Source organism: Schistocerca americana, chromosome 4, assembly GCF_021461395.2.
Source record: "Schistocerca americana isolate TAMUIC-IGC-003095 chromosome 4, iqSchAmer2.1, whole genome shotgun sequence".
Lineage (NCBI taxonomy): Eukaryota > Metazoa > Arthropoda > Insecta > Orthoptera > Acrididae > Schistocerca > Schistocerca americana.
The window spans coordinates 499,028,731-499,172,909 of record NC_060122.1 but is presented as its reverse complement, the minus strand read 5'-3'; positions in this window follow the sequence as shown (position 1 = coordinate 499,172,909).

The window sequence follows — 144,179 nt, the reverse complement described above, 5'->3', positions numbered from 1 at the left end:
GAGTGGGACGAGTGTAGTGGGAACAGTGCAGGAACTACATTAATTGGCCAGATGTGGAATTGGTTTGAGAAATTTGGAAGCGATCTAATGTGTCCCAATCGTGACAATTTCCTACTACTGACTATATGTGCTCGTGAACTTAGACCTCTCAAACAAGCAACAAAAGCGTTTGAGATCTTTTCTCTAAAGATCCTGAATAAATACTAATAAGTGCGAATAAACTGTAGGAACACGTCAGCAGCATACTGGTACTGTTCCCTGATCTGCTATTATATATAGGAAAGTATGTACACTGGGTGATTTCAAGGAAATTTTCAACGGCATGTGTAGTGCAGCCACCTTGATGTACAGATTTGTAACTTGCCTTATGTGTGACTGGACGTAAATCAATACAGCTGAGTAGCAGCAAACGTTAAGGACCTTTTGAAAACCATGTTAGCTGTAAACCATTGGACTCGCTCATATCGCTTAAATACGGAGGAAGTTCGCAAGCGACCTGAGGAGAACGAACAAACTGATATCAAATACACTCCTGGAAATGGAAAAAAGAACACATTGACACCGGTGTGTCAGACCCACCATACTTGCTCCGGACACTGCGAGAGGGCTGTACAAGCAATGATCACACGCACGGCACAGCGGACACACCAGGAACCGCGGTGTTGGCCGTCGAATGGCGCTAGCTGCGCAGCATTTGTGCACCGCCACGGTCAGTGTCAGCCAGTTTGCCGTGGCATACGGAGCTCCATCGCAGTCTTTAACACTGGTAGCATGCCGCGACAGCGTGGACGTGAACCGTATGTGCAGTTGACGGACTTTGAGCGAGGGCGTATAGTGGGCATGCGGGAGGCCGGGTGGACGTACCGCCGAATTGCTCAACACGTGGGGCGTGAGGTCTCCACAGTACATCGATGTTGTCGCCAGTGGTCGGCGGAAGGTGCACGTGCCCGTCGACCTGGGACCGGACCGCAGCGACGCACGGATGCACGCCAAGACCGTAGGATCCTACTCAGTGCCGTAGGGGATCGCACCGCCACTTCCCAGCAAATTAGGGACACTGTTGCTCCTGGGGTATCGGCGAGGACCATTCGCAACCGTCTCCATGAAGCTGGGCTACGGTCCCGCACACCGTTAGGCCGTCTTCCGCTCATGCCCCAACATCGTGCAGCCCGCCTCCAGTGGTGTCGCGACAGGCGTGAATGGAGGGACGAATGGATATGTGTCGTCTTCAGCGATGAGAGTCGCTTCTGCCTTGGTGCCAATGATGGTCGTATGCGTGTTTGGCGCCGTGCAGGTGAGCGCCACAATCAGGACTGCATACGACCGAGGCACACAGGGCAACACCCGGCATCATGGTGTGGGGAGCGATCTCCTACACTGGCCGTACACCACTGGTGATCGTCGAGGGGACACTGAATAGTGCACGGTACATCCAAACCGTCATCGAACCCATCGTTCTACCATTCCTAGACCGGCAAGGGAACTTGCTGTTCCAACGGGACACTGCACGTCCGCATGTATCCCGTGCCACCCAACGTGCTCTAGAAGGTGTAAGTCATCTACCCTGGCCAGCAAGATCTCCGGATCTGTCCCACATTGAGCATGTTTGGGACTGGATGAAGCGTCGTCTCACGCGGTCTGCACGTCCAGCACGAACGCTGGTCCAACTGAGGCGCCAGGTGGAAATGGCATGGCAAGCCGTTCCGCAGGACTACATCCAGCATCTCTACGATCGTCTCCATGGGAGAATAGCAGCCTGCATTGCTGCGAAAGGTGGATATACACTGTACTAGTGCCGACATTGTGCATGCTCTGTTGCCTGTGTCTATGTGCCCGTGGTTCTGTCAGTGTGATCATGTGATGTGTCTGATCCCAGGAATGTGTCAATAAAGTTTCCCCTTCCTGGGACAATGAATTCACGGTGTTCTTATTTCAATTTCCAGGAGTGTATATGAATTCAGTACTTGAAGATTTAGGGGGAAACTTAGACCATCTGCAGAACATACAGTGTTCATGGTCCCTGTGTCACCTGCTTCTGCACACATTTTTGTAACTGTTCAGGTTGAAATAGTACAATATGATTAGTACAGGATAGTACAACTGAATCCTTGGCACAAAGCACTCTTTTCGTGAAACGTTAACTTTGAAGGGAATTCAAGTCTACTACATGCATCTTATTTAGTACACGAAACGTAATGGCAAAATAAGATAGAATACGAAAGGGACAGACTAATGCAGACCAACAAGCCTTCAATTCTCCTTTCGCAAAAGCTGTAGAAAAGGGGTGGGGGTAGGGGACGAGAGTAGTTTGTATATCCAGAGAGCTGTTGTAAAAATCAATAAATTAGACCTTTTCCGATAATAGTACGATAGCTGTAGGTGTCCGATGTTCCCTCTTGAATAGATTAACCCCGTTTTCCTTAAATTACTTCATACCAATGCAGGGATGGATCACCAGAAAGAGCCTCACCCAAGTTACTACTCCCTTGTCGAACTTAAGCTTGTGCTTCCTTACTTAGGGTATCATAAACTCTGATATAGCTTTAAAATAAATATGTAAATGTAAGTATAAAGAAAGTTTAATAGAAAACAGAAACAGTATATGTTTGTGGATACTAAGAAAGCCTTGCACATTATACGTCAGAAAATGATGTTAGGAACGCAGAAGATAATAAGCATAAAGATTAGTTAAGCCACTGGTAATAGCAAGAAAAATGGAATTTATTAGAAAGGGCGTGTTGAAATTTCGCATCACTGCAGTTGGACTCATTGAATGTGCAGGCAATTTCGTACATCGAAACGATGCAAGTGATAAAGGGAGCGCGTGAAGGACTTTGAGATACGACACTGATATTCATTAATCTCATGATGATATGCATCGTATCCAGTAAGTAGAAAACTATTTGATGATCAAAAGACAACACTTGTTCGCTATTCAAGATACACAAAGAACTGACACTCTACAGAATAATGAACATTCACATTGCCAGTAAACAGATGAAGTTGTGTGAGGTGGTTAGACAGTGTCTCATTGCACAAGATGGAGGCTTCATATCACATAAGCTGAAAAACGTAAGTGTTGTTTATACGTTGGAGTTGATTTCTGGTTTAATGAGGCATGCACTACATTATGAAAAATGTTCCCTGCATGACTGTCTGAAAAGTTCTGTAAATATAATGACATCTTAAAAGAAGAGTTTGTTAGAAATACGTTCATATAAATGGCCAGTGTTTCAGGAAGATCGTCATAACGCCTGACATAGTAGCCCCATGCGGATATGCCTATTTAAATGTCTATCTAATAGTGGATGTGATTGACTGTCATAGTTCACTCCCGCAGCAAATAAACGACAGTACGTGGTACAAATTTCGAATAACGATTATGGTGAAGAGTGCCTTTAAGTACAAGAATAGGAAGGGAACAGATGAGGAAAAAATGTTTTTCTTTTTTCTTGCACTCGGAGACAGGAAGGCAAATGTTAAGTGTGACTGATATTGACACGAAATTGGTGACATTCTTTAGGTCTGATTTCGGAAAGATTCTGTGTTAACTAGGGCTGTGTGAATGTCATCATTCAGAAATGTTTACCTAAACGGACGACCGATTTGCAGTTAGTATCATACGAACTGCTCCTCTAATTGTGGGCAACACGGATGGAAATCGGATCGACCTTCATAGTTTATACTAACCACTATGAGACAACCTGCGATATTTTTTCGTTTCAGACTAGTCCAAGCAACCGTCACACGCTCGATGCACAAATGTCTGTATAGTATCGCGGAAAACTTTGAGATATGAGTGAAAGGTGCGAGGTCATCGGTAAGTGGTAATTCTGATTGGAAACAGTAAAAGTATGGAGATTACAAAATAGAAACTTAAATCGAGTAGACCGCATAGGTGTTTGAACACGATTACACCTGCCACAGAAACTAATAGAGAGAACAAACACTCCCTACTTCATCTATTTAGCTGGTTAGTTAACAGATGGACAAGAGAAATAGATTGATGATAAGATTCCAAAACTAATGGAACGTGATGTATATATAGCAACTCGAGCCACGAAGAAAGGGGAGCCGTCGGAAGATGATGGTGTTCCAATGGAAATGGTTAATGCCAGAGGAAAATAATAAAAAATGAAATTACAAAAATATTTAGAGTATGTTCAAATAAGAAAATAGCCCACCAAAATCGTATTTAAAAATGCCATAGGGGCAAAATAGGAGCACATAGGGCTCATCTGCCGCAGAGCGCCAAGTTCAACAACTTACGCTAGCTATGTGCTCTGAAATAGTAGTTGCTGCGCAAGCATTGTTCTTTGACGTATAACTGCAACAGATCACTACCTGTGTTGCTTTGCAGAGTGGTGAAACTTCCGGTCTTCACTTTTTGTGATAAAGCTCGGACGTCTTATGTACACCTTGTCGCCTACTCGTGGATTCATCATCTTTCAATCGCTTGCACACGTGCTCACTTAACCCTCGCACCGCACACTTGATTTGAATTACCTTGTACTTCACACTAGGGTCCACTGGACCCCACTAAAATGTTATCATATACCATGTGTACCGAGCTCATTAATATAAACATTGTATGACAATATTTGTTTATAATTCATTTAAATTTTTGTAATTTGTTTGCTTAAAAATGTTTGCATATTGGTACTATATTTTCTGTAGGTGTAAAGTAAAGTGTACTGTATTGGATGTTGAAGTTCTTTGTATTGTATGTGAATAATATAAGTAAAATACTATTTAAATTTCAAATGACTTCCGGGAATTCAGCCAGGTAACACTTTCAGCGACCGCCGATATTTCGGCGGGACAACACTCCGCCATTTTCAAGGCAAACTGCAACGGACAGGTGACGTACATGCAAATTTAAAACCTCGGTTCTCGGACTAAAGCAGGAAAGATAACACACACACTGAACAGTAGTGCAACCAAAGATGACCAAAGTCAGAGCTATCGACAGTGAGACTATGATTTCGCAAGTGAGGTAGCATTGACTCTGTCCCTCCGTTTTTTGACAAGGGAGAGAGCCGGATTCGAAACAGAGTTTAAACAGAAACCTCCATCCCTGTTAACGAGGTTGCTCGCTAATTTAATATCAACTGCCTCCCTAATAACACTGTCCCAATATCTGGACGTGCATGCCAATATCTCGGTGTCATTATATAACATGGGGTGACCAGTATCCAAGCAATGTTCGGCAATAGCAGATCTACTTGGCTGCTGTAATCGTGTGTGCCGTTTGTGCTCAGTACATCGGTCCTCCACGGTCCTGATAGTTTGACCAACATATGCCACGCCGCAGCTACAAGGAATACGATATACACCCGCCTTACGCAGTCCAAGATCATCCTGAACGGAATTCAAAAGTGCTCTAATTTTAGATGGAGGTTGGAAAACATATTTCACTTCGTACTTCCGTAAAATAAGACCGATCTTGTTGGACGTGTTTCCTACGTAAGGCAAAAAGGCAGTAGACTTAGGTGTTGACTCAGAATCATCATCAATCACCCGATGTACAGTTGGTCGATAGCGCAACGCACGTTCAATCTGTCTATCACTATAACCATTTTGACGAAATGTAGCTTCAAGATGGGACAGCTCAGCTGGCAAAGTCTCAGCGTCAGAAACGACATGTGCCCTGTGTACCAAGGTGCGAAGTAGCACTTCACGCTGAGCCCGATGGTGACAACTATTAGCCTGTAAGTACAAGTCGGTGTGAGTAGGTTTCCTGTAGACTGCATGTCAAAATGATGTATCATCCTTTCTCCTAACTAATACGTCAAGAAAGGGAAGGCAACCATTCTCTTCCACCTCCATCGTAAAACGAATGTTCGGGTGGATTGAGTTCAGACGTTCTAGAAAGACATTCAAATTCTCCCTGGCATGAGGCCAAACAACGAAGGTATCGTCAACGTATCTAAAGAAACAGGCCGAATCCAATGCACGTTCCTCGAAGTCTTCCATAAACAAATTTGCGATCACAGGACACAACGGACTACCCATCGCAACTCCATCTGTCTGCTGGTAATACTGGTCATTAAATAAAAAGTAAGTGGATGTCAACACATGCCGAAAGAGATCAGTTAATTCAGCACCAAACCTGGCCTCAACTAACCGCAACGAATCAGACAGAGGAACACGATTGAAGAGAGAGACCACATCGAAACTCACTAAAATATCAGAGTCATTCAACCGCAGTCCCTCCAAACGACGTAAAAAATCAGCTGAGTTCCTGATATGATGTTCACACCGACCTACTTGTGTACTCAACAGAGAAGCAAGATGCTTGGCTACACGATATGTCGGAGCGCCGATGTTACTCACTATAGGACGGAAAGGAACCCCTTCCTTGTGAACCTTTGGAAGGCCGTATAACATAGGGGGAACACCACTATAGGTGTTAAGACTCTTGATAGTGTCCTGCGACAAACCACTTTTCTTCAGGAGGCTGTTGGTCCTTTCCGTCCTATAGTGACTTCCATCGGCGCTCCGACATCTCGTGTAGCCAAGCATCTTGCTTCTTTGTTGAGTCCACAAGTAGGTCGGTGTGAACATCATATCTGGAACTCCGCTGATTTTTTAACTCGTTTTGAGGGACTGCGGTTGAATGACTCTGATATTTTAGTGAGTTTCGATGTTGTCTCTCTCTTCACTCGTGTTCCTCTGATTTGTTGAGATTTTAAATTTGCATGTACGCCGCCTGTCCGTTGCAGTTTGCCTTGATAATGTCGGGGTGTTCTCCCGCCGAAATATCGGCGGTCGCGAAAGTGTTACCTGGCTGAATTTGCGGAAGTTATTTGAAAGTTGTATACGCCAGGAGAAATTCAGGTCTCATACTATTTAAATTGTTTATTAGGTTAAATAAATTTCTGATGACCTTTCGTATTTAAAAATACTTTGTATGTATAAATTGTTCATGTTGATGTAAATTTGACACTTTAAGAAATGGTCACGCTTAGCAACAATATGAGAAATAGGTGTTATGTAAAAGCCAGTGTGCTTTTGTTTAAAACGAAAGTGGCTCTGGGGGGTAGAAAAGGTGGCAAGGGAGAACTGGCGCGCTACCTAGAGCAAGTGCAGGAAGTAACACGCACAGTTTGTAGGCAGGAGTGACTGAGGCAATAGTTTTGTGGAGTAGGAGAAGATTTGCATGCAAATTCGCACAAATTCCTCGGATGGAGACTGCAAACGGCTTACGGCATTACTGCGAGTTGTTGGGCCACTGTATGTGGATTTTACCAACGCCAAGAAGAGAAATTCGGTCCATACAGCAAGAGACTTGCAGGCTGTACTGTGGGTAGTGTAGCCGCCATAATTGTTCGCCACACCCAATTCGACTGCTGTCAGATAAGACTTCTATAGTAAATTTACTTTTGTACAGCGTGAACCATTAATTTAAACTGTGTTTTAATAATCATTCTTGAACTATAAACAACGTGGTTCACCCTGTTATTTCATCCTAATCATACACCTATATAAGGTTCCTTCTTTGTGTTTATGAATCCGAGCACCTCATTTTACAGATATATGAAGTGCCAAGTTAATATAAAGAGGCACCATTTAAATTGTTTTTGTGTTTTCTTAACAATTGCAAAGTGTTATAGTAGAAGTTGCTTACATAAAATCCAATCAAAGTCTACCTAAGTTACTAGAAGCTTGTAAAAGAGGATACAGAGTTAGTTCAAAGAATAATAGCTTTTGAAAGTAAAGTCCAGTTAGAAATTTGTTTTCTTGAAGTGAAACGACCAGTTAAAAAGTGTGTGCTTTAGTATCTAAGTATTTTGTGTATTCAAGTTTGTTTATTATAGAAAATGATTCTGGCCAAATTTTTTTAGCTTCCTTGAAGTTATCTACTGAACATTTTTCTTTTTTAAAAAAAACCTAATGTAGCAGTCAAAATGAAATTCCAGTGTCTGCACCAACTTTGTTTAAGTGGAGTAATTTTTCATTTGAAGAACCAAATTAAACAGTAGGAAGAAAGTAGGCAAAATTCATACTTCTGATTTTCCAATACTTCACTGTTTAATTTCTTGGATAGGCTGGCGATCATTAGTACATGTTTTGAAGCACTAAATGAACACGGAACTGAGTTGTCTTAGCTTCAGTACAATATTATTCATACTGCGTTTTTATTTAACCACTGCGTAAAATCTTTGGAAAAGAATTGAATAGTCTGATTAACTTATCTATTAGAAACAACAAACAGTCAAATGCTATAAAAAGGGTAACTATTGATTAGCTTTTCCTGTTAACAGGACCATCCTCCCATAGTGTACTTAATTTGGAAACTAAACTAAATTTTAGTAAGAGGGTTATACGTGGCTTTTCCCGTAACAGGACTATTTGTTCCGTTGGGTATAGTATACGTGACAACATAGAGACAGGTTTTCTGCTATTTAGGCAAAAACATGTTAAATTACAGTAGTATATCTGAATGTGTATAATGCAACAGAATGTCATACTTGACTTTATTTAGTTACTACAATGTATTTACAAATTTGGTAATGTTACACTTGAGCACTTTACTGAAAATGAGTTTTCATATAAATTGATTATTAATGTATAAATTCAACGTGAGTCTGAACCTGAATGTGTAAAGTAATGTAATGTTATGTAATATAATGGATTATTTGATTTTTAAGGATATTTTGGCATACAGTGTCTACAAAATTACTGTTATAGTATATTTGCGTAGAAACGCATAAGAAAATGAAATGAATCAAGTGAAAAAAATGTAACTATTATATCAGTCACCATTTGCATTGTCAGTGAGCATACTCCGTACAATTTAGGGCTCTATGTTCATCACACATCACCCTTTTACAATCCTGGCAACACATTTTTTTTTGTTTTTCTGTCGCTTTTGCTTCAACATAGTGAACATCTCACTTTGCTGGTTAGAGGTTCTGGTCTGTCTGGTGCAGCAGTGTCTACTTCCAACATTTCTTCTAGAGTTCTCTTCACATTCCGTCGTAGCATGGCTACATTCAATCCAGCCCTTAGGTGAGGCGCAATTAAGTTCCATGCCAGTTCATGTAGAAATTTCCTTCGTGGCTTCTTCACTTCAGTGCTGGAAAGGGTAAATAGAAGGATGGCATTTATCCCACTTTGATACAAAATGCCACAGGAGACCCTCATAGGCCATCTTATTGTTGCACGTGCAGTGGTGTAAGTTTTGCACAGCTGATCAAAAGTGTCAGTACCACCTTTTGTTTTATTGTATGAAATTATCATTACAGGTTTTCCTGTTGTTTTGTCGATGTTCTTTGAGTAGCGCATGGTAGACAGCAAGAGTACAGCTTTATTCTTCTTTGGGACGTACGACAGTAGCGTCTTATTCACATTAACGGCAAATTGTGTATTTCCGACATTTTAAGAAAGTGAAATTGCTTGTGTTATTTCAGGGTTATTTTATCTTACAGTTTCCAACACTGTCAAACCAAAATGTTTAATCATTTTCTGATAAAGAGGAACTGACGGAAACCAGTTATCGACAGTCAGTTTCCTACTAGTGCCATCAATAGGTTGTGATAACTTTCTCAAATAATAATATAGGATAGCTTCATGTTCTTTCTGTTACTACGTTGCCAATGTATGGAATAGCGTTTAGCACGGAGTAAGTCTTGGAACCAATGAACACTTCAACATCAAAATCGTAATTCCATATTTGTCCGGCTTTGAAGACATGTATATTGTGAATGGTCATCTGCCATAGAAGTCCATTAGCTGCTCTTCTATTATACAATATTCGAAAGGGGTGTAAGAGATTTGCACTTATCAATAAATTTAGTCCAGATGTTTGGAAAGAGAGCAAATTTGTTCTCTTGTTCTCTTTGCATGCGGGCTGCTTTGTCATCAAATCTTAGACGGCTAGTCAAAAACTGAATTCGTCTTTGTGACATTGTAGCGCGAAACAGGGCATTGGAAAATGTAGGAGACCAAAGTTCTTCTACATTTGTGTGAGAAACCTTGTTTACACTGCAGAGATACAAGAGTTCAATGGCAGCTCTTAGCTTTACAATGTTTGTGGTGTTATGATAACTTTCCGGATTTCTGATTGAAGAACGTTTGCGAATAGTTCCGTCGGTCCTGTACGCGACAATCATGTCCAGCATTTCATCGGTCACTAATAATTGCTATACTTCAACTGGACCAGAAATATACTTCGCTTGATCCTTTAGTCCTGGGAGGTGAGTAAATTAATTTCTGGATTTAGTTCTTCCTCTCGTAGATGGTGTAGCTGAAGACCACTTATAGCCATTCTTACCAAGAAGGATGTCTGTGATAGAAGAACTACCATGACTATCATCATCGTTTTCTCCACTCTCTTGCATACGTAGTGGTTCCTGTATCTCGACAAAATCAGGATCTTCATCAGAATCTAGACCTCCAAAAGAATCATCTTCCTGGTGCAACTCGTCCACAAGTGCGTTTCATATATCGTCATCCGTTATAAGTCGTTAACTCATCGTCGCTGAAAAATAAAATAAAATAATAGAGTGTTACATGGAACGGAAACAGTTATAAGTTACACACAATATATATTTCAATATTGTATACTTACCAAGTTATTTTCAATCTGCATAAATGAGCTACACGGAACTCACGCTGGGGTAATCAAGACCCCCCACGGGCGTTCAACAATCTTTATAGCTTGACACTACCGCAACAGCATTGAAAATGTTTGACTTAACATCGCACTCATGTAGGCAATGTTACCAGTCTAATATATACTACGTTTCAATAAATTGTAGCCAACATACTCTTTGTAATACACAATATAATTTACGCTAGGTTCCCTAAGACCCCAGCGCGCTGTGCGAGGGCTAAGCATGCGTCTGTAACGCTGCCAGGAGGCATTCAGTCTCGTGGTAGGCAATGGTCATAACGTTTTCTCTCTCTATAAATATGGTGTACTAGAACCATAACGACAAGGTTTCGGATGTTGTTCAGGAATAGCTTCTGAGTATTTTCATAAACAGGACGCGCTGTCTTCAGTGGCCCATTGCAGAGTAATTGAATTTCACTTGGTTTCTCATCCTCACTATAAATATCTGGTCAATAACGCAAAAGTCGCTAGTTTACGCTGTGTATCTTGTTCAGTTCACTCGTGGAACTTGCTGTTTGCAATAGTAATGCCCATATTATTCTTTGCTCTCAAACTTGTGTTCAACAGTCGTCATCCGCAGTGATTTCGTTCCATGACCAGTTCGGTTACCAGATACGACAGCAATTATTCTCCTGGAAGCATCTGAAGATCTCTAATTTACGAGACTCCGGTCGATGCTCACATGGGCCTGGTTGCTAGGACTGTTGCAGTCCCGGGGGCAATACGCAAAACTCCTGGGATTTTTAAACGTGTAGGGCAATGAACGGTACTTGCTGCCGTACAGTTGTGTGCTTGTTATGTATTTTAAAGGACACTGATAGACAAAAGTGTACATGTGTCGTGCGACGGTTCTTGCATTACCCTCTGTTTTGTATTGAACGTCCTGATACTTGAGTATCAGCAATCTGTTCACTACTGTGGGGTTATTGGGTTATAAAATCAAAGAAATCATTATTACTTTTGTAATGACCCACCATAGACCATGCGTCCATTTTGCCTACATACTCAGAAAGTATCCCTGGACTATCACCAAAATTTGGTTGGTTAAGTTCGAGTTCGTCCTATGTACATTCATGCCACAACTTCCATTAGACTTCATCAGGATAGTGAGAAGTTCAGAACTGAGAGACGTTCCAGGGAAGGAGATCCCGTATCACAGGCATTGGTAGATCATTGCTTCATCGTTTCACCAGGATAGTGAACAGTTCAGAACTGAGAGACGATCCAGGAAAGAAGATTCCGTTTCACCGGCATTACTAGAGGCAGCTTTCTGATACGTAAACTGAGATAACGAACGACACATATGTGTTAATGAATTATATTACGACATTTGTAGATACTGTACTGTTAGCCCATTGTTCAAGCGTCAGCAGTGAGTGGAAGAACTAAATAGAACCAAGTTTGAAAGAAAGCCTGCAAATCAACCATACCAGAAGAAAGAAATGTATAATCGATACATTGAAAAACAGATTGTGCAAATTAACACTTCACTCACGGAACTGCTGTGGTACTTCAGAGCAGTTGACAAACTAGATAAGAGTAATAGGGCTGAAGGTATTTAGACACACTTATTGCAGCATAATCATCATGAAGTGGGACCCTCAGGCCCTGTCCTCTTTGTCTATGACATCATCTTCTCAAGACACGCGACTCCCTGCCACATCCGCTTCCCTACTTTTACCCACCTCTTTCACCTTCCCCCACCAGCCACTCACGGCTCAGTATTTTAGGAGCCATCAAAATGGAACAAGTAATAAAAATCGAAGATGATGGATCTAAGCAAGTTGGCTAGTGGAGAAATAAGTCTAAGATGATGGAAAACGCCAGCTGTGCTCTGTACCACGCACTTTCCTCCCTCTTCCCAGCCAATCCCAGTGAACAATTAAAATGTGACAATTACGTCTGAGTTGTGCTAAGTTCGAAATTACACAGTAAAAAATTTCGTAACCTTCACTTCGATTGGTGCCTAGGTCAAAGATACCAACCATTTCTGTGAAAGTCAAATATATTTGAGCACACCTACAAACTCCTATATTTCATCAGCACAGTATCAAAATTTGTTAAAACTGGTTCGAAGTTCAAACACCTGCACCATTTTTGCAATATAAACTTGAAAGTCAAAGATATTTGCGTCAGATAAGTGAGTCAGAATTCCACCCGCCAGGGTGGCCGAGAGCACTACCGAGCTGCTTCCTGGACTCGGGTCGAATCCGCCTGGCGGATGAACGACGACGGCCAGTGTGCCGGCTAGCCCGGATGTGGTTTTTAGGCGGTTTTCCACATCCTACTAGGTTAATACCGGTTCGGTCCCCACGTCCCGCATCAGTTACACGACACGCCGACATTTGAAACACATTCACACTGTTTCATGATTTACACTAGACACAGACAGCTGGGGTGAACTAATTCCGTCCCGGGGGGTATGGGGTGGCGGTAGGAAGGGCGTCCGGCCACCCATTACAATTAACCATGCCAAATCCGTCCTTAATCCTGCCGACCCTGCGTACAATGCCGGATAAAGGCAGTAGCAAAAGAAAGAAGAAAGAAAGAGTCAGAGTTCCCACAGCACCACAATAAGAAGTTTTCATACTGAAGCTTCCAATGAGTCTGAAAAACGAAAGTTTGTAGTGAGAATGTATTAACAATTAACAGTTTTGAATAATGGGGGTAAAACGTTGACTTTAGCACGAAATCCGTAAGAAAACAGAGGGTTACCGAGTGAGAAATCTACATCACTTTAGAGAAGTAATATTATCTTCCCCTGGGGTAGGTGTCATTGGGAACGGCCGAGGATGTCATTGAGATATAACACAACGAGTAAGACAGACTAAAATGTATGAATCATATTGACAGGTGAACGCTTCAGGAAGAATACACCATGCATAAAGCCCCTGAAGGGGAGTCTGTGATGTTTAGCTAGTTCTCCATTAGATAAAGGATATTTCTGATTTCGGCTATATGAGTTATTTACTCCCTACATACACTCCTGGAAATTGAAATAAGAACACCGTGAATTCATTGTCCCAGGAAGGGGAAATTTTAGTGACACATTCCTGGGGTCAGATACATCACATACAGAACCACAGGCACATAGACACAGGCAACAGAGCATGCACAATGTCGGCACTAGTACAGTGTATATCCACCTTTCGCAGCAATGCAGGCTGCTATTCTCCCATGGAGACGATCGTAGAGATGCTGGATGTAGTCCTGTGGAACGGCTTGCCATGCCATTTCCACCTGGCGCCTCAGTTGGACCAGCGTTCGTGCTGGACGTGCAGACCGCGTGAGACGACGCTTCATCCAGTCCCAAACATGCTCAATGGGGGACAGATCCGGAGATCTTGCTGGCCAGGGTAGTTGACTTACACCTTCTAGAGCACGTTGGGTGGCACGGGATACATGCGGACGTGCATTGTCCTGTTGGAACAGCAAGTTCCCTTGCCGGTCTAGGAATGGTAGAACGATGGGTTCGATGACGGTTTGGATGTACCGTGCACTATTCAGTGTCCCCTCGACGATCACCAGTGGTGTACGGCAAGTGTAGGAGATCGCTCCCCACACCATGATGCCGGGTGTTGGCCCTGTGTGCCTCGGTCGTATGCAGTCCTGATTGTGGCGCTCACCTGCACGGCGCCAAACACGCATACGACCATCATTGGCACCAAGGCAGAAGCGACTCTCATCGCTGAAGACGACACGTCTCCATTCGTCCCTCCATTCACGCCTGTCGCGACACCACTGGAGGCGGACTGCACGATGTTGGGGCGTGAGCGGAAGACGGCCTAACGGTGTGCGGGACCGTAGCCCAGCTTCATGGAGACGGTTGCGAATGGTCCTCGCCGATACCCCAGGAGCAACAGTGTCCCTAATTTGCTGGGAAGTGGCGGTGCGGTCCCCTACGGCACTGTGTAGGATCCTACGGTCTTGGCGTGCGTCCGTGCGTCGCTGCGGTCCGGTCCCAGGTCGACGGGCCGTGCACCTTCCGCCGACCACTGGCGACAACATCGATGTACTGTGGAGACCTCACGCCCCACGTGTTGAGCAACTCGGCGGTACGTCCACCCGGCCTCCCGCATGCCCACTATACGCCCTCGCTCAAAGTCCGTCAACTGCACATACGGTTCACGTCCACGCTGTCGCGGCATGCTACCAGTGTTAAAGACTGCGATGGAGCTCCGTATGCCACGGCAAACTGGCTGACACTGACGGCGGCGGTCCACAAATGCTGCGCAGCTAGCGCCATTCGACGGCCAACACCGCGGTTCGTGGTCTGTCCGCTGTGCCGTGCGTGTGATCATTGCTTGTACAGCCCTCTCGCAGTGTCCGGAGCAAGTATGGTGGGTCTGACACACCGGTGTCAATGTGTTCTTTTTTCCATTTCCAGGAGTGTATTTATGAACGGAGGAGTATCTACCAGTAAACCTTCGATTTTTTAAAGAACCCAACTTTCATGTACTAAACAGCTTCAAACTTCTAATTACCTCATAACGACTTATTGTGTTAAACATTTAACGTTAAACACGTAAGAGGGAAACGTTCTTAAAAGGTTTGCAATTTTGTTTGAAGTTTGTTGGAAGCCACAAAGTGCTCTCGTGATCATACATAGGACTAGTAAACTGGTTGATCTGTACTGCGTTCTAAGTAACAGATAGTTCATTGTGCACCTCAATGTTTATGAGGTCATGTGCCCAGAACCTTATGTCGTACAATAATACAAATTTGCAAGGTACATTCAGTGCTACTTGCGGACACTGTCTGCAAAATGTGTTGCGAATACAGTTAGCAGTAAAGAAGTAATAATTGATCCTCATGGCCGATGCAGTATATCTACTGCATGAACAGCAGAAAGACAGTAAGAAATAAATATTTTCCCTTTCATCGTTTTGCGAGGGGTCTCAGCGAGAAAAAGTTTCTCAAGGGTTGAAAACATTTAGTAAAGTTTGTCGGAGGAGACTAGGTGCTCTCATTATCAAACACGGAATTGACATATCCGGGTATTTGCGATCGGGAAGTTACGCTGCATCAAGTCATACGACAACTGTATTACTTGTCTTCCTGTGATGGCCGCGCAGAGTGGCCTCGCGGTTTCAGGCGTCATATCGCGAACTGCGCGGCCCCTCCCGCAGGAGGTTCGAGTCCTCCCTCGGGCATGGGTACGTGTGTTGTTCTTAGCATACGGTAGTTTACGTTAGTTTAAGTAAGATATAAGTCTAGGGACCGATGATCTAAGCAGTTTGGTGCCTTAGGAATTCACACACATTTGAACATCTTCGTCCGCAGCTCGTGGTCGTGCGGTAGCGTTCTCGCTTCCCGCGCCCGGGTTCCCGGCTTCGATTCCCAGCGGGATCAGGGATTTTCTCTGCCTCGTGATGACTGGGTGTTGTGTGCTGTCGTTAGGTTAGTTAGGTTTTAATAGTTCTAAGTTCTAGGGGACAGATGACCATAGTGCTCAGAGCCATTTGAACCAATTGAACATCTTCCTGTGTTGAACCTTTCGCGTAAGATTATACCTGTTAAAGAATAGATTATGTCAGAACTTAATTTTTTTTTAAAATTTCGATTATTGGTTATATGAAACACTGAAAATGAAGATCCTATTACACTTAGAAGCTGTTAGATGGGCAACCTGAAACTGCTTTTGGACTCCTTACTTTGGGACGGTCTCTAAGTCGTATACATTATGCGTAAGAATTATCTGACTGCCAGTAAATCGTTAAAGTAGTTGTCCTATCTTGATCATTGGAGATTATGCCTCATAATTGTTCCATACATGGCATGTCTCCCTACTTATGAGTTTCATTTCCTCAGTGCTCCGACAGCTTCACATTTTGTGTTACAGTCTCAACAGAATTTAAGATTAAGAGACGTTTCAGCGTCACGTCATACATCTCGTATATTAGAATTGCCAGACTGGCTAATGCTCTAACAGAGGGGCACCAGATTGTTAGATTTAATGATCTTCACCTGCTTCCATTCGACTTGATTCAAGGTTTACTGCAAATTTTAAACATATTCAGTTGGATATTGAGTCAGAATCTCTACTGCGATTCAGTCTGGAAGTAGTTCGTGAAAACTGTCCATTTCTTACAGGCAATTGCTTCACAATATTCAGAGACGAAATATGACCAACAGTTTTCCTGACCCTTTATCCTACTGGTTCGATAGTTGAACCACGTCTTGGTGAACTGATGCCCCCGTCTAGATAGTTGGGCTATTTTCAGCTATTAGATCATAATTTACTCTTAACTAGCTAGACTGTTTCAATATACGCTGTATGCTTTCAAATGTAAAGAAACAAGCAGCAGTATGGAGTAAGCCTATCAGCATTTACCTCAGTAATAACAAATTGTACACTGGATCTAATTTATGTTGTTCTAATCCCGCTATTTCGCTTCCCCCTTTCCGTTCGTTTTAAATGTTTAGAAGCGCACTGTATTCCAGTAACTTTAAACTTTCGACCAGACTAACTTTTGAAAGTCGGCGAAGGATGTAGGACGGCAGCAGTCTAAATCTTTGATCTAGTCTAAGGTGCTTATACAGATCAATCCGCAGAACGTTTCCTGAGAAATTTGGATACCTAGATTCAGTTCTAGCTCGTCACATTTAATCGATAGTCATTACGATCGATCCGTACTCATCCTCACTCATCAAAGGCGTTACAGATCCTGATTAAAATTTCTGTTGCTTGTTTGTTCCAATTCTTAAGTAGACATCATCTTTCTAGAAGCATATGCGTCGACATTCTTTTCAAACCGTATATGAGAATTCGTTTTTTTTTAGTTTCAAAAACTGTTTTCAAACCAGGGATGGTGAAACTTTTTTGGGTGAAGGTAGGGGTAGCTTTGCGTTGCTACATGGAAGATGCGATGCTATAAAGGATCCCATTTCATTCTGTCTGAACGTCTCCCACACGAGAATGTCTTTAACAACAGCCTGAATGACACCCTTGTGAAAATTGTGATGTAATTAATCTTAGTTGTACAGCAACATCGCCTTATGCTTTCAATGCATACGGTAAAGGCGCCAAGAAGCAAATGAGTGATACGAGAATAATTCAGCTTGACCTATCAGTTGTTTAAAAAAAACATTTCTAAAATATTACAGATTATAGGTTCTACATCATATCATATCTTGGGAAGCTGTGGATTCTTTGTCATAAAGTTCTATTACATCTGCTACACCGCTAAACGCAAGGAGATGTTCCGTGTGAAGAAGGTCTAACATTCTGCGTGGTGTCTGTTTGTTCTAAGTCGTGTCTCCCTACCACTTTCGGGCAACAACGCTCTGAGCGTGTTTTTTAGGGAATTGACTAGTTTGAACCTGGGACCTGTTGCTGGTAAGGAGACGCCAGACCACACATGACATGTAGAGTTCAGAAGAGTTCAGTGAGACTAGCGATGATATAACCAAATACTTAATGATTTCAGCGTCAGCTCCACTGCACTCCGTGTAAAAGAATCTTAATACTAACTAAATTTAGTGGAAGGGGTTCAAGGCTTTCCTATTTTTAGTTAGCTGGTAAAATAACGTCGAAAAAGCAGTTAAGCTTACCATTCGAAATTTTATTCTACTCACAAAACATTGTTTTTAAATTGCACTATTGATAAAAGGAAATGTTTTAATACAGGATGATAAAAACCAACTGCGTTCAACAAAAATGTGAACGAGTATTCCTTGAATGGGTTTCCAAGTTCTACAATGGATCGAAGGATGACCTATGCCATATCACATCTATAATCTAGGTTTAAATTAAGTTTCACAAAAGAGAAAACTATCAAAATGGTCTACAGTGACCCTCAATTATATTTAATTATTTATCTAACTTGTTGTAAATTAAAGTGGCTGATGTGGCTTTGCAATAATTATATAACAGAACAATCATCGCGTTTCAGATTTTAACTTACGTAGCAAATGTGAATACCATGAGCTTCAATTGACGATCGACACTAGTATTACGTAAAAAGGGGATATAACAGATGAGACTTCCGCAGTTCTGAGTGAAGCCTTATGCACTCAAAAATAGGGCATCACGTGCGTTCATTACCTTGTCGGTGTTCGTCAGGGGGCAGCGGCCAGGGCAGCTCCATCCATCTAGCCATCTCGGAAGCAACTCCTCTCTAACTTTCCCTTACTACAATTTACTGAAGTTGGTTTAAAAAAACTATCTGGCTGTGTTTTCATCTGACCAATCAGGGTCTCAATGTTAACCTTAAGCTCCGCCTACAAAAATTCTGTCTGTCCAATGAGAAACATTATACTTTTCGTGATGCGGCAATGTTTTTAAAGTTTGCAACGTAACAGAGACGCGAGAAAGTCTCACGCTAAAACTTGCAGCTGGTGTGGCCCTTTTAGTGTTATCGTAAGATCTATACTGTTCTTCTGGAGGGCTCTAGCTTTTAACATGGGCTGGGGGTGGTCCTGTCCGTTAGCTGGCGACGTGGATGTCCGTCCCTTATCGTAGGGCCTTCTAGTTTAACACGGTTCTGCTCTCGGCTTCTGTTCTCGTTTCTCCCCTCGGAACTGCGTCTGTCTCACGGTGGGAAGGTATGACATGCATTTAGGCATTCTTGTGTTAGTCAGTGGTATTCCATTTGCTCACTCGTTACTCGTATTACTTTGGTTAATTTAATGTCACGATTTATTCAGAGCTATGTGACATATTACTGGATTTGCTTATCATCTCAGGGTTTTCGTGGAAGGTGTTGGATTTGCCTGACACTTTACTTATCACCACCCTTCGAACTTAATTTTTGCACTGAAGTTAGGCTATGACTGAATCGTTGTCTAAGCCAGTCAAAAATGATTCCTTTATCTAAATTTTGTTGCCTACTGTTCAGCCACGTTATTCTGGTTCTATGCTAGTTTGTATTACTAATTTATATTTTTATATTCTTCCACATTATTTTAAAAAATATGTTTATATTGACAAGAGTAGAATATTTTTATATTATTATTATTATAATTAGTTTTTAATTCTTTTCTTTCTTTATTTAAGTGTGAAGTATGGTTTTTAAGAAGTTTGTTATCGAAAGTGAGGAGTCTTTCACATCGATTTTCTTAGAATTTTTTTTTATATATGTAGTAATTAAGTAAAATCTATTCCTAACACATATTCTAAATATTATGTACAAGTCAAATTTTTTTGTTTCTAGACACTCATTTCAACATTGTTACACTAACAAATAAGAATTATTTCCAAGAATTGTTTTGACAAAGAAATATACATACACAAGTATTGAGATATTATCCTAACAAATGGGATAAATGTAAAAAAAAGGGAAAACATACAACAAGATAATTTTTTATTCTTTGTGTTTATAAGGAGAAAATAAGTAATATATAGTTATTCTTTTATTTTTATGAGGGGAAAATAAGTGGCATATAGTTTTAGTGTTTATTGTGCCTTACTTTTGTTCTTTATATATTGTCTATTTCAGAACTAATGACTTATTTTTATCGACAGTCTATTTTCTACTTAAGTCCATAGTCGATGACAGTTATTTTGTAGTTTATTAGCTGTCTGGTGTGCTTAACTTATTTAGTTTTTCACACGTTTCTTTTGCACAATTCCTACATGACATAATTTGATTTCACACATTCACACAATCCTATGAATGTTTAAGCATGAGGTTGGCGAATGTTTTTGCACAAAGGTGGTGGACTTGAGCGAGATGGATGTGGGCAAGTATATGATGTACAGCTTCGTTTGTCGTTCCTTGTTGCCTTTGCAAGTATGTGTTGCTGTTGTGGAGGTCCCACAATGGAATGGAGCTGTGTTTGCAGAATCTCGTGGTTTACTGGCTTTGTATGCATGAAAGTCATCGTTATGTGTCGCTGAAAGTGGTCGTTTTTTGTAGTAATACTTCGCAGAGGACTAGTTTACAATAGGATAGGGATTTGGGAAGGTATGTCGTCTATTCTTCTCCCATCTTCTTTCTTGGTCTCAATCTTGCGAATGTTCAACTTCTGTTCTTCCTGCTTTTTCTCTGCTTCTTACTTGCTTCTTGGTTCTTCTCTGGGCAGGATGTGGAAATATTTATTGACAATTAGTCGCTTTGGAGTTCTCCTCTTAGTAACAGTGTGATAAATTGTTTGGGCATGTCATTTTTACTTTGTGGAAGTTTTCTTCAGTTTCGTGCGTCAGCACACTGTTTAATAGCAGTATCGTGACTTTTACAGATATTTTTTGCCAGTGGTGGCTTGCCCAAGCCGTCTTCTCGTTGGGCGGTTTTTTGCTCGCTCTGCTGAGCAGGGTTTACGAGTGGTGAAAGTCCAGTGTTTGCTTGTCAGTCCCTGCACCAGTCCCTTCAGCAGCAGATTTACAAGCGCCCTTTGTTGGTATCACTATCCTTTCCCTTCTCTTGATGCTTCTGCCTTGTAGGAATCGTGTCTTGCTAATTACGTTCTTTCCTTTCTTGATACTTCTCTGGTTGCAACTTGTGGGTTGTTGCATCTCGTCCTTGCTGGAGTTTTTACAATGGTTCTTACAAAGAGTTTTACTTATAATCATCTAACATATGTCTAGTACCTACATTGTTTTACGCCTTCTTAAAAAGCTTTACAAATTTCGGCGCCCTTTCCATGTTACAATTCTAAGATATTTTGAGTCTTAACTTCTACAAGAATCCTCAAAATCGTTTTTTATTTTTTGTGCAGTGTTGTGGTGTATAGCATGTTAGTATTTCATGCTGATAGACTATCTACACTTTATCCCTTCACCTTAATCTATGCTACTATTGGTGTTATTTTTGTTTTGGATTTTTGTTGAAACTACTTTCTCTTTCCCACCTTCCTCTCTCTTCATTCTTCATTCTCCTGACGATATTATCTGCAACATAACCTTGAAATATTGTGCCGATTATTTACTTGAACTTCTTGTACTGAAAGTGTTTCATACTGCCAGTCTTAGGTAAAAGTACCTCTGCTTTATCTCGTAAAATACCCTCTAATTCTCTTTTACTGTGTTCTGAAATACCTTGAACTTCTTGCAATTTTTCGTCGATTGTTTTATGGACTTCTAACATGAGTTGAGGCGATTCCCCCTTTTGTGCATACCATTCTAATTCTTCATCCTCTTTATCTCGCGTCATTCTTAATTGTTTGTTTATAACTGGTATTTCTTCTAATTTTAGCTTTTGCTCAAAGAGAAGTGTGACATTCCCGAATGTTACGCTACCTTTCCCCATATCTATTCTCGCTCGTCTCTCATTTAAAAAATCTGCACCTATAATCAAATCTACAATTAGTTTAGGTATAATCACGAAGTTGGCTTCGATCTTTTGACCTTGACACGAAAGAGTTAACCTTGTTTGTCTCGTAACTTCTGCAGCATTGTTTCTAATAGGACCTCTTACTTTAATCTTACGTGTTTTCAGAACTGGCAATTCCTCATTGGCATTACACTGCATGAATAAATTTTATGAGATCACAGTCAGTTCACTTCCGCTATCAATTACATTATTGATTGGGGTATGCTTTACCATGGCCTTCACAATTGGTTGAATTTGAAAGGGTTGGTTCTGTTCTTCTTCTTCTTGCATCAACGAATCCTCCACTGAATAATACATGAGTCTTTTCAGGAATTTTCCTTGTGAATTCGAACTTTCTGTAGGATAAGCTTCGACTGCTACTTCTCTCTCTTTTATTTCCTCTTCTCTATTTCTTCCTTCATTTACGCTTTCTTCAACATCCTCTACTTTTTCCTCATCCTCGTCTATCTTCTCCTTCTTCGTCGCTACTTCCACATAATCGCACCTAAATGCTCTAATTATCGCTTCATAACTTCCTTCATTATATACGTTGGGTAGTGTGCCCACTAGTAACTTATTTTCAACTTCTGTTGACTGCGCATTATCCTCATTGAATTCGCTTTCCCTGGTTTCCATCTCAAATAGCTCTGCAATACTCATTACTTCGTCCTTTCCTCCTACATTCGTTGTTCATGCCTCTGGTAATTCATCTTCCTCGTCAGTATTCTCCCAATTAATTTCGTCCCAACACGATATTGTTATTTTCTTGTCTTCGTTTTCATCTGGTCCCTGCGGTTCTGTTTCTTCCTTCTTCTCTTCTCGTGATAAGGTATTTTCTTCTCTGTTCAAGGTGCTGCAATTGTCCTGGGTCTGTGCGTTATTCTCTTTGGCGTGGGCGCTTAGGTCAATTCGAACGTTTATCGGGGTTTGGTGGTCTTACCTACACCTCTTCTATCTGTATTCTCCTTTCTTGTTCAGCTTGTTGATAATTTGTTGATAATTTGTCGGTCTGTTGGTTCTCCAGTACCCATTCCGGTTGTCGTTATTCCCTCTGTAATAGTTGTTGCCGTTCCTGGGTGAATTATAGTTATTGCCATATTCTCTTCTAAATCCACAACCGGTTCTTTGTTGACATCTATTGTCGTTTCTTGGTGCAAAGTTATCACGTGGTTCGTAATTATTGTTTCTTCGTACTGTGTCTTGTGGATTCCACTGCTTTTTTGCTTTCGTTTTCACGTGCGCTTCGTCTTCTTCTTCTGCAATCTTCCTAAAATATGAACTCTAGTTCCCTTAGAATCCCTTAAATGCTTTGACGTCATTGCCTCCGCGACCTACTAATGATTGCTGGTATTTCAATGGTAACTTCATGGCGCATAATTTAGTCAACTCTCCGTCACTGTATGGTACATCTAAGCAATGATTTTTCTTTGCCATTAATTCGAAAAATTTCACGGGACTCTTCTCTCCTGAATTTTCAAAATATAGGTTCTGTAATAATTCGTACTTCACTCTGTTCTGTGCTTCGCTGGACCAATATCGTGAGAGAAACTTCTGTCTGAAATCTTCGTACGATCGGCATGTCGCTGCAACATTCTGCATGGTTTCTGCGACTGTTCCTGACATGTGTGCTCATATAAAGTCTAATTTGTGTGCTAGCGTCCAGTGTTCTGGTAATCCTACCCAGAATTGATCAATAAAAGTTCGTGGATATAATTAGTTTCCTTCTCGAAAGTGTTGAAATTTTCTGACTGTGAGGAAATGATCGTTGTCGTACTTCGTCACAGTTCCGTATGAAATTCACTATTCTTCGCCACGTTTGTTTCTGATCATTTCTCCCGTCGTTCTTTCCGGTTGTGGTAGATCCATTGGATATTGTCCACTGTAACTTTCGCCTACCCTTGCGTAGTTTCGTTGGAGTGGTACGCAATAATTTTCTTCAATCGGTTGTGAACGTGTAGCTGAATGCATTGCGCTGTACTCTTCGCGACCTGGCTTTCCATTGTCAGGTATTGGTTCGGTATCTTGTCTGGCTAACCTTGCTGCTTCATTGCACGATCCAAACTGTCTTGAAACATACATTTGTGGTTCCGCATGTGCTTGTGATGAAGTTTCTTCATCAAGAATTTCGAAACGTATTTGTTGCTGTGCAGGCTGTCCGATTTCACGTATGTTACTTTCCGCCTGTGATTGGAATCGCAAATGCGTAATATCTTCGTTAATTGCTTGTTTTTCCGGTGCTGTTACAGATACGGATGTAGTTCCAGACTCTGTGCTTGTTCGATGCTGTTCACCACGCTCTTCAATGGTTTGCAACAACTCTGTTCGCAATTTCTGAAATTGTCGCTTCGTTTGCGCTTCTATTTTGACTATGCGGTTATCATATCTTATCAGCGCTGCTTTTGTGATACGTTTGTGTAACACACTGTTTTCAACAATTTCACGCGCTGTACCTGCTGCTTGTCTATTAATTACGTTTATCTGTTTCTCTAGTTTCTTGACTTCTCCCTGGGTGTTGTTACGTAATGTTTTGATCTCGTCCTGAATGTCATTACGCAATGTTTGTATGTCCACTTGTACCTTGTCAATGTCTGTTCTCAATTGATTGTGACCTGTTATTAAGTTTCCTATCACTCCTCGAGATTCTTTTGTCTCGTCTTCAATATGGCTTAGGTGTAACTGATTTTGTTTTGTTTTGTTCTTTAATCTCACGCATTTGTCTCGTGGTTTCTGCATTCTGAATTTGAATTTGGTTCGCTATGTCTTTATTTTGCCTTGTCACGGTTTCCGTAATTTATTATAATAATTCTGCCAGATTGGTGGGTCCCATTGCGTTTTCTTCCGACGTCCTACGCTCTGTGTTTTCGCCCAAGTCTTGGTTCGCAACCGATTGCATTGGACTGTGCTGTGACACGTTTCTGCTCGCATTCCTTGTACTCTGTGGTGAAGGAGCTCTGATTACTTGACGCAAGTTAGAATCGTCATCGACTGTCTCTCTACTTTCCGGCTCCTCTGTCGTATACTGACTTACGTTTTCTATGCCTTGACGTACATTATCCTCGTTATGGTGCGTTATATGTCCTATTTCTCGCGCTACTGCATCGTCTGTTGTACTGTCCTCTATTCTCTGTCCATCCTCATGCTGGGTCTCTACCTCAATTCGGTCAAGGTCTCGATCTGCCATTGCTAATCTTTCCGAATCCCTTATTTTCTGTTTTAAAGGCAATTCACGCGCCCTACTTCGAGTCAACATGCGCTCATACGATCTCACGCGTTTCATAAACTTTTTGCAAACACGAGTTGACAATTCATTCACTTACTTGTTGGGTCAGAACCAACTTGTCAACGATGTATCCGCCACCTGTGCGCTTGCATTGGAAAGAAAACTTAATTCTAACAATATTAAAATTCATAACTTAATTATGCAATTGTCTCTGCCAGAATTTCCCACTTTCTATTGAATACTTTTACTATCTATCGCTGCAGCTACTGTTTTCGACTATTTATGCCTTTCAAAAAAAATTTTTTTACTACGAAAATTTGTTAACAGGATATTTTTCTGACCTAGTTAGGCATGTGGTCGACCTTCAATCATGGTATTTTACCATCCTGGCAGGGTCGCAATTCTCTAACATTCTGTGTGGTGTCTGTTCTAAGTCGTGTCTCCCTACCACTTTCGCGCAACGACGCTCTGAGCGTGTTTTTAGGGAATTGACTAGTTTGAACCTGGGACCTGTTGCTGGTAAGGAGACGCCAGACCACACATGACATGTAGAGTTCAGAAGAGTTCAGTGAGACTAGCGATGACATACCCAAATACTTAAAGATTTCAGCGTCAGCTCCACTGCACTCCCTGTAAAAGAATCTTAATACTAACTAAATTTAGTGGAAGGGGTTCAAGACTTTCCTATTTTTAGTTAGCTGGTAAAATAACGTCGAAAAAGCAGTTAAGCTTACCATTCGAAATTTTATTCTACTCACAAAACATTGTTTGTAAATTGCACTATTGATAAAAGGAAATGTTTTAATACAGGAAATGTGAACGAATATTCCCTGAATGGGTTTCCAAGTTCTACAATGGATCGAAGGATGACCTATGCCATATCACATCTATAATCTAGGTTTAAATTAAGTTTCACAAAAGAGAAAACTATCAAAATGGTCTACAGTGACCCTCAATTACCTTTAACTACTTATCTAACTTGTTGTAAATTACAGTGGCTGATGTGGCTTCTCAATAATTATATAACAGAAAAATCATCGCGTCTCAGATTTTAACTTACGTAGCAAATATGAATACCATGAGCTTCAATTGACGATCGACACTAGTGTTACGTAAAAGGGGGATGTAACAGATGAGACTTCTGCAGTTCTGAGTGAAGCCTTATGCGCTCAAAAATGCGGCATCGCGTGCGTTCATTACCTTGTCGGTGTTCGTCAGGGGGCAGCGGCCAGCGCAGCTCCATCCAGCTCGCGGTCTCGGAAGCAACTCCTCTCTAACTTTTCCTTACTACAATTTACCGAAGTTGGTTTAAAAAAAAAACTATCTGGCTGTGTTTCCATCTGACCAGTCAGGGTCTCAATGTTACCCTTAAGCTCCACCTACAAAAATTCTGTCTATCCAACGAGAAACGTTATGCTTTTCGTGGTGGGGCAATGTTTTTAAAGTTTGCAACGTAACAGAGACGCGAAATAGTCTCACGCTAAAACTTGCAGCTGATGTGGCCCTTTTAGTGTTATCGTAAGATCTATACTGTTCTTCTGGAGGGCTCTAGCTTTTAACACGGGCTGGGGGGTTGTCCTGTCCGTTAGCTGGCGACGTGGATGTCTGTCCCTTATCGTAGGGCCTTCTAGCTTAACACGGTTCTGCTCTCGGCTTCTGTTCTCGTTTCTCCCCTCGGAACTGCGTCTGTCTCACGGTGGGAAAGTATGACATACATTTAGACATTCTTGTGTTAGTCAGTGGTATTCCATTTGCTCACTCGTTACTCGTGTTACTTTGATTAATTTAATGTCACGATTTATTCGGAGCTATGTCACATACTACAGGATTTGCTTGTCATGTCAGGGTTTTCATGGAAGGTGTTGGATTTGCCTGACATCTTACAAAAGATCATCCCTTGATGTTAGCAATTTACAGGAAGAGACTCTCAAGTATATTTCAAACTTTTATCAGTCATGTAAGTTCGAGAGAAAAACCTGGAAAATAGCCGTGAAAGTAGCATCAGTGGCTGCAGCGCACATCATGCAAGCAAATGAACAACGAGAATATGGGATAGTGATGTAGGCGTCTTTTGATTCAAGATTGTACCGGAAAGACCAGATGAATGCGGTACCAAGGTTCTCTAGATGTGGCACCAAAAGGAAAGTCTGGCGGGGCCTCCAGGTTGGAGGTTCGTACTGTGCAGTAGCAAACCGATTGTTTGTGATCTGAGTCACTGCCTTGTCAGCATACATGATGCATGCCAACCTTTTCACGAAACTACACTCCTGGAAATTGAAATAAGAACACCGTGAATTCATTGTCCCAGGAAGGGGAAACTTTATTGACACATTCCTGGGGTCATATACATCACATGATCACACTGACAGACCCACAGGCACATAGACACAGGCAACAGAGCATGCACAATGTCGGCACTAGTACAGTGTATATCCACCTTTCGCAGCAATGCAGGCTGCTATTCTCCCATGGAGACGATCGTAGAGATGCTGGATGTAGTCCTGTGGAATGGCTTGCCATGCCATTTCCACCTGGCGCCTCAGTTGGACCAGCGTTCGTGCTGGACGTGCAGACCGCGTGAGACGACGCTTCATCAAGTCCCAAACATGCTCAATGGGGGACAGATCCGGAGATCTTGCTGGCCAGGGTAGTTGACTTACACCTTCTAGAGCACGTTGGGTGGCACGGGATACATGGGGACGTGCATTGTCCTGTTGGAACAGCAAGTTCCCTTGCCGGTCTAGGAATGGTAGAACGATGGGTTCGATGACGGTTTGGATGTACCGTGCACTATTCAGTGTCCCCTCGACGATCACCAGTGGTGTATGGCCAGTGTAGGAGATCGCTCCCCACACAATGATGCCGGGTGTTGGCCCTGTGTGCCTCGGTCATATGCAGTCCTGATTGTGGCGCTCACCTGCACGGCGCCAAACACGCATACGACCATCATTGGCACCAAGGCAGAAGCGACTCTCATCGCTGAAGACGACACGTCTCCATTCGTCCCTCCATTCACGCCTGTCGCGACACCACTGGAGGCGGGCTGCACGATGTTGGGGCGTGAGCGGAAGACGGCCTAACGGTGTGCGGGACCGTAGCCCAGCTTCATGCAGACGGTTGCGAATGGTCCTCGCCGATACCCCAGGAGCAACAGTGTCCCTAATTTGCTGGGAAGTGGCGGTGCGGTCCCCTACGGCACTGCGTAGGATCCTACGGTCTTGGCGTGCATCCGTGCGTCGCTGCGGTCCGGTCCCAGGTCGACAGGCACGTGCACCTTCCGCCGACCACTGGCGACAACATCGATGTACTGTGGAGACCTCACGCCCCACGTGTTGAGCAATTCGGCGGTACGTCCACCCGGCCTCCCGCATGCCCACTATACGCCCTCGCTCAAAGTCCGTCAACTGCACATACGGTTCACGTCCACGCTGTCGCGGCATGCTACCAGTGTTAAAGACTGCGATGGAGCTCCGTATGCCATGGCAAACTGGCTGACACTGACCGTGGCGGTGCACAAATGCTGCGCAGCTAGCGCCATTCGACGGCCAACACCGCGGTTCCTGGTGTGTCCGCTGTGCCGTGCGTGTGATCATTGCTTGTACAGCCCTCTCGCAGTGTCCGGAGCAAGTATGGTGGGTCTGACACACCGGTGTCAATGTGTTCTTTTTTCCATTTCCAGGAGTGTATGTTACCTTCTCTCCCTTTTCCTACTCTCGAATTCCAGTCACCCATGACTATTAAATTTTCGTCTTCCTTCACAACCTGAATAATTTCTTTTATCTCATCATACATTTCATCAATTTCTTCACCATCTGCAGAGCTAGTTGGCATATAAACTTGTACTACTGTGGTAGGCGTGAGCTTCGTTTCTATCTTGGCCACAATAATGCGTTCAGTATGCTGTTTGTAGTAGCTTACCCGTACTCCTATTTTTTTATTCATTATTAGACCTGCATTACCCCTATTTGATTTTGTATTTATAACCCTGTATTCACCTGACCAAAAGTTTTGTTCCTCCTGCCACCGAACTTAATTCCCAATATATCTAACTTTAACCTATTCATTTCCTTTTTTAAGTTTTCTAGCCTACCTGCCCGATTAAGAGATCTTAATTCCACGCTCCGATCCGCAGAACGCCAGTTTTCTTTCTCCTGATAACGACGTCCTCTTGAGTAGTCCCCCCCCCGAGATCCGAATGGGGGACTATTTTACCTCCGGAATAATTTACCCCAGAGGACGCCATCATCATTTAACTATACAGCAAAGGTCCCGTGTTCAAGTCTTAGTCCGTCACACAGTTTTAATCTGCCAGCAAGTTTTATAACAGCTCACACTCCGCTGCAGAGTGAAAATCTCTTTCTGGAAACATCCCCCAGGTTGTGGCTAAGCCATGTTTCCGCAATATTCTTCTTTCAGGAGTGCTAGTTCTGCAGGGTTCGCAGGAGAGCTTCTGTAAAGTTTGGAAGGTAGGAGTCGTGGTACTGGTAGAAGTAAAGCTGTGAGGACGGGGCGTGAGTCGTGCTTGGGTAGCTTAGTCGGTAGAGCACTTGCCTGCGAAAGGCAAAGGTCCCGAGTTCGAGTCTCGGTCCGGCACACAGTTTTAATCTGCCAGGAAGTTTCATATCAGCGCACACTCCGCTGTAGAGTGAAAATTTCATTCTAGAAACATCCCCTAAGCTGTGGCCAAGCCATGTCTCCTCAATATCCTTTCTTTCAGGAGTGCTAGTTCTGCAAGGTTCACAGGAGAGCTTCTGTAAAGTTAAGAAGGTAGGAGACGAGGTACTGGTAGAAGTAAAGCTGTGAGGACTGGGCGTGAGTCGTGCTTGGGTAGCTCAGTCGGTAGAGCACTTGCTCGCGGAAGGCAAAGGTCTCGAGTTCGAGTCTCGGTCCGACACACAGTTTTAATCTGCCAGGAAGTTTCATATCAGTGCACACTCCGCTGTATAGTGAAAATTTCATTCTACAAACATCCCCTAGGCTGTGGCTAAGCCATGTCACCGCAATATCCTTTCCTTCAGGAGTGCTAGTTCTGCAAGGTTCGCAGGAGAGCTTCTGTAAAGTTTGGAAGGTAGGAGACGAGATACTGGCAGAAGTAAAGCTGTGAGGACGGGGCGTGAGTCGTGCTTGGGTAGTTCAGGCGGTAGAGCACTTGCCCGCGAAAGGCAAAGGTCCTGAGTTCGAGTCTCGGTCCGGCACACAGTTTTAATCTGCCAGGGAGTTTCATTCTTTAGCTTGCTTACGGACATGGGGCCTCTTTGCAGCTGTTTCTGTCAACGATAGTGCCTCACTCCAGAACTTCTACTTTTCCCCTTTTGATGAAACAACTTAATGAGCAGTGCAGGTTCTTTCTTCTCAGTAGCTACTGCGTCTCGTATGCAAATCTTCAACCGTCTTAAACCTCTACACCAACATTACTTCACAAAAGGAGTCAACTCAGGTTGAAGCGAAGAACAGCATACTGACATCAAATCGGAAAACATTTCATTTTCTGACTGCTTACAACGTCATATTTTCAACTGGTGACAGAAACTGGAGCTAATATTTTTTCAGGATACTTCGCGAGCGCGCTGATTAATAAAAATTCTACGATTTTTCAGCGTCTTGCGATGCACATAGCCCACATTCGGGTGACACATGGAAACCGTCAGTTTAATTATCACAACTCGGTACAATTGACATATGCAGGTATTGGTTGAACAAACTTGTCTATTTAGCAAGTATCATACCAACCCGAAGACAATATATATATATATAATTGGTGTATACCATGTGATCACAAGTATATGGATACCTGTTAGCAGATAGTACTTGCCTTTATGACAGATTGAACTCTGCTGGGTCACTTTCAATGAGGTGTAAAAATATCTATGAAGAATGGCAGCCCATTCTTCCTCGTCAGCCAAAATCAGAGAAGGTTGTGGTGAAACACAGGAGCGAAGTCGGCGTCCTGGCTCTTCCCACTGAGTTCTGGGCGAGACTGGGCCGGCCAATCCGCTTCGGAAAGGTTTTTTCCTTTCTTTCTTTCAGTTATCAGTCTTCTGACTGGTTTGACGCGGCCCGCCGTGAATTCGTTTCGTGTGACAACCTCTTCAGCTGAGAGAATAAATTGCAACCTACATTCTCTATTAATTCCTGGATGTATGCCAGTCTCTGTTATCCCCTACAGTTTTTACTCTCTACAGCTCCCTCTAGTGCCATAGAAGTTATTCCATGATCGCTTAATAGATGTCCTATCATCCTGTCCATTTTACTTGTCAGTGTTTCCCATATATTCCTTTCCTCGCCCATTCTCCTGAAATCCTCCTCATTCGTTACCTTATCAGCCCACCTAATCTACCATATCCTATTGTAGCACCAAATTTCAGATGCTCCGATTCTTTTCTTTTCCGGTTTTCCCACAGTCCATGTTTCACTGCCATAAAATGCTATGCTCAAAACGTACTTTCTCGTAAATTCATTCCTCAAATTAACAACTGAGTTTGATACTAGTAGATTTCTCTCGGACCGGAACGACCTTTTCGTCAGTGCCAGTCTGCTTTTTGTGTCCTCCTTTCTCAGTCCGTGATGGGTTATTTTGCTGCCTAGGTGGCAGAATTTCTTAACCTCATCTACACTCCTGGAAATTGAAATAAGAACACCGTGAATTCATTGTCCCAGGAAGGGGAAACTTTATTGACACATTCCTGGGGTCAGATACATCACATGATCACACTGACAGAACCACAGGCACATAGACACAGGCAACAGAGCATGCACAATGTCGGCACTAGTACAGTGTATATCCACCGTTCGCAGCAATGCAGGCTGCTATTCTCCCATGGAGACGATCGTAGAGATGCTGGATGTAGTCCTGTGGAACGGCTTGCCATGCCATTTCCACCTGGCGCCTCAGTTGGACCAGCGTTCGTGCTGGACGTGCAGACCGCGTGAGACGACGCTTCATTAAGTCCCAAACATGCTCAATGGGGGACAGATCCGGAGATCTTGCTGGCCAGGGTAGTTGACTTACACCTTCTAGAGCACGTTGGGTGGCACGGGATACATGCGGACGTGCATTGTCCTGTTAAAACAGCAAGTTCCCTTGCCGGTCTAGGAATGGTAGAACGATGGGTTCGATGACGGTTTGGATGTACCATGAACTATTCAGTGTCCCCTCGACGATCACCAGTGGTGTACAGCCAGTGTAGGAGATCGCTCCCCACACCATGATGCCGGGTGTTGGCCCTGTGTGCCTCGGTCGTATGCAGTCCTGATTGTGGCGCTCACCTGCACGGCGCCAAACACGCATACGACCATCATTGGCACCAAGGCAGAAGCGACTCTCATCGCTGAAGACGACACGTCTCCATTCGTCCCTCCATTCACGCCTGTCGCGACACCACTGGAGGCGGGCTGCACGATGTTGGGGCGTGAGCGGAAGACGGCCTAGCGGTGTGCGGGACCGTAGCCCAGCTTCATGCAGACGGTTGCGAATGGTCCTCGCCGATACCCCAGGAGCAACAGTGTCCCTAATTTGCTGGGAAGTGGCGGTGCGGTCCCCTACGGCACTGCGTAGGATCCTACGGTCTTGGCGTGCATCCGTGCGTCGCTGCGGTCCGGTCCCAGGTCGACGGGCACGTGCACCTTCCGCCGACCACTGGCGACAACATCGATGTACTGTGGAGACCTCACGCGCCACGTGTTGAGCAATTCGGCGGTACGTCCACCCAGCCTCCCGTATGCCCACTATACGCCCTCGCTCAAAGTCCGTCAACTGCACATACGGTTCACGTCCACGCTGTCGCGGCATGCTACCAGTGTTAAAGACTGCGATGGAGCTCCGTATGCCACAGCAAACTGGCTGACACTGACGGCGGCGGTGCACAAATGCTGCGCAGCTAGTGCCATTCGACGGCCAACACCGCGGTTCCTGGTGTGTCCGCTGTGCCGTGCGTGTGATCATTGCTTGTACATCCCTCTCGCAGTGTCCGGAGCAAGTATGGTGGGTCTGACACACCGGTGTCAATGTGTTCTTTTTTCCATTTCCAGGAGTGTATTTCAAGATGACCAGTCCTGATGTTAAGTTCCGCGAAGTTCTCATTTCTGCTGCTTCTCATTACTTTTGTCTTTCTTCGATTTACTCTCGGTCCATATTCTGTACACATTAGACTGTTTATTCTATTCAGCAGATTCTTCTTCAATTATCAGTGACATCTTTTCATCATGTATTTTAGTTCCACTCTTGAACCTTTCTTTTATTTCCGTCACTGCTTCTTTGATGTATAGATTGAACAGCAGGGGGAAAGACTATATCCCTGTCTTACACCATTTTTAATCTAAGCGCTTCATTCTTAGTCTTCCGCGTTTATTATTCTCTTTCGGCTGTTGTACATATTGGATTTCCCTATAGCTTACTCCTACTTTCCTCAGAATTTCGGACATCTTGCACCATTTGACACTGTCGAACGCTTTTTCCAGGTCAACAAATACTCTGAACGTGTCTTGATTCTTCTTCAGACTTGCTTTCGTAACCTTAAAGGCAGAATCGTCACTCTGGTATCTTTACCTTTCCTGAAGCCAAAAAGGTCGTCATCTAACACAGCCACAGTTTTCTTTCCCATCCTTCTGTATAATATCCTTGTAAACAACTTGGACGCATGAAGTATTTATTAATCTAACTACGCGATAATCCTAACACTTGTCGGCTCTTGCATTTTTCCGAATAGTATCGATGATGCTATTTTTCCGATGAGTATTTTGACTTTTCTAAAAGCGAGTCACTCCTTCCGACTGTTATTTCTCCACATTTTTCATGAAGCCAGTTTTCCTTAGTTTCTCTGCACTTCCTACTTAGTTCATTCTTAAAATACTCGTATGTACGTATTCCTCTGAACAGTTTCGTATTTCTTCTTTCATCTATCAAATGAAGTATTTCTTCTGTTACCCATGGTTTCTATGTCAGTTACCTTCTTTGTATCTATGTTTTTCTATCCAACTTCTATGATCGCCATTTTTATAGATGTCCATTCCCCTTCAACTGCCTACTGAGCTACTCATTATAGCAGTATCTATAGCCTGAGTGAACTTCAACGGTATCTCCTCACTCCTTAGTATCTCTGTAACCCACTTGTCCATGATGTAATCTAACTAAACTCTTGCCGTAACATCTATTGTGATTCTTCACCAGAGTATTCGCTAATGCTAGCTGAAATGTATTTACAACTCAATTATTCTTTCTCCTCTTTCATTCCTGCTGCCAAACCCATATTCACCCCTGACCCTTTCTCCTACTCTTTCCCCTACAACCGCATTCCAATCTCCCACGACTATTACATTTTCATCTCCTTTACGTACTGAATTACCCATTCAATATTCTCATACACTTCCTTAATCTCTTCATCTTCTGTTTCCGATGTCGGTATGAATACTTGAACTATCGTTGGCGGTACTGGTTTTCTGACGATTACGATGAGAATAACCCTGTCACTTAACTGTTCACTGTAACTCACTCTTTGCCCTACCTCCCTACTCGTAACGAAACCTATCCCCATTACATCATTTTCTGCTGCTGTTGAATAACAGCATCAATTAAATGTTAGCATCAAAGGACATCTGTCCCGTGTTAATTCCCGTGCTATTTCCTCTAATGATTTTTCTTATTTTCCACTCAAATACTTCCCTCTCTCTCTCTAATGACTGAGGTTTTTTATTGTAGTTTTTGTTACGGCTATAATTTAGACTGTCTTCGAAATTACGAGTCAGGACCAATTTCTTTCTCAGTTTTGACACAACTTTTCTTCATTTGACTTTCATATACAGAAGCAGTCAACGATAGTGAACGAGTGACCACAAGTTCTATGGTAACTATAACAAACCGATCTAAGATAAGATAAACTTTATGCAGCACCACCATTTTATGCCACTATCTTTCCCCACTTTCAACATTACTGGCCACACACAAAAGAAAATTGTGTGTAATGGTGAAGCCTTGATGTGAGTAAATAAATTGTTTCAATTAATTATCAACTGACATGTAAAGTGAAATCTTGGCAGTGAGTGGGCAAAACTAACACTGTTCGTCCAATAAATTATCACGTTCCAAAATTCTGTTAGCGCCAGCGAACTACCAATTGTCGTTAGTTGAGTTCCTGTTACTCGAAGCGAAAATTAATCACCTATTTACATGAATAACACAGTACAATATTTTCTCAGTGAGTGCAAAATTCTATAAATTTGACGTCCAACACTCGATCCTATCAGAGTGTGTGAAATCCAAATAATTATTGTACCACTCAAGTACAAATGAACTTGCAAAACTGGAGCACTAATACGACTTTTAGAGAACTATTCAGAGCAGCACATGATGTTATTTACAGTCACGACTCGTTAAGCAGAGTCTGATCACCGTACATTTTAGACCAATAAAATGTTTCAGCCATTCCTCACTATCAAACAGCCAGTTTCTCCACGTTACTTAACTATTCACACGTTAACCATTTACTTCGAATTCAAAAGCGGAACATGCAGTACCTGTGCTTTGACTATATAGACTCAATTAGTATTCATACCATAAAATGTAATTCACTCCACGTTGCAAGTACTACTTTTCTGCTGCAGTTAATACCAAAAGAGATAGGAATGACTGTTCGCACTTCAGCTGTGCTTTGAATACCCAGTTCAGCCAAAATCTTCTCTGTCGACTCTCCCGTAGGATAGTTCAACCACAAGTGACTTAATCCCCTATGAAATCATGTAGAAACTATTTACGAAGCAACTGTAGAGGTATAATGTGGTGTGCGTCCTGTAAGACCTTCGGTACACACACCATTAGATTATTTGACTTGTCGCTCTAACGACGTAGGCGAGTGTCAGCAAAATGTCTCGTGGTTTTATTGTGGCGTGTTTATCTTCTGCCGTTATGTCAGACGATAGAAATGCCACTTGCACGCTTAGAGTAGCAGACTGAAAGTGACCAACTTTAAACAGAACTTGATTAACTTTCACACGCATTTATTATAATAATAAAAAGCGTAGACACTATGTAACTTGATTCTTGATGGTGTTTACAACTGACAATCTGAAGTTCCTTTGGTCTTGGTACGTTAATCTTATTCTCACATATCTCTGATACCTGACAAAGTGTCTATTCATTTATCTTCATGGCTATGTACAGGAATATGGCAATCTTATTAGGCGCAGACTGAAGCTTGACTATAGACTGGTACAGGCAAATGCAGACTGGTACAGACTAATGCAGACTGACTAATCGGAGGTCTTGAAACGCCCCTTAGAAAAATTAATGAATTACTCTGCTGATAAACCTGTTACATTATTTGATTTTCAAACAGCTGAGCAGAACTGAACGTACTCAGACATTTCGCTCTTCCCCTATTCTGATCAACACTAAACTGACACACAATATTTTTAGCGCAACGCAATCTGACTTTCAAAAATTTCTACAAAAGAATGGCCCTGACTAACATTAACCTATACGTTTCACAAATCACTTACCTCACAAAAATCTTCGTTACTCGAACTACTGCAATACAGTGAGCGCAACTACTGCCAGCTAAATAAAAGATTCAAACTACTGAAGGCACTAACTACTTATAGGCATAGTTAGCAAATGAAAGATTTTGATAGAGAACAAACAAATTTATTTATCTTAATAGTGTTCAAAAGTGATAATATATATATATCAGTCCATGACATCCAATATTAATAATTTACTCTTTCTGATGGACAGACGTCCAGATCGTCCGCTCTCAAAATTCCGCCATCTCTTTCCCCACATCCACCACTGCTGGCGGCTCACCTCCAACTGCACAAGGCTACTTGCTGTTAACAGCCAACAGCCCAACACTACTACAGCGAATATTACAACAATGCCACCCAGCCACAAACTGCACACAGCACAGCCAGTGATTTTCATACAGTGTGCTATGTGGCGTTACCAGTATAAAAACCTAAACAGCCTACTTACAGTCTGTACACTCATTATAATACCTCTCGCGTTCAGGTATCACTGGGCGAGTGTGATCTGCGAGGAGAAAAGGGTCTACGTTGGCAACAATCTCATTGGCTGCGTTACATATTAATACGCGGATCGGCAGAAGCAGAATGTGGTCCGTCTGTAAGGCAGCGCCATCTCGTGGTGCGCTGTTGTGTTTAGCGGGGCGTGCTCTAGTGGGGAAGTTGTGTACGCGCTGACTACATGGAACTATAACATTATTTTTAACAATTAATTCTGGTTTTATTGCCTTCGACTCTTCTTCTCATGACCGACTGCGACTGACGTAGTCTTCGCCAAGCAGACCAGTCACACTGTCTGCACACATTAAAAAGACTCTAGATTTCTTCTTGGTGTAGCAATTTTAATGGCCAGTAGTGTATATACAATTACAAACAATAACAAAGGTACAAAATACATCATTAAAGAACATATCAATACAAATAACATTTGTGGTAATATGGGCTTTACAAAAGAATCGAAATTACACACACATCAGTGTAGCAGGAATTATGACATAAGTAAATATATAAAATAATGAGAATAGTTTTCGAAACATTAATTTCATATATGAGCATTGAAACAGAACAGAATAAATAATGTCTAAACATCTCTACAAAGTAAATAACATATTATTAGAAAAATTCTTTACCATAACTCTTATTAGCTAAGCACATAAAGACAGGAAAAACACAAATACACAAGGGTACACAAACACATAGGGGGATAACACAAAAGGAAAGGACAGGGTCGTTTTCAGTGTAACATTTGGTACTGCAGTATTTTGCAAACAAAACTTTTTTTTTTAGATCTCCCTTCATTCATCATTATTCCCAAAAAGTCCTATCTATACCTGCTTTATGTACTTTTTTCGTATAACTTCCCAATGCATTTCTTCCAATTCATCGCAACTCATTCTCGTATATAGTCTACCCCCTCTTAAGCTAACTTAAATCTACTGAGATCAGATGCTAATCTAAGGGATGAGGCAATGCAGCAGCACAGAACAATTAACACAAACAGCAATGACAAAAAAATGGAAATTGGCAAAGCAAGCAGCAGTATATCTAAATTAGCAAAGCAAATGAAACATTACAACTAATATGAGCCAATGTGCAGCAACAAGAAAAATAAATCAATAGTAATACTGGCTTAACAGAGGAATACAAAATGACATTCAGTTGCACTATGCCTCGCAACCAGCAGCAGAAAATGCAATAACTTATACCTAAATATGACATAGCTGAAGCAGAAAAAAATCACAGTAAAGATAGAAAATGTCTAATAACTATGTCAGATCTTAACATTGAAGTCATGCATCACCTTAACTTACACTACTAAAAAGTTACCAGTCATTGACAAAAATTATGTATGCAATTCCTGTGAGGGGAAATGTCTTTTTGTGCTCCCTCATTTTTTTGGAAGTATATCATAAAATTATTATTTAGTGTATCTGTAGACAAAAAATATTTATATTAGTACATCTATTAAATTTTATTTTAACCAATGCTGCAGTGCAGCTAGAAACTAGATATTAAACGAAATGAGCAAATATATATATATATATATATATATATATATATATATATATATATATATATATATATATAAAGCAACATATGAAACGTCATTCACTAGGCAAATGGTGGCTCCAAAGGCAGTAAAAAATCTCTCAACTGGAAAGACAATAGATGTAAAAATGTTTCTCATCATTTCATTAGGCAATTCAGTAAATATCATAAATTAAGAGCTCCACAGTGTAATCATATGTTTTCAAGTTTGGTCGTGTCGTATTTGCGATGCTTTCTACAAAGAAATGGCAATAGCAAGGATAATGGCCACTTTTTTTTCCAACTGTGCCTCTGAAAAGCACACACTAATGGATTTTTTTCCAGGTGACTGTCGCTCAGATGGGCCTCCACAGCACATTACGTCAAGGTCATCTACCTTCTTTACTGAAATATTTATGGCAGCAGTCTCCACTACAGTGATGGTCTCATAAAAGATAAGAAAATTCGAAGGCTAGAAATTTACATTAGATGTGTGTAGAAACAAAACCTCGTATATAACAGTGTCCAAAAAGTTTTGTCAGCATTGTGGTAACTAACATTCACGTATGTACACACATTTCATAACTCTTGAAGTACGATTCTTGGTTTCCAACATCCTCTTCATAAATCAGAGTCCTAACCACTACTCCTTATTCCTTACCTTATTACACATGTACATATTCATATTCATCAACACGTCTTCAATATTTCATCATAATAAATACATAGTATAATCAGATTCTTCATACAGCATCATCTCATTGATCACCATACCTCAAAAGCATAATACACATCGTCGTCATAATAATAACACCATAACACCTCAGCCAAATCTCAAAAACGTCGTAGCTTTCTGCAATAATTTCAAAACCGAAAAAAATTCTCTGCTCATTTCAATAGTGTCATCTACCTCAATCGTACTTTAAAATCATGATCCCATACCAAATGCGACATTCAAAGCTCTCATAGAATCACAATGATTCAAAAAAAAAAAAATTAACAGTTCACAAAGTACAAAGAAAATACAATTTCATAAGTGTGAAGTTATCCAACTGTGTAATTACGTAAACATGTGTCATTGATGTAGTAAAAAAAATGTTTGTTTCTCTGTTAAATAATCAGACAGCTGTGTAATTCTGTGTTAGAGAGATATGGTAACGATGTGTAAAGTTGTATAAGCAAATACCATATCAGCTAGGGCTCCTTGTGCTTGCCAAACACATGGTACACAAAGTAGGCGTGTACCCCCTAAGGATTAATGTAATTATACCCTCAAGTGTTACAGATTACAGCAATGGAATGAAATGTATCACGGAAAACCTTCGTATCATTGTAATTCAAAAATCTTTAAACATAAATGTTTCAAGTACAAAATCAATCACTCAAATACTTGTACTGTAGCGCTAAACTGTGCGTCTTGTTGTAAGATAATCTGTGTGATTACTTAAGGGTAAAAATGTGCCAAGTGTCGTAATTATCGTCATCTGTAAGCAAAGTTCTGTACAAGTCAATGTACTTGCCTCATAATAAACAAAGTGAATTTCTATACGTATAGATATCGTAGTTGTTACGCTTATTGCCGTGATGAAGTAAGTACTATTATGTAACGTATTGTTGTGATAGGGAAAAGGCTGTCTCATTGTAGCTATACCACAAAAGTTACTACTAAAGCATGTTTTACTTTCCAGAATAATACAGAAAAACTGTGCAGATATAAAACAGATACACCGCAAAATCAACAATGTACAAGGGCGGTTCAGAAAGTAACCTCCGATTGGTCACAGTGCGGGTTGTGGGGGGAGTAGCGACGCCATCTGTGCGTTCACGCACTCAACAGGTCAGTCGGCATCAAGCCGTGGTCGAGTGAACGTCGTACCTGCGCTAGTTTAGTTTTTGTGGCAGTTTGAAATGTGTGCTGCAATAGAAAACCCCGCCAAATGTGAAGTGCGTGCTGTCATAAGATTTTTTACGGCCAAAGGATATTCTGCAGCAGCTATTCATCGTGAGCTTTGTGCCGTGTACGGACCAAGAGTTATGAGTGAAAGAGTTGTCCGTGAATGGGTACGTTTATTTAAAAGTGGACGAGAAAACGTTCATGATGAAGAGAGGAGTGTTAGACCATCATTGGTGACTGACGAACTCGTTCAGGCAGTTGATGCAAAAGTTCGTGAAAATCGACGTTTCTCAATGTCGGAGTTGTCTACTGGTTTTCCACAGATTTGTAAGACTCTCTTGTACGAGATAGTGACAGCAAGATTGGGTTACCGTAAGTTCTGTGCACGATGGGTGCCCAAAATTCTTATCGACCACCACAAAACTCAAAGAATGGCCTCTGCATTAGACTTTCTGTCACGTTATGAGGACGAAGGAAAACCATTGTTAAACAGAATCGTGACCGGTGACAAAACCTGGATTAAGTACGTGAACCCTGAGACAAATGAACAATCAAAGATGTGGGCACATTCAAATTCGCCTACCAAACCAAGAAAAGCCTCACAAGATTTTTCTGCCAGAAAACTGATGGCAACGGTGTTTTGGGATGCCAAAGGGGTGTTGTTGGTTGAATTCATGGAACGTGGTACGACCATTAATCAAGACGTGTACTGTGAAACAATAAAAAAGTTACGACGGGCTATACAGAACAAACGCCGTGGTATGCTGACTTCCGGTATCGTTTTTTTGCACGATAACGCCCGTCCTCACTCTGCTCGCAGAACAACGGCCCTTCTTGAGTCCTTCAAGTGGGACGTTATCAACCATCCACCTTACATCCCAGACCTGGCGCCAAGTGATTATCACCTCTTCATGCATTTGAAGAAATGGCTCGGGTCACAGCGGTTTGATGACGACGAAGAGCTCAAAGATGCGGTCACAGGCTGGCTCCAGGCACAAGCGGGTGATTTTTATGCAGAAGGAATTTCAAAGCTTGTGAAGAGATACGATAAGTGCCTCAATCGCTATGGAGACTATGTAGAAAAATAGTGCAAAGATGTAGTTGCAAGATGTATATATTAAAATATTTTTATTTAACTTGGTGTATTTTTTTAAATCAACCGGAGGTTACTTTCTGAATTGCCCTCGTAAATTGTGTCACACGTTAGTAGCGTTGTGATATAGTCGTGTAGCTGTCAAATAAACTAACCACTGTGTCATCTGGTATCTCTCAGAAAGCACTTTAAAGCCATAATGTATTTTCAAGTAAACCAAAATGTTGCAGTAAAATCTCATTAGCAGTACTGTTCTAAGTATGTAAGCCGTTTATTCGTTACGTAATCGTGCAACTAACAAGCAAGAATGTGCACATAACAACACTATGTCGTCTGTTCACTATAACAATGCATTCGTAATTTCTGTTTAGGTAAGTTCTCTTGGTTCTTGACTGGATATTTAACTTCAAACATTGTTGCATGTTAACAGATTCTAAGTCGGACAAAGCATACTAGAAATGTGAAGTGAAAAGTTTTATGGCAAAAGCAAAGTTAAAAAGCAGATTATCTTTCAAAAAATATCTCAATAAATGGTTTTACATGTGAAATGTGGTGTAAACCTTTACTCTTTCTAGTACCCAGAGTTTCAACTTGAACGCAATTATCATGCGGTACACATCGGTAAAGAATACTGGAAATTTTCTCAAGGTTAGCGTCTATGTTATTTTTCTCTGAGCCAGCTGGCGCACGCGGCTGCCTGCGGTGTGAGTCATTTTCTGCCTCTTTGTTGGCGCGCGTCGTTATTGGGATTAGGAGACCTACCTTCTACAAATTCACCTTGTCGAGAGGGCCCTCACCTGTTTGAATCCCGCCAGTGCTGATGACATTCAGGTCCGTCGTTTTGTCGGTAGTTTACAATAGTTTCCTTTTTGTCGGTCATGTGGTGGAGAATTTCTCCCAGAATCGTAACTGCGTGGTGGACCGTTGCGTCTGACGTTATTCTGTCTCCCTTGATAATAATTATATTGGTTTCCATATTGGCTGTTTCTCTGACTGTCTCTGTGATAGTCATTACCGCGGAGAGGTGGTCTTTTCCTGTAATTATTACTACTCTGCCAATGGTTGTCATACAGGTGGCGTCTGTTTTGGTCACGATTTACGTTGGAAGAATAGCCTTGTCGTGTCCAGTTATTATTTCTTTCCTCGCGGAATTGTAACGGATGTGACCTGTAATTGTTGTGTTCCTGTTTTCGCGTCCCGCGATTGTCAGTGTCAATTTCCAATTCTTGTAACCGCCCCTGAAAAGCTTCAATGTCGTCTTTGCAACGTCCTGCCAAAATAATATGTCGTAAATGTTCAGGTAATTTGATTAAGCAAACACGGATGAGTTATGAGGGGCTGTATGGGTTTGACAGGTACTGATTCTTGTGCAACATGTCTTCAAAATAATTCACAAGACTGGAAAATTCAAATTGTTCCAAATAATTCATCATTATGATGCTATGTTTGTCTCGATCTTGTGTAGCTTGAGACCAATATGCTGAGAGGAATGCATGATAAAATTCTCCTTCACTGTGACAATCGTGAATGACCGATCGCATTCTTACAGCTGATTCATTCTCTAAATAGCCACACATAAATTCTAATCTGTGCTCTAATGACCAGTTGGGAGGAAAACAATGAGAGAATTGATGAAGCCACGCTTGTGGATAAATGTCGTTGCCGGAATTCTTAAATGTTTTGAATTTACGTGTAGTAATAAACAGCTTATAGTCAAAATCGGCAAGTCACATATCGGTCATTGTTTCTTCATTTCGGCGGTTCCATCTCAAAATTTGGTGTACCTTGCCAATTTCTTTCATAATTTCCGAAGCGCCCTGTGTTATTATTTTGTGGCTGTTCCGTATTTCTATGTCCCTCTTACCGTATTGGAGCGTGAGTGTCCTCTGAGATATTTAATTCTTGTATTACCTGTGTCAACTGATCTTGCACTTCCCGGATTTCTCTTTGGTGTTGCGTATTGATTTGATTTTGATTTTGTTTGAATTTTCTAATTTCTTCATACTCTTCTGTGTCAGTGAAGGCTACAGGTCTTGTGTCATTCAGATCATCTACCTTTGTAGATAAGTTAGTGAACTGATCCGAAAGTTCGGCTACTTTCTCGGATAGTGAACTGACTTCCTAAGTGTGTTTTTCTGAACCAAGTTTCAGAGTGTCCATTTGTGTTGAAATCGTATCTCTTGTGTCCTTTAAGTTTTCCTAAGTTTTTGCAAGTTGCGTAACCGAATCGGTACATGCAACTCAGTCAATTTTAGCTTGCAAGGTGTCGTGATATTCCTGAACAATAGTTTGCAGTTCTTTTATGGCTGCTTCATGATTCTGTAATGCATTTTCATGCCGCGAAAAAATAAGTTGAAAATGCTCACAAATATGTGTTTTTATGTCATTACAGACTTTTTGACATATCGATTTAATGTTATGTAACTCAGTAGTTAAATCTTCACGTGTTTGTTCAGGCGTGGTGTCTAACTTCCGAAGATTTTGTTCCATTGTGTCTAACTTTTGAAGCATTTGCTGTGTCTGTCTCTTATTTTGTTCCATTTGTTGCATTAATTGCAATAATAATGTATTAGTGTCTGGAATCTGTTTCTCTATGCTTTTTGACAGTGCATTTTCACCGGCAACATTCACATTTTGACAAGCAGAAAATGTGTCTTGACTCATTTGAGAAAACGGTGAGGACCCAAAACCTAAGTCTACATTATTTGCAATATTGTGTTCTGTCATTTCGGATTCCGGAGACGAGCTGCTGCCGACCGATCGATCGATAATGCTTCCCTGTTCACTACCTGTTGCACTGTTTACGCCATTGTTTGCCACCCGCTCCATTTCCCTATGCACAATTACCAAATTACTACTTTGAATGTCTGTTAATTCACTACGCAGTGGTGCTGATAAGCTACAGTCGTCGTCACTATTATTTCTCAGTTTACTTTGGAGCCTAGTGTTACGTTATTCACACGCCATTATTGTCACAATATTTCACACGATAACACAGAAAAGCACAATTTGAAGAGCAAAATTAAGAGAACACATTAACATAGCACTGAAAATAATATCTAGTTAATTGCAATCGCAGCTGCGAAATACTTGGCGCAAATCGACATGCATGCCACAACTGTTTTACTGTACAACAATGAAAGACTGTAACTAAAAAGGAGATTCTCTCTACGATTACGCGCTAGCAATAAACAAAAGCTACACTAATTACACAAACTACAAGAAAAAATCAGAAGATTCCAGTGAGGTATCCTCGACTAAGGGCCAATATATGAAACGTCCCCTTAGAAAAATTAATGAATTACTCTGCTGATAAACCTATTACATTATTTGATTTTCAAACAGCTGAGCAGAACTGAACGTACTCAGACATTTCGCTCTTTCCCTATTCTGATCAACACTAAACTGACACACAATATTTTTAGCGCAACGCAATCTGACTTCCAAAAACCCCTACAAAAGAATGGCCCTGACTAACATTAACCTATATGTTTCACAAATCACTTACCTCACAAAAATCTTCGTTACTCGAACTACTGCGGAACAGCGAGCGCCACTACTGCCAGCTAGATAAAAGATTCAAACTACTGAAGTCACTAACTACTGATAGGTATAGTTAGCAAATGAAAGATTTTGATAGAGAACAAACAATGTATTTATCTTAATAGTGTTCAAAAGTGATACTTTTTATATATATATATATCAGTCCATGACATCCAATAATAATAATTTACTCTTTCTGATGGACAGACGTCCAGATCGTCCGCTCTCAAAATTCCGCCATCTCTCTCCCCACATCCACCACTGCTGGCGGCTCACCTCCAACTGCACAAGGCTACGTGCTGTTAACAGCCAACAGCCCAACACTACTACAGCGAATATTACAACAATGCCACCCAGTCACAGACTGCACACAGCACAGCCAGTGATTTTCATACAGTGCGCTACGTGGCGTACCTATATAAAAACCTAAACAGCCTACTTACAGTCTGTACACTCGTTATAATACCTCTCGCGTTCAGGTACCACTGCGCGAGTGTGATCTGCGAGGAGAAAAGGGTCTACGTTATCAACAATCTCATTGGCTGCGTTACATATTAATACGCGGATCGGCAGAAGCAGAATGTGGTCCGTCTGTAAGACAGCGCCATCTCGTGGTGCGCTGTTGTGTTTAGCGGGGCGTGCTCTAGTGGGAAAGTTGTGTACGCGCTGACTACGTGGAACTATAACATTCTTTTTAACAATTAATTCTGGTTTTATTGCCTTCGACTCTTCTTCTCATGACCGACTGCGACCGACGTAGTCTTCGCCAAGCGGACCAGTCACACTGTCTGCACACATTAAATAGCCTCTAGATTTCTTCATGGTGTAACAATTTTAATGGCCAGTAGTGTATACACACTTGCTACACCAAGAAGAAATGCAGATGATAAACGGGTATTCATTGGACAAATAAATTATACTACAAAGGACGTATGATTACATATTCACGCAATTTGGGTGTATAGATCCTGAGAAATCATTACCCAGAACAACCACCTCTGGCCCTAATAACGGCCTTGATACCCCTGGGCATTGTGTCAAACGCAGCTTGGATGGCGTGTACAGGTACAGCTGCCCATGCAGCTTCAACACGATACCATAGTTCATCAAGAGTAGTGACTGGCGTAATTTGATGACCCAGTTGCTCAGCCACCATTGACAAGACGTTTTCAATGGCTGTCAGATCGGGAGAATGTGCTGGCCAGGGCAGCAGTCCAACATTTTCTGTATCCAGAAAGGGCCATACAGAACATGCAATATGTGGTAGTGCATTATCCTGCTGAAATGTAGGGCTTCGCAGGGATCGAATGAAGGGTATAGCCACAGTTCGTAACACACCTGAAATGTAACGTACACTATTCAAAGTGTCGTCAATGCGAACAAGAGGTGACCGAGACGTTTAACCAGTGGCCCTCCATACCATCACGCCTAGTGATACGCCAGTATGGCGATGACGAATACACACTTCCATTGTGCGTTCACCACGATGTCGCCAAACACGAATGCGACCATGATGCTGTAAACAGAACCTGGATTCATCCGAAAAATAACGTTTTGCCATTCGTGCACCCAGGTTCGTCGTTGAGTACACCATCGCAGGCGCTCCTGTCTGTGATACAGCGTCAAGGGTAACCGCAGCCATGATCTCCGAGCTGCTAGTCCATGCTGCTGCAAACGTCGTCGAACTATTCGTGCAGATGGTTGTTGTCTTGAAAACGTCCTCATCTGTTGTCTCAGGGATCGAGACGTGGCTGCTCGATCTGTTACAGTCATGCGGATAAGATGCCTGTGATCTCGACTGCTAGTGATACGATGCCGTTGGGATCCAGAACGGCGTTCCGCATTACCCTCCTGAACCCACCGATTCCATAATGTCATTGGATCTCAACCAAGGCGAGCAACAGTGTCGCGATACGATAAACCACAATCGCGATAGGCTACAATCCGACCTTTATCAAAGTCGGAAACGTGATGGTACGCATGTCTTCTCCTAACTCGAGGCAACGTTTCACCAGGCAATGCCGGCCAACTGCAGTTTGTGTGTGAGAAATCGGTTGGAAATTTACTTCATGTCAGCACGTTGTAGTGTCGCCACCGGCGCCAGTCTTGTGTGATTGCTCTGAAAAGCTAATCATTTGTATATCACAGCATGTTCTTACTGTTGGTTGAATTTCGCGTGTGTAGCACGTCATCTTCGTTGTGTAGCAATTTTAATGGTCAGTAGTGTACGTCTCGAGCGATGACAGTTTTTGGTGTTCTTTACAGATTATTTCGAATATTTACTACTATCAGCATTTTTGCAAGGCTAAAGACCTGAGTGACACGCACTATTTGTGTAGCAGAGGTAGAGCTCGGGCGAGCGAAGGACACGGAAGCACTTTTTGGCCAGAGAGGGAGAGAAAATGTTGTGTCATGGCAGAGTGAGGAGCTGAATCGCAGACGTACCGCACAAAGAAGCTAGCTACTTGAGGATAAAGGACGATTTAAGAGGATTTTATAGAGAGACGGCTCATTTCGAGAAAACGTAATTTGCATTCAGTTAATTTTGCTGCAAGATCTACCTGCAGTAGATAGTGAATCCTACAAAATACAGTTAATTTGCTAATGCAGCCCGATGAAGAAACCGAAATAAGATAAGGCAGTTTGCTGCGCAGTGATTTAATTCAGTTACCTGCAGCTTAGCACTTCGCAGTCGTGCAGTGTGTTGGGCCAAAATGAACATTTTGAGAGAATATTAGGAACGATATTCATTTACGAAATTTCATAAAATTCAGTGGGTGCGTCTTATAACAGAGCACAGATTTTGTTACGTAATAGTTATCTTTTGTGTGAGATTTTTTCATGTCAAAGCCATTCTAAGTACTGACGATGACAATTATTTATATTCAGTATCATTTACAGATCGTCACACGCAAGATAGTGTAATTGATATTACACATATGAAAAGAAATTTGCAGAGTTATGTTCTCGTTTAAAAGTGAGGTAGCAATGGTGATTTTAGACCAGAATACACGTGCGATACTGTACAGGAAATTAGAAGTCACTCACTTACCAAGTAAAACTTAATAGTGGCGTTACAGTCAGCCAATTAAAACTGTAGAGTTATAATTGAGAGTTTCAGTGTTTCATTGCTTCATAGAAACATTCAGTAAGATCCTTATATGTACTCTCGTGGCCATTGCATCCGTTGGATAGCATATCCTTCGAGAAATTCTTTCACCAGTCTAGTTCGTTACTGACCTGCATGATACGTCATGAAGAGAGTGTCTGGAAATATTGCGAGTGCAAAATTTCATATTACTTGTTAATTAGTTAGTCATGTTCCATTGGTCACTTTCACGATTTACATCAGAATAATGTGAAACAACTTAGGTTATGTGCTACGTATGCATTGATTGTTGAGTGTATGGCTGCTGGTTCGAAATTTACAGAATGGTTTAAATTTAATGATTATGTACAGATAAATCGTTGTCATGACTGTAGCAGATATTTATCTGTTATACTACGCATGTTACTGGTGATAAATACTCGAATGCTGAGTGGGAGTGTACCACAAAAAACCATTTCAGATTACATTTACATTTGCTTTCCTTTCAGCTTTTACGAAAAATACCATAACCACCTACCTTCCATAAAATTCCAGCAAAAATTGTTCTCCCAAATGCTGGAGCCTCTACTTGAGCCTTAGGAAACCAAAAATGTAGAAAACAAATATGTTATTGGGCAAATGACTACAGTTTGTAGTGACCGTTAATTTAATTTCTTTCTGGACCACTGACATTCAATAATATGTAATAAGGCTAATTTTTCTTGTACGGTGGTCGACACCATTCTTCTCAGTTTCCACCGGATTATTTATGAAGAAATTCGCAACAGAATTTTTATGTTGTTCAGCTTCAGTTACAAAATTTGATCTCTTGAAGTGATGGCAACAAGATAATTTTTGAATTGCACTACATGTTATTATCACTGGGCAATCAAAATTTTTTTCCGCTGATATGTCAAGTATACGTCAAAATTATGCGGTAATACATTAACAGTAAAAACATAAAAAATACTGTCGTCTTGATTCTTCGCTAGCCAAATTATAAATTCTTAACATAACAAAGCTGTTTAATCCCGGATTTTTTAGAGCTGAGTAACATATTTATCCGATTTCAAATTTACATCAAGGTGTACACCCAATAAGTTTGCAAAATTTTATAATTTTCATTGATTCTTGTTGAAGAGCTACAGTTGGTGTTATCTCATGCATATATCTTCGTAAATTATTTCTGTAACTTTGAACGATCACGTCTTTCTCTAAACAAGGAAGAAGACGTGAAACAAATATCGCCAGTATACGAGACACGTTCCTACCATACCACCTAATAACCTCCACGATGATCATGTGATTTTACCGTCTACCGGTCACCCTCCTTCCAGACCATTGTACGATAATAATCGTTTCCTAAACTGAATTTGAATTCATTTGCCTAAACAAATTCCTCCATTTGTTCACAGCTACGTCTGGTGTTCGATGATTCCACAATAGACTCTTTGCATTTCCGTGAGTGGAACACACACTGCCGAACGTAAGACTGACGAATTCCTATGTTTTTCCCGATATATGGTTTGTCGGAAAATTATAACTCTTAGGCAGATTTAGGCTCGGCAAACAATCTTGTTACGCAGAACTTTAAATGTCAATGTATAGTTGCTTCAGCCGCCGGTCGTTCTGTATAGTGGTTACTCTTTATCGTCCATGTTCTGATCAATGGCCGACATTTCCTGTGTGACGGCACGGTAAACAAAATATTGAAATAACACTTGGTGATACGCACAACGGAGTTAAGATTGCAGTCTGTGTCTTACGTAATTCTAGTCTCGTCAGAGGTTTATTTCTGCAAACACATAGTTGAAAATTCACACTCCGGTACGACATGATGTATTGTGATACAATTCTGTTGAAATAGTAGCTCTTTTCATAAATCTAAGATCGATTGTGACTGTTCAGTGTATTTTAAATCGATTGTTTCAGTTGAAAACTGCTCTGTAAACTATAAATCAAAGTTCCACCAAATAAGAGTGAGTTCTCGTGTAATAGAACTGGCATAGCTTGCAATTATCTGTCCCTTTCCATATGAATTTCTTTTACTCCCATATTCTTCAACAGCTTTCTCCATGTGGTTAAAGCTTTCGTATTTAATTTCTGTTTTAGAAATAATTTCCACCTTTACCATACAGCATTGGAAATCGGAAAGACCCACCCCTTAATCATAGTGAGTTAATAGGTTTTGTGTGGGATAGCTGCTATAAACAAATACGGCAAAGCTTATAATGAGAACAATGTTCATCTTAATTTTGACATTTCTTTAGAAGAGTCTCTTCCAGCAGTTTAGTATTTCAGTCTAAGGTACCAAATTAACTGGATGTAGACTACTAGTTTCAAATAAAGTACGATATTTTAAGTAATCAATAGTAATTCAAATAACGTATTTTAGGTGAAACTAGTCACAGAATCACAGTAATTAACTACTATTTATTAATTAGAACATAAGTAGAGATACAGTGGTAGCTCTTTCAATACTTTGCCTCTGCAAAATACAATTTGAGCTTCACAATCTTGTGATCCAATGAACGCGTTTGATATGCATGACGATAACAATCTGATTTTTATTTGTGCATTTTTCTACCTCTTTTTGTTTTTGTATGTTTCTACCCCTTCCACCAGCTTTCAAGCCGCTTCAATCAATGTACTGTAAATGTAACTTATATGCGAACAGAACAGGTAATTTGTGATTGACTCCCAATGTCATTTGGATGTACTGAATTATTCGTATAATTGGCCATCAGTGTAGTTTAAAATCACATTAAATATAATTTGTTTCATTAAGCACATCGTTATTCTGACGTAGGGCTTGTTTGGTGCCATGGTGATGTGGTATCAAGCCATTACAATAAAGGCAGCAGCCTCCTCAGCTGAAATTGAGTGGCAGTAGCTTTTGAGGGGACAGTCTCGGTACGCTATCTACGTGTATAGCGAGAAGACACTTTGACAGCTAGAATTATGTGGATCTTTCAAGATAGCGCTACATTGTGTTTGCATAAGGTGAAGTTGGCAAGAATGATGCTGGGAGCATTTTCAGCACGTCCCACTCCCATTACGTTTTAAAATGGAACATAAATGAACAAACATTACAGAAGGTTTTTGTTTGAATTTGTATTACCAACATCAAGTTAGACATAAAAATGTACCCGAAGTTCATTCCTCGACAACCAATGAATACACGACATCGGTGGTAGTTGTGGATACGGGAGTCTACGTTGTTATTGGGGGCACATATTAATATTATTTCAAATAAACAATGGGTAGATCTCAGTATCTACTCATTTCTTTCGTTGTAAAGGATCAAATACATTTTTCCACCGTGAGTACTCCCATCTTATTCGGAGGAAACGATTTCAATTTGTGGATAAATCTGACAGTTATTTGTTAAATCAAAATTTTGTTTTTCCGTAGGTCGATAGCCTGCAAATACTTTGTGAGGGAAAACTCAATTCGCAATAGGCTGTATATGCTTTTTTAACTGTGCTATAGGCCCATTTCGATGTTTATTACATTTTCAAGCACTTAAAATAAAAACATGCAACAAAAAAATATTCTAGCTGAAGTATATTATTTGCAAATATTAGAAGATGTAATAACAATCGTGTTACAAACATAGCATAAGCCGTTTCCCCTACTAACCTATGGATAACTATCGTATGATTTATGTTGTTTGATGTGGAATATAAATCAGATTACTATACCAGATATGAACGCAAATTTCACGCATTCCAGGTACAACGCAATATGTGGTCGAAAGCCTAATTACTTACATTACACTACCACATGTCAAGAAATGTTAGCTGTAATCACTTAGTATAAAACCGACAGCTACAATCTGCTGCTCATTAAAAGCAATTTGGAGATGGACTTAAGAAAATGTTGTACTACATCTATGCAGTTATGATCTTATCTCTGAACAGTTTGTATTTGACAATTTCTTATATAAATAATTAAAACTTTTTGGTGTCCGTATTGTATGCGATATTCTATGCAAATCACGGGCTATATATTATTATAGATACGAAGTAATTTACTATGGGGTTTGAATCACATATACCATGTTAATAGTCGTTCTGTTCTTCTCGTGGTATGTACAATGCGTACATATGTGCACCTTTAACTACGAATGTTGCACAGTGTCTCATGTAATTGGTTACAGACGTTTCTATCTCTTAATATGAGTTGTCTCTTTCCTACTTTAGAATGAATGATACTTTGACATTTTCTGGCATGCAAGCAAATACTGTCATCTACTCTGGTATGTCATAGACGATAGTCAGCGATGTCATCGGTGTAGAACGTCTTTGTCAGCATTAATGAACAGCTAATTGTAACTGTCAGTTTCTATAGTAAGTGGTTACAGTTAGGTCTTATTGCCATGAGGTCATGTAATATAAGGACGTAGTTTTCGTCCACATATTACGGTGCATACAGACAATGTGAAATGTGGCTTCGTATGTTCAATAGTAAAGTGGTTCATATGCCATGTCAAAAACGATAAGTCATATGAGGATTATCGACATGTGAGTAGAGGAACAGCCTATATACTTGTAACGCGATTGTTATCACATCTTGAAATATTTATGTTACGTGCTATTGGCGCCAAATTATACGACAGAAAGCAGCAGAGCCATAATTACCAGACATACAAAGCGTGTGTTAAACAATGTTTATCACCTTGCACAATATAAATACAATAAAATCGATCAATTTAACAAGCGCAATAAAAATTTCTCTTAAATCCCTGTTTAAATCTGCATAACAAATGCATAAAACATGAAGAAAATTTCTGTTGACGTAAATACTTAATACAATCAAAATTTGCCAAACTCTGAATCCCCAAGTCTATCCTCTACAATTACTTCACTTTTGCAATATGTATTCATACCATACTAACGCATAACATAATGCACACACGTAACAATAAGGCAACTTCTAAAACTTGAACGCTCGGCAATGAAGACACCGGGCACACAGACTTCTGACTAAGCAATAACTCTGTCGATGCCAATACAGGTAAGCGTTAATTAAATAACAAACAATTAATAACATACAGCGCTCGGCATCTAAACATTTCCTGAGAACATACGCATATGAAACCCTCCTTCATAAGATTGAAACTTCACAGTCACCATACAAGGTACATATATGATAAAAGGGAATACAGAATTAATAAGGCGCAGCCTCCAGCAATCTGATCGGGCACTAATTACAGAGTGACCCAGTCTTACAAGTTTACATTTCGAGAGAAAGGGGCATCTGCCAAGGCGGCACAGGAACGAGCTGCGAAGCTTAACGGCCTGACAGAACCAAGAACAAAGTGAACAGTAATACTTAACTTAAGAACGAGATCGAGACACAAGGCTAGGAACATGGAGTCCAGTCTATCGAAACACAGTTCCACTGGCAATGGCCAAGTCGTCAAGCCCCAGTGCCACGTCCCACCATACCGGAGGAAATACTCTGTGCTCCTCCCAACTGAAACATAAATCAAATACAACAGCACACTTGCGATTGCACATTCAAATTACATAAAAGAATAAAACATAACATTGAAACAGGGAAGCTCGTAAATTTTTTTCTTTAAACTCAACCCTTAGGAATTCATTTAAACAATGCAATACACAGATAAATACACTACTGGACAGTAAAACGGATACACCACGAAGATGACGTGCTACAGACGCGAAATTTAACCGACAGGAAGAAGATGCTGTGATATGCAAATGATTAGCTTTTCAGAGCATTCACACAAGATTGGCGCACCTACAACTTGCTGACATGAGGAAAGTTTCCAACCAATTTCTCATACACAAACGGCAGTTGACGGGCGTTGCCTGGTGAAACGTGGTTATGATTCCTACTGTAAGGAGGAGTAAAGCGTACCATCACGTTTCCAACTTTGATAAAGGTCGGATTGTAGCCTGTCGCGATTGCGGTTTATCGTATCGCGACATTGCTGCTGCGTTGATCGAGATCCAATGACTGTTAGCAGAACATGGAATCGGTGGGTTCAGGAGGGTAATACGGATCGCCGTGCTGGATTCCAACGGCCTGGTCTCACTGGCAGTTGAGATGACAGGCATCTTACCCGCATGGCTGTAACGGATCGTGCAGCCACGTCTGGATTCCTGAGTCAACAGATGGGGACGTTTGAAGGACAACAACTACCTGCACGAACAGTTCGACGACGTTTGCAGCAGCATGGACTATCAGCTCGGATACCATGGCTGCGGTTATACTTGTCGCTGCATCACAGACAGGAGCGCCTGCGATGGTGTACTCAACGACGAACCTGGGTGCACGAATGGCAAAACGTCATTTTTTCGAATTAATCCAGGCTCTATTTACAGCATCATGATGGTCGCATCCGTGCTTGGTGATATCGCGGTGAACGCACATTGGAAGCGTGTTTTGGTCAACGCCATACTGGCGTATCACCCGGCGTGATGGTATGGGGTGCCATTGGTTACACTTCTCGGTCACCTCTTGTCCGCATTGACGGCACTTTGAACAGTGGATGTTACATTTCAGATGTGTTACTACCCGTGCCTCTACCCTTCATTCGATCCCTGCGAAAACCTACATTTCAGCAACATAATGCACGACCGCATGTTGCAGGTCCTGTACGGGCGTTTCTGGATACAGAAAATGTTCGACTGCTGCCCTGTCGAGCACATTCTCCAGATCTCTCACCAACTGAAAACGTATGGTGAATAGTGGCCGAGCAACTGGCTCGTCACAATACGCCAGTCACTACTCTTGATGAACTGTGGTATCGTGTTGAAGCTGGATGGGCAGCTGTACCTATACACGCCATCCAAGCTCTGACTCAATGCCCAGTAGTACCAAGGCCGTTATTACGGCCAGAGGTGGTTGTTCTGGGTATTGCTTTCTCAGGATCTATGTACCCAAACTGCGTGAAAATGTAATCACATGTGAGTTCCAGTATAATATATTTGTCCAGTGTATACCCGTTTATCATTTGCATTTCTTCTTGGTGTAGCAATTTTAATGGCCCATAGTGTAAGATTGTTCCTTGAAACGTAACAGCAACAGCTGAGTATTACCTTAATCGGGCAAGAGCCTACCAGAACTACACTTTCGTAGAATAGTATTTTGTTACCCGTTAATCAAGGTGCAAATTTTGGTGCTTAATCACCAAGGTTACTACTAATTTAGATATACCACCGCACAACAATGAGTGAGCTCACCGGGTTGCCTTACGTATAGCTGCAGGTCCGTCATGAAGTTGTAGGATACTAATATGGAAAGCCCAAGCGCCGTTATCATGTCACGTGTGACATAACTTTGACAAATCAGACTCGTCACTGAAGACAACATCAGGTAAACATTAACAAATATGTATAAGCACACAATTGCACATGCTTAAATCGAACACACACCATATGCCCAACCGAACTGTTAATGCCAGACGAGAATCCGGCAAGCTCTTCTTCTAAACATGCATTGCGTGGCGAGAAAGGGCAAAACTCCACTCCTCGTGCCGGACCCCAAACCCTTTCTCCGTTCCCGGCCGCAGCACTCCGGTAATACCACGCGCAAAGATCGTGCGCACCAAGTAAGGGACAGTCTCCTGACCGTGTTGTACCGTAGCCGACAGACCACACAGTGATCCCTGCTGCCTCGACGCTGCAGACTTAAACAGCCGAAGCCGCAGTGAACAACCGACTCGCGAACGGCCAAAACGAAATCGATGGCAAAGATGACAGCACAAGAAAAAGAGCACAGTGCCAACCGCGCGACGTATTCATTTACAAATTATGTATTGATGCTACAATGTTTCCTACGTTAGTATGTTTTTATTTTTGGCGTTTAAAAATGACCTAAATGTCGAAAACGCCCGAGCGGGCAGTTAACAAATCATATTACAGACTAATATTGATAACGTTTTTCTTTTGTTAAATTATCCCTGATTTTGCCTTTCTACATTATTTTCAACTTTTTTATACCAGAGACCTCCTTTCCATTTATGTACCGGGTGATCAAAAAGTCAGTATAAATTTGAAAACTTAATAAACCACGGAATAATCTAGATAGAGAGGTAAAAATTGACACACGTGCTTGGAATGACATAGACGCGTGAAAGGCCTTTGAGCGCGTCGTTTGGTGATGATCGTGTGCTCAGCCGTCACTTTCGCCATGCTTGGCCTCCCAGGTCCTCAGACCTCAGCCCGTGCGATTATTGGCTTTGGGGTTACCTGAAGTCGCAAGTGTATCGTGATCGACCGACATCTCTAGGGATGCTGAAAGACAACATCCGACGCCAATGCCTCACCATAACTTCGGACATGCTTTCCAGTGCTGTTCACAACATTATTCCTCGACTACAGCTATTGTTGAGGAATGATGGTGGACATATTGAGCATTTTCTGTAAAGACCATCATCTTTGCTTTGTCTTACTTTGTTATGCTAATTATTGCTGTTCTAATCAGATGAAGCGCCATCTGTCGGACATTTTTTTAACGTTTGAATTTTTTGGTTCTAATAAAACCCCATGACATTCCAAGCATGTGTGTCAAATTGTACCTCTCTATCTACATCATTCCGTGATTTGTTCAGTTTTCAAATTTATACTGACTTTTTGATCACCCGGTATATTCTCTCATATAATAAATTATTGTTACTAAATGTTTATCATACAAGTGAAACTGGCCAATGAGGGCCATTTCATGAGCTACACATTTCTGATCATGTGTCGCCCTTACTCTGGACGAGTTATTAATCGGCCTCCAAAGGAGAGATAAATCAGTGTGTTCATTCATTTTGATTATATAAATTCTTTTATTGCCCGTGTTTCCTGTAAATGACTATGAACGAATGACTGTGTGTGTGTGTGTGTGTGTGTGTGTGTGTGTGTGTGTGTATGCACGCGCACGCCACTAGATTTCAAATGTTTTTGCGAGAGGTCAAAGTTAGCAAACATAGTCTGTAGTCATTTGCCATAGAAACCTTGAGGGGACGTTCAGCAAGATGCAGGGTGTTGTTGGTCAGAGGGGTATTTCCTCCCCAAGTCGTTCGATGGTGGAACAATTTTTCTGCCAAGTGCCATGTTCAAAACTCTGAAGGAAAACGGGTGAGTGAATGGACATGCTTTCGTGAACTGTCTTGCTCGGTTGTGGATACAGGTACTTGTATGTTATAGCGCAGTTCGCAGAAGTGCTTACTCCGTTCTATATCAGCTTGTTAGAGAAATGTTTCACGACGCAATATAATATTTCGAGTCTTTTATTTAACATTGTACGACGAGAGTAATTTCATTCTGAATGCTCTCTTCAGGCTTGAGCTACCACCACATGTGTCTTTAGTTCGACGTACTAGACGTAGTGATGTCTCCTTCTATGCTGATTTGATCATTTACCAACCTATGCATCACGTGGAGAATGTTGCGCTACATTCAGTGTGGTTAACTTCAGTGAACATTTCTCCTTGTTGTGAAGAACTTAATCTGTTAGATACACATGTGTTAGTGAACACAGATTTTCAGATAAATTGCTATGCACTTTATAGACTGAAAATCTCGGCGTAACGAATATCTACATGTACTGAGGATTAATATTCGCTGACGGCTTTTTGCATTTTAACATACTATTTGGAACCGTGCGTCCTTGGTTTGACGTCGTTCACTCCCTTCTTTTCTCACTCATTCCTTGACAGAATGGGAGTAAATCATAGCATTAATCGTTGCACACTGTTTCAGTGTACAGTTGAATATGACTCAAGCGATTGTTGTCCCGTGTCTTGGAACTCCGATGACTCAAAGGTGAGTCTTTGTCCAGGAACAATGATAAATGTATACACATTGTTCCACTGTGATATTTGTTAAGCGACGGTTTAATTAATAATTATTTGTAAATACAGGTTGATTATAATTAAAATTAAACTTTCAAAACGCTGTAGAAATAACACCATTGTTCAGAATAACGTCAAATTGCAACGGAATATTATCGAAGAAGGGGGACAACGTATATGGCAGAAGAAAAAAATAGTGTGAAAATTGATCAACAGATGACGCTGTATGTGTCAGAATACGCAAATGAAAATACCTGTGGGCACACGACCCATTGAAGTTGGTATAAACACGCCGAGTACACGTCTTTTACTCCTCTCGCGTCTGTGACGTACGCCATGACTGTCTCAATGTAGGATTGCACCCCGCTTGAAAAGCTGTATTACAAGAATGATGACAGTGCTCACGTCGCTTTGCAGAAGTTCCGGACACTGAAGGGTTTGAAAAAAGGCGTTGGTCCGAAGACTGCCATGGGTCCGGAGAAAATGATTCGGAAATTCGAAAAGACGAGTGCAACCTGGTAGCAGGAGGAAACGAATTGATTCGACGTCAGTGGAAGCAGTGGTCACAGCAAGGCAGGAGAAGATGAGTGGTGGTGTGCAAACGTGTAGTGCACGGAGAATTGCCCGAACATTGGACATAGCCGTGAGCACGGTGCGTGAAATACTACGAAACATCCTTCTACCCATGTGGACGAATTGCTTCCTGTTGACCTGCCAGCAACACAGACCTTTGTTTCAGAATTTCTTGCTCGCCTGGGGTTGGACAATGATTGGCTGTGGAAGATTTTGTGTACAGACGAAGCCCACTTCCATCTGATAGAATTTGTCAATTATAGTAATATTTTTCTTGTGCAAATGTGCAAAAAAGTGAATGTGACATACTCAGAGGCGCACCTTATTCTTTGATATATTTACGTAAATCAATTCTTTCATTTAGCGTCCCTGTCAAGAAGCGTAATAACAAACCTGACAACCTTCTAACACAAATGTGCATAAGATAATGGGATAAATGAATTTTAAAACAATGGAGAAAATTGATACTGTGGTTAAAAAAATCTACAAATCAAAGTAGCACTGTTACCTAATCATTCTGCCTTTGATAGAGCAGCTACAAACTTTTCCATTATTAAAACTTCTAGCAGTCTATGTGCATCTCAGACTCTCAGGTAAGACCCTAGTAGCTGTTACGTGACACGTATAAGGCAAAGAATAGTATTTGTGTTACACAAACATCAAATTAAGCTACGTCGTTTCAGTGTAACACGACTTAATAAATTTGACTATTTAAATGACTAGTTACAGACATAGAGTTTTGTGCTCTGTATACAACTTGTTATGATACTTGTAAGTTTGTTGATAATTTATATACATGATGACTTTTTGTTCATTAGATGCAGCATAAGCTGCTAAGTCAGCTTAAATAAAGATTGCTGATCTGTAAACTGTTATTCGACAGACGTTTCATGCGTGAACAGGTGACGTTGTGTTTAAAAAGTTTATTCTGTAGTTTCTGATTATCACATAATTTATATTGATAAACATCAATGAACAGTAGAAAGAAGGACACATCACTAATGGTGCTCACTAAGTCTTCATGCTTCTGTGAGAGAAAATTTGTCGTGAAATAGGTTTCACAAAATCGTTCGTTAACCGTGATGATCTACGATATACGTATCTATGCCTGTTTTCTGGAAACGCCCATATATTTATTTCTCTTATGACATGTAACTTGCATGCTAATCATTATGTTTTGTGATTTCCCTCCACTGTTCGGAACTAGTATATAGGGAAAGCACTGACGTTTGTACCATATTTCAGCTATAAATCCTTCTTGGTTACCCTCACCTTTGACTTTACATTTGCATTGACAAAGACTAATAGCGATCTGTATATAAGACGTTTTTCATCCTTGGTGCAAGACTCGCCTGATGTTCTGTAAGTTTGCTGAGTGGCACTACGGTATAACCGAAGGTTCAATGGAAGAAAGAAATACTTATTTTATGCTCTTTTGTGTAAGGAGCGTGCTCACTGAGGAGTTGTTCTACCACAAAACGTCATAATACTGAGACTCAAGAAGTGATTCCATATTCGTCAATAAATTCACATCTGTCATACGGACTGCCTTAAAAAACTAATGTTGTTCCCGATAGATGTAACTACTGTAGGTCCAGTAATTTCTCTGAAGTTTCTGCTAAAAGAAAGGCCTGTGCTTTAACAGGGATGATGAGTAATCTAAGAGGCATCTAAGGGAATCCAAGGTTCTCCCTCCTTTCCAGATGGTTGAAGAGAAGCGACCGGGTCGATTAAACTGAGCCAACGACAAACTTACACAGAGCCAACACTTATTACCTTTTGTGGTAGTTTGTACACAGGATGTTTCAGTCCATACATCATTTCTACTATATTCGTTATTGCGTTCGCTGTAACGATGGTAAACTATTGTATTTTAGCAATTTCTCTTTATCGCTAATAGATTACAAACGTACCTACTAAATTGTCACATGTTCTACGTGACAGTAAATAGTTATTTACAGTAATCTTAATCTGTGCTACAAATGATCTCGATGGCTGTTTGATTCACAGTGCCCTTGATATTTTCTGTCGACATGCATTCCATCTTCGCTGCCTTCTTTGTGTTCATCGCTGTTTTCGTTATAGTTCGCTGTGACATTCTCAGGAGGCGGCGGTATCGGCAGTTCTTCCTGTGACAAACGGTCTTTAGAGCACTGCACAATATCCATTGGTTTCGAGGTGATTCCATATATTTTTGTCAGATAAAAATAAATTCGTTGTGTTGTCCATCGGTTCCCTCCAAATCATATGAACAGCAAAGGAGATGTGACGCGATCCTTTTAACCATCCTGTCAGTATTGCAGTACATGACAAACAGCATATGTTGAGGGTCCTGTTCTTGCTCCAATCACAATACTTAGCTCGCAGCACTCCCTTACAAGAGGACTGAGCTTTCGTTTTTGCGATTTCTGAGTTAACTCTTCACTGGCAGAACTAACAGAATTTTCCCTATGTACACGAATACGAGTCAGTCTTCCTCTGAATTAACATAAAAAACAAATAACATACCTTCACGAATGAGAACAACAAGCAGTCACTTCCAGCACTTGAAGGAACTCTCGACGGTGAGGTGCCAATGCCAACAAAGTAGTTCTCCCTGTTCAGGCGTGACTCACTGAGAAAGCTGTTAAACCATTTTCATTTGAGGATCGTCTGTGATAATTCCTTGTTATTTTTCAGTTATTTTTCAGCAGTTAAATCCGCAGAATATTTAAGGTAAACGAAAGAATATTAAATCATAGGCAGCGTTTTCAAGGAAACTGAGTCCGATAGGCGAAAACAGATTTCACATCTGACTTTAGGTCACAGACTGTAATAAACAGTACCATTCACATTCTTTGTAACAAAAATGTTGGGGACCAGTGTAACATCACATAGTTTTTTGAGCATTTCAAGGAATAAGGAAAGTTGTGAATTACGGCTGGATATTTCATCGAACGTGAGAACCACGTATTATCATTTTGTTAGAGTTAGACCGTAAACTAACCGTGAGAAGCAAATATTTTCATCTAGAATGAGTTAGATCACAAACCCGATGTCTTGTTTTTTACGCAATTAGAACATTTTTGGAAATGGCCTAAGGACGAAATCTAGATAGTGGAATAAATGCATTATATACAATCAAATGGCGGAAATATCTTATCGAAAATAATTTATTTGTGTGTGATATAGTATCGTGCAGCCGTACGGAGGTACATAAACTCACACAATTTTTGACAGCATAAAATTTACCGAAGAGAATCACTGATCTTTTATTCCTCTGTATGCTGTCGGCAGAATCGAGAGTAAACTGACATACGGTGCTGGCGAAATACTATGCCCAGTCTTGTTTTGATCTTGATTCGTAATTAGTGTGTTTACATACAGAAGTAAAATCACTATTTCTCGTTGAAGATTGCTCTCCTTTCGGAGCAGTAAAGTAGTTGTCGACATCTAATCAGTGATTGAACACAATATTCTACGCTAGGGCGAAGCAGTGTTTATAATTGGCATTGCAGCACTTGAGTCCTTCCAGTGGTAGGAAAAATATCCCCTAGTATTCTGATTCGTATATAAAGAACACTAGCAACAGCAATTTTTGGCATAGTACACAATACTCAAAAGTAATCCCTCGTAAATCTTCTTATACATTGAGGTATTTTCTTTTTGTAAAATGTATCAAGTATCCTTTACTGTTTTGATAAACCGTGTACATAATGGTTTTGTAGCAACTGTTCTCTCCTTCCGCCTTCCATAACCTTGCATAGATTTTTTTTCTTAATTTACCTCTCGTTGTACATGCTACTGTCTGCAAAATACGTGCATATCTATGTTGTATATTTACTCCAGAGACATTTTTTATGCCTCCTTCAATTGTGAAACTGCTATGAGCATCTGACAGAACAGCTGTTAATGACACTTCAAGGAAATTTAGAAATAAAAGTACTGTTTATAGAGTTCACAAAGAGTCAAAGATCAGACAAGCAAGCAACAAGTTGATTAAAGAATTATCAGATGTTTCATCAGAAGACGCTTTAGTATACCCGTCGAACTTCATCTGATATTACCCAATACATCCCTTATCTGGCAAACCTTGACAAGTGCAAACGTATTCCTGTTACTACATAAAAACTGAATAATCTACGGGAGACGAATTGTGTGTGACACAACATCGTGAAGTGTTTTTGTCGACGCGAGTTAAGGCCGACGGTACATACTTAGTTTATGTCTCTGCCGCAAAATGAGCTGCTAGTTTATTATTTCCTAAATTTTTGAGAAATTTCTTTAGAGTGAATTCACAATAGTAACTTCACATTGATTACCATCACAGTGAGAGACTGTCCGACAAAAAAAAAAAAAAAAAAAAATGCCATTTTCTTCCTCTTTTGCGCGAGCTATGGAAGCCGTATGCTGAGTGTATTCGTTGACCAAAGGTGGTTGTAATAGCTGTGCGTTTAGTATGGTGTCATTTTTGTGTTTTACGTCAGAGAAGAGAGAAGATGAACTCGGTGCTGGCCCATAGGACCAAAGTATAGCAGGACGTATTGGCACCATCCGGCGAACTTATCACCATCACTTCATGAGATACTAAGGTGAGGTTTAGAATTTAATGCAGGACATTGGCGTGAAGTCTTATTATCAGGAATCTAACGTCAGAGCGTCTCCTCCTTACTGGCCAAATACTGGCGGTAAAATATTTTCCACCATCAGGCTTCGAGCCCGCTGCCTCCGAGCCGTGTGCCAATGGACAGCACGCGTTAGCAACCTCGGCTAGAGAGGCAAGTTTTTCAGGAAAACAATTTTTCCTACCATAAATGCTTAGAAGGGTAACGCAGTAAATCGTTGTGCTCCATGACTTATGGCTTGGTCACAGTGTAGGTATTTCGCCTCCTTCTTCCAAAACGTGGGCTATTTATTAACCTTGTAACCGATAGCTATGGACTAGAGTGTTCCATTTTTACTTTTTTGAAGGTTACTGCAAAGGAGGTTACACATTAAGGGACTAACCGAAACATCAAGGATTTGTCAACCTTCAGGACCTACCGTACAGTATGATATTAATATTATTGGCTTACGTTTGTAGTACTGTTATTCTTTTAGTGTGTGGAACAAAGTGCTTGCATAATTTGTTTCACGTATGTCAACGGACATCCAAGGGTGACCAGACCCTCAAAAGTTACGCTGCTTGAGCATCGTAGCCACCGGGATACAAATGACAGCCGGTAGCAAGGCATCAACCACAACAAGAAGCCGAAGCGACACAAAATCTCGTCTGTCAACTGTGACGTGATAATACGAAAAATCATTTGTTATTGCTCATAACGTATGATTGTAAAGGTATTTTCAGTCTCCTTGTCGTGTAATTTACAGACGCTTATTTTGCAAACTCGACTTATGGCCGTTTAAATGCTCACAGTTTTTTGCATTTTATTACAAGGCCACGCGTATGTACTAAGTACAGAGAATAATTTTATATCCTCTCTACTTCCACCATTATCAGGTATTTTGCTCCCCAAATAGCGAAACTCATCTACTACTTTAAGTCTCTCATTTCCTAATCTAATTCCATCAGCATCATCTTATTTAATTCGACTACAATCCATTATCTTCGTTTTGCGTTGTTGATGTTCATCTTATATCCTTCTATCAAGACACTGTCCATTCTTTTTAACTGCTCTTCCAGGTCCTTTGCTGCCTCTGACGGAATTACAATGTCGTCGGTATACGTCAAAGTTTTTATTTCTTCTCCATGGATTTTCACTCCAACTCCAAATTTTCCCATTGTTTCCTTTACTGCTTGCTCAATATACAGATTGAATAATATCGGAGATAGGCTACAACCCCGTCTCACTCCCTTCTCAACCACTGCTTCACTTTTGTGCCCCTCGACATAGATGTAAGGTTCAAAAACGTTAAATTGACTTAAATTAACTGAGAATAAGGTGGGATTATTAGAGAAAAAGTTTGTAATTTATGAAAAGTATGTATTACAGTATGACTGAAACAATAAGACTAAATATTTGATCAGAAAGTTTTGTTTCGAGTGAAATTATTAAAACAGAGATAAGTGCATTATCGATAATCTTGAATATCTAGCTCAAACGTTATCGGTGGCGATAACCATTTGCCACTATGACGGTTACTGTCAGTTTCAATTCATAATTTGATCCTTCCTCTAATTTTATTTGGACTCCCATGAGCCGGACAAACATGACTACAAAACGTTAGAGCTATATAATCAGGGATATTTAAAGCAACAAAATTGCTACATCCAGGACAACATTTCTTACAACATCTAACCTGCTTCGGCGCTACATTAAATTGTCGTCACCTGGCGTTATTAGTGGGTCTCCGTACAAGTAGCACACAGTACTGGAAGACACACGAACACAAACATAGTTTTTTTGAGTCAATATTCTTCTGACTGATTTGATGCGGTCCATCACGAATTCCTCTCCAGAGTCAGCCTCTTCATCTTGGAGTAGCACTTGCAACGGTCGTCCTCATTTATTTGCTGGAAGTATCCCAATCTCTGTCTTCCTCTACAGTTTCTACCCAGAACAACTTCCTCTACAGCCTTGGAAGTTGTTTCCTGGTCTCTAAAGATGTTATATCCTACCGTTCCCTCTCTTTGTGAGTGTTTTCCATGTATCCGCTTCCTCACCGATTCCACCGAGGAATTCCTCATTACGTACCTTATCAGTCCAACAATTTTTTTACATTTTTCTGCAGCACCACATTTCACATGATCCTATTCTCTTCTGTTTCGTTTTTCCCACAGTCCACGTCTCACTACCTTACAATACTGTGCTCCAAACGCACGTTCTCTTAAATTAAGATGTACGTTTGATACTAGTAGACTCCTCATTGCCAGAAATAATCTTTTTGACAGTGCTAGTGTGCTTTTTATTTCCTCTTTGCTCCGTTCATCACAGATTATTTTGCTACCTAGGTAGCAGAATTCCTTAATTTCATCTAATTCGTGGTCACCAATTAGGATGTTAAGTTTCTCGCTGTTCTCACTTCTGCTACTTCTTATTATTCTCTACTTTCTCCTATTTACTCTCAGTCCATATTACGTACTCATTAGACTGTTCATTCCATTCAAAAGATCCTGTAATTTTTCATCATTTTCACAGAGGGTAGCAATGCCATCAGCGAACCTTAAAACTGATATTCTTTCACTTTGAATTTCAATCCCATTCTTCAAACGTCATTGGTTCTGCAACGTAAAGACTGCACATAAGGGGAGAAAGCCTGCTTCCCTGTCTCACGCTCTTTTTAACCTGTGCTCTTCCTTGTAGGTTTCCTCTCTTATTGTTCCCTCTTGTTTCTCGTACGTATTGTATATTACCTTCTTTTCCTATAGTTTGCCCCAATTTTTCAAAGAATTTCGAACATCTTGCACCATTTGACGCTTAGGAACTCTTTTTCCAGGTCGAAGAATACCATGAAGACGTTTTGATTTTTCTTCGGTCTTGCTTCCAGTATCAAGTGCAACGTAGGAACGGCCTCTCTGGTGTCCTCACCTTTCCGGAGGTCAATCTGAACGTCATCGAACAGATCGTCAGTTTTCTTTTCTATTTTTCTCTTCACTACTTTGTCACTAACTAGGCTGCATGAGCTGTTAAGCTGAATGTGCAATAATTCTCGTACTTGTTGCCTCTCGCAATCTTTGATACTTGATATTTGGATGATGTTTTTCCGAAAATCTGATGGCATATCGTCAGTCTCATATATTCTACACAGAAATGTGAATAATTGTTTTGTTGCCATTCCCATCAATAACTTTAGAAATTCCGATGGACTGTCATCTATCCTTTTGCCTCATTTGATTTCAAAACATCCAGAAGACTTCTACCTTTCTTCCCCATCGACCCTTCTTCTTCTATCACTCAGCAGATAAGTCCTACCCCTGATGGAAGCCCTCAATGTACTGTTTCCACCTACCTGCTCTCTCTTCTGCATTTGACATTGGAATTCCCACTGCCCTCTTAATGTTAGTGTCCTAGCTTTTAATTTCACCTGAGTCAGTCCTTCCGGCAATCATTTCTTTTTCGATTTCTTCACATTTTTCATGTAGCCATTTCGCTTTAGCTTCCTTTCCCTTTCTATTTACTTCATTCCTAAGTGACTTTTATTTCTGTATCCCTGAATTTCACAGAACACTTTCGTACTTCCTTCTTTTTTCTCTTCCCCATAGTTGTTTCGCAGTTGCCTACCATTTATCTACATTTTTCTAACCAACTTCTGTGATTGCTCTTTTAGAGATGTCCCTTGCTCTTCAACTGAACTGACTACTCAGCTATTCATTTTCGTGGAATCTAAAGCCACTGAGAACTTCAAAGGTATATCTACATTCCTTAGTACTTCAACTTTTTTTGCACATTGATTTTTCTGGATTAGTTTCTTAAGGTTCAGTCTACTCTTCATCACTACTAAATTGTGATGTATGAGTCTATATCAACCAGTGGGTACGACTTACAATCGAATATCTGATTTTTGAATCTCTGAACGAACATGATGTAATCTGTTTGAAATCTTCCTGTATCTCCCAGCTTTTCCAAGAATACCTCCTCCCTCGTCCTCTCGGTTGTTGAAGAGAGTATTTGCTATTGCCAACTGAAATTATAGTACTCAAGTAGTCTTTCTTCTCTCTCATTGGTACTACCAAATCCATACTATCCCGTAACGCTTTCATCTACTCCTTTCCCTGAAACACCAATCTAATCCCCGCATGACTACTAGATTTTCATCTCCCGTCAAGTACTGAATTACCCGTTCGATATCCTCGTATACTTTCTGTCTGTTCATCTTCTGCTTGTGACGTCGACATTAATATTTGAACTACCATTGCCGGTGTTGGTTGCTGTCGATTCTGATAACAACCCTATCACTGAAATGTTCACAGCAACTCACTCAATATTCTACCCTCCTATTCATAGCCGGCCGGAGTGGCCGAGCATATCTAGGCTCTTCAGTCTGGAACCACGCGACCGCTACGGTCGCAGGTTCGAATCCTGCCTCAGGCATGGATGTGTGTGATGTCCTTAGATTATTAGGTTTAAGTAGTTCTAAGTTGTTAGGGACTGATGACCTTAGATATTAAGTCCCATAGTACTCAGAGCCTTTGAACCTCCTATTCATAACGAATTTTACTCCTGTTGTACCATTTTCTACTGTTGTTGATATGGTTCTAGGCGCTTCGGTCTGGAACCGCGTGACCGCTACGGTCGCCGGTTCGAATCCTGCCTCGGGCATGGATGTGTGTGATGTTCTTAGGTTAGTTAGGTTTAAATAGTTCTGAGTTATAGGAGACTGATGACCACAGATGTTAAGTCCCATAGTGCTCAGAGCCATTTGAACCATTTTCGTCTGACCAGAAATCCTTATTTTCTTTCCATTTCATTTTACTGGCGCCCGCAATGTCTCTGTATCTAGATTGAACCTTAGCATTTACCTATCCCGGTTTTCTAACTTCCCTACCACTTTTAGACTTGTGTTATTCCACGCCCCAAATCGTAAAACGTTATCCTTTCGGAGGTCATTCAAGCTTTTTCTCATGGTCACCTCCCCCTTTGTAGTCGCCTCCCGGAAATGTCGTTGTGGGACTGGTCCGGTATTGTTAGCCAGTTGAGAGATCATCATGACGCTTCTTCAGTTATAGGCCACATGTTTTGTGGGTATACATTATGTGTATATAATGCAGTAGTTTCCATTTCCCTCTGCTAATTCTTCTGACTTTTATCGGCAGTTTCCCACCCCGAAGGCAAGAGAGTGCCATGAACTTTTGTCCGCAGCTCCGCCCTCTTTGACAAGGCCGTAGGGGGAATGAGGGTGACTTCTTGTGTTGGAAGTCTTCGGCCACCATTGCAGATGATTTTTATTCAAATATTTAAGTAGGGAGTGAGGTTCGCAACCGGGACCACAGACGTTTTGACTACTAGTCAAACACAATATCTCCTTTTCTCTTTATTATCAAATTGTATTGGTACTTTCATGAACACTCGGACGACAATAGTCAAAATCGTCATGTAATATGAGCTACTAATGAAGAAGACAAATAATAATTATTAATAAAACAAGAGAATAAGACTTTGAGTAACCAGGAAACTAACTAAAAACCTGGTATCAATTTTAATTTTCTATATATGTACCTGCTCTGGGGAAGGCAACGGCAAACCACCTCCATTAGGACCTGGCCTGGTACGGCGGTACAGATCTCCCACATCGTTCGCTACGCTCTGTCAAGAAACACGGGACTTCATTTCCATTCCATATATATTCCGCCCCTGTTAGCTGAGTGGCCAGCGCGACGGAATGTCGTACCTAACGGCCCGGGTTCGATTCCCAGCTGGGTCGGAGATTTTCTCCGCTCAGGGACTGGGTGTCATGTTGTTCTATTCATCATCATCTCATCCCCATCGACACGCAGGTCGCCGAAATGGCGTCAACTCGAAAGACTTGCACCAGGTGAACGGTCTACCCACTGGCCATTAAAATTGCTACACCATGAAGATGACGTGCTACAGACGCGAAATTTAACCGACAGGAAGAAGATGCTGTGATATGCAAATGATTAGCTGTTCAGAGCATTCACACAAGGTTTAAGTCGTAACTGCCGTCTGCTTCACGTCTGCTTGCAGCGAGCTACGTTAATTTAAGTATTAACTGCATTTTTGTTACTTGTCACTTCTTCTTCCGTGTGTTTTTGCTTTTAGGAAGCTTTATTTATCGAATGCTAGTAATAGTGTTCCATAGATTTCGTGTTTATTTTGAATACAGTCAGAGAGATTCCCTTTAGTCAGCCATAGTGCCAGTAGTGCTAGTGTTTGTTTTCAATACAGTCCAGAGACAGGTAGAGCTATTTTTATTGTTTTCTACAAGAAGTGTCTAGCAACCACAGTTAAGTCAACAGTCAGCTGCCTTTAGTGACTTAGCAGTCTAGTTAAAAGTTGATTAACACTCTACAGTGAATTGATTTCTTAGGATGGATAGGATGTGTGACTGCTGTGTATGGACGCAGGAGGAGCTGGCCACTGTTCGCGAACAGCTGAGCGTGTTGATGGCCGCGGTCAGCCGTCTTCAGGCTGCTGCCTCGGAGTGTCGCGGCAGTGGGGAGTCTGGTGAGTCGCATGGTACACCCCAGGTGTTACATGCTTCACCCACTATCCCTACTGTCAAGACATCTTCGCGGGTACCGGGCGCGGTTGGGCCACCTTCTCCCCAAGGGGAGTGGCGGGTTCAGCGGCGTTCGCGGCGCACGAGGCGGAGGGTCAATGTGGAGGCTGGCCGTGTGGCATCGCCCGCTCTGCCTGTGAGTGGACATGTGGCCGCTTCTTCAGCAAGGTCCGAGCAGGCACACGGGGGGAGGCGTTTATTAGTTATTGGAAGCTCCAACGTTAGGCGGGTGATGGAGCCCCTTAAGGATATTGCGGAAAGTCGGGGAAGAAGGCCAGTGTTCACTCTGTGTGCTTGCCGGGGGGTCTCATCCGAGATGTGGAGGAGGCCCTGCCCGCGGCGATAGAGAGCACTGGGTGCACCCGACTGCAAATTGTTGCTCATGTCGGCACCAATGTCTCCTGCCGTCTGGGTTCAGAAGTCATCCTCAGTTCGTACAGACGGTTGGCGGAATTGGTGAAGGCGGAAAGCCTCGCTCGCGGGGTGGAATCTGAGATAACTATTTGTAGTATCGTTCCCAGAACCGATCACGGTCCTCTGGTTTGGAGCCGAGTAGAAGGCTTAAACCAGAGGCTCAGACGATTCAGCGGAGATCTGGGGTGCAAATTTCTCGACCTCCGCTATCGGGTGGAGAAATGTAGGGTCCCCCTGAATAGGTCAGGCGTGTTCTACACGCCGGAAGCGACTACAAGGGTAGCGGAGTACGTGTGCACATGTGGGTTTTTTAGGTTCGAGAATTCCCTCCCTAGGCCCGACAAGACGCCTCCTGAGACGCGGCAAGGTAGGAGTAGGCAAAATGCAACAGGGAATAACAATATTAATATGCTAATAGTAAACTGCATGAGCGTCTATAGAAAGGTTCCAGAACTGTTCTCATTAATAAACGGTCACAATGTCCATATAGTACTAGGGACAGTAAGTTGGTTAAAACCAGACGTAAACAGTAATGAAATCATAAACTCAGATTGGAATGTATACCGCAGAGACAGACTGGACAGTGAAGGGGGAGGCGTGTTTATAGCGATAAGAAGTGCAATAGTATCGAAGGAAATTGACGGAAATTCGAAATGCGAAATAATTTGGGTGAAGGTCACGGTTAAAGCAGGCTCAGACATGGTAATTGGATGTCTCTATAGGCCCCCTGGCTCAGCAGCTATTTTGGCTGAGCACCTGAAGGATAATTTGGAAAATATTTCGAGTAGATTTCCCCACCATGTCATAGTTCTGGGTGGAGATTTTAATTTGCCGAATATAGACTGGGAGACTCAGACGTTCATAGCGGGTGGCAGGGACAAAGAATCCAGTGAAATTTTTCTAAGTGCTTTATCTGATAACTACCTTGAGCAGTTAAACAGAGAACCGTCTCGTGGCGATAACATATTAGACCTTCTGGTGACAAACAGACCGAAACTATTTGAAACAGCTAACGCAGAACAGTGGATCAGCGATCATAAAGCGGTTACTGGATCGATGATTTCGGCCGTAAATAGAAATATTAGAAAGGTAGGAATATTTTCCTGTTTAGCAAAAATGACAAAAAGCAGATTACAGAGTACCTGACGGCTCAACACGAAAGTTTTGTCTCAAGTACAGATAGTGTTGAGGATCAGTGGACAAAGTTCAAAAGTTCAAGATATCGAAATAGACGACAGAGGGATAGAGAAACAATTAAAATCCCTCAAAAGAGGAAAGGCTGCTGGACCTGATGGGATACCAGTTCGATTTTACACAGAGTACGTGAAGGAACTTGCCCCCTTCTTGCAGCGATGTACCGTAGGTCTCTAGAAGAGCGTAGCGTTCCAAAGGATTGGAAAAGGGCCCAGGTCACCCCGTTTTCAAGAAGGGACGTCGAACAGATGTGCAGAACTATAGACCTATATCTATAACGTCGATCAGTTGTAGAATTTTGGAACACGTATTATGTTTGAGTATATTGACTTTTCTGGAGACTAGAAATCTACTCTGTAGGAATAAGCATGGGTTTAGAAAAAGACGGTCGTGTGAAACCCAGCTCGCGCTATTCGTCCACGAGACTCAGAGGGCCATAGACATGGGTTCAAAGGTAGATGCCGTGTTTCTTCACTTCCGCAAGGCGTTCGATACAGTTCCCCACAGTCGTTTAATGAAAAAAGTAAGAGCGTATGGACTATAAGACCAATTGTGTGATTGGATTGAAGACTTCCTAGATAACAGAACGCAGCATGTCATTCTCAGTGGAGAGAAGTCTTCCGAAGTAAGAGTGATTTTAGGTGTGCCGCAGGGGAGTGTCATAGGACCGTTGCTATTCACAATATACATAAATGACCTTGTGGATGACATCGGAAGTTCACTGAGGCTTTTTGCAGATGATGCTGTGGTGTATCGAGAGGTTGTAACAATGGACAATTGTACTGAAATTCAGGAGGATCTGCAGCGAATTGACGCACGGTGCAGGGAATGGTAATTGAATCTCAATGTAGACAAGTGTAATGTGCTGCGAATACATAGAAAGGTAGATCCCTTATCATTTAGCTACAAAATAGCAGGTAATCAACTGGAAGCAGTTAATTCCATAAATTATCTGAGAATACGCATTAGGAGTGATTTAAAATGGAATGATCATATAAAGTTGTTCGTTGTTAAAACAGATGCCAGACTGAGATTCATTGGAAGAATCCTAAGGAAATGCAATCCGAAAACAAAGGAAGTAGGTTACAGTACGCTTGTTCGCCCACTGCTTGAATACTGCTCAGCAGTGTGGGATCCGTACCAGATAGGGTTGACAGAAGAGATAGAGAAGATCCAACGGAGAGCAGCGCGCTTCGTTACAGGAACATTTAGTAATCGCGAAAGCGTTACGGGGATGATAGATAAACTCCAGTGGAAGACACTGCAGGAGAGACGCTCAGTACCTCGGTACGGGCATTTGTTAAAGTTTCGAGAACATACCTTCACCGAAGAGTCAAGCAGTACATTGCTCCCTTCTACGAATATATCGCGAAGAGACCATGAGGATAAAATCAGAGAGATTAAAGCCCACACAGAAGCATACCGACAATCATTCTTTCCACGAACAATACGAGACTGGAATAGAAGGGAGAACCGATAGAGGTACTCAAGGTACCCTCCGCCACACACCGTCAGGTGGCATCCGGAGTATGGATCTAGATGTAGATGTAGAAGGTTGGCGCCAGTGGCGACAAGTACAACTTGCTGACACGAGGAAAGTTTCCAACCGATTTCTCATACAGAAACAGCAGTTGACCGACGTTGCCTGGTGAAAGGTTGTTGTGATGCCTCGTGAAAGGAGGAGAAATGCGTAACATTACGTTTCCGACTTTGATAAAGGTCGGATTGTAGCCTATCGCGATTGCGGTTTATCGTATCGCGACACTGCTGCTCGCGTTGGTCGAGAGCCAGTGACTGATAGCAGAATATGGAATCGGTGAGTTCAGGAGGGTAATACGGAACGCCGTGCTGGATCCCAACGGCCTCGTATCACTAGCAGTCGAGATGACAGCCATCTTATCCGCATGACTGTAACGGATCATGCAGCCACGTCTCGATCCCTGAGTCAACAGATGGGGACGTCTGAAAGACAACAACCGTCTGCACGATCAGTTCGACGACGTTTGCAGCTGCATGGACTATCAGCTCGGAGACCATGGCTGCGGTTACCCTCGACGCTGCATCACAGACAGGAGCGCCTGCGATGGTGTACTCAACGACGAACCTGGGTGCACGAATGGCAAACCGTCATTTTTTCGGATGAATCCAGGTTCTGTTTACAGCATCATGATGTTTGGCGACATCGCGGTGAACGCTCATTGGAAGCGTGTTTGCGTCATCGCCATACTGGCGTATCAGCCGGCGTGATGGTGTGGGCTGCCATTGGTTACACGTCTCGGTCACCTATTGTTCGCATTGACGGCACTTTGAACAGTGGACGTTACATTTCAGATGTGTTACGACCCGTGGTTCTACCCTTCATTCGATCCCTGCGAAACCCTACATTTCAGCAGGATAATGCACGACCGCATGTTGCAGGTCCTGTACGGGCGTTTCTGGATACAGAAAATGTTCGACTGTTGTCCTGGTGAGCACATTCTCCAGATTTCTCTCCAATTGAAAACGTCTTGTGAATGGTGGCCGAGCAACTGGCCTGTCACAATACGCCAGTCACTACTCTTGATGAACTGTGGTATCGCATTTAAGCTGCATGGGCTGCTGTACCTATACACTCCATCCAAGCTCTGACTCAATGCCCAGGCGTATCGAGACCGTTATTACTGCCAGAGGTGGTTGTTCTGGGTACTGCTTTCTCGGGATCTATGCACCAAAATTGCGTGAAAATGTAATCACATGTCAGTTGTAGTACAATATATTTGTCCTCTCTGGAATGGTCCACAGAATCTGAAATGTTACTGACACTTCTATGGTTATCTTGTATTTATTCCCATAGTAGATCGCCTTCACTCCCAACTTAAGAATTTACTACACAAAATATTAATTTCCCGGAATGGGTCAGGGTTTGGCAATCTTGAATTAACCACTTCCTGTTCATTTACTTCAGATGGTCTTCAAACGTCTTTTTAAGCACAACATATAACACTCGTAGCTGTGGAGAGAGGCCTCCTGGGAAAATCTGTGTTTAATTTCAGGTTTTCTGCCTCCATTACTCGTGTGAAATTCCCCCTGAAAACATCATGAATCAACATCCCACGGTCAATTAGAAGAGCACCGTGCGTCCTGCTCCACATTATACGCCGCCAATCTACACCGAGATCATTAATCAATCATCTTTTGGCGTTGAAATGAAATGTGACAGCAGGTGGAAGCTTTTCCTTTGGCATGGTCTTACGATCAACCACGGCGTATAGTCGTGTCCTTGTCCCATCGGCAAGCACACCGGTAGTTCCCGATGTCTCATTAGCCTTAATGCAAACCCATACGTTTTTGATGCTTTCTCTTCAGTTGTTGTGCTGGATGGCACGTGTAAGTAAACGACAGTTTTGTCAGCATTTTCGGTTTCCCTAAGAGGTAAGCCGGCCGAAGTGGCCGTGCGGTTAAAGGCGCTGCAGTCTGGAACCGCAAGACCGCTACGGTCGCATGTTCGAATCCTGCCTCGGGCATGGATGTTTGTGATGTCCTTAGGTTAGTTAGGTTTAACTAGTTCTAAGTTCTAGGGGACTAATGACCTTAGCAGTTGAGTCCCATAGTGCTCAGAGCCATTTGAACCATTTTTGAACCCTAAGAGGTAAACATGGCCCTTTCTCAGTACAATAACGTGTCGCTGATACTCGACCAAGTTCTCCACAAACGTTGCCGGAAGACACTGAGCGAGGAATGTTCGACGTCACAGCACAAGTTCATTGCGTCGCTACTTTATTACATAGAGCACAGAACTGGCTTTAATTTGAACACCGTTTTCCTGTGCCAGTTTGCATGCTTTATTCCGTATGACATCGATGGACACTCTTCTTTACGACTCATGCGCACAACTGCTACTACCTCCATTTCAACATTTTCGAAACGTCCATCCTTTTGTCCACTACAAGCTTTCCTAGTCAACTTCGCTCTTTTCAGACTCGCTTTGTCCTTTCGCCACATTCAGACATAGACTTCTGTGAGTCCATACTTCCTCCAAGGTGCACAACTGCTTTTTGCTTTTGCATGCCGAAGAACCACGATTTTGAAATTTGCGTTGTAGCAACACCTGCATTCAGTTGAAAAATTCGACGTTGAACCACGTTGATTCACAGCATGATCCACTGCACACTTTATTCCTCTGTTTATAAGGGGGAACTCCAGAGTCCAACAACAACTGATAACAAAACTGTCGTAACAAAGACTTCCTGGTATCGTACGTTAATGCTGAAATCTCATGCGTATGTTGAAGGATAAGGCGGTTGGTGTGGCAGACAGTCGAGTTACAGCTTAATGGAAGCTAGGGATTCTATTTGGCAAAGAAAGAAGCTTGCACAGGATAGAGTAGCATGGAGAGCTCCATCAAACCAGTCTCAAGACTGAAAACAACAACAACAACAAAGAAAAGAATAAACTTCACATCGTATGCTGCAAATGTAAGACGACCTCCTACTTCTGGGCACGTAATTTCGGGTAAAACCCTCGTCTTGCATTCCTAGATAAACAGTACCTGATACCGCTTATCGACACTCGCACTCAGAGTGTCTCTTTACGCAGCAGTGAATTCCGGGTTCCGTGACGGGAGGGTGCTTTGCACACGAGTGAGGAATTTAAAGGGCCAGCACATGGGCAGGTGAGTGCCACTGCAGATCACCTCATCAGTGGAGGGCAAGCACATGGAGTGACCCGGCAGGACGGGGTAACGTGCGAAGAGCGGCTTGCTGTTTGGTGAGTGGGAAAGGCATGCTAGAGGAACACATGAGGGTTGTGGTGTGCCTCGGCGCGATCGAGCAAGAGCGTGTGTCCCCGTCTCTCACCTGCAGATGCCCCAGCACATATGGACTATAACTTTAGATTCACTGTTAAATTGAATTTTTCGACAGTGTGGTAACGTAATCAACTACGTCTGGTTGTGTATCGTAACGCTAAATGACATTGCTGTCATTCCATTTCTGCAGGTAGTTAAAGTGGGCTAAACCGGTGTTATGAATTATTGCAGCTTAATAATGGTTTTGACTTTAAAGGCGTTTCTTTCACTACGTCCATTCACTGTCGTTGTTCATTAAATTTTTAAAGATGCAACGCCTCTCACCATGTCACTGAATACTTTCTTGATTGTGTTATAGATGCTAATGACATTGAAAAGCAAATTTTTGCAGGTAATCAGTGTAATTACGCAGTAACTTTTATGCCATGAATGACTGTCTTTCCTGGGGAAATCAGTGCACATATTTCCTTGAGGCTAGACGGTAGCCGCTAGCAAAATTAGCTGTGCAGGATTTAATTTCGTCCACTCAGTGGTAGTCCCTTTTTAACTAATGCTCTCATTCAATAAAAATGGAAACATTCTGCTCATTAGTAAATGCGCAGTAATTTTCTCCATGCACTAGTGTTAATTACAGATTCTGGTTAAAAGACAAAGTTGTTGGGGGGTGGGGGTGGGGGTGTGGGATATGTCTATATGTTTTAGCCTCGTGCCTTTTAGGCGTGTAATCACCCCTGAAACTGATTGGTGGTAATTCCCTCCCTTAGAAAGCGTATTTTCTTCTTGTTATGCGCTCGCCCCGGTCTAAGAATATTTTAAAGAATGCATGTCACAGGTTTGTAATGAAACATGTTAATATTGGACACATCGTGGAGAGCGTTGCACCTTGGAACACCTCACAGACTTCCGCCTCTAATCAACCCTGAAATACATGGTAAATACTGTACATTTTGAAATGATGGCATTCAATTTATATGCGCTGCAGTCTTTTTCTTGAATTACAAATAACACTCCAAAAGTTAAGCTTTTTCCAAATGTGGAAAACTGTGCTGAGGTACAACATGATAATGTATCTAACAACAAATGATAAATTCAGATTTAGAAGTGCTGTAATCGAGAAAATCTTGTCAATGTTGCATTTAATAGTTACTAGTAAGTGGAAATCAAAATAAAGGGAAGTGTTGTCTAAAACCAGTTACAAGTTAAAATACAGAGAAGCAGAAGCTGTTGGCAACTAACAAAAATTTCTATCTTCGAGACAAGGAAAAATTAAAATGAAGAAACTCAGTTCATTTGCAAATGTTATTTGTTCTATGATAAAAAGACCGTCTTTTGCTAGGCAGAAAATGGCGCATGGCTGACCAAGTATTGCTTAACCACCCAAGCGTTATGTAACTGGTTTCAACAACATATAGATTTTTATTCGCCGTAAAACTCTCCTATTGATGAGTTAACAACATCCTCAAAATATATTTGAAATATTATTCAGGACTTAAAAAAGTACAGCTCACAATATTTAAAAACGCTGCACAAAACACAATCTCATAACTCACAATAACAAAAACACTAGAAAATGCCATAAATTGTGTATGGCGATCTGTATTGCATGTTTCTTCATGTCATTCTCAAACTGGTCGCCAGATGTCTTCACTGTCCTCCAGACACAACACTCTCCCCCATAGTATGAGTACATATGTCGTGGGGTCAAGCCAAAGGCCAAAGCTAGGACGGTCTGCATTGTTGCCAAATTTATTCAACGTGGCATCAGTATATCTTTCAACATCACACTGATAACATCAATTGATGACGTCATGAGTTTTCCCCTCCACCCTCCCCTCCGCTCACTCCTTCTCTCCTCTTCCCATTCCCTCCACTCCCCTCCTCTCTTTTCTCCTCCCTTCCCATCCTTGAAATTGGTCGGTAAAGCTCACTCATTGCGAGTTGCTGGTGTGGAAGGATATCTATATTTCATCACTTTTTAATTCTCTTGAGTTCACAACATCGGCAGAAACTGGTTCGAAAAGTTCAGAAAGGTACAAGTATTACACTGTTGGAAGGAGTAATTACATTGCTACATATCATCAGTCTACATCAGTTAAAGAAATATAAACATCTATATGCAACAGCTATGAGAGATTCAATATACGCTGCAAAGATTGTGAAACGGTGTGCAACACAGCTAAAAATCTCACTTATACATTGTTAAACGACACATATCATATAAAACGTTACTGGGGAAATACGAGGACATTGAACAAGGTGCTTCCTGCTGACCAGCTGCAAACTTTTAGTTCTATTTCCCAGAACGACCAGAAAGTGTGAGGGACACATTTCCCTTGTCAACAACAGAAAAATGCCTTTCCACGGACTACCTTGTCTCAAATGTGTATGAGTCTTAAGACCTAAGTTTCACACCGAATACCATCCTTTAGAATGTGGGCGGTTCAAAAACATTTCTCGGCTTGTCCAGCATCCAGCTCTTCTCGGAACACGTGGGCTCTTAAATGTCACTAAACAACAAATACCAGTAGTACCAATGGCAATGGCAAATGAATTGAAATTTATGGTAAGGTCTTATGGGATCAAACTGCTGAGGTCATCGGTCCCTAAGTTTACACACTACTTCATCTAACTTAAACTAACTTACGCTAAGGACATCACACACACCCATTCCCAAGCGAGGTCTCGAACCTTCGAGGGGGGAAGCCATGACAAGATGAGTGGCAAATGTCCAAGGCAGTCTGAGTGCTTGGAGGAATTGCCATGTATGTACAGAAAAAATTTTGTAATATGAGTTTTTGCCAGTATGTCCTAACTTTGTAGTATTGAATGTGTGTGTGTGTGTGTGTGTGTGTGTGTGTGTGTGTGTGTGTTTTAGTAGTATTCAGCAATTCTTATTGTTGCTGTCGTTGCAGCATATGTATGTCCAGCGTTGGCTGAGGAGAATCAGCAAGTGAAGGCTGAAAGGCTACAAGCCAATGAATCTGTGGGTGGTGCAGCACAAACCCCAAAATACTTGGAGCAGCCTCTAACAGCAATTCATTCATTGCAGCAGTCATGTAACTACATATTCTCGATAAAAAAAATTCCCTTGTGTTAGTAGCAGCGTACATTGAAATTTAGTAGTATTGAATGCTTTGACATAAGATAAGACTGTAAAACAATTCTTCTTACTGTTGTTCAGCATTTATTCCTGAAAAGCTGGCCGATCTCGATCGGCAGCTGTAGACTGAAAGGTAGCAGCAGCAAGCCAGTGAGCTTGGGTTGGTTTTGTACAACCAATGGAATACACATAGCAGCCTCTAACAACAGATCAGATATCACAACAGTCATGTAAGCACATATTCATATTAAAATGTTCCTAATCCTGTAATTTGTGTGTGTCTGTAAACTATAAAGTTTTTAAATGAATGTGTTGTTGGATCTGATTAGGCTGGCTCCATACTCACTCCAACACAGAGATGCTGCAGTGGATGGAGGATATGTAGTGGAAGCTGCAGCTCCGTGATTTAAGGTCAGAGATGCCGGAGAGGATGGAAGTGATCCATGAAGACCTCAGTTATTTGGTTTCATCATCGAGGCAGAGAGATATTGGTGATATATACGCTCATCCTGCTTGTTCTTTATTTTTCTAGTGATGAATATAATCAGTGTTCTATTTTGCCCACAGACAAGTTTAATCAATGTCTAGAATGTTGTACTTATTTTTTCGTTATTCTTCCTCTACAGTCGGTGAGGCGAATGTGTCTGTGGCTGCTACTCCAACACAACCTTCTCTACAGTATGCAGTGGCTTGTGTGCTGGGACCGGCGGAGGCGACATCAGAGCATGATTCTGTGGGACATGCTTCATATTCAAGGACGAGGCTTGTCGCTCTGTAGGCAGCTGCTGCCACCGTTGCTGCCACCGTCTCACTTGCTGTTCATTTTTGGAACACAACCTACGACCTGCTTAGAGACAGAAGTGATGACACTTACTGCAGGACCTGATCATCATTTTGCAGGACAATGCTCCAGCACGTACAGTTCAAGCTGTTACTGACTTGTTTAACTGATGGGGCTGCTAAGTGCTATACCACCTATTGCACTCCCCTAACTTAAGCCCTCGTGAGTTCAACTCGTTTCCTAAACTGAAGGAAACACTTCACGGCATTCGATTCAGAACTGCTAGAAATTCGTAGGGTAATAAACCGTGCCGCTCGAAATATCAACACAACTAGCCCTGCTAAGGGTATCTTACGACTTCCACATCGCTGGCAACGGATTATACACAATGCTGGTGACTACTTTAAAGGTCAGAACACTCATCTATTTTGTACGAGCTGTAAAAAGATAGTTGCTACTATTAAAGTCGAACCATCGTATTTGGGGGTGGGGAGGGGGAATGGGGTGGTATCACAGAGGTTCTAAAAATTCACCTTGAGTGTCATAAAGCCAAGTTTTCTGAGATGGAAGTCAGAGAGTCAACTAAAACACACAGACCGATAATGCACCTCGACATCAACTCACTTGCCTACTATACATTAAGTGGGAGTTGAGCTACATCGAGCTTCCTAAGGCTCTAGCTAATAAGAAAGCATGTATTAATGTCCAAAATTAAAACGACGAGTCTTGTATTGCATGGCCGATTCTGGCTTATGAGAGAAAAATTTAAGAGTCCAGAGCATACATCTTGCATCTTGATTAGTTGCGCGTAATAACGTATGTGAATGTTAAAACTTTGACAGTATCGAATTCCTCGATAAACTTTAGGTCATGCCTAAAATCGCGGCACAGAATACCGGTATATCGGTTCATTTTTAGGGCCTAGCGAAAGAAAAATGCGCATCAGATGAGCAGAACAAACCTGATAAACAAAGTCGTAGGATCACTTCCTTTCTCTGATTATGCAGGTCAGCGTGCTTTGCATGTAAACATGATACTATTCTCAAATGAGGCAGCAATAATAATAAACACTATGTATGGATGAAAAATATGTCCCGACTCCTTCCACTCCAGTTGAGTAATCATGGGCATAAACAGCATATTCGTTGAAGGTGCCTTAATAAGAGAGTAATTAGAAAAGCATCTTGTGCATTGTTTTACCAAGAACGCGTAAAAAAAAATTCTTAAAGTTTAAGAATGTCCACCATTAGGAGAGTTATCCCTTTGTAGTATAAAATGACTTTCAGTGCCTCCCTGGCCTTGTGACACACTCTGAAGGTAGAGGCAGAACTCCCATAAACTATTACTTCGCATGATGCGCAGAGTGAGTTACTGCTTTTTTTTTATCATCAGTCTACTGACTGGGCTGAGCGGCCAGCCACGAATTCCTTTCCTGTACTAACCTCTTCATCTCAGAGTAGCACTTGCAACCTACGTCCTCAATTATTTGCTTGACGTATTCCAATCTCTGTCTTCCTCTACAGTTTTTGCCCTCTACAGCTCCCTCTAGTACCATGGAAGTCATTCCCTCATGTCTTAGCAGATGTCCTATCATCCTGTCCCTTCTCCTTATCAGTGTTTTCCACATATTCCTTTCCTCTCCGATTTTGCGTAGAACCTCCTCATTCCCTACCTTATCATCCCACGTAATTTTCAACATTCGTCTATGGCACCACATCTCAAATGCTTCGATTCTCTTCTGTTCCGGTTTTCCCACAGTCCATGTTTCACTACCATACAATGCTGCACTCCAGACGTACATCCTCAGAAATTTCTTCCTCATATTAAGGCCGGTATTTGATATTAGTAGACTTCTCTTGGCCAGAAATGCCTTTTTTGCCATAGCGAGTCTGCTTTTGATGTCCTCCTTGCTCCGTTCGTCATTGGTTATTTTACTGCCTAGGTAGCAGAATTCCTTAACTTCATTGACTTCGTGACCATCAATCCTGATGTTAAGTTTCTCTCTGTTCTCATTTCTACTACTTCTCATTACCTTCGTCTTTCTCCGATTTACTCTCAAACCATACTGTGTACTCATTAGACTGTTCATTCCGTTCAGCAGATCATTTAATTCTTCTTCACTTTCACTCAGGATAGCAATGTCATCAGCGAATCGTATCATTGATATCCTTTCACCTTGTATTTTAATTCCACTCCTGAACTTTTCTTTTATTTCCATCATTGCTTGATCGATGTACAGATTGAAGAGTAGGGGTGAAAGGCTACAGCCTTGTCTTACACCCTTCTTCATACGAGCACTTCGTTCTTGATCGTCCACTATTCCCTCTTGGTTGTTGTACATATTGTATATGACCCGTCTCTCACTATAGCTTACCCCTACTTTTTTTCAGAATCTCGAACAGCTTGCACCACTTTATATTGTCGAACGCTTTTTCCAGGTCGACAAATCCTATGAAAGTGTCCTGATTTTTCTTTAGCCTTGCTTCCATTATTAGCCGTAACGTCAGAATTGCCCCTCTCGTCCCTTTACTTTTCCTAAAGCCAAAATGATCGTCACCTAGCGCATTCTCAATTTTCTTTTCCATTCTTCTGTATATTATTCTTGTAAGCAGCTTCGATGCATGAGCTGTTAAGCTGATTGTGCGATAATTCTCGCACTTGTCAGCTCTTGCCGTCTTCGGAATTGTGTGGATGATGCTTTTCCGAAAGTCAGATGGTATGTCGCCAGACTCATATATTCTACACATCAACGTGAATAGTCGTTTTGTTGCCACTTCCCCCAATGATTTTAGAAATTCTGATGGAATGTTATCTATCCCTTCTGCCTTATTTGACCGTAAGTCCTCCAAAGCTCTTTTAAATTCCGATTCTAATACTGGATCCCCTATCTCTTCTAAATCGACTCCTGTTTCTTCTTCTATCACATCAGACAAATCTTCACCCTCATAGAGGCTTTCAATGTATTCTTTCCACCTATCTGCTCTCTCCTCTGCATTTAACAGTGGAATTCCCGTTGCACTCTTAATGTTACCACCGTTGCTTTTAATGTCACCAAAGGTTGTTTTGACTTTCCTGTATACTGAGTCTGTCCTTCCGACAATCATATCTTTTTCGATGTCTTCACATTTTTCCTGCAGCCATTTCGTCTTAGCTTCCCTGCACTTCCTATTTATTTCATTCCTCAGCGACTTGTATTTCTGTATTCCCGATTTTCCCGGAACATGTTTGTACTTACTTCCTCCTTTCAGCAATCAACCGAAGTATTACTTCTGTTACCCATGGTTTCTTCGCAGCTACCTTCTTTGTACCTATGTTTTCCTTCCCAACTTCTGTGATGGCCCTTTTTAGAGATGTCCATTCCTCTTCAACTGTACTGCCTACTGCGTTATTCCTTATTGCTGTATCTATAGCGTTAGAGAACTTCAAACGTATCTCGTCATTCCTTAGTACTTCCGTATCCCACTTCTTTGCGTATTGATTCTTCCTGACTAATGTCTTGAACTTCAGCCTACTCTTCATCACTACTATATTGTGATCTGAGTCTATATCTGCTCCTGGGTACGCCTTACAATCCGGTATCTGATTTCGGAATCTCTGTCTGACCATGATGTAATCTAATTGAAATCTTCCCGTATATCCCGGCCTTTTCCAAGTATACCTCCTCCTCTTGTGATTTTTGAACAGCGTATTCGCTATTACTAGCTGAAACTTATTACAGAACTCAATTAGTCTTTCTCCTCTTTCATTCCTTGTCCCAAGCCAATATTCTCCTGTAACATTTTCTTCTACTCCTTCCCCTACAACTGCATTCCAATCGCCCATGACTATTAGATTTTCGTCGCCCTTTACATACTGCACTACTCTTTCAATATCCTCATACACTTTCTCTATCTGTTCATCTTCAGCTTGCGACGTCGGCATGTATACCTGAACTATCGTTGTCGGTGTTGGTCTGCTGTCGATTCTGATTAGAACAACCCGGTCACTGAACTGTTCACAGTAACACACCCTCTGCCCTACCTTCCTATTCATAACGAATCCTACACCTGTTATACCATTTTCTGCTGCTGTTGATATTACCCGATACTCATCTGACCAGAAATCCTTGTCTTCCTTCCACTTCACTTCACTGACCCCAACTATATCTAGATTGAGCCTTTGCATTTCCCTTTTCAGATTTTCTAGTTTCCCTACCACGTTCAAGTATCTGACATTCCACGCCCCGACTCGTAGAACGTTATCCTTTCGTTGATTATTCCATCTTTTTCTCATGGTAACCTCCCCCTTGGCAGTCCCCTCCCGGAGATCGGAATGGGGGACTATTCCGGAATCTTTTGCCAATGGAGAGATCATCATGACACTTCTTCAATTACAGGCCACATGACCTGTGGATACACGTTACGTGTCTTTAATGCAGTGGTTTCCATTGCCTTCTGCATCCACATGTCGTTGATCATTGCTGATTCTTCCGCCTTTAGGGGCAATTTCCCAACCCTAGGACAAGAGACTGCCCTTAACCTCTATCCGCTCCTCCGCCCTCTTTGACAAGGCCGTTGGCAGAATGAGGCTGACTTCTTATGCCGGAAGTCTTCAGCCGCCAATGCTGATTATTTATCAAAATTTGCTGCTATGTTCGGGTAAATAGTTCAATGAGCAGGTTTCATTCCCAAACTGATCACAACGCTGAGGAATAAGCAGAGATATATTCTTCACTATCGTATTCTCCTGCTGTGCCTCAGCTTAGGGATGGAAATAGTTACAGTCGTCTGCGCTATCTGCTTCAAGCAGTCATGCTCTCTGAAAAGAGGGCTTCTGTAAAGAATGACTTGGCAAGTTTTTGTTTTTTTTTAATTAGTGGAAAACTCAGTTTTCGGCAAGACAATGGAGAATTTGAGGAAACATCACTAAATTCGTGTTAGAAAGAAATGGGATGGCCGTTATGGCGTCAGGAAATGAATTGGAAGGCCAAATTTTAAATGGATCATCACCTTGAATAAGAACTTTGTTGCTGTGGTGATAGCGAAGGTTGCAGTAGAGGTCATGAACCCCGTCTATGTGGGGGATCTGCATATTAAACCGCTCCATTCTGCACATGCACTGAATTCTTTATAAGTTTGTGAAAATCCATCCACATGAAGTAATGAGGTCTCATCCAAATGCATTCACACATCTTCATATGCAGCCGACAATCCTTTCAGTATTATTTATTTATTTATTTATTTACATGTCAAGTTCCGTAGGACCAAACTGAGGAGCAAGAATCCAAGGTCATGGAACGTGTCAGTACATGAACTTACAACATAAAAGTAATAACAGAAAAAAATAAATGTTCATGAACCTGAAAGAAAATCAGTCCATAATTTTAAGCAAACGCTATCAGCAATACAATGAGAATCAGCTTAATTTTTCAAGGAACTCCTCGACAGAATAGAAGGAGTGACCCATGAGCAAACTCTTCAGTTTCGATTTGAAAGCGCGTGGATTACTGCTAAGATTTATGAATTCCAGTGGTAGCTTACTGAAAATGGATGCAGCAGTATACTGCACTCATTTTTGCACAAGAGGTAAGGAAGTCCGATCCAAATGGAGGTTTGGTTTCTGCCGCGTATTAACCGAGTGAAAGCTGCTTACTGTTGGAAATAAACTAATATTGGTAACAAGAAACGACAATAAGGAATATACATGTTGAGAGGCTAATGTCAAAATACCCAGACTCATGAACAGAGTTCGACAAGAGGTTCATGAACTCACACCACTTATTGCCCGAACCGCCTGTTTCTGAGCCAAAAATATCCTTTTAGAATGGGAAGAGTTACCCCAAAACATAATACCATACTACATAAGTGAATGAAAATAAGCAAAGTAGACTAATTTACGTGTCGAAATATCACTCACTTTCGATACCGTTCGAATAGTAAAAATGGCAGTATTGTCTTTGAACAAGATCCTAAACGTGGACTTTCCGAGACAGCTTACTATCTATCTGAACATCTAGGAATTTAAACTGTTCAGTTTCACTAATCATATGCCCGTTCTGTGAGATTAAAACGTCAGGTTTTGTTGAATTATGTGTTAGAAACTGTAAAAACTGAGTATTACTGTGATTTAACGTTAGTTTATTTTCTACAAGCCATGAACTGAGGTCATGTACTGCACTACTTGAAACTGAGTCAATGTTGCACTCAAGATCCTGTACTACCAAGCTAGTGTCATCAGCGAACAGAAATATTTAAGAGTTACCCATAATACTAGAGGGCATATCATTTATATAAATAAGGAACAGGAGTGGCCCCAACACTGATCCCTGGGGCACCCCCCACTTGACAGTACCCCACTCAGATCCCACATCACAGCCGTTATCAACATTGTGAATAATGACCTTTTGCTGCCTGTTGCTAAAGTAAGAGGTGAACCAATTGTGAGCTACTCCCCTTATTCCGTAATGGTCCAACTTCTGGAGCAATATTGTGAGATCAACACAGTCAAATGCCTTTGTTAAATCAAAAAGAGAATATAGCATTTTCAGTTGTCAAACGACTTCTAAAGCCGAACTGTACATTTGATAGCAAATCGTATGATATAAAATGATCAATTAACCTTACATACACAGCCTTTTCGATAACTTTTTCAAACACTGATGGCATGGAAATAGGTCTAAAATTATCTACGTTATACCTTTCTCCCTTTTTATAAAGCGGCTCTACTACTGAGTACTTTAATCACTCAGGAAACTGACCATTGCCGAGCGAGGTGGCGCAGTGGTTAGACACTGGACTCGCATTCGGGAGGACGACGGTTCAATCCCGCGTCCGGCTATCCTGATTTAGGTTTTCCGTGGTTTCCCTAAATCGCTCCAGGCAAATGCCGGGATGGATCCTTTCAAAGGGCACGGCCGACTTCCTTCCCCGTCCTTCCCTCATCCGATGAGACCGATGACCTCACTGTCTGGTCTCTTTCCCCAAACCAACCAACCAACCAACCAAACTGACCATTCCTAAAGGAAAAATTACAAATATGGCTAAATACAGGGCTAACATGTGCAGCACAGTAATTTAATATACTACTAGACACTCCATCATAACCATGAGAGTCCTTAGTCTTCAGTGATTTAATTATTGACTCAATCTCCCTCTTGTCTGTGCCACAGAGGAGTATTTCAGACGTCAATCTTGGAAAGGCATTTGCTAAGAAATTTATATGATTTCCTGTAGAAACTAAATTTTTATTTCATTCACCAGGAATGCTCAGAAAATGGTTGTTAAATACTGTACATACACTCCTGGAAATGGAAAAAAGAACACATTGACACCGGTGTGTCAGACCCACCATACTTGCTCCGGACACTGCGAGAGGGCTGTACAAGCAATGATCACACGCACGGCACAGCGGACACACCAGGAACCGCGGTGTTGGCCGTCGAATGGCGCTAGCTGCGCAGCATTTGTGCACCGCCGCCGTCAGTGTCAGCCAGTTTGCCGTGGCATACGGAGCTCCATCGCAGTCTTTAACACTGGTAGCATGCCGCGACAGCGTGGACGTGAACCGTATGTGCAGTTGACGAACTTTGAGCGAGGGCGTATAGTGGGCATGCGGGAGGCCGGGTGGACGTACCGCCGAATTGCTCAACACGTAGGGCGTGAGGTCTCCACAGTACATCGATGTTGTCGCCAGTGGTCGGCGGAAGGTGCACGTGCCCGTCGACCTGGGACCGGAGCGACGCACGGATGCACGCCAAGACCGTAGGATCCTACGCAGTGCCGTAGGGGACCGCGCCGCCATTTCCCAGCAAATTAGGGACACTGTTGCTCCTGGGGTATCGGCGAGGACCATTCGCAACCGTCTCCATGAAGCTGGGCTACGGCCCCGCACACCGTTAGGCCGTCTTCCGCTCACGCCTCAACATCGTGCAGCCCGCCTCCAGTGGTGTTGCGACAGGCGTGAATGGAGGGACGAATGGAGACGTGTCGTCTTCAGCGATGAGAGTCGCTTCTGCCTTGGTGCCAATGATGGTCGTATGCGTGTTTGGCGCCGTGCAGGTGAGCGCCACAATCAGGACTGCATACGACCGAGGCACACAGGGCCAACACCCGGCATCATGGTGTGGGGAGCGATCTCCTACACTGGCCGTACACCACTGGTGATCGTCGAGGGGACACTGAATAGTGCACGCTACATCCAAACCGTCATCGAACCTATCGTTCTACCATTCCTAGACCGGCAAGGGAACTTGCTGTTCCAACAGGACAATGCACGTCCGCATGTATCCCGTGCCACCCAACATGCTCTAGAAGCTGTAAGTCAACTACCCTGGCCAGCAAGATCTCCGGATCTGTCCCCCATTGAGCATGTTTGGGACTGGATGAAGCGTCGTCTCACGCGGTCTGCACGTCCAGCACAAACGCTGGTCCAACTGAGGCGCCAGGTGGAAATGGCATGGCAAGCCGTTCCACAGGACTACATCCAGCATCTCTACGATCGTCTCCATGGGAGAATAGCAGCCTGCATTGCTGCGAAAGGTGGATATACACTGTACTAGTGCCGACATTGTGCATGCTCTGTTGCCTGTGTCTATGTGCCTGTGGTTCTGTCAGTGTGATCATGTGATGTATCTTACCCCAGGGTTGTGTCAATAAAGTTTCCCCTTCCTGGGACAATGAATTCACGGTGTTCTTATTTCAATTTCCAGGAGTGTATATCTGAATGAATTCACGGTGTTCTTATTTCAATTTCCAGGAGTGTATATCTGAGTTATCAGTAACAGAAATATTATTACTGCGAACTGACTTTGTAACATCAACCTTGTGCTGCTGACCAGACACTTCCTTCACTACTGACCATATGATTTTAATTTTATCCTGTGAATTAGCTATTCTCTTTGCATACCACATACTTTTTGCCTAGCTAATAACATTTTTAAGCACCTTACAATACTGTTTGTAATAGGCTACTGTAGCTTGATAGTGACTATTTGTAACATTTTGATATAATTCCCGCTTTGTTCTACATGATATCCTTATCCCACCAGTCAGCCAACCAGGCTGTCCATTACTGCTAGTACCCCGTTTAGAACGTTCTAATAGAAATCAACTCCCAAAGAGCATGAGAAATGTGTTATGGAAAGCATTGTATTTATTATCTTTATTATCGGCACTATAAACATCTTGCCACTCTTGTTCCTTGATAAGTATTGAAAAACTCTTTATTGCTGTTGGATTAACGTTCCTACGTAGTTTGTAATTAAATATGACATTGGTTTGAGTACAAAAACCTTTTAGTGTTAAAATTTGTGCATCATGGTCTGAAAAGCCATTCAACCTTTTACTAACAGAATGCCCATCTAGTAATGAAGAATGAATAAAAATATTGTCTGTGACTGTGCTACTATTCCCCTGCACCCTAGTTGGAAAAAACACAGTTTGTATCACATCATATGAATTTAGGAGATCTACCAACATCCTTTTTCTTGCACAATCATGTTCAAAATTAAAATTGAAGTCACCACATAAAACTAGTTTCTGGTACTTCCTACAAAGTGAATCAGGAACCCTCTCTAGCTTAAGTAAAAATGCTCTGAAGTCGGAGTTAGGGGACCTATAAACAACAGCAATTAGAAGTTTAGTTTCACTAAATTCAACTAATGCTGCACAACTTTCAAATATCTGTTCAGTGCAGTGTCGTGATACGTCTATGTACTCAAATGAAATACTGTTTTTTCGTACAGAGCCACTCCCCCACCCCGCAAGGAACTCCTTGAGAAACAGCCAGCTAATCTGTAGCCTGGAAAAGGAAGCCTCTGAATTATCAAATTATTTAAGTGGTGCTCTGATATACCAATAATTTCAGAGTTAACATCTATTAACAGTTCACTAACTTTATCTCTAATACCTCTTATACAGGGTGTTACAAAGAGGTACGGCCAAACTTTCAGGAAACATTCCTCACACACAAAGAAAGAAAATATGTTATGTGGACATGTGTCCGGAAACGCTTACTTTCCATGTTAGAGCTCATTTTATTACTTCTCTTCAAATCACATTAATCATGGAATGGAAACACACAGTAACAGAACGTACCAGCGTGAATTCAAACACTTTGTTACAGGAAATGTTCAAAATGTCCTCCGTTAGCGAGGATACATGCATCCATGGAATCCCTGATGCGCTGATGGAGCCCTGGAGAATGGCGTATTGTATCACAGTCGTCCACTATACGAGCACGAAGAGTCTCTATATTTGGTACCGGGGTTGCGTAGACAAGAGCTTTCAAATGCCCCCATAAATGAAAGTCAAGAGGGTTGAGGTCAGGAGAGCGTGGAGGCCATGGAATTGGTCCGCCTCTACCAATCCATTGGTCACCGAATCTGTTGTTGAGAAGCGTACGAACACTTCGACTGAAATGTGCAGGAGCTCCATCGTGCATGAACCACATGTTGTGTCGTACTTGTAAAGGCACATGTTCTAGTAGCACAGGTAGAGTATCCCGTATGAAATCATGATAACGTGCTTCATTGAGCGCAGGTGGGAGAACATGGGGGCCAATCAAGACATCACCAACAATGCCTGCCCAAACGTTCACAGAAAATCTGTGTTGATGTCGCGATTGCACAATTGCGTGCGTATTCTCGTTAGCCCACACATGTTGATTGTGAAAATTTACAATTTGATCACGTTGGAATGAAGCCTCATCCGTAAAGAGAACATTTTCACTGAAATGAGGATTGACACATTGTTGGATGAACCATTCGCAAAAGTGTACCCGTGGAGGCCAATCAGCATCTGATAGTGCCGGCAAACGCTGTACATGGTACGGAAACAACTGGTTCTCCCGTAGCACTCTCCATACAGTGACGTGGTCAACGTTACCTCGTACAGCAGAACTTCTCTGACGCTGACATTAGGGTTATCGTCAGCTGCACGAAGAATTGCCTCGTCCATTACAGGTGTCTTCGTCGTTCTAGGTCTTCCCCAGTCGCGAGTCATAGGCTGGAATGTTTCGCGCTCCCTAAGACGCCGATCAATTGCTTCGGACGTCTTCCTGTCGGGACACCTTCGTTCTGGAAATCTGTCTCGATACAAACGTACCGCGCCACGGCTGTTGCCCCGTGCTAATCCATACGTCAACTGGGCATCTGCGAACCCCGCATTTGTAAACATTGCACTGACTGCAAAACCGCGTTCGTGATGAACACTAACCTGTTGATGCTACGTACTGATGTGCTTGATGCTAGTACTGTAGAGCAATGAGTCGCAATTCAACACAAGCACTGAAGTCAACATTACCTTCCTTCAATTGGGCCAATTGGCGGTGAATCGAGGAAGTACAGTACATACTGACGAAACTAATATGAGCTCTAACATGGAAATTAAGCATTTCCGGACACATGTCCACATAACATCTTTTCTTTATTTGTGTGTGAGGAATGTTTGCTGAAAGTTTGGCCGTACCTTTTGTAACACTCTGTATTTTGATGAAATACGCTAATTCCTTCTGTACTTGGAAACATTACATCCTCTGGAGGTGAGCCCTTAGTTAGAGGCACTTCCTTTAAGCAGGTATACCTATCAGCTGACTTCAGTCTAAAAAAGGTGCAGCTCTAACACCAACTACTACAGGAATTTTTCCATGAGTGATACCACTACCACAACAACCACCCACTACACTGTCACCTATAAGCTTAGCCAGCCTCCCCTTCCCATACCTATTGAGGTGCAGGCTATGCCTAGTGAAACCCCATCTACTGATAGACCCAACTGGCACCACTGAGATGTGATCCATGCCCTCCGCCATCAGCGCCCTCCCCAGCCCCACATTAACGCGCCTACAGCCGCATTACGGTGAGGCCGATCATGACGCAGAAACAGCTGCACGAAATGCACATTAGTGCCACGAGTTTGAGTAGCTATCTTAACCAAGTCACCACTGACATCATATTCCCCGTCCCTATCGAGACTGTTCCCTGCTCCACCCACTATCACTACCTGATCCTCTTTCGTAAAATTCTTACATAACTCCCCTATGCTTTCAGTCACCTGAGCCAACCCTGCACTAGGCTTCACAATGCTGGTGACCTGGTACTCACCCCCCAACACTTCCTGAAACTGCTGGCCCACACCTCTACCGTGGGAACTACCTAGCAGCAGAACCTTCTTTCTGCTAGACTTTGCAACTAACCTAGGCCTCCTAATTGCTGAGGACCGCTGCAAGTTACCTACATCTACGGCTACACGAGGCTCCTCTCCACTCAACTCTGACAGTTGGTCGTATCTATTGCATGTATGCAAAGTAAAACTGTCTGAATACCTCCTCTTCCTACCTACCCTTCCCCCTCTTCAACCTATCTAGTTCCTCCTTTGCGCATTATAACTGCACCTGAATGGCACAGATATTACGCTCCTGCTCCTCTATTAACTTGTTTCTACTACAAATTCTACATTCCCAGGAGAGGATCTCCATAAAATGACCACTGGCGTCCCCACTGCATTCTCCCCAATGAAAATACTTTGAACAAATCCCACACCGTAATCCACTACTCGCAAACCTACGACAGAGCCCACACTTTTCACTCATGGTAAAATTTTGCAGTTACTGTAAAAAAACTATACGTCTACGTTACCAAAGTTCAGTTACACCAGTAGAACTATTTAAGAACTAACAATAACGGTCTCAAAATTGTCTGCCTACTAAGAATGCAGCTACTTGTATTAATACTACTACAACACAGCCGATACCAATACCAGCAAAACTTTACAAAATTATTAGCTGAAGCCAAAAAATTAAAACGACCACTGTAACACTAAGCGAAGTTAAAACACTAAATATTTCACTAGAAAGAATAATAAACATCAGTTGAAAACTAAAGCACGAAATTTACTAAACGACTTCAACACACTGAAAACTCTATATAAAACAGCGAGCGAACGATTATAAAAGTTTATTAAGCCGTTATTTCGCCACAAACGGCACGCAACACCGCTGAAATCTATCAAATTTAATAACTGTATTACAGAGCACAAATAGGTTTGTCAGTACTTAGCTTATAACCGCTACAGCTGCAGTGCACACCGCAAAATGTAAACACAGAACAAGAAGGTTATCGACCTTACGTAGGACGAGGCTAATGGGTTGGCGATTGTGGAGTTTGTCGGACTGAGATTGCAGATATACGCATTTCATACACTGGGGGATGTAGCCCAGAGGCGGCAAAGGGTGTGCATCATGCGGCACCAAAGGCTGTAATGACTAAAGACTACTTGCAGTGCCTGTACAGCCATGTTCACAGTGCACCTCCACAGCTGCAGTATATGTTGCAGAAAACTAGTATTCAGTCACAATGACATGAGGTGATCAATGTGCTGCTGTTGGAAGTTGGTCTGTTGTCTCATGATGATACGTGGGTAATTTCTGAAGAGGGGACTGGGTTCTACAGGACACAGTGACAAACCCTAGCATAAACTCAACATGTGGTGTAAACACAGTCCGCTGCCTTCACACACGTTCATTTGACCGAAAAGGACCATCATCACACAAACACCAAAAAGGATGTAGTAGGTGTCTATGAGGGTACTTGTTTTGGTATAACCGTGCTGCCTCTCGACAATTTCTGTCTACCTGGTTGTACACAAACTCCATCTTGGCTTGTTCCTGATGTGAATACCGGAACATTCTGCTACTTACAGTGAGCTGCGTCAGTCACACAGCCAGCAACACACAAGAAACATATGGAATGTGGTTGGAGGAACTGTCGTTCACCAGGCCATCTACTGTAACAACAATGTATTTCCGGACACGTGTCCATAGGACAATTTTTCCTCCATTTGGAGTCAGGAATCTGTCCTTGCAGTTTGTTGCTTTTATTAATGTTCACTCAGCATATGCGCACCAAGTGTGCTGACAGAAAGGTGTACCATGTAAAAACATACACACAGCGTGTGTGGTGACAATAATGTGTATTAAGTACATTTGTAAATATACCTTTCACGTTATGTATTCCGTCTGTCACTTGTAAAAATGGGGTGTTTCTGTAAGAGGGTGCAAAAAAGTAAAAGGACACAGAGAATACTCCACCGAACAATTTGAGATAGGAAACTCAGGGTTGGAGAGCCAGCTTCAGGTGATATGGAAGTAATTTACCGATTTGTCTAGCTTTACTGTTATCCGGTTTATTTACGACAATCACGCATACGGGTTTACATGTACTGTGCCGGTTATTAACACGTACATTCTGTATTTCCTGTAAGGAAACAAGGAGGAGGAGCCATACTAGAAAGTCATGATGCAGGTTTTGTTCACTTTACTTCTCCATAAGGCGGCTCTGTTGCATCGTATTTACATTGTCACATGACGGAACGTGCTATGAATCAACGACAGACCCATTAATTACTGAGTGTTATTTGGAGACATACAGTACAGTACGATGGAGCAGTACCGTTACAGTTTCGCAGAACTAACCGACATGCACCTTTTATATTGGGAAGTACATTGCAATAGGCTCGCTGCTGAAAAGCTGTACAGGGTACGATTTCCTAACAGCATCACCTCTCACAATGAGTGTTTATTTCTCTCGATCGATGAATGCGTGAAACGGTTCATTGGAAGCAAGAAACGTGGGACCTGGCAACATGAATACCACTCGCAGACCCTATTTTGAATAGGAGGTGCTGGAACACGTTGCAGTGGACCTCACTAAGAGTACTCGTCGTCTTGCACATGAAATGAGCGCTGCACATACTAGCGTGAGGCGAGTGCTCCACGAAGAGCAATTACAACCATATCACACAGAAAAAGTCTATACAATGCTTGTGACGACCAAGGATCGCATTGTGTCAGTGGTAGCTCCTACAAGGGATCGATCGACCAGATTTTCTCCAAATTGTGCTGGCGGGACCACATTTTGTCGTGATGGGATTTAGAACAGCAGGGACAGCTACGTGTAGGATGCAGGAAACCCTCACGCTGTAGTAGAGTCACACCATCAAATACGGTTTGCTGCCAATATCTGTAGCAGCATTGAAAGCAACAATCTCATTGGACCATATCTTCTAACTGACCATCTGAATCGCCACCTGTACTTGAGGTTCGTGCAAAGGTTTCTACCTGAGTTGTTGCAGAGTGTACCCTTGGCTGTTCACGAGACGATGTTGATACAACATGACGGTGCACAGCTTCACTTCAGTGCGGATGTCCTCAACAAAATCAGTGATGTATTTCCTGGTCATTGAATTTGAACGGGAGGTCCTATTCCTGGGCCTGTGAGGTCACTTAACTTGAATCCCCTTGATTAATTCCCATGGGGATATCTAAAGTCACAAGTGTATGAGGCGCCAGTAGATATGGAGATGGACTTAGTTGCCAGAATGGTAGCTGACTGTGATGTGATTCGAAACGCACCAGCTTCTCGTTTGCTTAGAAGATTTAGAAACTAAGGGTGGAATACACGTACAATGCCTGTCTTAACATCATATGGTCACAGGTATGGAAATGGTAAATGTAGGTGTATATCAGCGTTCAGTACATGTAAGTGGAGACACTATGGAGAAAGGAGTTGCCATACATGTTAAAATCAGTCATACTGTGAAAAATTTGGAAACTAAAAAATTTTTGCGTGGATAACATATAGCAGCATGTGCATGTGAGCTTCAACTAAATAATGGCACTTTTGTAATTGTAGCCGTCTATAGGTCCCCACTGTGATATTTTCAACTATTTTTGAAAAACTTGCATTCTTTGTTGTGCTATCTGTCAGACATAGGAAAGAAAATTATTGTTTGTCAGCATTTCAATGTAGATTTTTCTGAAAGAGTTTGCTAGAAGACTTGAACTTGAAATATTACTTGGTTCTTTCAATTTGACATCATTTATTGATTTTCCCACTGGGGTGGTACAGGAAAGCAGCACACTGATAGATATTGTTTTCATAGACCAAGACAAATTTAATCAAATAAAAATTGTCTTTTTAAGAATGGTCTATTTGATCATGATGCACAGCTAGTTACATTATATGATATAGCTCCATACAGTAATGCAAAACAGTCCTAAAAAATACTGCATTGAATTTACGCTTTAACAATTCAAAATTTTATGGAAAGATTGCAATAGTTAGACCTGGATGAGGTGTACAGGGAACATGGTGCTAATTTAAAATTCAAACTATTTCATGATACCTTTGTGAGTGTATTAGAAAACAGTTTCCCTAAGAAAACAGTGTCATATAATTGTATGAAACCATGTAAAGAGCCATGGCTTACTAAAGGGATAAAAATATCTTGTAAACAGAAAAGGTAAACAGAAAAGGGAAATGTATCTTACAGCAGGGAGGAGTAACGATCCTGACAGTGAAACATTATGAAAACTGCTGCACTGTATTAAGAAAAGTTATTAAAAAGTCCAGAAGTACTTGCATTATGTCAGAGATTAGCACATCCGATAATACAATTAAAACAATTTGGAATATTGTGAAAAAGGAAACAGGGCAACTGAGAGCACAGGAAGACTGTATTTCTATCAAACACAATGAGACGTTTGTTAACAAGAATCAGAAGTAGAAAACATTTTTAGTAATCATTTTTTGCGTTGTAGCGAAAATGGGATCCAGCCATTCATTAGACAACGCAAGGCAGAATATGGAAGAGGCAGTACATATGCAATTTGATGAAACTGAAATTCAACCCACCTCTCCTACTGAAATTAAGAAACTAATAAGTTCACTCAAAAGTTAAAGTTCACATGGAATTGATGGAATTTCCAACAGAGTACTCAAAGCTTGTTCCCAACAAGTAAGCAGGATTCACAGCCTCATATGTAGTAGCTCACTGAAACAGGGCATCATTCCAGATAGACTCAAATACACTATTGTTAAACCATGGTATAAAAAAAGGGATAGATCTGATGCTAACAACTACTGCTCAATTTTCACTTCTGACAGCTTCATCCAAAATTCTTGAAAAATTAATGTATTCAAGAGTAGCATCACATATTTGAAAAATGAAGTACTAACAAAACGTAAATTTCGTTTTCAGAAAGGCTTTTCAACAGAAAATGCTATATATGCTGATCAAATATTAAATACATTGAATAACCAGACATCTCCCATTTGGAAATTTAGTAATCTCTCAAAGGCTTTTGATTGTGTGAATCATGAAATTCTTCTAGATAAGCTTCAGTATTGTAATATGAGTGAGACAGTGCACAAATGGTTTAATTCATGCTTACCAGGAAGAATGCAGAAGGTGGTTATTCACAGAACAGATAGTCTACAAAAATCAGCAGAGTCCTCTAAATGGGGAGGTACCAAGAATGGTGTCCCACAGGGATCTGTCTTGGATCCCTTATTGTTCTTAATATGTATTAATGACTTTCCAGTCTATATTCTGAAGATGCAAAGCTAGTTCTTCTTGCTGATGATACAAGTATAGTAATCAAAACCAACAAGCAAGAATAATTGAGGAAATTACAAGTAATGTCTTTCAGAAAATCATTAAGTGGTTCTCTGCAAATGGACTTTCGCTAAATTTTGAGAAAACACAGTTTATACAATTCTGTTCAGTAAATGGCATAACACCATTGATAAATATATACTATGAAAGGAAGTATATTGCTAAGGCAGAATACTCAAAAATTTCTGAGTGTGTGCATTGATGAGAAATTGAATTGGAAGAAACACATCGATGACCTGCAGAAATGGTTAGGTTCAGCTACATATGCTATTAAGGTTATTGCAAATTTTGGTGTTAAACGTGTCATTAAATTAGCATACTATGCCTATTTTCATTCACTGCTTCCATATGGCATTTTATTTTAGGGCAATTCATCCTTAAGAGAGAAAGTATCATTGCACAAAAGGGTGTAATCAGAATAATAACTGGAGCCACCCTAGATCACCTTGCAGATGTTTATTTAAGGAACTCGGGATTTTCACAGTACCTTCGCAATACATATATTCACTTACGAAATTTGTCATTAACAACCCATCCCTATTCAAAAATAACAGTAAAGTGCATAGCTACAACAGTAGAAGAAAGGATTATATTCACTATTCTGCATTAAATCTCACTTTGGCACAGAAAGGAGTGAATTATTCTGCCACAAAAATCTTTACTCATTTGCCAAAAGTATTAAAAGTCTGACAAATAGCCATCAAATTTAAAAGCAAAATCAAAAGAATTTTTGTATGACAACTCATTTTACTCAATAGATGAATTCTTATAAATGAAATATCAACTTTAAAAAGCAATTAATTAATTAATTAATTAATAATTTGTGTAAAGAAAACTTATGTTAAAGTGACACATTTCTCATCATTACAAAATGCCATATTCATGACTTACGGAACAAGGATTAATGTATGTATGTACATGACAGTATTTGCAGTTAACTGTAACTTATTAAAATAAAAAATACACGGTAATATGAGTTCATTCCTATTATCTCCTTAAGCTGGATTCTCTAACTCCAGGTTCCATACCCCAAATGTTCAGTGGAGCAGCCCATATATCCTGTTAAATTTTCTCACGCTCTTACAGAAACACCCTGTATATCTACTTCATATGTGCTGACAAGAATTGTCTACCATGTATATTTGTAAATATATACCTTATGTGTCGTGTGCTGACGAAATTGTACACTTGAAGATAGAACAGTTTTTTAAGATTCACCTGCTGTTAGTCATCGAAGTCTGATAAGCCTTCAGTATAGCTATATAGTTCCTCTCCTACTCAGCCCACCGAAACTGGAAATCTGAACCTCAACACGATGCACATAGTGTTTCTGTGGGGTGGACTCTGGATTTTTTCATGTTATTGTGATAGTAATAGTGTAAGAAAATATCTCTGCATTGAAAAAACATTAGGTGAAAATTTTTTAAGCTCCAAATTGCGTCTGTCGTTTTATATACCTGTTTCTAAAAGGGATGTGAAATTTTTTAAAGAACCAGAAACTAAAATGTATCTATCATTTATATATCATTTATATACATCTGTGTCTAAGAGAACTGAATAAATGAATTCGTTGGCATATGTCTTTGTTGTGGATATTTACAGAAAACCTATCCCCATTGCTTTATATATAGAAAGAGTGTATGAGGAAAACAAATGGCATTAGTTTTGAACATGAGCGAAATTAAGGAGGTAAAGTTTAAGATGGAGAGTAACAAATATATCTAATGGTGTCATATGATTTTCCTTATTGTGCTGCATGTATCGGATTATGGAAGCAGGTTGTGTGTGACTGTGTTCACTCCCTAAGACATATAGCAAACATGTCTAAAAGTATATCTTTCAAGAAACTCATGATACTGAACTGTATTAACTGTATTTCATTAGTTCTACCAGTTTCAGCAAAAGCCATCATCTGGTACGGAAATTACCTAAAACATTTCATTTGTCATGAATAATGAAACACAAAGCATTGAATGTTTTTAACCACATGAACCACGTTAGTTTTTCTTTGTCATCTCATGACAAGAACAGCAGTCGTCCTGTTCTTGTATATGCTATGAATGAGCTTTTATTACGTGTTTCATGTGGATTAAAATGTTCAGTGTTTCGTGTTTCAATATTCACGACAAACGAAATGTTTTAAGCGATTTTCGTACTAGATGATGCCCTACAGCCGAAACTGGTAGCACTAATAAAAAACATTTAATGCAACTCACTGTCGTGAGTTTTTTGAAACGTATGTCGACTGCTGAAAATCGCCCCAAAGAAACCTATGAAACCTTCTGTCGGTCTGAAACGTAAGTACGATGAATCCGGATGTCTCCATGGGTCAGAGTTTTTGACAGCCCACATTTGTCTGGTTGTCGTCCGTAGAACTGAGTATTCAAAATATTTCCCATGAACAGAAAGTTAATGGCAGATATGCACCAGCATTCAGAACTTTTAAAGGGTTCAAACGCTCCTCGCCTGCTACAGTGATGTGAGGCATATTATTTTTTTGATGACGATCTCGTTCTCCTCTCGGACTTCTTGAATGTGTGAGTTGTTATATGACGCACTCTGTACCACAATAAACTTCTGTTTAGCATTCATAACCATTTGTTGCATTTCCTCAAAGTGCCCCTTAAGGCTTTTTAGAGGTATGCATGCCGTAAATCGCTTTACTCTTCCACTGTTCCATCCACTGACTCGTCTATGAACCATCCTGCCTTTTCTAAACCTTTCAAATCCGAGGGTGATGCAGAGACATGTGTTTCAAGCGTCGATACTATGCCTACATTTTGTGTGTGGTCAATCTCAACCCTGTTAATTTCATATTGTATGTCCTGAAATAGGAATGTTAAAGTGTTACATGTAAGTTTCGAACCGAATCCACTGGAGAGGTATCATCGTTTTTCTTAAGTTCAAATGGTTCAAATGGCTCTGAACACTATGGGACTTAACTTCTGAGGTCATCAGTCCCCTAGAACTTAGAACTACTTAAACCTAACTAAACTAAACTAAGGACATCACACACATCCATGCCACCGTAGCGGTCGAGAGGTTCCAGACTGTAGCGCCTAGAACCGCTCGGCCACCCCGGCCGGCTTTTTCTTAAGTGCTCCATTGAAATATGTCTACTTCCAGCACGCAAGGGTTAAAGCGCATTGTTGCTGGATAACAATTCTAGTTTCATCGTTCTTGTGGTTGGAGCATAAGGTTTGTTCGACAAATATTCCTGGCATATAATTCGCCCATCATTTTCTACTGGGACAGCTATACCGAGTGCCGTGATTGCAGGGTTTCAGACCTACTGATTTAAGAGACCTGTAGTTCGCTCAAGTCGTCACCTTGCTGTTCTGCTGTGAAGTGCTGTGCTATGAATTATGTGGGCTGGTTTCATACTTTACACCCATCCTGACTTAGATGTAGTTGTACAATTATTTCCTCTAGATGAAAGACAACAAGTAGAGTCTTCTGGTACACAATACGTAGCTCCAGATACTTCAATGTTTGAACTGTCACTGGATGTTATAAAGCATTGGTGGAGGTCTCATCAATCTTACACCCTGATCCAACTGAGGGGGAGAATCCGTAAATTTTATGAATCAGTCTATCCTTGAGATAGGATTTTGTTGCTGTGTTACACTCAGCGCAAGGCTGTACTGATGGGGAGTATATCTACAGTCTGATAGAGACTTGTAAAATTTACTAGGATCCTTCTTCAAATCATGTCCATTTGAGGAACTCCGTAGTCGTCCTAATGAACCTTTCCAGTTAAAGTTAGTCACTACATTCAGCGTCCTTATTTATGTACATTGATATTTGCACGTAGCTCAGTCTCTATTCCATACTGTCTTAAGACTTTGTTTAAATCGTCAATATCGTAAGCTCCATGTGCTATTTTCACAGGTTTTTTTTACCGTTGATTTCCAGATGTAGTTTATTGTTAACCTCTCTAACATTTGGGCTGCTGTAGTATGTTTCCAGGACAATCAGTGGCCTAGTGATTGGCCGGTTCAAAAAACAACAGTACATACACCGAGTAAGATTAGTAACCACACATTTAGCCAAGCCACACTTACTGAAAAACACTTAAGTAAATAAATCTAGTAATTATGAATTGACAAATTACACAGTAAACACTTCAAAAATTCACAAGAGCGGTAAATAAAAAAACGAACATTAAAAGGAAAGCTGCAGGAGGATCGCAATGATTAAGACACACCACAGAGAAAAAAAACATCAGTGTACTATACAGCCCTGTCTGGGTAAGGCATAGAGAGCTCGGAAAAATTACGTGGTGCAGGACCACCTACATCTGTGTGGCCGTTTGGTTCAGTGTAGACTTGACTCCGCTTTCTGATGCTGTGCCTGCCCAATCAACCAGGCAGATTTCACCCAAGTCCCAACAAGAGAAACGAAAATGGAAGCCTAATTAATAGAGAAATACGGAATTTAATACAGAAATTTGGCCAGACGTCTCCTACAGATCAAATACCACTGCATGACAATCCAAATTACAGCAAGAAGAGAGACAAGTAAATAATTTTTCGATGAGTCAGTAGAGCAAATCAAGAAAACCTGTAATGTGGCCAGAATCTAAACACTGTTCCTAATGCAGCTACCAAGCAGGAAGTTCGATTTCGAACCACAAAGTGTGCCAAACTTGCAACACATGGGCGAGCGACAACCAAGTAACCACCACACAGAGTGGAGCACCAAACACCTATTCAAAGTATTCGGTTGCCTAACGAACCCCTGACTAACAGCAGATAGAAGATAACTTTTGGATAACATTACAGCCAAATATAAGATATTAGCAATGAACGAAAAATAAAGGTATCACTGAGACAGACTTTATAATTCAGATTAGAAAGCTCCATCCTCATAAACAATAAAGTAAAAAAAACTACAGTCAAGCATGGTAGCATGAAAACCTAATATGAAAGAATATGAAACTGTGTGTGGCCAATAATAGTATATGCAGGATATGGCACATCAAATGCACCCACATAATATATAAAAGCGTGAAGCCACAAATCTGATGGCTTACAACAGTCAACTAAGAAGCTAAGACCGCACTTCGTAAATAACAGACTGGAGCATTAAATACAGAAACAAATTCAGGAGTTTTATGGGAGTGCTCACAAAAGTTTACCGTCTAGAGACAGGAGCAGGATAAATAACCGGAAATCTGATATGGGACTGCACGTGAACCCTGAACAAACAACCAGAAACCTACAAAGCCAAACAGTCACAGGACCGGTACAGGAAATGGCAATTATACTATGGTTACTGCTGGTGGTTGGCTCACTTGTATCTGATAACCAAAGCAGAAGAGCATCAGACATATCTGTACAACAATCCAGGAAGGACAGCGTGGAGCCGACACACAACTTCAATACAGCAGTCTTCCATTGTCCTCCTCCATGTCCAGTCAGGCACTGATGAACACAACACACTACCTCCATTGCCCTACATGCCCAAAGGTTTGCAGCCAGCTAAAACTGAGTAATAATGGTTTGCAATCCAGGAACCTGCCTGTGTATCTCTCCCTGCAATCGCTGCTATGCTCAGAGCCAGTGACTGTATCTGCCGAGCATGTACTAGCCATCAACTGCCAGCACACTACTACTGACCTCTCTGCCTCGTTCCAACTCGGCTGCCCCACCCTGAGCAAACAGCTCCACCTTCCCGGTCTCACTGTCAGTGCCATCGCCTCTGATCTCAACGCAAACCACTCCCTCCTAAGGCAAAGATGTTCTACTAAAGGCAGAGCCACGACGTACTGTCGCACCATGGTTCAGGTATGCTTTGAGTGGTGGTTTCCGTAGTTCTCAAACTACCGTCTCCATGCTTATTTGATGATACCTCTCTCTCCCTAGCCTTATACATCAGTGAAACAACCTCATTCGAATGAGCTGTGTTACCAGCAGCAGCTGATGCCATGAGCAGTCGTAATTGATCCATTACTCACTAGGATCGTCGTAACGAATATACTGTGGGAATCTATTGTTCACAATTTGATGTTGAATGTCAACAGACTCACTGCTGCTATGTTCTGCATCTAATATATCATTTATAATGGGTTTGTATTTTGCACTACTTTGGTTTTTTAGTCTCCCATCAGCTTTCTTATGTACATCTGTCAAATATGCTATTTCAACACACAGTTCCAGTTCTTTTGCTGAATAATTTACGGTTTTAAGGGTCTTAGGAAAATAAGGTTAAGCAGACCTTGTGGTCTTTGAAACTACCCATCATCGATCTGTGTTGTGTTATCTGTTAAGCTTATGGGCTGTGTTTGCAGCATATATGGTTTTACCCAGCAGGCTCCATATTTCCTCTCTATCCTAACATCTTTGTAACGGTTAGTGAAATCGGCAATGAAATCGTCACCTGTCCGTAATTTTGCCGAGTGTTATTCAGGAACTGACTTGAAGATTTCTCTTAGTGTTTGCTCCTGGTCCAAATGTCCTAATATTTGCATCTGTAATTTCTCGCGAACATCCTTCTATGCCTCACTGAGTTTCTGATTAGTCGACATCTTTTTATATTCTAATCAGAGTTTTATCCTAGGTACAGTGTCTATACATCTTGTCCACCTTCTTATCAATTACATCAGTCTTTGCAGTGAAGTCGTTTACTGTCTTTTCAATTCCATTAACCCTGTCTTTTAATGTGTTGATCACACGCAGAAGAGCCCAATTATACGTCTCTAGTTTCTTGTGTGCAACTTTTCATTGGACAATCTAAATCTTTGCATCCATCTTTGTACACCCATCCCATCATGCCAAGTACCTGACATGCATGCGAATTTGTTCATGGAGTGTTGTATTCTGATGTACTCACTTCTTTTCGTAGTATACATATAGAAATTCTTATAAGCTTAGTCTATATCTACCACCATTCTGTTTCCGTATTTCATCAATAACGAGAAACCCATACTGTGTCTGATTCCAGCAATCTTCACATATCTTTACAAATTCATTGAATGATATATCAGTTCCTACATGTACAGCAGAGTCCCGCTAATCCGAATCCCGATAATCCGAACGTTCGGTTGATCCGAACATGAAAAATGTAAGTCTAAGTATGGAAAACTGTGCGGTGAACTGCTGTACATACACACTATTTTAATTTAAACAGTACAGTAAACATGTATTGAAAAATTGGCAAGAAAACATTACGTTTAAACAATGCATAACAGTGAACGAAAAGCTGTCAGACTTACTAAAATAAAGCAGGCATTTTATCCCTAATTTTTAGATAACAAAAACTCAGTCATTGTTTTTCGGCGTAATTAAGACAGTCTGTTACAGTTGCGCCATCGTCTCATAAACATCAAACCAGCAGGTGTAGCATTGGACTGTTGCTCCAGATAACGTAGCGCGAGGTCAATGGCTTCTGGTGCGTCACTGTGTGACACCAGCTCTCCTTTGTCGCTTTCAGGCACATTGTTACTTCCGTCACAGCAGTCCACTTGTTCCTGGTCTTGAGCTACAGCAGCAACTAAATCAGCATCAGTAAGGTTCTACACACGTGCCCCATCCGCTGCCATCAACTCATCTACGTCTCCTTCACTAGCTTCTTCACATCCAGGGATTGTCTGTATCATTTGTAGTAGATTTTCCTCTTCATTTTCAACTAGGGTGTCCTCAAATTCAAGATATGTCCACAGTTTTCTCTACGAATTTCTCAGAGTATTTTCTGAAATATTCTGCCATGCCTCAACGGCCCAATGAACAACATCCTTCACAATGGTCTTTTTTATTTTGTCCACTAAAGGAATGACATCATCTTGGATCAACACTGTTTTCTGTAAGTCAGTTTTAATCTTTGCAGTACGCCCTGGCTCCATCATCTGTAGAAGGGGTGTGACATTCGGCGGTAAAATCTTGACCAAAATTTCTCCGTCACATAATTCCTCAGTGCTGCGTTGAGATGGCGCCGTTACAATCAAAAGGAATGCACGGGGAGACAAATGATTTTCCTTAGAAAACAGTCGAACAGACGGAACAAACTGGCCATGAAACCATTCTTTAAACAGCTTACCATCCATCCATTTTTGTTTCTGGTTGCGATAATATAGGGGCAGGGTCTTCATACTGCAGTTTTTAAAAGCTCTAGACCTAGCAGATTTGCCGATCAGCATTAATGGCAGCTTGTGATTACCAGCAGCGTTGCTGCACGCTAATAAAGTCAAACGGCCTTAGCACATTTTTAAACCAGGAGCATGGTCTCTGCTTTTGGTGCCAGGCTTTTTGTTGTCAATGCCCTAAAATTAAGGCCAGTCTCGTCAGCGTTGTAAATCTGTTGGGGAGAATACTTTCCCTTATCATTTTTTCAAACTCACCCAAGTATTCCTTCGCTGTATCACGGCCAGAAGAAAGCTCATCTATATTAACTCTTAGCTGACGGATTCCATGACGTTTTTTGAATCTGTCCAAGAAACCTGTACTCGCACTAAAAGGCTCATCACCATTCATTAACTTGTTCAGGTAAACAGCCTTCTCCTCAACCAGCGTTCCACTCAAAGTCTGCCGAATTTCGAGTGTTTTTCCAGAAGACGTTGCACAGGACTTTTCAATCTTAACTCGGTTCTTCTTCCAGTCACAAGTGGTTGCTTTACAAACACTCAGTTCAGTTGCCAGTTTAGATATATTCTCACCATTGCCTTATCAGCTTCAAAGCATTCAGTTTTACTTTGAGAGTTAACGTTGTATGTTTCCCTTTACTCATGACGAAAATACGTACAGCACTACACCTGAATGAATACAATGCAACTGTTATGCGTGCCAGCGATCGATAACTAACATAACCAAGCGCTTTGCGAGCCAACTGGCAGTGTACTGACTTTAGACACTACAAAGGTCTCAACTTAGTGCGAGCCATTTGTTACCATGATGTACCTACTTATCTGCTTGGTATAATTCCTTCTAGAAACTCGTGACTGAAATTCCGGCTAATCCGAACAAATAGGTAATTTGAAAAAGGTTTGGTCCCAATTAGTACGGATTAACGGGACTCTACTATACTTGGTAAATGTGCTTTAAAATCAAATTATTTTGTTGATGCTATAGTGAGATTTGGCTTACCCCTGACTAACTGTTTTGGGATCCTGAAATCTGAATCAAATAAAATATTTCAACGCCTAAATGCTGACCAAAACAGTAATGTCTTCGAATTCGATAGCGGTTTTCCACAGCAACATTGTCACATATGAACACAGTATTTGGTTTTACTTTTTCCCATGGAACGATGTCACTACTTCCTCTGAATGCCGTGTATATCATACTACTGACACCATGAAATTTCTTCTTTAAAAGTTCGTATTTGGGCATAAACCACATTTTGAAAATACACATACATGCTCAGAGTTGACTTCATCCAAATATGTTAGACGCGACATACCATTGCCGACAGGCAGCTGAATGGACCCACAATTATCGCTCGTGTATTATCAGTAAGAAGTATCCCACTCCTCTTGTTTTGGTCTTCCATTCCGTCACAGGACCACTCCTTGTGAAGAGGATGCATTACCCACCCAGCCATGATGGCAGCTATATCAGGTATCCGTGTGCATTTATATAAAGATTAAAAACCTTTGATAATACGTGTAGCCACTACAGCACAATCAGTAACTAGCAGCATACCGACTCAGCAACAATGGTTACAAATCTCTGCATTAAAATGAGAGGGCTATGAAGTAAAAGAACGAAAGATTTATGATAATATGTTATTTCTTTATTCCCTCATCAGAAACGGTGGACAGGCTGCAGTATATCAGCAAAATCCACTGGTTCATTTTTCGCAGCAGCACAGTACTTCCCACACAACTGTTTCTTGCGCACACTAAATTCTGTTCATATTTCCCTCAGACTAATAGGAGCATCACAAATCTTAGGTATACTTTCTGAAGATTTAGTGTGGGTGGACTCCATGCCTACTGGAGCAATACTAACTGACTTTGGCACTGCACTGATACATGAAGTGAAGCACTGTTCTCAATTAACCATATATACAATATAAATAATTAACAATGTCAATTTATACAGCTTGAATACATGGTAGGCAGCGTTCCAGTCTCTGTGGTATGAGGGTAGTTCAAACAAGTTCGTAAAAGAATGAGATTTTCACTCTGCAGTGGAGTGTGCGCAGATATGAAACTTCCTGGCAGATTAAAACTCTGTGCTGGATCGAGACTCGAACTCGGGACCTTTGCCTTTCGCGGGAAAGTGCTCTACCAACTAAGCTACCCAAGTACTACTCACGTCCCGTCCTCACAGCTTTACTTCTGCAGTATCTCGTCTCCAACCTTCCAAACTTTACAGAAGCTCTCCTGCGAACCCTGTAGAACTAGCACTTCTGAAAGAAAGGATATTGCTGAGACAGGGCTTAGCCACAGCCTGGGGGATGTTTCCAGAATGAGATTTTCACTCTGCAGCGGAGTGTCCTCCTATATGAAACTTCCTAGCAGATTAAAACAATGTGTTGGACTGAGACTCGAAGTGGGGACCTCTGCCTTTCGTGGGCAAGTGCCCCACCAACTGAGCTACCCAAGCAAGACTCACGCCCCGTCCTCACAGCTTTACATCTGCCAGTATCTCATTCTGCAAACATCCACCAGGCTGTGGCTAAGCCATGTCTCCGCAATATCCTTTCTTTCAGGAGTGCTAGTTCTGCAGGGTTTGCAAGAGAGCTTCTGTAAAGTTTGGAAGGTAGGAGACGAGATACAGGCAGAAGTAAGGCTGTGAGGACGGGGCGTAAGTCGTGCTTGGCTAGCTCTGTTGGTAGAGCACTTGCCCACGAAAGGCACAGGTCCTGAGTTCGAGTCTCGGTCCGGCACACAGTTTTAATCCGCCAGGAAGTTTCGTATCAGCGGACACTCTGCTGCGGAGTGAAAAACTCTTTCTGGAAACATCCCCCAGACTGTGGCTAAACCATGTCTCCGCAAAATCCTTACTTTCGTGTGTGCTAGTTCTGCAGGGTTCACAGGAGCGGCTCTGTAAAGTTTGGAGGTATGAGACGAGATACTGGCAGAAGTAAAGATGTGAGGACGGGGTGTGAGTCGTGCTTGCGTAGCTCAGTTGATGGAACACTTGCCCGCGAAAGGCGAAGGTCCCGAGTTCGAGTCTCGGCCAGCACCCAGTTTTAATATGCCAGGAAGTTTCAAATCAGCTCACACTCCGCCGTATGGTGAAAATCGCATTCCGGAAAAATCACCTAGGACGTGGCTATGCCATGTCTCCGCAATTTTCTTACTTTCGGGAGCGCTAGATCTGCAGGGTTCGCAGGAGGGCTTCAGTAAAGTTTGGAAGGTAGGAGACGAGATACTGGCAGAAGTAAAGCTTGATGACGGTGTGTGTGACTTGCTTGGGTAGCCCAGTTGGTAGAGAACTGGCCAGCGAAAGGCGAAGTTCCCGAGTTCTAATCTCGGGCCGGCACCCAGTTTTAATCTGCCAGGAAGTTTCATAATAGTGCACAGTCCACCGCAGAGTGAAAATCTTATTCTGGAAACATCCCCCAGGCTGTGGCTAAGCCATGTCTCCGGAATATCGTTTCTTTCAGTATTTCTAGTTTTGCAGGGTTCGCAGGAGAGCTTCTGTAAAGTGGGAAGGTAGGAGACGAGATACTGGCAGAAGTAAAGCAGTGAGGACGGGGCGTGAGTCGTGCTTGGGTAGCTCAGTTGGTAGAGCACTTGCCCACAAAAGGCAAAGTTCCCGACTTGGAGTCTCGGTCCAGCATACAGTTCTAATCTGCCAGGAAGTTTCATATCAGCGCACACTCCGCTGCAGAGAGAAAATCTCACTCTGGAAACATCCCCCAGGCTGTGGCTAAGCCGTGCCTCCGCAATATCCTTTCTTTCAGGAGTGCTAGTTCTGCAAGGTTCGCAGGAGAGCTTCTGTAATGTTTGGAAGGTAGGAGACGAGGTACTGGCAGAAGTAAGGCTGTGATGACGGGGCGTGAGTCGTGCTCAGCTGGTAGAGCACTTGCCCGCAAATGGCGAAGTTCCCGAGTTCGAGTCTCGGTGCGTCTCAAGGTTTAATCTGCCAGGAAGTTTCAAGTTCGTAAAAATAAGGTGCTGTAAATAAACGGATGGTAACCAGACTTCATCCAGACTGCTCCTTCATTGTACTTTGATGTGATAGATAGCATCAGACCAGCACAGTAAATGTCCATCAGAGAAAGAGATAGGTAGTTATTTTAGCATTGATGTAAGTCATTGCATGACATACCCCATTCTAACTGTGTAAACAATACTTTAACACTATTTATTACATTCTCAATCTCCATCACCACATGCCAATCACTTCCCGCTTCTGTACCTATATTCACACGCTTTGATCCACTATCATCTAAATTACATGCAGCTTTATTATACATAGAAGTGAATAGCAATAGTGCACTGGGAGCAATCGTTATTCTCTCATCCACTAAATCCACACTCTGTCTTTGCAGTATCACTAGAACATTCCATGATTCAATGGATGGTGCATTATTTGGAATCCAGTACTGCTCTGTGGAATACTGTTTGAGACCCCTGGTGCACTTCTGCCAGTCATAGACAAGTATATCTATGCTCTACTATTGTGTGTCTTGATCACACGAACAGATAAGTGAGATAGACAGTAACTGATCTTTGTCCTACACCAACATGCAGACCCATTCTGCTATAAGATCCCAAGTGCTGGAGGCGTCTTTCGCTGCTGCTGGTCCCAAAAAGCTGAGATGTTGTGCTGCTGCAGGTCCTGACAAACCGAAAGTCACCTCTATTGGTCTCAGCAATTTGCATATCCCCACAACAGGTCTTGCTATGTTGGAGATTGCTGCTACTGCTGAACGAAAAGGAACCATTACGTGTGATAATAATAGCAACAACTATACACAGACACATAACATTATTAAGCAAAGGGTACTTACTCTTCCACTTTTTCCTATTCTGCTGTGTAAAACTGGATTACCTCAGCTGCTGCTGTTGACACTTTTTGGTCCTTGCTTTGACTAACAGCAGCTGAGATCAGTGAACTATCATGTTCGCCTTATATCCTTGATGTCACAATCATGTGACCAGATGTGGTGCTGCCAGATAACATTTCACATGCTATGGCGTTAATATTGTTAACTTGACCAGTCAGCCCCACACGCCAAGTTGAACAAGCAAGAAAATTTTAGGATTTATTTTCCAGCAGGATAACACCACCATGTCCCAAAATAGGTTGAAATCCCATGCAGATATTACAGGAATCCCTTCACTCTTCGTTGGTGTCTTTTAAATGTGCTGGAGTTGCTGAAATCCCTTCACTCTTTGTCAGTATTTCAGAAAGCACTGATGAGGGCATTATGAGCAGCAGATCAACACTGCAAGCAGCTGACAAAGCCAGTTCTGGGTAAAACTCAATTATGGAGGCTCATATGCATGTGGAATGGACAGGTTTGCAGCCAGCTGTTTTGCTATTGTTCACATCAGACAGGAAGCACTTTGGCGTTTCCCATAAGGTCTGGAGCCCACTGATGGAGTAAGTTGCCGCCAGCACGCATTTCCTTGTGACTACATGACACGCAGCACGCGTTTGAGGTGGTTCGCATGAACAATAGGCGACTTGCCTCGGCAGGTAGCCAATGCAAGTCCTCACGGTTTTTTATAGCACTCATCAGGCTGGTAGGTTAGCCTGTGGTACAATAGGACACCCACTACTACACAGGCCTTCTAAGATCGCGACTACTGGTGCACAGGACTCAGTTGACAAGGCAGCTGCTAGATGTCTCTGGCATGCAGTCTCAGTTGACCCATTACGACGAGAGATGGCCACATGGTGCACTAGATGTCCACACATTCCCCGCATAGTGCTGTGGCCTCATTCAATTGCTGGCTTTGGCAATGAGTTGATGGGAGGGCTGCATGCTCTGCTGGGTCCCACAGAAAGTGCAGTTATTATGCACGATCTTTAGCCTCCGTTAGCAGTATGTATGAGTGTCTAGGTGATGTTTCTTACGATCGAAAACTGTGTTGGTGCTCCAGTTTTTGCATTTTGATTAGCACTGTGTGTTGAATCTGTAGCTGTGTACCTAGATGTTAAACGATTTTTTAAAAGGGGCTGGTATTGATGATTTGTGCGGTGTAATTAGATAATCACGATATGTAGTTGTCGATACTCCACGAGGGTAATACTTGCATCTTCCAAAAATGATGAAGCAAAGGGATCCTTCCACACCAACATATTTGTAAACTGAATTTTTGTAAATGTAGAAAATTTAATCATAGTTGTGGTGTCCTCTGTAATGTAACTGACATATATGTTTTGAGCAAAAATTTGAATTTAGCGCAAAAACTTGAATTTCCTGACAAAATTTGAATTTTTCTTCATTTGGGGATGGGAGGGAAGTGGTGAAGTGTGGGGAGGGTGGAGGGAAATTTCCCAGTGGAAGGGGGGAGTTTACCGAGGGATGGGACAAGGAGGTTCATTAATGAATCTAATTATACAAATATCAATTTTATGTCAAAATTACACCGGTATTTGCTTTGCCCCACTACTTTCTTATTTATACCAAGGGTGCTAAAGAAATATTTGATTGAAATTCTTACTTGAAGCTGATATTAACTCAATCATTGCCTTAAGTAATGCGGTGTTATCTTCTTATAATACATTTTGCTGCTTCTGCTAAATAAAATCTTCAGCCTCTGAGTAATTCTATATTACAGTGTACTAGTGTTTTGGTGCGGTCATTGGCAAAAGGTTTTTTTGACTATTATTCAAATGGTTTTGAGCATTTGCTTAACCTATAAATCGCTAATTGTAATATTCGTGGGAATTGGGTCTGCAGTAGCGATACCTCATCTGTAGTGGTACAGGCATGTCAGTCTTTTCTGCACTTCAATCTGTTGAACTTGTGTATTTGAGTACTTTGTATGTGGTACAGTCTACGTTTTTACATAAAATGACGAAGGTTTTTAGGCTTACTGCTTTCTGGCTGTCCCATAATTACATATATTGGCTCAGTCTAATAGAAAAATTGTTTGTACTGATGTATGTGAATGTGTCATTTTTCGTAACTGATTTGTGGTTGAATTATTTCATAAGTTTGGTGCACTTCATACAGCAAGATACCTGTGTCTTTTTTTCTGTAGGTTTTGAAGTACGCTATTGTATCTTGTAATTAATGACCTTGGGCGAAATATCCGTAACTGAAGTAAATTTAAAAATATCTTTGCTAGAAACTGATCTTTGGAATCAGTTACGTACCAGAAAATGGGCTTATAATGAAAACGTGGGCTGCACAGCAATAATAAAATTTTTGAAACAAGCTAAAAAAATGTGTTGATCTAGTTAGGGCAATATGCAACGTTTCACCAAGAACCCACAGTTGGATCAAGTAAAATCAATAAAAATAATTATTTAAGTAAATGTAAAAACAATGAAAAGATATCTCCACACCCTGTACAGATTCCTAACTCCATTTAGATATAGCTGATATTTGTGCTTGTGAATTTTTGTTGCTACAGAAAATTTAACCGTCAGGCACATGCAATGGATAACTGATGCATGAATAGTTCACCTAAGTCAGTAATTGTTTTATTGCACTGCAAATGATATGAAATGTTATTTTATTTTTATCAGTGACACCTACTTTCTACACTCTGTTATCCAGCGCATTAACCCCATGATTTTCGTTTTATTGTCATAGCTATTAAGTATTCAGAAGCGCAATTTTCCAATACTATCTGTACAAACTTAATAGTCTCTGTGAGGCTAGGAGTTATTTTACAATTTTTACTACGTTTTAAAAATTTTGTTATATTAAAAAGTTTCTTTTAATTTTGATAGCTGTTCTCTGCATATTACTGTTGCAAGTGCGAAGTTAGTCAACCTATTTTCAATATTTTGATGAGATTACAACAGACATGAGGTAAATTATATGTTTATTTCGGTATCTCTTCACCTGAATCACCAACATATTGCTTGAGCTATTGTATGTCTCGTGCAAAATGTGTGAAGGAAAAATTTAGAAAGAATCGAGCTCTCACGGAGACATACCGGCAATAACTATTCTTAGCACGAAACATTCGCGACTTGAACAGGTAAAGGAGGAAGCAGCAGTAGTACCCACAGTATCATCTGCCAGACATCAGACAAGATAGATAGTAAATAATGGATTGTCGTCTGGTTATGAACTGTGTTGGAAGTTTCAATTCTCTAGGTGATCAGGAAGCTAGTTTAAAATGAGTTCCAAAATTTTTACCTAATAAATACGTGCTAAAAGCTTACTGTGTGTCATTGTTTACCGAACAAACACATATGAAAGAGACCTAATAATAACTTGTTAATAACTTACTGTGTGTCATTGTAAACTTTGGTGCGACTTTGACGACACCTGGAAAACAGTATTAAGCTGGTCTCGTATTTGCAGCTGGTGTAGAGTAAGAGTTTCCCAATCTGACATTGAATGACGGTGGTTTGTTATAATGATGAAACAACTTTTTAGATCAGTGTTCTCTCGTCCAATACTTTTCCAGTGACTAGATTACGAAAGTAATGTAATATTTTAGGATGTCTGCGAAAAAACTGTCTACGCGTGTCGTAATCTCTCCATCCGAATCCAAACATTTCCCAGATGAAAATTCCTTTGAAGTTTAGGTGGAGATCAGACGGCGCCAAATCTGGTTTGTAGCCAGTATAGTCTAGCAATCTGTGATTTCACCAGTTCTTCTATTGCCAAAGCATCTGTCATAGAACTCGTGGCGTTTTTCCGAAGCGGCACCAATGTATAATAACTTTCTCGTTTATCAAGCTGCATCAATGCGAACTGAACACTGACAAAGCTATAGTTTTCTTTATTGGTCTAAATAGAGAACATTTATCCTTCTACAGCTCATGAATCTATTCACTTAATTTCGTCTAATTTATTCAGGAGACTTGCATAATTTTCACCTACTATTGTTGTATCCGCGGCAAGGCATCCGTATTGTGCCTCAGAAAAACCGATTTTCCAAGTTCATGAGCGTACGCTATCTGGTCTAACGTACAAGGGCACGACTTTGTAATGCGGAATTGACTACTACATGTCACGAGACGCAGATCAGTCAGCATGAAAGGTGGTGGGGAATGTCGTGTCATCCGCAGAAAGCAGCAGCAGCAGAGTGGATCAGTCGGGAGAGGTCTGTGACTTTGAGCGTGGACTAATTGCAGAACTTCACTTGAGTAGCAAATTCATAAGGAACATTTCAACCATTCTAAAGCTGCTCAGTTGAGTGCTGGTGACGTGGTAGTGAAATGAAACAGCGAAGGAACAGCCACAACTGAATGTAGACCAGGAAGTGCTCATGTACGGACATATGGGGACCCTGAAACATTACTGGAAGTGCTTGTAAAAGTCACATGAAATCAGCGGAAGAAATCGCTTGCGAGTCCAAAGTTCAGAGAACAATCCAGCTAGAACAATGACTGTGCGTTGGGAATTACAAAGAATGGGAAGCAATGGTCGATCAGCTCCTCAAAAGCCACATATTTCTGCAGTCTGTGCTAAGTGACGCTTGAGGTGGTGTAAAGAGCGAAACGACTGGACGGTGGACGATTGGAAGCGGATGATTTGGAGTGATGAATCACGCTATACCTGTCTCAGTCTGAAACAATGTGGAAATTTGTGGTAAGGTCTTATGGGACCAAACTGCTGAGGTCATCGGTCCCTAAGCCTACACACTACATAATCTAACTTACGCTATGGACAAAACACACACCCATGCCCGAGGGAGGACTCTGTCTCAATCTGATGGAATGGTTTGGATTTCTCCAATGCCCGGAGCGATATTAAGGGTCTTTCTCTTTTTTTGGGGGGGTGGGGGTGGGTTGGGCTGTCTTATTACACATTCAAAAACGCTAAATACAGAAGGATATAAACACATTTTACAGCACCGTGTACTGTTCACAATAGAGCAACAGCTCGGAGACGATGAATGTATCAGCAGGATAATACAACCTGTCATATCGCAGCATCTGTGGGACAATGTTTTGTGGACAATAGTCTAACATTCACGTAATGGACTGGCTTGCCCAGACTCCCCACCTGAATTCTACGGAACACCTTTGGGATGAGTTAGAACGTCAATTTCGCTGCCGACCACAGTGTCCTACATCACTACCTTCTCGGGTTTCGACGTTCTCCAAAGACGTTCAGACACCACACTGATGCGTCCCTAGCAGAGTTCTAGATGTGATAGGGCTAGAGGGTTCACACATGCACGCACGACATGTTATTGTCCACTAACAGGTGTCCGGATAGTTACAACCAGATAACGATATTTACTTTCAGGCGAACCATATTCAATGCAGTACTGTAACTGGTATTTCGTTTCTAATGTCGCAAGGTTTTGCTATACACCATCCGCAAAAACTAATTACCAGAAAGTTCTTAAAATAAAAAAGTTCATATTTTCAGTACCGGTATATTCTCGCCACCACTCCATAAACATGGTCCAAATCTTGCATAGAACTTTTTCATAGTTAAATGTGCCTGTTGACAGTCGTATGTTTCTGCCGAATCACCTTTGGGCCAACTTCTTTCATACACCTTTAACCAATACATCATTATTTCGTGCACGTGAAACGCTTTCAAGAGAACTACGGCTATGATGGTATTCAGCAACCCGATTCTTATCGCTTCAGTATGATGGATTAGAATCCGAACACACATTACTGGAAGTTTGATGACTTTTCTGTTGTAATAATCCGTCCGAAGCAAACAATTCCATGTTTGCACGCAATTCTAGTTTTGTCCGCTTGAACGAATCACACACAACAAAATTGCTGCAAAAAAGCATGTAATGACCTGTATTCCGCAGATCGGGTTAACATATGGCATAAGATATTGTGCGTTTGAACCAATATACCCAGAACTAAACACCGCTCATACTATGGCATCTCTTCCTCTGGCCGAGGAATATTCCTCTTTCCCTAATATTTAATACCAGTAAGCCCCTTTCTTTAAATAATCGAGTTCCAATTTTTAAAACAGTTTTAAAATCTGATTACTATAGAAATGAGTTACTGTGTTAAATATTTAACTTTAATAATGTAAGCCAGAAGGTTAGTAAAGGTTTGGAATTATGTTTAAAACTTGTTAGAATTCGCCAAGAGTTTTCATTTTGAAACACTAGATGTATAGATTCTCGGTAATTTGCGCTCCGTTTTAAGCGACAGCAAGTTTTTCATGCATCTCAATGCTTATGACTTAATATCTCGAGAACTATGTGTCGAACAATGAAATAATTTGGAGGTACATTCAGAGGTATACGATGATACTGTTGCCAAACTATATTCGAATAGAGTCGTTTCGAAAGGATGTAATAAATTAAAACATCATAGTGATTCTGGTGTTTAATTACATGAAATATGTAGTGAATATGAGTAAGCGATAAACTTTTTCCTTCCACTTTATGTGGGATGTGGGGGATGTCAGCGAGAAAATGTTTCCTAAAGGTATAAAATTATGTTTGTTTTTTGTTGGAAGTCATTAAATCTCTCATTCTCATATACTAAACGAATATAATCTGGGTTTTTGCACGTCGTCAGTTACCGTGGCTCAAAAGAAACACAGAGTTTCTAATTGTAATACGTGTCTTAATGCGGCAAATTTTGAAGATACGAGCACCCTTCTAATGACTACATTATTACATCATTTTAAATTCGACCAATAATTATGCAAAATGTTGCAAGTCTAATTTTTGTTTCTCTTGGAAGCTGGTAGATGGGCAACCTGCAACTGTCACCGGGTTACGAGAAAGCGGTTTAATTATGTAGACTACACTGATTCTTTACGCAGCCAGGCCGGAGTGGCCGTACGGTTCTAGGCGCTACAGTCTGGAACCGAGCGACCGCTACGGTCGCAGGTTCGAATCCTGCCTCGGGCATGGATGTGTGTGATGTACTTAGGTTAGTTAGGTTTAATTAGTTCTAAGTTCTAGGCGACTGATGGCCTCAGAAGTTAAGACGCATAGTGCTCAGAGCCATTTGAACAATTTGAACCATTCTTTACGCGTCAGACATCGATGTGGCCCATCTGCCCTTGTACAGAGTGAGACGGTACGGAAGCCGAAGCAGCTGATTAGCATTACTCAAGTCCAGAGAGCAGGTGGGCAACCGGCAACTGTCGGGCCGGGTCCTATACGCGACTGGTTGCAATTCTGCCCATGGTCGAAGTTCGCGAAGTTACTCTTCACTGTTTGTCGCCTGGGATTGCCTAGCTCACTGCTGTGTTTCGTTTTTCTGTTCTTTGTCGTATTTACATTAGTAAGTACTTCCGTCCACTATGGACGTAATAGAACGCCGAAAGTGTTGAAACGGAAGGCAATTTATAACGCACCAACTGCAACCAATTGCTTTTATAGGCGTTTTCTTTTCCATGATGAAATTAGAAGATAGCCTGCAACCCATCTCCAGGCGTTTATATTTCTTTACGTGTTGTGTAAAAATTGTTTCTTTACTATCACTGTTGCTGAATTCACTGATAACCTCAGTGTTGAATGCCCTTAAACTCCTCCCCCTTCATTGCAGAATTTTGCAACGGAAGCTTTTGAGACAGCCATTGTAAAACGTCGTAAGTAAAGATACGCGTTAATAAATATAAACATGTAAAGATAAACTCACTCTCAAAAACACGTATTTTGAGGCATGATTTGTTGGCGTGGTTCGTTGATAAAGGCGTGTCATTAATTTCTGTGTGTTACCTCCTAAGCATTAACAGACTTACACGGGTCACCAAATATTAGCCACGCCTGGTCTAGAGTGTTAATGCTAGCTCAGCTACATATGTTTAGGTTCTTCTCTGTTTTCCTTTATCTGCTTGATATAAATGCCGGGATATTTCTTTTGCAAAGATCAGAGAAGTATCCCACTACTTACTGAAGACTTTTGCTTCACATCTCATTACATCGCCTTCGATAGTACTAAAAAAATACTCTTTTCCTTCCTCCTTTTTTCTTTTGAGACGTATGCCGAATTTTCTGTCCCTCTTCATGTTCCGTTATCAAGAAAACAGCCTCTGAGTTGGTTTTGTGGGTCTTTGACAGCCCCCATGAATGGTGTTTTTCTTTGTATTGCAACTAACATACACAATAACTTACTTTACACTTTCCAATATTTGTAGTAGTTTCGTATCACATACGTTCCTTGCAATAGACCTGATCATATCTTTGACAGACTTCTGGTAATGGTTTTCCATAGACTTCTTTTCGTTGTCGCCTATAACCTGGGTTGGCTTTGGCTCAGCCTGACGGAATTAGTAACCAAAATACTAGATTTTGAGGGGAATATTGTGCGAACTGTTAAACCAAATAGTCTAAATGGTGCTTATAGGTCACAGTAAGGCATGTTACAAAAATTGTCACAAATTGGCTGCTGGGGATACGAAATCGTGATACCGCCACCTGTACTACCTAGCATCATTAGCCTAATTATAATTGAAGACGCGTGTGAGTGATTGATTTACAAGTCCGGTAACTGCAGTTAGCCTAATGTGTAGATTCTAATTCACCAACGATTGCATATGTGGTCGAATTATCATTTACGATTTCCTGTTGATGTCATGAGTTTCAATGATATCAGCTTCAAAAACCTCAAGCTGAGATCATAGCGTACAAAACGATGGAGTTGTGACGATTATAAAGTTAACACTAGAAAACAGAGGTTAATTATACTACCAACAACTATTAGCATTGTGCCACCAGTAATCTTAAGTATCTTGGTATCTCATTCCGATTAACGTATGCAACTCGAAACATCCCCGCCAGCGATCTGGCTTACTTGTTACGTGGGGTACCAATTTTCACAACTCTGATTAAATGAGTAGATGGACATCTGTCGTTTTCAAAGAATTGAGATATATGTCATTTTTTGCTACTAAATGTGAAATTGATATATTTCCATGCTGCTCGGTGCATAACTAACTTTAATACTGTAGAAATGATTCTGCAAAGTACTTAACATCAATTTAAATAGATAAACCAGTTAAAATTAACATTGAAAATACAGACGTCCGTCTTTGAAACAAAAAATATGTAGATGTCCACTTTTGACGTGAACATGCTTGCAGGTGTCTGTTTTTTATTCTCATAAATCGTTTCATAATGCTGTGAATCTTTTACAAGGGTATCTGCTGTGAAATTGTAGGGAATTTGGGCATAATGAGAAAGAAATTAAGTTTTAAACCATACTATTTTGTTGAATAAAATAAAAAAATTGCAATAATTGTAATAATCTTGAGTGTTACACACAAAATAAGACGTAACTTTCAGTGGTGTTTTACATGTTATGCTCATTTACAGGATTTTGAGTAGTAATGAAACGTGTTTGATTTGCAAGTTCTTACATTAAGAGGCAATTGCCACAGAAAGCTAAAATTTTAATTTACATTTAGATATATAATTTCAAATAGACTTGAATCTGATCTCAAATAGCCATTAAAACAAGGGCATTGCAAAAATCGTTCTGCTGTGTTTCACATTCACATTGATCTGTAGTACATTTCTGTACCACTCAAGAGTGCTAAAATTCTTCCAGTTTTCTCCACAATGTTTCACTAGCAACCTGTCAACATCTCGAAGTTTTTCTGCCTTGATTGATACACCAATTGGAATGTTCTGAGTGTTTATATCTCCTGGTTTTGCTGCACACTTTACAAATAGATCTCTCTGTTCCCACGTCTATGTTGTAAGCAAGTTCCCCTTTAACCACAACTTTGCCTGAATTTGTTTTACGGAAAATTATGCGCTTGCATGCTGACAGTTTGAAGTGGAGCTGACCTGCTGACTTCATATGACGCTTTGCTTGTTTTTTCCAATCTCGGGGTACCCAATCAAAGCCAATTACCTTCAGAGTTCCATACGTCTCAAAAACTTTGTGATATTCACGTTTATTGATGATGGTATCTTTTTTCCTTAGATCCCTTTCTATTAGGTCAAACACTCTATTTGAAGGTAGCAAAGAGTGGCCAGTAACTGGGAAGATTATTTCAATTTTCATTATGTTTGCTGGTGCAGAGCTAGCCAGGAACTTGTTCAACATTGTTAACATATTGATATTCTTGTTTTGCCCTGCACATCCGACCGCCACCAGGCGAATTGTGTCGTGGCCTGATAGATCAACAGCTTTAAACTCGTTGAATACGATGGAAGCCACTTCATTCGACGATTTCTTGGCTTCATCTTCCGTCCAGCTGTATATTGACACATTAGCAGTATTTAGACAATCAGTTGACAAGCCTTTAACAACTGAAAGGTTGTAGCAATAGAACTGTCTGGAGTAGTAGGCAATGTGGTCTGTTACCTTAGGTGGAACAAGGTTTTTTTGACAGTCAAAGCTCAAGAGAAAACAGCCTGTTGGTTTTATACGCAAGTATTGGAAAAAAGCTTGTTCTTGTTTCTTGTGTAGCTCCAGTTTCATTGTCAGTGTACCCTGCGTAGTCTCATTTTGTTCCATTGAGATTTTATTTCACATCTCAATACATGTGCTACGCTGATCCACACTTGGGTAAGAAAATCCTGTTTAGAAGACTTTCCTGAAAAAGGCTTGAGTAACTTTCTGTTGATCATCTCTTCTGCATTGAACATTCTCCATAGTTTACTGATGTTGAGATCTGTTGGCAGATATACACGGGATGATTTTGCTCTTGAATAATGCGATTCACAGGCTTTTAGACTGCAAATGAAGGTTTTCACCGCTTCTCCAAGTGGGCCAAATTTTATCTCCTTGCGATTTCCACCTCGGGTTTCCACTGAGACATGGGAGTTGCCTTTCTTGAAGTTTTTGAAGACCCCTATGATCCTGTGCTTCGTTATTGGTGTCAACACCTTGAGGAATGTTTCATGACAGACTTGCGGATCGTTACCTCATTGCTTTACAATACTGTTATTTGAGTGTAGTGAATTTTCCTTTAACCATGTCTTTCTTCTTCTTCCTCTTAGGGTTGGGTATTTCAGCACGAAAATATTTGAGAATGAATGCATCTTGCTTACTCTTTTCACGGATGGCGTAAAACGCGTCGTGGAAGTCCCTTATGTCAGATATCGTTAGTAATGCACACTGATAACCAATTCTGTGGTTACATGTAAGAAACTCAAGGAGGCCTTTAGCGGAATACCTGGGCACACAAAATAATGAGAATATTATAACAATTGTATATTGTCATATAAGAATAATAGACACTTTTTACAGCTCAATAAATTATACAAAAACAGAGACAGGACCATATACAAAATATCAGTAAATACCTACGTTACTTCTTTAATATACTGATTATAAGGTTATATTAACGCTACTCCGATTGAAAACACTTTGTTGGTTCATGTGTTGCACTTAACTATTTATTTTTATTGTGTTTTAGTGCGTAATTTTAACATTGAATCTTTCTGCTCTCCCCTAGGCCGCTTTAGCCAACAATGCAACCCCCGAACACAGATTTTATCATCAGAATAACAATTACGAATTAGCTCAGTCAATAACGTGGTCTATTACTACTTTTTATGGCCCTGAATCTCGGAAATTGGTAGCGTAAGACCGGTTAAAACTCTCATCAGATTTTTTCTCTTATATTCTTACATTATTTCTGACATCAAAATACACTCCACCAATTGGTAATTACAAGCAACACGCACAGAACTGGAACAGCGTACATTAAAAGCTATCCCTACCTTTGTCTCTTTTCAGTGCTTCTTTTCCACCTCTCAGGTTGCCGAATTCTCTTCCTGGCTGTCCCTCCTGTGGCTAGTGAAACACCTTCTTCCATTTCACTCACTTAAAAGGTAAATATTGGGAGTAATATTGTAAAAAATGCTTCAAAACATGAAGTACAGGTTATCACGTGTTAGTGTCTGTCACAGACTGTCGCCATGTCTGATTTTGTGATTTTTGTCAGTCACGTGATCATATACGGTATTACCACTGGTTCAAATCGGCTTATTCATCAAATGTCCGTAGTTGATACCAAGCTCTTGTGTAGGTGTCCACGTTTGAAGAGAACAGTGAACTTCAACGAGTAATTTATCACATTTACGTCCATTTTTGAAACAAACGGATATCACCAATGAAAAGAGCTGGAAATTTCCTATCGGAATTGACTGATAACTCAATTTCGACCAGGAGGTCAGATGTCCGGGTTTGATATCAGGCTACTCAAATGAATGGATATGGAAGTCAAGACCTAACAAAAATAATTGTGTAAGATTTGTAGCTAGTATGTCCCGCATACCTTCTTGCGATTGTAATTGAGTTATACCTCCCGACAGAGGCAAAGCATGAGCCATTCTTTAAACGTTGTGATGGTAAATGAGCTTTCGACTGGTAGCTAGATCTACGTGGCCAGCCTGATTCAGGCATGTGGGAGGGTACCGAATAGCGTAAGAAAACTCATCTCTGTGGGATCCATAACCGCGTGGCGAATCGCGTGGGCAGTATCTTTCTTTTGTGTCGCTTCACAAAGGGGGGCTCGTTTAGTTTACATTTACATTGTCTGTGGGGATGGAGGCTTCAAAGAACAGATATTACTTACGCTCCGAGGGGCGTGCAGATAACGGCCACTGTGTCACGTACCAATGCAAGACACGTATTCCTCTTGTGTGCTGGGAAACTTGTCGGTTAGAAATCCTGGAATTGTTTGTGTATGGATTCATCGCGACGGAACGGCGCTGTCTCACAAGTTTGCCCTTTTCTTTATAGAAACACTGTCTTGGTTATGTCTTCAGCAGTATGAAGTGAGGAATGCGATCCTCACCGTGCCAAAGTCATTTCTCAGAACTAGGAGGTTGCGTCCACGAAGCATCATGAAGCGTCGGCTGACACGTTCGTGGATGAAGCGACTGGACGATGTAGTTTCTTAATACAAGCATGTCTCAACAGTCTGAAGCCCCCCCCCCCCCCCCCGGCCCCTCTCTATCTCTTTCTCGCTCTCTTCTTTTATGGGAACTTCCAGTTAAAAATATTCGAAATTTTCTTCAGAGAGGTTTTCGATCCCTCCTCATCTCACTGTCTGCCAGGTAGTTACGTGTTTTGACTGGCTGAGAAGTCTGTTAGATCGGCGGCTTTTCACTGAACGCTCGGGTGGGTAGACACGCAAAGTTTCTGAATCACTTTGACTCTGATATCAGACTCCAAGGTGCTCAGACCATTCGACTCTGGTATTAGGACTAATGGAAGATGATATTTCGACTCTGGAGGCGACGGGCGCTGATGTTCTGACTCTGGGTTGAGATTCCAACCAGGTCAGAAGCTGCCCGGACAGTGGTAACAGACTGCGACAGGTGCGGGTAATGCCTTCAGGATCCGAATTCGACTCTGGATTTGGTAAGCGCTGCTCCATTTGATAGGTTGTAAGTTTGAGTAGGCGTTCGTAATACTGGATAGATTTAATGAAGACGCGTGATTTATTCAGTTCTGTGACAATGGTTCCATTTGTCCCCTTGCTTGATTAGTGTCTGGATGTCACGTTAGTGAAGCGTGTCCACACGTTTCCGCAAGCTTTCTCACATGGTGTGAAGAGTATGCTGTTAATTTCTTGCGTGTCTGATTAACATCCGATTCAGATAAAGTGATCCACGCAATTGTTTCTGCGTCATATGTGAATGCGAACGTGACCGATATACACAGGGCTACTAGCTTTCATTCTTGTCTTAAGCGTTTTCCTGTGATCTACCCATCACAATTTAATGTATAATCCAACTAGTCACTTCCCACGTTCATTAACGGGTTTGTTTATGTGCCATATGTGAATACCCCGTAGATTTATTTTTTTATTCGTGTGTTTTGATTTTCTGTAGTCCAGGCGGGATCAAGCATTAAACCGACCAGTTATGTCTAAGCCCACATCGGCGACTTGCATAATATGGCGCTCCTACTCAGGATTCACGTACTTGAGGCCTTCTGGTATCCAGAAAGAATTTGCATGATACGTCGAAATGATTCTGAAAACAAGGAACAGTTTGTATTCGGGCAAATAGCGTGAAAATTATCAACCTTTTTTTGCCTCGCACTGCATGTATCCATGTGTTTCGTTTGTTCCGATTCTTTGTGTTCTGCTGTTCCCTGTTGAGTCTGTTGTTTCAGGGCGTTGCTAAATCAGTCTTGAAACTTTTATTACGGTATCTGTATAAACGTATGGTGAATTTATATGGGTACCAACTGTTGGGCAAATGCAGCATTTTACCAGCTGCAGTATTTCGTACTGTGGCAGTTTTCTTCCTTCTTCTGGCACCACGAGTTGTGCTAGCAAATCTAAAATGGGGGCCCGCATCTCGTGGTCGTGCGGTAGCGTTCTCGCTTCCCACGCCCGGGTTCCCGGGTTCGATTCCCGGCGGGGTCAGGGATTTTCTCTGTCTCGTGAAGTCTGGGTGTTGTGTGCTGTCCTTAGGTTAGTTAGGTTTAAGTAGTTCTAAGTTCTAGGGGACTGATGACCATAGATGTTAAGTCCCATAGTGCTCAGAGCCATTTGAACCATTTTCTAAAATGGGGGGCTACTCAGCCGGCGCGTGATTCTCAAAATTATGGTCTTAGGACATAATTGCAGAAGAAGCGTTGGCAGTTAAGAGCAAGAGTGGATGTTGAAGATCTGTTGGAAATGCATAAATTCTGGTTCGGGAGTAGAATAGCACAAGAAATACTTACCGAACTGAGAAGAGCTGTTGGTAACCAATGGAAGAAGTTTCGTGAAAAGTGTAAGGAAAATACCGGTGTAATTTTACCGGAGAATGAAACTGATGTTGGAGTAGAAACGTACATGAGGCGGTAACTGTGCCCAAATAACTTTCCTGTAAAGCAATCATAAAAAGAGTAAGAAAAGGCTTGACAGCAGAGAAACAGTACAAACTGTCAAATGATGAAAATATTGGGTATGTTTGTAATTAACTGGTAAAAATAAGTTGAAAATCTGTATAGCAGGAAAGTAGAGTGTTGGAAATATAGCAGAAAGTAAGGGTAGCGCTAATTTCTCAGGTAAGAAGAGTGTGCAGAATAAAATTGGCAGAGAGGAACTCCGATCTGAAAGTGTCACAATATCCGAGCACACGAATTTCACTGTTACTCATTCTAGGTCAAAGTAACCTAGAAGTTTATCTGTGGTTGGGAGTCGCGATATCAGTACTCAACGCAGCCGATCGCCTACTGCTTCGACGGCAGAATTTTCATGTGGCCAAGGCAAGCTCGAAGGCCTAGTGTAGTGCATAAACAAGAGAATAGATCTGATGTTAATAACGTAACAGGAAGTGCTGCAGAGGGCAGTGTGAGCAAGGATTAAGAGGACATTTGCATTGAGGAAGAAGGGTGGACCCTTCTTGCACAAGAACAGCGAAAATGCAAAAAGCATGATGGCCTAAATTGAGCCGTTCAGTCGTTAAGATTATAGATCAGAGGAGAGGATTTCATTTGCTGCTAGTGCAAGCGATATCCAATAAAACTAGAGAAAAAGTGAAACAAGTGAATTTAAAATCTATTTTTATATCATGGCTGATGCAGAAAGGAAAGAATTGATATTTCAGCCGAGACAGCTAGTAGTTGTTTCGAACATACTCTACATTCTTGCTCTTAAATAATATCCCTGACAGTTGGTAAGATATACTACGAAATGGTGAAAATTAAACACAATGTTAGTTACACGGGTATGTTAAACAAGTTTTATCACTCATGAAAAATAAGCCTGACAACAGAAAATTATGAAAAACTAAGTAAATGACGAGATATTACTGCTGCAATAAAAACCTATCATTAGGCTACTGTGGTAGCTGTAGAGGACCTGCGTCCACAGTAATGTTTGCTCTCACCAGCACCTTCTATGGCAGAAACCAAGCAAATATAGAGAACGTGACACTCGAAAAATCAGGAAGACTAGTTTACATTCTATAGGTACGTAGAGTACTTACACCCAGTCACAAGTAACCAAAGAAGTACATGTCACTCTATGCCACAATAAACACAAATCAGTCTACTGTGCCTGTCAAAAAGACGAATCACCCAGTCGGAGAGGAAGAAACGAAATTAAACCTCACGGCTTGAGAGGGAATGTGGTATTAGTCCAGTGATTACAAAAACGAGTCAAATTTATACTAGACTTGACATAATAAGACCACTTATCGGTATACATTGCACACTCTCTGACCTGGATGTATGCACTAATTCGATTGGGAAGGTTATATCTTCTCCTGAAGAAAGCTGGCCCAAGTGTTGTAACTGGTCCTTTATATCCTGGATACTGGCGCTTTGACAGGGTTGATATCCGAACTGGTCTCCCACATGTTCTGTTAGGATCAGATCTGGACGTCTTTCTGACCATGGGAGTGACTCAACATCGCACAGGTAGTTCATAGAGGCACGTGACGCGTGTGAAGAATGGTATCAGGAGACTGTCGCATGAGAGGTAGCGTATGACGTAAAATAACGCCGGCAGAGTGCCCTCAATCAGAACCAGGCGTCACCTGAGATCCTACTCGACGGCTCCCAAAACCATGTGTCCCATATTAGCGCTACTGTGCCTTTTTGGAACATTGGAAGAACGAGGCCCGTCAGCAGATCGCGTCCATGTTCGCCGACGGTGCTCTTCTGAAGTAGTGTAGTACCATGACTTATCCCTGAACATAGAGCTATGTTATTCATCAGAAGCACGTGCTTAACGGTCACGGCACCAATCAGAACGCAGCCGTTTGTGGTGTTTTAACAGCAACGGTCACTGGGGCTGCTGCTAGTCTCCAACCAATAGCGCGGTAACAACCAGAATTTCACAGGGATCCATACTAGTTCTGTGATGGCAGGAGTTACAATGAGCTTGATGCACAAAATGACGATTCTCCTTTGTGCTGGTTAGACTGTTTCGACTAAAAACTTGACGACGAGTTTGAGTGCCGTCACGTTCGCGTGCATTGACCACTGGGGCGCTTTAACATTCGGACGCTGCACGTACTGTAACGTGGGCAAGTAATTTTGATTTTTGTTTAAGTTATCGACGTTCACGTCACAGGGAGAGCAAGTTGTGTTGCTGTTAAACAATCTTTGGTCTTGTTGTGGCGCAGCCTTTGCCTATGTGGAGTCATGCATACTTAGCTGAAATATGGTAGCTGATGGACGTATTCAGCATCGCTGTGTTGAGTTGCGATTGTACCTGTTAGATAAAGAAAGATTTATTGTAAAGGATAGAAAGGACGAATATGATGTATATACTGGAAGGCGAAAAGAATACAAATTTTGAACAGTGTTATTATTTTTGATGAGAAGAAGTCTGCGGCGAGACTGGAGCTCTGCGCAGCTTCTCTGTGGGAATAATTATTGTCAGTTAGTTAACTTGCTCAGAACCGAGTGAAAGACCACCCAGCTTCCCTGAGTCATGCGTTAAGATTTCAACTGATTAGGGATATTTGGTTTTTATAGAAATTCTCTATTAACATTGTACACTTTTCAAATCATTGTTCACTTTCTTACGCATAGTATTGTTGAGACCAATATCATTTGCGAGGGTCACGCGACATTTTACTGTCTCTCTGAATAATATTTAATTCTAAAAATGGTTGATTTGGAGTATCATTTTATAGAAATAGTTACTCTCCTCATTCACTTTTAAAGAAGTGCACCATGTGGCATGCAACACTTCGACTACTGTTTGCAAATTTTATTTAAAAAAATAGAAATCTGCCATACAAAAATGAAACGGGCGTTTGGCGTCATTGGCCGGGAGGCCCGTTGCGGGGCAGGTCCGGCCGCCTTGGTGCAGGTCTTATTACATTCGACGCACATTGGGCGACCGGCGCACCGGATGGGGATGAAATGATGATGAAGACAACACAACACCCAGTCTCTGAGCGGAGAAAATCTCCGACCCAGCCGGTAATCGAACCCGGGCCTGTAGGAAGGCAATCCGTCACGCTGACCACTTTTTTTATCTCATTTTGTTCTATATTGTTCGATGAATTTGTTAGTGGCGGACGTCCGATGACACCCGGTCAGGTTGTTCGTTGATCCGTTCACTCAGTTTTTTTTTATTACTCAGGGTAGCTAAACCCTCTGACCCAACACATTGAGCTACCATGCCGGCCACCACTCAGCTATCGGGGCGGACAATCTGCCACAACCGCTGTCTGTTGGATGTTTGCTGTTGTGCTTTCGATAAATCTGCTACAATGTTGTCAAGACGCGAGGTAACCGGAAATTTTGATAAGGCCTGATATTGTTTTACTTCGGATGCTCATTTAATTTGCAAAAAGTTGTATTCAGACCAGTTACAGTCCAATTCAAATTAGGTTCTGTTTAGTCCAAGATTAGCATACGAATTTATGTTGGATAACAGTTTGTGGATACAAAGGTTTGGTAGCACGTGGTTTTTTTATAGAGTGTGACATAAACTTGGGCTAAATTTCATACAGAAGTATATAGCGGGGAGCTTACAATATAAGCGTACCAAACGGCCAAATGGAGACCCTTAATGAGGCCCCTTTCAAGCTCTTATCAGTTGTCGATAAAACTGTCTCACACGAGTATGCGGCATCTCCGTGTCCTTCACTCAACATCTGACGCTGTTCACACACTTTATACAATCTACCGGGCCTGGTAACAACACTAAACACTAACAATAAATGCACGATGATTACCGCTTTACTTGTCACAAAGAATTACAACTCCAATCGTTTGTTTACCCGCTGATAGTGTTGCGTAGTTGTTACATTGACATCCGGCCATTTCTTATGGGTGATTCAGTTTCTTTATCAGCCAGTGTCTTTCCTAGAATACTTTGTATGAAGATACAAGTAATGCCGGCATTTACTGGATTAAAACGAGATTTCGTAACACAAGACAATCTGGCACGTGCTTCACAGCATATTTCAAATCGATTTATATTTTATGAATAAGCGGAAATTGCCGTTAAATGTCAGCATGAAAGTGACCGAAGTACTTCAAAATAAATTACTGATTATTAAGTACAGCTGTGACCAAGCTGCATCACGTAATTCTTGGAAGAGCCTCTGTTCAAGAACACAGCATAGCGTGATAACGTCGATAACTTGTACGTTGCGACAGTCGATTGCTATCGTACAGACGAAAGTTTGCTGAAATACGCAACTGGCTGTGTTACTTATTGCTACATCCAGGTAACTGTATGTTACTACGACAAAATGGAAAACCAACCGACTTTCAAACTGAGACTAGTCACTGGAATGTGGTCATCTCAAGAAAGAGAGTCAAAGTGCCTCAAGTATACGATAGCAATAGTGTTCAAAGCAGAAACAGCACACACGAGTTGCGGTAAGACGGCTTCACAGATTACTAATAACAGAGTCAACTAGTTTTCACTTTTCCAAGTGAACAGAGCCACCCGACCATAAATGGGACTGTAACGAGATATAATGGAGAAAATACGACATTAGTAGTATAAAAATCTAGTCATCACCTCAGTTTTTAAATCCAGACACATCTTCTCAATTGTAACAATGCCGACCCACTATTATGACAAGAGTTGGCATGAAATAGTGACTTTGGATAACATTTGACCTTGATGTTCCCATCTTCTGTCCTTCACGATCTCCTCTCCACCAGACATTTAATTTTACATATTTCCCACTCGCTCCCCTGCCATTATCGATCATACGCCAAGCCCTTTTTTTGGAAATCGATCAGTCAGAGGGCGTCTAAGCAAACATAGATTAGAGCTGTCCCAATAACAGAAAAGTATTTAAATACCCAAAATCGCTTATAAGAGCATCTCAACCCACGTTCATTTCTTGAAAAAAGGACAATCAGAGAGCTTCCCAGCCAATTCTATTACAAATATTTAGACTTCCCGAACACATCTGTGTATTTTTCTGCAGTCAAAATGAAATCGCCAGTCTAAGAATATTCTGCGGCGAGGATGGGAGAGGCATGGCATGATTTTCGCACAGCGGTACTAGTAATTTCATAAATGTACGACGTGCAGGTACAAACAGAAATATACTTCGCTTGTCTGCACACATTGAAGTTATCACAAGAACACTCTCTGAAAGCTATAAGGTGACGTAATCTAGGAATGCACAAAAATACCCATGAGGAAGAAGATGGAATTATCAGTCTGCCGTATAGGTTCAGACAGGCAAGATAGATATATGGATATATATCACCACAAAAACACTAAGACACACACATAGGTCATTAGATTATGTAACGTTTTCTTTACATTTCCATAACACATCAATTGCATCTCTTCTACATCTATAGCCAATGCATTCCAGTTAAATTTTCATTATCTGTGACACATAGGCTGCAATTTCAGTTATAGAAACGAATACGTCTGTTCTATATCTACAACGTATAGGCTTAAATTTCTGTATGTTATGTTATCTTCACATGTAGCTTACGAGATATGTTCACACCTTTTCTATGCCTGAGACTCGTAGGTTGCAATTTCAGTGTCATTCACAACCAGTATTTTACCGTTAAAAGAATTTTAAATCACCTCCTGTTGCATATACGTATGCTAATTAGCCCTGCCTTCTCGAAAATGACCTCACACTATTGAACTGACATAATCATCATGTAAGAAAAGTTTATCGTAGTTTCCCGGTAATGCCAATTTAAGTTACTTTGTATTGGAAACTGTAGATAAGTGGAATCGAGTACTATACTGATATGTTAACATTATTAAATATACATTCTCGGTAATCAACTGAGCATAATTCCTTGTTTAATGAGTATTTCACTCCTTTAACTGAATGCATTAGTTTTTTAGTTCTGAGATCGCCAATATATGTTATCAGTCGCATAAATTGTGTACTAATTTCCTCTGTAAATTCGTCAATCATTAAATTCATTTTCTTTCGTTTCATGTATGGTGCTAGGGTCCACGTCTGTCAAACTCTTGTGACGCAGTAAAGGTTGACAGATTCTCTCTGGTTACTCATATCAGTAGTTAATAGTAACTTTACTGAAGGAGCAACACAAAAACTTGCAGATAAAACACTATCTAATCTTCACCCTTTGTACAACGACTCACTTTCATTGCATTTTACCAGCAAGATGGTAACCTGGACATACTGTAGCGGCACCACTGTTTAAGATAGGAATGTTACATTCGATGAAACATTTCTGAGCACACAAGTTACAGCCAGATGTGGGCCAGTTGACGGTAAGTTACGCTGACCAGCAGTTGCGAAATAGAATGGAGACCACAGGGCAATCGAACTGCTGAAAAGTGTAAACGCAGTGGTCTGAATGTCTCACGTTACTGGAAGAGGGAGGTCACTAGCGCAACCCAGATGTTGTACGTACATGACTCGGAGTGGTGTGTTAGCAAAAGAGAGGCGCACAGACTTACAGAACCTGTATTTCTTAGTTCCATTCATAGATTTTTTTCAGTACAACGACAATGCCGGCTCCCCGGCAACCATTGCTATGTTCTACACTCCTGGAAATGGAAAAAAGAACACATTGACACCGGTGTGTCAGACCCACCATACTTGCTCCGGACACTGCGAGAGGGCTGTACAAGCAATGATCACACGCACGGCACAGCGGACACACCAGGAACCGCGGTGTTGGCCGTCGAATGGCGCTAGCTGCGCAGCATTTGTGCACCGCCGCCGTCAGTGTCAGCCAGTTTGCCGTGGCATACGGAGCTCCATCGCAGTCTTTAACACTGGTAGCATGCCGCGACAGCGTGGACGTGAACCGTATGTGCAGTTGACGGACTTTGAGCGAGGGCGTATAGTGGGCATGCGGGAGGCCGGGTGGACGTACCGCCGAATTGCTCAACACGTGGGGCGTGAGGTCTCCACAGTACATCGATGTTGTCGCCAGTGGTCGGCGGAAGGTGCACGTGCCCGTCGACCTGGGACCGGACCGCAGCGACGCACGGATGCACGCCAAGACCGTAGGATCCTACGCAGTGCCGTAGGGGACCGCACCGCCACTTCCCAGCAAATTAGGGACACTGTTGCTCCTGGGGTATCGGCGAGGACCATTCGCAACCGTCTCCATGAAGCTGGGCTACGGTCCCGCACACCGTTAGGCCGTCTTCCGCTCACGCCCCAACATCGTGCAGCTCGCCTCCAGTGGTGTCGCGACAGGCGTGAATGGAGGGTCGAATGGAGACGTGTCGTCTTCAGCGATGAGAGTCGCTTCTGCCTTGGTGCCATTGATGGTCGTATGCGTGTTTGGCGCCGTGCAGGTGAGCGCCACAGTCAGGACTGCATACGACCGAGGCACACAGGGCCAACACCCGGCATCGTGGTGTGGGGAGCGATCTCCTACACTGGCCGTACACCACTGGTGATCGTCGAGGGGACACTGAATAGTGCACGGTACATCCAAACCGTCATCGAACCCATCGTTCTACCATTCCTAGACCGGCAAGGGAACTTGCTGTTCCAACAGGACAATGCACGTCCGCATGTATCCCGTGCCACCCAACGTGATCTAGAAGGTGTAAGTCAACTACCCTGGCCGGCAAGATCTCCGGATCTGTCCCCCATTGAGCATGTTTTGGACTGGATGAAGCGTCGTCTCACGCGGTCTGCACGTCCAGCACGAACGCTGGTCCAACTGAGGCGCCAGGTGGAAATGGCATGGCAAGCCGTTCCACAGGACTACATCCAGCATCTCTACGATCGTCTCCATGGGAGAATAGCAGCCTGCATTGCTGCGAAAGGTGGATATACACTGTACTAGTGCCGACATTGTGCATGCTCTGTTGCCTGTGTCTATGTGCATGTGGTTCTGTCAGTGTGATCATGTGATGTATCTGACCCCAGGAATGTGTCAATAAAGTTTCCTCTTCCTGGGACAATGAATTCACGGTGTTCTTATTTCAATTTCCAGGAGTGTATAATACTGTCTGCAAGCTGCTGATCAATGAAATCTTCCACAATCGGCTGCAAACACCTTGATATTCTGTATTATTTACGGTAAACAGATGCGTCATTCCCCATTGGTATCCTATGTATAACTAATGGAGTTGCTGGTAACGGCCCTCGTGGAAGAAACAAATCCTTAAATTCCCATAACAATTCTTCCATATGCTCTCTTTTTCCTCCTTCAAATGCTTAATTTTGTCACGCAATGCACTTCTATCGGCAGTTAGTGGTTGATAGCTTCGCCTACCTCCCGTACACCAATCTTCGTCATCCGGCACATCCAAATTTGTTACTAAAACTCATTCCTCAAATTCGCGTCTACAGCGGTAAAATTATCCCCGTTCACGAGAAATACTCGCCCGTCGTTCTCCTCCTGTACGTGTACAACACTATATTTCACAAAACAACCCAGTGAACCAATAACTTCATTAACCTCCAATGGCTCAATAACACATACCGCACCCACAGGTAGATCTGACTCTACACTTACCGAAACCGACTTCGCGGTGACACTAGACAAACACTTATGCGAATTAAGCCTTAATGCTAATGTACGCAGTTCAATTGGTTTGTTCATTGCGCTCCTCACGACAGTTCTGTATTGACAACAGTTCCCCTAGCGGAAATAACATTCCACCAAGTTCCACTGTTCGTTGCCCAAGGTCAATTTTTATGATGCTGGTGCAAGAAATCTACTCCTAGGATCATGTCATAGCCATGGTACTACCTCCACGCATGCATTAAATTGGACTTTCTCTATTCGAAAGTCAACTGTCACCGACCACAAAGGTGTGACCTCCTTATTCCCCACTCCACGCAACCTATAACGTGGTAGGTCTAACTTCCTTCATCCTATTATATTCTTAGTAGCCACTGACACTTGCGCCCCTGTGTACAACAAAATCTTAAACTTTTTAGATCCTATGGATCCTACCACTGAACATTCCACCTCTGCATACATATTCGTAGCATTGAAATTAAACATGAGCTCCCTTAGGTGGGTCTTGGCCCACTCTGTCGTTTAACGCTTGTTCACCTCTCCTATCTCCACTTCACCATCCTCCACGCTGCTGATATCCGCCCCTTCCTTTATTCCTCGGTAAATGGGTACATTGCCTCTCCACATATCGTGCACGAACACATTTACAACATTTCACATCCAGTGTAAACACTGTTTACCTCTCGCGTACCCCCGTTGCCACGTCTATTTCGTCACATTTAATTGACATATGAATTCCGTGACATATACGCCGATAACCCTCTCAAAAATACATCAAGTGCCCTTTCCTCTGCCCCCTGCAATAGAACACTATTCGCTTCATCGCTCTGACCCGACACGTAAGCATACTCGTTAATTTCTCTTATTCTGTCCACAAATTTCTCTACCGTCTCCCACTCTCTCTTTCACATTGTGCTTAACCTGTCTCTACAGTATTGAGCGCTATTCTGTTTCTTGTACCTTTGTAAAGGCACCTCTTTCAACTGCTTAAACTGCCCTGCCTTCCTTAAGTCCTCAGAAAACCTTACGTATGTCTTCACTTCACCCATTAATCTAATCCTGGCTACATGTAACAACTGTTCATCAGACCAACCATTCACCACAGCTGAAATTTCCAAGTCCTCCACAAACGAATGCACATCCTCAGATGCCTTGCCAGAAAACTAAATAATCAAACTTGTGGCAGCTGGATCAATCTCCTGCACCCTAGGCAACAACAACTGACCCGATGAGGTTTCCTGCTTACTTCTAGATGTTAATTCATTTCTCAACTGCATATTGTCCACTATAAATTGTGCTACCTTTTCCGTATAAGTAAGCACCGCTTCTGGTTCCAACACTCCTTGCGTCCCTGACTCTGCCATTGTGTTGCTTTCGTTCCCAGTCAGTCCTGAAACAAAACATTTAAGTACAAGGACTATTGACTTCCTACAGATCCGTATCATCACACTCACTATCTCATCTTACGTTTTAGGAGGAGATAAATAAAACATCATACTCAAACTAATACAAGTTTAATACAAAAGTAATTAAATGCCACAAAAAACAATGCTACTCCCTAAGCATACTAACACTTACTTTGGCAAGAAAATAATATGCCCAAGCAAAACATCTAAAAATGTGGCTAATGGCAGGCCATACTCAAAATACAAACAAGAAAGAAAACGTGCAATACTCAACAGAAAACTGGTCAAAACTCACCACGCCATGTGACCGTAATGCAGGCGGTGGACTCGGACGTCGTACTGTACAGATGACGTCTACTATTCTGAAACCAAATGTAGTGGATGGGTGCCAGGATGTGCCGTATTAAAACTCAGCGAGAACCTTCCAAGTGATTTATTGTTTCCAACTAGAATGTCCCGTTCACCTCAGTCTGCGTCACAGGTAAGACAGTAATGGACGCATACCCCATTCCAAATACATCGGAGACTTTGGATAACTTAGGACAGTGCCAGTTATTTTCTGTGACGAATTTGACAAGTGGTTATCATCAGTTAGAGGTGGCTCCAGAGGATCGTCCAAAAACTGCTTTCTCTACACCTGGCGGCCATTACCAGTACATTAGAATTCCATTCGGTCCGAAAAACGCTCCGGTAACGTTTCAGAAGTTGCTGCACAGTGTCTTGAGAGATTTGAAAGCACGGCAGTATCTGGTCTATTTGGATGACATTATAGTGTTTTCAAGTAGTATGGAGCAACATAGACAACGGTTAAGGGAAGTCTTTAAGAAATTAAGAGCAGCTCGTTTGACGTTGAACCTGGAGAAGTGTCATTTTGCATTGGAAAAAGTAAAATGTTTGGGTCATATTATCGGTAAGGATGGAGTGCGAACAGATCCAAGGTTGGTACAGGCTGTAAGGGATTTTCGGGAACCGAAAACAGTTAAGGAAGTGCAGTCTTTCATCGGAATTTTGCAATTTCTATCGAAACTTCTTGAAATGTTTTGCAGATTTAGCACAGCCACTAACATGATTGTTATGGAATGGTGTGTGGAGTGGTACTTAAGATAGGTAAATAAATTAGTGAAATCAATATGAAGTGAAGTTGAAATTAGAAAATAAATGAAAAACTTAGTTTTGTTTAGAAGAGTTACGCACTGGCAAACAGCGGGCAGAGCAGCAGTGGCAACGGCCAGTGCTTGCAAGTAAGCACGTTCAGGAGAAGCCATCCCCCTCCCCACATAAGCGGAAGCTGTCGATTCAGCCGTCAGGGCATCACCCGAACTGCTCACATGTTTCTCAATTGTCACATGTGATCAAAGGCCCTCCCCTACATTCCAAGAGCCTATGACTGACGTTAAGAAGATTCTTCGAGAAGCTTTTCAACATAACAGAAGAGGCAATGACCGTGAAGTCGTTCAGCTCCAGTGAACTGAAGTGTATAAATACGCGAGACGCAGTCCGCCTGACAGTAGTTTTCAGTTCAGTTTCGGTTCGAGTTCAGTTCCAGTACAGTTCAGTCGGTGCTGAAGACCGTCATGCAGGAAGAGACTACATCGTACACAGAAGCACCAAGTCTGCCGCTGTAATGGAATAGCAAGCAGTAGCCTCGCCGCCAGAAGACAGAAGTTAGAAGGTATTTGAAGACTGATTTTTACGTACCTGGGTGACTCGTGAGGACGGGAAGGAGACGGCCTCACATCAGGAGTCACCTGTGAGCTGGTGATGAAGATCTGACAGCCAAAGACTGGCAAGCTGGAGTCCGTTGTTCGAGTCCGGGACACTGGCCTTAACCTGCCGCGTCACTCTGCTGGCCGATGCACAACACTGACACACGCGGCAGCATAGGTAAGAGAAACACTGGGACGCCACATTCTAAGACGTATGCATTGCCGGCGATGGGCGAGGCATGACAGAATCTCTGACCAAAGAGTAGTTTATCGTTAGTTGTTGCCTGTCGCTAGTCTGCGCGAGTCGACAGTAGAAGTCAGTCTGTGCTAGTCTGCAGGAGTTTGCAGTAGTAGTCAGTCTGCAGTAGTCAGTCGGATACGGTAGCAGGGAGTCGCCATGCGTCGGCTGTGTGCTCTGGTCGCGACTCAGGTCAGGACTCTGGAGGATGAGTATTGTTGTAGAAGGTAAAGAAGCAGCCTTGCGCATATGTAATAATGTATGTTAACTGTAATTTAATTTGTTCAGAATAAATGCCCCAATAATAATTTTTTTATAAAGTAACTTTCTTAAAGAAAAGCATTCATTTCAATTTAAAGAATTTTTCGTATGCATTCCTTCCAAGAATCAAAAAAATATATATATATACGCCAGCATTGCACGAAGCTGTGTCGATAAATAAGAGCAGATATAGTTGCAGTTTTTATTGAGGTAAGAATTTAACTTTTGTTATTCAGAATACAGGGCCGAAGGTCAGCGCTGCTGTCCTTATAAAATTTACCAGATATTATTATTTCTGTTAGGAGGTTACATTTCGTTCTTGGTTCATTATTTAATTAATATTATTGTTGGTTTATGGTTCCATTTTGCATTATTATAAAAAATTATTTTTGTTGGGAGGTTACATTTGGCTCCATTTCCATTTACATTTAAATAAAGTATCTGTGGGGAGGTTACACTTGGCGACATCCGGACCAGGATCGTATTTCTTTGTGAATCTTCTGATAAGTAGTCATATATCTGCTCTTAATTACTTAAATGTAATTAGCATTTGGCGCAACGCTTTTACTAATTTGTCACTCTTTCTTCCACAGATCATCGGCAATTTGTTGCTCTTTGTTATTATAGTGTTTTTTGGATTTTTCATTGTCTTTGTTTCATTTGTGAATAATTTTTGATTAGTGAAAAATGCCGCGAAAAACTGTTAACAGTACATCGCGATATATAATGAGTGAAATAGCCGACTCAAATAACTTGACCGATAGTACTTGCAACATGCAGTGTAATGATGACAATCCCCCATTTACAGACAATCAGTGTGTACCGACTACTTGTGATGATTTTTATCCTAGTGAAGGAACAAACGAATTCGATTGTGTCCTCTGTTAATTTAACGACAATTGATAACGCGGGGCGTTCTGTTGCAATGAGCGCTGCCCAGCTTGACACACCCGGTTTGCAAAATTTACGTGATAAACAGACAAATTTTTCTAATGAAAATGAACAGTGTACTCCAAGTACGTAGGATTTATTTAATTCCGATTTAGGGACTAACAGTGCACATCCGATTGGCGAACATTTTCAAGAATCACAGAATAACCAAATGGTTACAGAAAACGTGACAATTGCAGATACGCCATTAAACGGCACAAAGAATACAGTAGCTAATTTTGACATGGATCGAGTCATACGGGAACAGAATAAAGTAAAGCGACAAGTTATGGAAACAATTACCGCACATAGACAGGAAGATAAACGCAAATTGTGTACGAAAGCAAAAACATATGTAGACAACAATATTGCTACTGTATCAGACGAAATTAATACTATCAAACACTTGAACACCGAATTGCGTGATGACATTTCCGATCTTAAAACAAAACCAGATACACACACAGTAGATTTTCAGACAGTGACCGACAGACTCGAACAATTAGAACTAACACGGGATTCCGATGTCATCAAAGCTGACGTTAAAAAATTGAATGAAACCACACTTAAAATACAAAAACAAATTAATGCTTCTGACACTAAAAACGATGATCAGGTAAAAATACTGACTGAAAATATGAGGAATTGGCCAGTCATATTGACGTTATTGAAAGTAATAATGACAGCAAATCAGATGATACTTCACCGATTTCGTTTAATCAAACACCTGAATTCCAAAATTTACAGCAGACGATCAGTGAGATAGATTTGTCTAATAATACATTAGGTAGAAAATTGTCAACTTTACAGCAAGAGGTAACAGAGATGAAAAATGTTTCAGCGTTTAATACATCACAGCAGACGCCACACAGCCAGTATAATTTAGGTAATTTACAGAGAGTACGTGACTTAGATTGCGAACAGTCACAGACAAATAGATTCTCATACAATCGTGAACCTGTTCAGACGTACAGAGACGATAATTTTGATTACAAACATTTTCTATCAGTGAGAAAATTTAAAGTATTTAAAAATGACAGAACACAGATCCACCCCTTGGATTGGATACAACAATTTAGCTTTGCTCTTCCACCGACTTGGCCTGTAACGCACAAACTTGAATTTATTTGCAGTTTTTTGGAAGGCGAACTTGCAACTCGTATGAGACCGATTGCGAGACAATGCTACTCGGTAGAAGAATTTCAGAATGCTTTTCTGTCAGCGTACTGGTCGAAGACGAGACAGTGCGGAATTAAGGATCAAATAATTAGTTTACCAATTATGAGAACTCAAATTTTCCCAGTGTCACGCAATTTTTTGAGCACATGGTCCAACAAAACCAGTACTTAAGTGAACCATACAGTGAATCTGCACTTATTCAATTACGTATTTCTAAATTACCACAATCATTAAGAGTGTCACTTTTAATGGGTCAGCAGAAGGAAAATATTTTGGCATTCAGAGATCTGTTAGAGCTTTTGGAAGTGCAACAATCGGATTATTCTTTTATAAACAAAAATTTTTCGTATAATAACCAAGGTCAACAAACATACAGCAATTACGATCAGCCACGCAATTTACATAGCAAAGCTAACAGACGTTTCAGGAACGACAACCACCAGAACTTTAATAACAGGCAAAATTTTAATTATCAGTATCGTCAAAATTATCAGCAACAGGAATCACATTTTGGTAACAATAGAGGTTTTTCCCAACAACAGCAACAAAACCAACTGGTTAGCATACCTAACCAACAATGTAATGTACAAGGTCAACCAAGCTTTAATGTTTCGCCGCGTACGCGTATAGCGTCGGCCCCAACAAATAGTAATGCACAGCAATAGGGGAATCAGTACGTACAGAAAACACACTATTTCAATTCCTATCGCAATGCGCCGTATAGAAATGACTATCATGACAGACGTAAAAGTAATGAGCACAATTTTCAGCGTACATTTAATTACAGTCGGTCTTATCAGCAGCAAGAACATCTGCTACAACATATAATCATGAATGAACCAGACAGTAGGTATCATCCATAGCGTAATACGTCTGGAAGAAATAACAGAATAGCTCAAATAGTCGAAATGCCACAGAATCCTCCTGAAAATAATAACACGTCAGATAGAATTTGACTAGATACAGTACAGGTTGCATCTTCCAGCAACGTAAGCAATACTTCAGATACACAGAATCTTGTTCACGAAAATGTTATTACTTTTGACGATATCCGAGACACTCTTTTGCAGGAAAGACCAGTTGTTCAAAAAACCATTTCACACCCTGTCATCGAAGTTAAAATTGGATCATCGAAATTTTCAGCAGTAATCGATTCTGGATCACCTATGTCAGTTATAACGAGTGTAACAAAGAAAATACCTATCCTACGTTACTTTTAGGCAAAACGAAAGTAAAAGGAGCAGTATCGAGTAAAGGAGTAAATGTAAAATTACAGACACATTTATCATTTTGTATTGCAGGTCATACATTTCATTCAAATTTTTGGATTATTTCGTTATTGACGACAGACATTATTTTAGGTACGAATTTTCTTGTACAACACGATGCCATTATTGACTTTCAAAATTCCTATTTAATGTTGAAGGATGAAAATGTACAACTAGCTTTAGAATTTCAGCACTCTTTTATCTGCGGACGAACAAACAATTAATCGTACAGAGGTCATTTCCGCATCACGTAACATAGACTGTAATTCCACATTGTTCACAGATACGTACGTACACAACTATAATACTCCAGACAAAGCCGACTATGACATTATACAGACGATTTTTGATAAAGTTAAACAGAGCAGTGCAAATACAGACGACGAACGCACGCAACTACACAAAATTCTTCTACAGCAAGCTCCAGTTTTTGACAACGTTCCTGGTAGTATGTCCGGTTTTATGTATGAATTTCAAGTTAAACAGCACGACACATTTAAAGCCAAACATTATCCCATTCCTTATATTCACAGAGAGCAAGTTAAGAAAGAATTGCAAGCTATGCTTGACCAAGGAATTATTGAACCGGCAGTTAGCCCGTACATAAACCCGCTCCATATTGTTAAGAAAAAGGATGGTTCACTTCGCCTCGTACTTGATTCGCGTCACATCAATGACATTATTATTAATGAAACGGATCGCCCTCAAACACTAGAAGAACTTCTACAGAAATTTCATGGTACTGCTATTTATTCCACATTAGATTTGAAATCGGGATTTTGGCAAATTCAACTCCATCCGGACTGCAGAAAGTACACAGCTTTTCTCTGTTTTGGTGACTGTTATCAACTTTGTAAATTACCGTTCGGTTTAACTATTTCTTCAGCAGCATTTATTCGCGGTTTGAATACAAAACTTCCGACAGAACTTAAAGACAGAATCACAACGTACGTAGACGACATTCTTCTTGCAGAAGCTAACTGGTCTGAACACAATCTGATTCTTGAACGACTGTTGCAAACTTTTCGTGCACAAGGACTCACAGTTAATCTCAGTAAATTTCACTTTGGTAAAACTTCTATAAAATTTCTTGGACATGTAATTTCAGCAAAGGGCGTTACGCCTGACCCGGAAAAACTTCAAGCTTTATGTGACATTACTGTTCCAACGACGAAGAAACAACTACGCAGTTTTTTGGGTTTAATTAACTTTTTTCGTAAATTTATTCATTACTCTGCTTTAGACACCGCTAGATTATGTCAGTTGACAGGTAAAAACACTATTTGGTCCTGGGATAAGCAAGCACATTCTGAATTTGTGAACCTGAAAGAAGCTTTGTTGAATGCACCACTTTTATCGCACCCAGATCTTACTAGAAATTTTTCCATTGCCACCGACAGTTCTAACACCGCTTTGGGCGTACACATTTTTCAGGAAATTGAAGAAGATGGGACTACAGTAATTAAAAACATAGCCTTTGCGAGTCGCATTCTATCACCTACTGAACGCAATTATTCTGTTACAGAACTTGAAACATTATGTGTTGTTTGGACATTTACGAGATTTCGAGATTTTCTTTATGGAAGACATACGACCGTTTACACAGATCACAGGGCGATACAGTTTTTACTTTCGGCTAAATTTACGCACGACAGATTAAGCAGATGGAAACTTTATTTGCAGCAATTTAATTTTACAATTGTTCACATTCCCGGCACACAAAATATTGTAGCAGATGCACTATCCCGTTCTCTCAACAACAATCAGCAAGATGTCGCAACCAACTTCTGCCAAGCAAATTTCAGCGTCATGTACATTCAACAAGTTGCATTTGAGAATTTCATTTCGTCGTCATTACAAGACATAGCACAAGAGCAGAGTAAAGACAACATATGGAAAGAAATTAAACATCTTTGGCAAGATATGAATAATGTTACCATTAGAAACCATTACACTGTACGCAATGACATTCTGTTTCGCCGCTCTCACCCTCACACCAACAATTGGTTATTATGTATTCCTGACGAACTTGTTAACAAATTAATCTGGTATACTCATTTAAGTTACGCACATTACGGAGCTAGAAAATGTTTTCTTATACTGAGACAGAACTGTTATTTTACCAACATGGAGAAACGTATTCGACGAGTTTTAGCGTCATGTAAAATCTGCCAGAAAGCTAAGTCAGATACGACTTCACATATTCCTCCATTAAATCCCATTGTAACTGTTAAATTGAGACATATGGCCGCTGTAGACATTTTTGGTCCGATTCCCAAATCTAATAGAGGTCTTTGCTACATCTTTGTCGCTGTTGAACTCACTTCAAAATTTGTTACCTTCACTCCGTTACGGAAAGCTACTGCTAAAACTGTTTCGAAAGCATTTGTAAAACATTTTTTATTTCATGTAGGGCATGTGTTGCAAGTAATTTCCTACAATGGACCACAGTTTCGATCTGCTATATGGACACGTATGTTACGAGCTAGAAACATTTCTCCGATCTATATATCAAGGTACCATGCTTCTTCGAACCCTTGTGAACTATTAATGAAAGAAATTGGTAAACTGTGCAGAATATACTCCCATAAAAAACATATTGATTGGGATACACACATACTCTCATTCCAGGATGTAATTAATTCCATACCAAATGAATCTACTATGCTATCTCCGTCTGTTATACTGAAAAATGTTGAACCACCTAACAAAATTAAAGAATTAATAACCTTTCCTACATCTCTTCGACTACGACACCATGAAATAATTGACATTGCGCTGAACAACATCAAACGTGCCGCAGAGCGCCGGACAAGACAACAAAAACAGGTTTGTACACGCCGTGACTTTCACATTGGACAGAAGATATTAGTACGCACACATTATTTATCTAGTAGAGTAAAAAGTAGATGTAGTAAATTTGAGCTTCTATATGCAGGTCCATATCGAATTCGCAGCATTCCTCACCCCAATGTAGTACACGTCGAAACTTTGAGAACCAGAAAAACCAAAGGGACTCACCATATCTCCAACATCAAACCCTTTATTGAATGAACATACTTTATGATTTATCACACTGTAATGCCATTTCATGATTTTTTTTATGACCACTTATGCAATTATATTCACATGAACACTTACTGATGATTATCGTATTTTTTCTTGGCAAGTGCTCGGCAAGGTAAGGTTAGCAGGTCGCTCTTCTTGTCGTTACACCATGCACATTTTTCCAGATGAACTTACACATTTTATGACCACTTATGCAGTTATATTTATGTGATTACTTACTGATGATTATCGTATTTTTTCTTGGCAAGTGCCCGGCAAGGTAAGGTTAGCAGGTCGCTTTTCTTGTCGTTAC